Source organism: Ahaetulla prasina, chromosome 4, assembly GCF_028640845.1.
Source record: "Ahaetulla prasina isolate Xishuangbanna chromosome 4, ASM2864084v1, whole genome shotgun sequence".
Classification (NCBI taxonomy): domain Eukaryota; kingdom Metazoa; phylum Chordata; class Lepidosauria; order Squamata; family Colubridae; genus Ahaetulla; species Ahaetulla prasina.
In genome coordinates, this window is record NC_080542.1 from 108,650,215 (window position 1) to 108,794,393 (window position 144,179).

At 37.9% G+C, this 144,179-nt stretch overlaps 4 protein-coding genes across 8 annotated transcripts; 1 reads left to right on the forward strand and 3 right to left on the reverse strand.

Annotated features, from left to right (window-relative positions):
• Positions 1 to 18,226: 18,226 nt before the first annotated feature.
• Positions 18,227 to 68,607, reverse strand: BZW2 (basic leucine zipper and W2 domains 2). Of its 4 annotated transcripts, none has more exons than XM_058181830.1 (12): positions 68,540 to 68,607; positions 41,840 to 41,904; positions 40,758 to 40,934; positions 39,792 to 39,895; positions 38,176 to 38,241; positions 34,799 to 34,934; positions 32,463 to 32,572; positions 30,905 to 31,075; positions 29,795 to 29,941; positions 28,327 to 28,465; positions 22,890 to 23,012; positions 18,227 to 19,122 (listed from the first exon to the last, which is right to left on the reverse strand). In XM_058181830.1, the coding sequence occupies exons 2-12, from the start codon at positions 41,895 to 41,897 to the stop codon at positions 19,085 to 19,087; spliced, it is 1,269 nt and encodes a 422-aa protein (XP_058037813.1). In that variant the 5' UTR covers positions 41,898 to 41,904; positions 68,540 to 68,607; the 3' UTR covers positions 18,227 to 19,084. The 4 variants fall into 4 exon arrangements, with proteins under 4 accessions (XP_058037813.1, XP_058037812.1, XP_058037815.1 ...); XM_058181829.1 differs by having other exon boundaries at positions 68,491 to 68,565; XM_058181832.1 differs by lacking the exon at positions 68,540 to 68,607 and adding an exon at positions 68,304 to 68,408.
• Positions 59,190 to 61,293, reverse strand: LOC131197588 (uncharacterized). Its single transcript, XM_058181833.1, has 2 exons — positions 61,163 to 61,293; positions 59,190 to 60,145 (listed from the first exon to the last, which is right to left on the reverse strand). The coding sequence occupies exon 2, from the start codon at positions 59,932 to 59,934 to the stop codon at positions 59,197 to 59,199; it is 738 nt and encodes a 245-aa protein (XP_058037816.1). The 5' UTR covers positions 59,935 to 60,145; positions 61,163 to 61,293; the 3' UTR covers positions 59,190 to 59,196.
• Positions 68,608 to 68,854: 247 nt separating the features above from the next.
• On the forward strand, positions 68,855 to 96,089 carry ANKMY2 (ankyrin repeat and MYND domain containing 2). Of its 2 annotated transcripts, none has more exons than XM_058180506.1 (10): positions 68,855 to 69,067; positions 75,794 to 75,858; positions 77,489 to 77,627; positions 78,408 to 78,506; positions 79,074 to 79,234; positions 81,700 to 81,911; positions 82,335 to 82,470; positions 91,249 to 91,377; positions 92,239 to 92,359; positions 93,845 to 94,367. In XM_058180506.1, exons 1-10 carry the CDS (start codon positions 69,001 to 69,003, stop codon positions 94,156 to 94,158), a joined length of 1,443 nt encoding a protein of 480 aa, XP_058036489.1. In that variant the 5' UTR covers positions 68,855 to 69,000; the 3' UTR covers positions 94,159 to 94,367. The 2 variants fall into 2 exon arrangements, with proteins under 2 accessions (XP_058036489.1, XP_058036490.1); XM_058180507.1 differs by lacking the exon at positions 93,845 to 94,367 and adding an exon at positions 94,388 to 96,089 and having other exon boundaries at positions 68,857 to 69,067.
• An 833-nt stretch (positions 96,090 to 96,922) lies between these two features.
• Positions 96,923 to 120,795, reverse strand: LRRC72 (leucine rich repeat containing 72). The gene is made up of 9 exons (XM_058180514.1): positions 120,682 to 120,795; positions 119,021 to 119,094; positions 116,707 to 116,776; positions 115,988 to 116,069; positions 114,276 to 114,389; positions 111,895 to 111,984; positions 104,928 to 105,086; positions 103,935 to 103,962; positions 96,923 to 103,113 (listed from the first exon to the last, which is right to left on the reverse strand). The coding sequence occupies exons 1-9, from the start codon at positions 120,793 to 120,795 to the stop codon at positions 102,948 to 102,950; spliced, it is 897 nt and encodes a 298-aa protein (XP_058036497.1). The 3' UTR covers positions 96,923 to 102,947.
• Positions 120,796 to 144,179: the final 23,384 nt, after the last annotated feature.

The following is a 144,179-nucleotide window of genomic DNA, read 5'->3' on the forward strand; positions in this document are numbered from 1 at the left end:
CAAACTTTGTGAATCCTGCTTCTAATTACAATGACAGCAACTACGGGACCGCATGCTGCAACCGACTGCCTCCCACCGACCCGTACACTCCCACAGAGAGGGACTCCTTAGGGTGCCGTCTGCCAGGCAGTGCCAACTGGCGACACCCAGGGGAAGGGCTTTCTCTGTGAGGGCTCCCACCCTCTGGAACGAGCTCCCCCCAGGACTGTGCCAACTTCCTGACCTTCGAGCCTTCTGCCGCGAGCTTAAGACACATCTATTTATTTGTGCGGGGCTGGCCTAGGGTTTAGTTTTTAAAAATTAGTTTTAAATGGGGTTTTGTACTATTTTAATCGATATTTTTAAATTTGGCCTAATGTAATTAGTTTTTTTAAATGTTGTTTTAACTTGTATTTATTCTAATGTTTTTTATGTTTTTATATGGCTGTAAACCGCCCTGAGTCCTTTGGGAGATAGGGCGGTATAAAAATTTGAATAATAATAATAAAAATAAAAATAAAAATAATAATAATAATAATAATAATAATAATAACAACAACAACAACAACAACAACAACTGTACAAAATTCATTGTTTGTTGTTTCATTAAGTTGCAGCTACAAAAATAACAGAATGGCTCTGATGACTCTGAATCATTCCAAGTCATTTTGCAGTTATATACAGAATTTTAGAGATGGAGACTGCAATAGTTTCAACACTTTTTTGACAAAAGTACTGTTTTCAATCAGAGGATGTTGTGCACGAGAGGCTGTCCATTGCTTACCATCTGCTATCTGAGGTTAACAGTGTTAAAACTGACGAACATCTATTATATCAGTGTAATATTGTTGTTACAACTAGGCCCTTGCAGCGTCTGTGGTGTTTCTGCTGCTTGTTTTGTTAGAGGCTTCACTCCCTCCTCTGTGTATCCATTGTTTCTTTCAGACTATTTTATTCTGTTTCAATAGCATTGCTAGTAAGTGGCTAGTGTCTAAAGACCATGGGTTGTTTCTTCCATGGGAAAGGGCAAGAACTTTTCTTTTTCCACTCTGGGGTTTCTCTACATATCATTGAATAAATTGCATAATAAATGAAATGGTGAAAAGGGATTTGTCCATTCTGTAACTACTCCAGGCTTTGCCATTTCAATAGGCATCATTTGTGCACAGCATAGTCCCAATTAAATGGACAGCATCTTAAACTAGCCTATTTCAGGGTGGTTTTTTTTTTGATAATTTTGATTAGCAAAATACAAAATCAATTGGGGGAACCTTGCAAGGGAGTCAGCTGGTTTCTGGAAAATGCTACTGCTGGTGCTCTTAAGATACGTTTGATCTGCAGTGCTTAGAATTTTCTTTGGTCATGCCCATATGCAGGATACTTGGCTAGGAAGGGTGACCTAGTGATTACTGAAGAGAAAATGCTGAATTACATCTATATTCTACATCCTTTTTTTCAGATTTAAACATTGCAAGCTTTTTACTAGCTTTCCTGGCCCACTTCTTATTACATTAAACCAGTGGTGGGATTCAAGTAATTTAACAACCGGTTCTCTGCCCTAATGATTTCTTTCAATAACCAGTTTGTCAAACTGTTCAGAAAGTTAACAACCGGTTCTCCCGAAGTGGTGCGAACCAGCTGAATCCCACCACTGCATTAAACCAAACTGGACTACAAAACAGTTTGGGAAGACATAAAATTAGAATATCAAATCAAAATGGCAACATACTGTATTACTAAGTGACAAGAAATACAACAGCATACGTTAAATTAAAAGACGAAGGGTTTTATAGTAATGTCATTCCCCCCACCCATTTTTAACACAGAGCTTATTGATGCAGTGCTTTGAACATTGCTTTTCCTTTTCCTTTTCTTCATTATTTCTCTATTGTTATTTTGGCAGTCTTAAGTGGCCCGTTAAATTCATCATTACTATTATTTTGCAGGTACCAACTCTCACTCTCATAGCCAATTGCACTGACTAATTGATTAAGATAGCTGCAATCATAATTCACAAGCTGGGCCTCTTTGAGTGATACTTCTGCAGACCAGGATGAATTCACAGATACTGTAACATCATATGTCAGTTTCTGTGAAGACCTATGTGTACCGACAAGAACTTGCGAATATACAGCAACAACAAACCTTGGTTCACAGCTAAACTTAAACTGCTACGTCATTCCAAAGAGGAAGCCTACAGAAAAGGTGATAAAATGTTGTACAATCTGGCCAGAAATGTATTAGCAAGGGAGATCAGAGCAGCAAAAGAGGCTACTCTGAAAAGCTAAAGAATTGGTTCTCAACAAATGAACCAGCAAACATGTGGAAAATTCTTGTTACGTCAAACCTCCTTCCCAGGCTGAAGGAAATCAACAACTGGTAGATAACCTGAATGTGTTTTACTGCAGGTTTGAAAGGAAACAGCCACCTATCTCCACAACTCCCATCTCAGACACACCAACAACAGCTAAGCCTCCTATAACTTATCCCACCCCATTGGGCTCACATCCCCTAGTGATCACAGAAAAGGAAGTGCAAGACTTATTTCACAGACTAAAGCCAGGAAAAGCTCCAGGCCCAGACAAGATAACTTCTTCTTGCTTAAAAGTCTGTGCTGACCAATTGGCCCCCATCTTCGCCCATATCATCAATAAATCATTAGAGATATGCTATGTTCCTTCTTGCTTCAAACGCTCTACTATCATCCCAGTGCCGAAGAAGCCCACCATGAAGAAACTAAATGACTACAGACCAGTTGCTCTAACATCTGTAGTCATGAAAACCTTTGAAAGGCTAGTGCTGTCCCACTTGAAAACCATCATGGATCCACTGTTACACCCCTTGCAATTTGCATACCGAGCAAATAGATCAACAGATGATGCTGTTAATATGGCTCTGCACTACATCCTACAACATCTTGAATCTCCAGAGACCTATGCAAGGGTCCTTTTTGTAGATTTTAGTTCAGCATTTAATACCATCATTCTAGACACTCTTCTAACCAAGCTAAACCAGCTACAGGTACCTGAACAGATTTGTAAGTAGATCACAAGCTTCCTAACAGGAAGCAGCAGGTGAAACTAAGCAAAATCACATCAGATACCTGTATGATTAGCACAGGGCCCCCCCCAAGGCTGTGTGCTCTCCCCACTTCTCCTCTCTGTATACCAATGACTGCATCTCCAACAATCCATCTGTCAAACTACTGAAGTTTGCAGATGACACAGCAGTGATTGGTCTCACTGCTCGAGACAATGATGAATCTGCATACAGATGAGAGGTTGAATGACTAGCCTCGTGGTGCGACCAGAACAATCTGGAACTGAACACACTCAAAACCGTAGAAATGGTGGTAGACTTTAGGAGAAACCCCTCCATACTTCCACCTCTAACAATATTAGACAGCACAGTATCAACAATAGAAACATTCAAATTTCTAGATTCTACCATTTCGCAAGATCTAAAATGGACAGCTAATATCAAAAGTCATGAAAAAAGCACAACAAAGAATGTTCTTTCTGTGCCAACTCAGAAAGCTCAAACTTCCCAAGGAGCTGCTGATCCAGTTCTACAGAGGAATTATTGAGTCTGTCACCTGTACCTCTATAACTTTCTGGTTTGGTTCTGCAACCCAACAAGAAAGACACAGACTTCAGAGGATAATTAGAACTGCAGAAAAAATAATTGCTACCAACCTGCCTTCCATTGAGGACCTGTATACTGCATGAATCAAGAAGAGGGCCGTGAAAATCACATCCTGGACATAAACTGTTTCAACTCCTACCCTCAAAACGATGCTATAGAGCACTGTACACCAGAACTAGACACAAGAACAGTTTTTTCCTGAATGCCATCACTCTGCTAAACAAATAATTCCCTCAACACTGTCAAACTATTTACTAAATCTGCACTACTATTAATCTTCTCATCGCTCCCATCACCCATCTCCTTCCACTTATGACTGTAACTTTGTTGCTTATATCCTTACGATTTATATTGATATTGTTTCCTGATTGCTTATTTGTACCCTATGACTATCATTAAGTGTTGTAAGTGTTGTACCTTGATGAAGGTATATTTTCTTTTATGTATATTGAGAGTATATGCACCAAGAAAAATTCCTTGTGTGTCCAATCACACTTGGCCAATAAAAACAAATTCTATTCTATTCAACAGGATGACATCTATAAATATAGCAACAGATGAGAGAAAATGAAACACACCCAGTGTTAAATAAAACATCATAAATTGAAAACAAAGGTCTGTTAAATAAACTGACAAGCTGCTTAACAGCCCAACCAGCCACCTGCTCTGCTATCATGTTTTACAAAAACTCAGTGTCTGGGCCAACTCAAGGAAAAATGCTACTATACATAAGTGCTAGGAGAGTGTAGAATTATTGTTGTATGCAAAACTTTAGCAGCCCTGATCAAATTATGTATTTTCCTGAATTTCTAATTAAGGTAATCCTTGTTTATACAAAACAATTGGGCCTAGCAACATGGCCATTAAATGAAGAGATTGCTAAGTTAAATCATGATTGCGCTTATGATTTTACTTCAGCTTTCCTTTGCATTGTAAATCTGTGAAGGTTAAAAACACAAATTACTTTTTCATTGCTGGCAATGAAATGATGGCTAAAACTTACTGTTTTGCAAGGAACTCTGTGCATATTTGTGATTGTGAGCAGTAGTGCTGGCAAGGCAGTATTTCATTCTGTAAGTTTCATTGCATAGCTAAAGAAAGTTTCCTTCAAATCAAACTCAATTCATGCTGACTTTCTCGGAGATACCTTTATAGTTTTATAGTCAGCAATATGGAAATGGTTTTCCACCATTTTATGATTTCATTTTTTTAGTTCCTACTGTGGTCTATAAACTTGTAATCCTTGTAATCCCCTGGAGATCTCCTGAATACACCCTGGACCTAACTCTGATTATCTTCAGAGGTCAGAGAAAACCAGCCACATGATGCCTCCTCCAGGGAAGGTTTCTTAATGTAGTTCAACTGCTTACAGGATGAACTGAAAGCCATGTTTGGTGATGGGAAAGAAAGGTTGAGATGATCGAATGAACAGAAATTTTAAATGACTACATATAGTGCTGCTGAAAAGTATAGGCAGTGAGATAGTCCTTGCTTAACGACCATTTGCTCAGCCTCCATTTGAAATTAGAATGTTGCTGAACAAATGATACTTGCACCCAATCCTCAGTTACAGCCATTACAGCACCTCCGTGGTCACATGATCAAAATCTGGGAGCTCTGCAGCCTCCTATGTTTATGACTATCAGGTGAGTGTCAGGTCCTGTCCCCCCATTTCTACCCCCAATCTCTGCATTTTTTGCTCACCCTGCATTCTGGTTTGCACCCACCAACCTATCCTTCACATCCCTGCCTAACAATCTTCTCTGAAATTATAATGACGGTCTTCGCCAGTTATGGTGAAGAAGTTGGATTACATGGAAGGTGTTCCTTTGGGGAATCAAAAGCTGAATTCCATCTATGCTAGACTACTAGAATGACATCAAGTTTTGTGATGGTTTAGGGGGCATTGCTTTGCTACACTGAAATCTAGGGAATTCAAATGTGGGCACATAGACACATTCAGAGAGAGAGGCACTCATTTACTCACTCACACATAAACAACTTTTGTATTTCAGAAGAAACAAAAAGAACATTCTCGGAGATAGGAAGGAAAAGAAAAGGAAGGGGACATATTTCAGAGATAATGGAAATGGGATAGGGAAGTGGGCAGAATAAAAGCAAACAAGTTATATCTGGGAGACATCAGTATACATTTAGGGATTGTAAAGACAGTAAAGGACTTCATTTAAATGTAACAGCAAAAATACGACTTGCCTGATAATTTCTATTAAACCACACTAGAGGGCACTAAAACCAAAATTTAGATTAACTGCTTTCGTAAATTTTATTTGTTGAAAAATTTGGCAAACTGGAGTTTTCTTGACTACCAGATTTTCTTCATATAAAACAGTTTTGCAGGTTTGTAGATGTTAAAGTGCATAATTGGAAATAGAAATTAATTCAACCTAATATAGAAGTAATAGCAAAACTAACACTGCTTCTTTTGTTGATTGGTTCTAATTTGGATACAGAGATGACTGCATGTGATGGGTCCTAAAGGCCTCAGCTTGATGGAGATACTAGGGTAAGAGTTTAAGGAATGAAGAGGCAAAAGGGACACTAATGTGATAGCAAGAGATGTAAGACAAGGAGCATATTAGACATGGTACAAGCCAACATTAAGGCCTATCACTAAAGATGGCAAAGCATTCAAATTTATCCAGTAATACAGTTTAAGGCAAAACAAAACCTCTTGTGATGAGCAAGATGATTTTCCTATAGTTTGCTACTACTTTTTGCTAGGCATTTTGAAATTAACTCACTTATTCTCTCAGCATTAGAACTATATTGGTAGTCAATAGTCACTAGTGGACCAAGGAACTCATGACAAAATCATACAAACCAATCCTTTGATCTGATTTAGATCTATGCATTTAATGTATTAAATCTAGAAACTTCATTCAAGTTTCCTATCTTATTTAAACCTATTTATCTGGGTTAGTTCTTGTTGTTGTTAATTGCGAAGTCGTGTCCGACCCATCGCGACCACATGACAACGTTCCTCCAGGCCTTCCTATCCTCTTCCATCCTCTGAAGTCCATTTAAGCTCACACCTACTGCTTCAGTGACTCCATGCAGCCACCTCGTTCTCTGCCATCCCCTTCTTTTGCCCTCAATCTTTCCCAGCATTAGGCTCTTCTCCAGTGACTCCTTCCTTCTCATTAGATGGCCAAAGTATTTCAGTTTCACCTTCAGGATCTGGCCTTCTAAAGAGCAGTCAGGGTTGATCTCCTCTAGGACTGTCTAGATTAAGTTACTTCTGGATATGTCTAAATGCCTATTCTTTATCTTAGATAGCTACAGAAGCTCTACAACCTCTAATATAAATATGAAGGATAGATCTCCATTTACCTCACACCAATGGATTATTGATACATATTCATTGTGTCTAAGAATACATTTTTTCATCAGCAGGACTTTCAAGCAATTTTATCAATACTCTTGAGGTATTTATATATATATATATATATATATAAATATATATGTAGATCTTTGGTTATTCGGGTTTTCTCCCGCGTAAAATTGGAAGTGTCTTGGCGACGTTTCGACAAAGTCTCATTCGTCATCTTCAGGCTTCAACCGTGCTTCTGGGAGCAATGTGTGACTGCAGCTGTTTCTTCCTTTTAACTGCTAGTGGGGTTTGAACTGATTGGGTGGGAGCTTGGCTGTGCTCTGATTGGATGGGGTTTTTTGTGCTCTGATTGGCTGGGGTGTGTCCTGTTTGGGTGGGGGCTTGGTTGTGCCCAGATTAGTCTGAGCTGCAGGGGTATTTGAGCTGGTGAGCTGCATAGCTGTTGTTTGGCTTCATGTTCGTGGTCGTGCTACACCTGCTGCATGTATGGATTGGAGGGGTTTGAAATGGCTAATGTTGCAGCTGCGGTCTGGCTTCTGGTCCTTGGTCGTGCTTCATGATCAGTGTGGGTTTGGGTCTGCTTTCTGGGTGGATGTGTGGTGGTGACATCCTGTGTGAACCTCGTGAGTGTGGGTCTGGTGTCATTCCTCTTGCTCAAATCCCCCTGCAACTCAGACTAATCTGAGCACAACCAAGCCCCCACCCCAAAAGGACACACCCCGAGCCAATCAGAGCACCAAAAAAACCCCCAACCAAACCGCGCACAGCCACGCTCCCCCCCCATCAGTTCAAACCCCCACTAGCAGTTAAAAAGGAAGAAACAGCTGCAGTCACACATTGCTCCCAGAAGCACGAAGCTGAAGCCTGAAGATGACGAATGAGACTTCGTCAAAACGTCGCCAAGACACTTCCAATTTTACGCGGGAGAAAACCCGAATAACCAAAGATCTACATACAAACACCCGCGAAAACCTCAAAAAACAAATATATATATTTGTTTTCTGAGGTTTTGCAGGTAGAGGTCTTTGTTATTCTCAAATTGGAAGTGTCTTGCCAAGACACTTCCAATTTTACGCGGGAGAAAACCCGAATAACCAAAGACCTACACACACACACACACACACACACATATATCAAATGATTATTTTTGAAAAATCATTTATCATATCTTGCTAATTTAGACTTCATAATTCAGGAGCAAATATAAAACTGATCTTTATCCTTCTTCCTTTTGAGGTATAAAATTTAGTTCACTATTTAATTATAAATTTCAAAGGGTAAATGTCATATTTCTGACACAAATCTCCTTTTATGTGGCTCAATTTATATCAATCTAGGTAGCATGATTAACAAACAGGGATGGTAGGATTAGAATCCAATGATATCTGGAGCAATGGTAAAATCCTGCCAGTTCTGCCTGGCTCACGCAAACTGGTAGTGGCAGTGGCACATGGTTTGGCAAATTGGTAAAGGTGGCAGCACGAGAGTCCACCCATCAACCTGGATCATGTTCTTCCTGGTTTTAACTAGGAAGTAACCCATTTTTGACCCTCTGGTCAAACGATCTGATGATGGCGCGTGCACTCACTCCACTCCCACGCACAGTGCACACACTTCTGAACCAGTTGTTGTGCCTGCGAGCCCCGAGCCAGGCTTCTCTGATTATTCTGTTGTTAAAGTGTTCAGTTTTGGCGATAGTTCTGGTCTTTTTAAAGTCAATATCGTGTCCTGTGACTTTAAAGTTTTGGACCAGGGAAGAAGTTGGTTCCTCTTTTGAATGAGTTCTTGTGTTCTTCAATGCGCACTTATTCTTCTGTTGGTTTGTCCAATGTATGTGGTGGGGCAGGCGGTGCATGGGATTTCATATACTCCTTGATTTTCTAACTCAATTTTGTCTTTGGGGTTTCTTAGGATGGTGGATATTTTTGGTTTGTGCAGAATGCTGTCTTGATGTTATGTTTGTGGAGGATCTTGCTGATTCTGTCTGTGGTGCCTTTTATATATGGGAGGAGGGCTGTGCCATTTTCTTGCTCTCTGTCTTGGGTTTTAGTGGGGGTTCTTTTGGATTAGTTTGGTAATCTTATTTCTCTGGAATCCATTGGATGTTAGTACGTTGTGAGAGTGTGTAGTTCGGTTTTAGGTGTTGTTCGTCAGCTAAGCATTTTGTTCTAGAGATGAGTGTCTTGGCTACGGAGTTGATCTGTGCTGGGTGGTGGTGTGAGAGTGCATGCAGATAGCGGTTTGTGTGTGTTTTCTTCTGGTAGATGGTGTGTCCTAGGGAGCCATTGGGTTTCTTGTAGACTAAGACATCTAGGAAGGGAAGTTGGTTGTTAACTTCTGTTTCCATGGTGAACTGTATTTTGGGGTGTAGGCTATTGAGGTGTGTGAGGAAATTTTCAAGTTTTTCTTTTCCGTGTGGCCAGATTATGAAGGTGTCGTCTACGTATCTGAGCCAGAGTTTGGGTTTGTGATCAGATTTTTCTAGTGCTTGGGTTTCAAAGTGTTCCATGTAGAGGTTGGCAATGACAGGTGAGAGGGGTGATCCCATGGGTGCTCCTTCTATTTGTTTGTATTTTTGTCCGTTATAGATGAAGTATGTGTTGGATAGGCAGTGGTTGGTCAGATCTAGGATGTGCTTGGGGGGGTTATATTTGTTTTGGATAGCTGTCAAGGCTTCTTTGATTGGCACTTGGGTGAAGAGGGATATGACATCAAAGCTCACGAGTAGGTCGCTGGGCTGTAAGTTTTGTTTCTTTATGATCTCTATGAACTGGAATGAGTTTTTTACGTGTGAGGCGATGGATTCTGCATAGGGCTGTAGTTGTTTGGCGAGAAATTTGGCTAGGTTTTGTAGAGGTGAGCCTATGGAGCTGACTATGGGTCTGAGTGGGGGTTCCTTCTTTGTGTATCTTGGGAGGCCGAGAGCTTAGGGCATCTGGATGATTTCTCTGGGAATGATTCTTTGTTGGATTTCTTCGCTGATGGGGAGGCTTTTATTTTGGATCTAGTGGTTTTTCTAGGTAGGTGGTGGGGTCTGTTTTAGGGCTTGTATGCAGGGTCTTGGAGTAGGTTGGTTAATTTGGTTTGGTAGTCAGATGTGTTCATAACCACCGTGGCGTTGCCCTTGTCTGCTGGTAGGATTATTATGCTGGTATCTTTTTCAGGTTAAGTAGTGCTGTCTGTTCCTCTTGGGTAAGTTGCTTTTGGGTGGCTTGCTGCTGCAGAGGATGTTGGTGATTTCGAGTCTGATTTTGTTAGCGCCATCGGGTTGATTTTGGTCAGGCTGGTTTCAACTCCGCATATAATGTTTTCAGTGGGGATGTATTTGGGAGTGACTGCAAAGTTGAATCCTTTGGAAAGGACATCGGTTTCAGCTTTGGTGAGGATCCTATCTGAGATGTTATGCACTGTTTGTTTCATGTGTTGCTGTGAGGGTGGAGGGGTTTGTTTCTGGCGTTCTCGTAGTCTTCGGAGTTTGTTGGTGTGTGTGTCTGTCTTGAGGGTGGTCTGTGTTTTGGCTCTCCAGACGGTGAGTTGTTTGGATTTGTCCCAAAGTGCAGGGTGGATCTTGTTGCTGAGTTTGAGGTGAAGTGTGAGGAGATCTTTGTTGATTTGATCTAGGAGGAATCTTTTTGTGTGAAGTTCATTTCTGATTAGGCCAATTCTGTTCTTTTTAGGATGCGTTTGGTGGCTGCAGAGTTGGAGTGGAATTTCAATTGGAAGCATTTGGGGATTAAATTTTGATCTCGGCAGTTTCAGAGGAATGCAAGGTCACATAAAATGGAAGCTCTTGGACTTCTAGTTTTCATAGGTCCTGGTCAGATGGTGGATTTCCTCCCCGTAGAGGTGCAATATTTGTTTTCTGAGGTTTTCACGGGTGTTTGTATGTAGGTCTTTGGTTATTCGGGTTTTCTCCCGCGTAAAATTGGAAGTGTCTTGGCGACGTTTCGACAAAGTCTCATTCGTCATCTTCAGGCTTCAGCTTCGTGCTTCTGGGAGCAATGTGTGATTGCAGCTGTTTCTTCCTTTTTAATTGCTAGTGGGGGTTTGAACTGATTGGGTGGGAGCTTGGCTGTGCTCTGATTGGATGGGTTTTTTTTGTTTTTTTGTGTGCTCTGATTGGCTGGGGGTGTGTCCTGTTTGGGTGGGGGCTTGGTTGTGCTCAAATTAGACTGAGTTGCAGCGGGATTTGAGCTGGTGAGCTGCACTGCTGCTGTTCGGCTTCGTGGTCGTGGTCGTGCTACATCTTTATAGTGGGTGTCAGTCTGCTGCATGTATGGATTGGAGGGGTTTGAAATGGCTAATGTTGCAGCTGCGGTCTGGCTTCTGGTCCTTGGTCGTGCTTCCTGATCAGTGTGGGTTTGGGTGTGCTTTCTGGGTGGATGTGGTGGTGACATCCTGTGTGGACCTCGTGAGTGTGGGTCTGGTGTCATTCCTCGTGTTAGGGACACGTTTGTCAATAAGGGCAGGTTTCAAATGGCTGGTAGGCGGGAGGTATCATCTCGCTTGTTCATGCTGTGTGGGCGTTTTCTATCTCGATGGCTTCTCTGATTATTCTGTTGTTAAAGTGTTCAGTTTTGGCGATAGTTCTGGTCTTTTAAAGTCAATATCGTGTCCTGTGACTTTAAAGTGTTGGACCAGGAAGAAGTTGGTTCCTCTTTTGAATGAGTTCTTGTGTTCTTCAATCGTGCACTTATTCTTCTGTTGGTTTGTCCAATGTATGTGGTGGGGCAGGCGGTGCATGGGATTTCATATACTCCTTGATTTTCTAACTCAATTTTGTCTTTGGGGTTTCTTAGGATGGTGGATATTTTTTGGTTTGTGCAGAATGTTGTCTTGATGTTATGTTTGTGGAGGATCTTGCTGATTCTGTCTGTGGTGCCTTTTATATATGGGAGGAGGGCTGTGCCATTTTCTTGCTCTCTGTCTTGGGTTTTAGTGGGGGGTTCTTTTTGGATTAGTTTGGTAATCTTATTTCTCTGGAATCCATTGGATGTTAGTACACTTGTGAGAGTGTGTAGTTCGGTTTTTAGGTGTTGTTCGTCAGCTAAGCATTTTGTTCTAGAGATGAGTGTCTTGGCTACGGAGTTTATCTGTGCTGGGTGGTGGTGTGAGAGTGCATGCAGATAGCGGTTTGTGTGTGTTTTCTTCTGGTAGATGGTGTGTCCTAGGGAGCCATTGGGTTTCTTGTAGACTAAGACATCTAGGAAGGGAAGTTGGTTGTTAACTTCTGTTTCCATGGTGAACTGTATTTTGGGGTGTAGGCTATTGAGGTGTGTGAGGAAGTTTTCAAGTTTTTCTTTCCCCTGTGGCCAGATTATGAAGGTGTCGTCTACGTATCTGAGCCAGAGTTTGGGTTTGTGATCAGATTTTTCTAGTGCTTGGGTTTCAAAGTGTTCCATGTAGAGGTTGGCAATGACAGGTGAGAGGGGTGATCCCATGGGTGCTCCTTCTATTTGTTTGTATTTTTGTCCGTTATAGATGAAGTATGTGTTGGATAGGCAGTGGTTGGTCAGATCTAGGATGTGCTTGGGCTGCCTATGATGTGCTGCCTAGGATGTGCTGCCTAGGATGTGCTGCCTATCCAACACATACTTCATCTATAACGGACAAAAATACAAACAAATAGAAGGAGCACCCATGGGATCACCCCTCTCACCTGTCATTGCCAACCTCTACATGGAACACTTTGAAACCCAAGCTCTAGAAAAATCTGATCACAAACCCAAACTCTGGCTCAGATAATAGACACACCTTCATAATCTGGCCACATGGGAAAGAAAAACTTGACAACTTCCTCACACACCTCAATAGCCTACACCCCAAAATACAGTTCACCATGGAAACAGAAGTTAACAACCAATTTCCCTTCCTAGATGTCCTAGTCTACAGGAAACCCAATGGCTAGGACACACCATCTACCAGAAGAAAACACACACAAACCGCTATCTGCATGCACTCTCACACCACCACCCAGCACAGATCAGCTCCGTAGCCAAGACACTTATCTCCAGAACAAAACGCTTACTTGACGAACAACACCTAAAAACCGAACTACACACTCTCACTAACGTACTAACATCCAATGGATTCCAGAGAAATAAAATTACCAAACTAATCCAAAAAGAGCCTCCCACTAAAATCCAAGACAGAGAACAAGAAAACGGCACAGCCCTCCTCCCATATATAAAAGGCACCACAGACAGAATTAGCAAGATCCTCCACAAACACAACATCAAGACAGCATTCTGCACAAATCGAAAAATATCCACCATCCTAAGAAACCCCAAAGACAAAATTGAGTTAGAAAATCAAGGAGTATATGAAATCCCATGCACCGCCTGCCCCACCACATACATTGACAAACCAACAGAAGAATAAGTGCACGATTGAAGAACACAAGAACTCATTCAAAAAGAGGAACCAACTTCTTCCCTGGTCCAACACTTTAAAGTCACAGGACACGATATTGACTTTAAAAGACCAGAACCATCGCCAAAACTGAACACTTTAACAACAGAATAATCAGAGAAGCCATCGAGATAGAAAACGCCCACACAGCATGAACAAACGAGATGATACCTCCGCCTACCAGCCATTTGAAACCTGCCTTATTGACAAACGTGTCCCTAACACGAGGAATGACACCAGACCCACACTCACGAGGTCCACACAGGATGTCACCACCACACATCCACCCAGAAAGCACACCCAAACCCACACTGATCAGAAGCACCAGGACCAGAAGCCAGACCGCAGCTGCAACATTAGCCATTTCAAACCCCTCCAATTCATGCAGCAGACTGACACTGAAGATGTAGCACACCACGAACACGAAGCCAAACAGCAGCAGTGCAGCTCACCAGCTCAGATCCCCTGCAACTCAGACTAATCTGAGCACAACCAAGCCCCCACCCAAACAGGACACACCCCAGCCAATCAGAGCACCAAAAACCCCATCCAATCAGAGCACAGCCAAGCTCCCACCCAATCAGTTCAAACCCCACTAGCAGTTAAAAAGGAAGAAACAGCTGCAATCACACATTGCTCCCAGAAGCGAAGCTGAAGCCTGAAGATGACGAATGAGACTTTCGTGACGCCAAGACACTTCCAATTTTACGCGGAGAAAACCCGAATAACCAAAGACCCATATACAAACACCCGAAAACCTCAGAAAACAAATATATATATATATATATATATATATATATATATATATATATATATATATATATATATATATATATATGTAGATCTTTGGTTATTCGGGTTTTCTCCAGAAATTGGAAGTGTCTTGGCGACGTTCGACAAAGTCTCATTCGTCATCTTCAGGCTTCAGCTTCGTGCTTCTGGGAGCAATGTGTGACTGCAGCTGTTTCTTCCTTTTTAACTGCTAGTGGGGGTTTGAACTGATTGGGTGGGAGCTTGGCTGTGCTCTGATTGGATGGGGGTTTTTTTGGTGCTCTGATTGGCTTGGGGTGTGTCCTTTTTGGGTGGGGGCTTGGTTGTGCTCAGATTAGTCTGAGCTGCAGGGGGATTTGAGCTGGTGAGCTGCATAGCTGTTGTTTGGCTTCATGTTTGTGGTCGTGCTACATCTTCATAGTCGGTGTCAGTCTGCTGCATGTATGGATTGGAGGGGTTTGAAATGGTTAAAGTTGCAGCTGCGGTCTGGCTTCTGGTCCTTGGTCGTGCTTCATGATCAGTGTGGGTTTGGGTCTGCTTTCTGGGTGGATGTGTGGTGGTGACATCCTGTGTGAACCTCGTGAGTGTGGGTCTGGTGTCATTCCTCTTGCTCAAATCCCCCTGCAACTCAGACTAATCTGAGCACAACCAAGCCCCCACCCAAAAAGGACACACCCCGAGCCAATCAGAGCACCAAAAAAAACCCCATCCAATCAGAGCACAGCCAAGCTCCCACCCAATCAGTTCAAACCCCCACTAGCAGTTAAAAAGGAAGAAACAGCTGCAGTCACACATTGCTCCCAGAAGCACGAAGCTGAAGCCTGAAGATGACGAATGAGACTTCACAAACGCCGCCAAGACACTTCCAATTTTACGGAGAAAACCCGAATAACCAAAGATCTACATACAAACACCATGAAAACCTCAGAAAACAAATATATATATATATATATATATATATATAAATATATATGTAGATCTTTGGTTATTTGGGTTTTCTCCCGCATAAAATTGGAAGTGTCTTGCCAAGACACTTCCAATTTTACGCGGGAGAAAACCCGAATAACCAAAGACCTACACACACACACACACACACACGCACATATATTAAATGATTATTTTTGAAAAATCATTTATCATATCTTGCTAATTTAGACTTCATAATTCAGGAGCAAATATAAAACTGATCTTTATCCTTCTTCCTTTTGAGGTATAAAATTTAGTTCACTATTTAATTATAAATTTCAAAGGGTAAATGTCATATTTCTGACACAAATCTCCTTTTATGTGGCTCAATTTATATCGATCTAGGTAGCATGATTAACAAACAGGGATGGTAGGATTAGAATCCAATGATATCTGGAGCAATGGTAAAATCCTGCCAGTTCTGCCTGGCTCACGCAAAGTGGTAGTGGCAGTGGCACATGGTTTGGCGAATTGGTAAAGGTGGCAGCACGAGAGTCCACCCATCAACCTGGATCATGTTCTTCCTGGTTTTAACTAGGAAGTAACCCATTTTTGACCCTCTGGTCAAACGATCTGATGATGGCGCGTGCACTCACTCCACTCCCACGCACAGTGCACACACTTCTGAACCAGTTGTTGTGCCTGCGAGCCCCGAGCCAGGCTTCCTGGCAGAGAGTGACTTGGAGAGTGAGGGGGAAGAGCCGACAGGGCTTCCCTCTGCGGAATCTTCCTCTCTGGCTCCAGTCCAGATTCCAGAAGCAGGCCAGGTAGAGGACCTGACATGGCCTATTTCCCCTTCCCCCTCCTTCCCCCTGGCAATGCCCCAAGAGCCAGCTAAGGAGGATCGATCGTGGCTAGATGCAAGGCAGCGATGCTGACTGAAGCGTGCGCAGCAAAAGAAAGGAAGGGGCTGGCCCAGGGAGTACTGAATCATGGGCCAGCCCCTTCCTTTCTTTTGCTGCGCACGCTTCAGTCAGCATCGCTGCCTTGCATCATGGAGCCACACCCCACAGGGTATAAAAGTGGGTGGAACTGCCTTTGGGCTCCGTGATGGACAAAAACTGACTTTTGAAAACTTTGGCTGCTTTATTGTGAGAGTCAGGAATTGGCTTTTGGGGCTTCTGTTTACTTCTGAACTCTGGGTTGCTCCAGCAATAGACCGCAGTAGCACTGAAGAGATGAGGAGGACTTGGCAGGCAATCACAGGTTCGTTGCCAGAGCTGATATCTGTAGCAAGAATAAATTGCTGGCAAATACAGTCAGCTTGTGTGTCTTCTGGGGGGTGGGGCAGAACACCAGTAGGGAAGTTAAGTAGATTTGACTCCTGATCTGGAGAATCAAGTTTTCCATTTCTATTTTAGAAAGAAATAATTCTTTGTACAAAAAAGAAAAAAGGAATAACTTTTTTTAAAAAAGTGCATTCAAATACAGATGATTTCCTCTACTTGAGTGCAAAATGTCCATTGCTAACCAAGACAGTTATGTAAATTTTGCCCCATTTTACAAACTTTCTTGCCACAGCTATCAAACGAATCACTGCAGTTGTCAAACTGCTGATACAGTTGAGTGAATCTGGTTTCCCCATTGACTTTGCTTGCAGGTCACAAAAGATGGTCACGTAACCCCAGGATACTGCAATTGTCATAAATACATGCCAGTTTCCCAGTGCCCGAATTTTGATCACGTGATCATGAGGATGCTGTAACGGTTATGTGAAAAATGGTCATAAGCAGGGGTGAAATGCTACCGGATCGGACCGGATCGGGCGAGTAGGTAACGGAGATTGGTTCTGGTTCACTGATCCAGTAGCAATCACTGGCTGTCCACGCTCCCGAACCACTCCATGGCCCGCAGTCCAGCCTTCGCAAGCTGGACACCGGAACACTGGGAAGGCAGCTCGCCACCTGCTCGCCCTTCGGTCAGGGGTCGGGACCCATGCCCTGGGGCCGCCGCCTGCCCCAACCGGGTCAGGGAATGCACCATTCCCCAATTCTGGCCTTTCCCCAGAGCCGCCGCCCGCTCTTCCTTTGCCCACTTTCTGCCGGCTTGCCACCTGTTCCCCCTTCGCCTTTGGTCAGGGCCCAGGGATAGCTCATTCCCCTGAGACCCCAGAGCCACCCCCTGCTCACTGCCTGCCTCAACCGGGATGGGGAATGCACCATTCCCTGACACCAGCCTTGTCCCAGAGCCGCCGCCCACCCTTCCTTCGCCACGCAGCATATACTTACTTTCTTTCAGCGGCTGGCTGCCAGGAAAGGCAAGCATCGAAAAGTTACTGGAGTTCCTCCCCTTGAATATGCCACCACCATTGCTGCTTGTTCCATGCACCGGCTGCGCAAGCGCACACCGTTTATTTCATTTATCAGTGGCAGGTTGGGTGTGCGCTTGCACAGCTGGTGCATAGAACAAGGCGGCATATTCAAGGAGAGGAACTCTGGTAACTTTTGGACGCTTGCCTTTCCTGGCAGCCAGCTGCTGGAAGAAAGTAAGTATACGCCACGTGATGAAGGAAGAGTGGGCGGCAGCTCCAGGACAAGGCTGGTGTTGGAGAATGGTGCATTCCCTGACCCCGTTGAGGAGGCGGCAAGCAGGGGCGACTCCGGGGCCTCAGGGAATGGGGTGTCCCTGGGGCCCCGGACCAAAGGCGAAGGGCGAGCAGGCAGCGAGCGGGCGGTGAGTGGGCAGCAGCTCCGGAGAAAGGCTTGAGTTGGGGAATGCACCATTGAGGCAGGTGGCGGCTCTGAGGCCTAGGTGAAGGGAGAACAGGTGGCGAGGAAAAGGGAAAAGGCAGAATAGAAATTAATTTTTTTCCCTACTGGGTTCTGTGGGTGTGGCTTGGTGTGGGGGTTGTGACTGAGTAGACATGGCTGTGAGTGACATTGAGTTGGCCACGTCCACTCAGTCACAGGACACACCCACCCACCAAGCCACACCCACAGAACAGGTAGCAAATTTTTTTTAGATATCACTCTTGGTCATAAGTAACTTTTTTCACTACCACTGTAACTTCGAACAGTCACTAAACAAATGTTTATAAGTTGATAATTTGCATTCAAGATATTTTTAAAATCTACCCAGTTATTAAACACAGGACCTCTTTAATTTATTGAAAATTATTTTAATTGGTTAATATAACCGAGTCATTAAACAGGTTTTAAACCTTTTTTTGTAATTTATCACTGTTTCTCTTATGTAAGAACAGTCACATTACTGTTTAAAAAAAAAAAGAAAACAGAATCCAGTTTAATGTAGATACCTTAGGGCTAGATAGGTGTTACCTATACACACGGCAGGCTGGCTCTCTTTTGGTTTATTGCAGTTTTTTATGTGGAATATCTCATTAGCCCAGGAGATTTCTGCCTCAGTATCAAATGTTCCTGCAGACTTAACCTCAAATTTGGAAACATTCCACATTGGTAGTGTACAGTGTGAGTTATAGTAAGAAAGAAGCTTGCCATATGGATAAGGTAATGTTCTTTGAATAATTCTGCCGTAAAACTTAGCAGTGGTTTATTTCCATACTAACCACTTCTAAAAAAAAAGTCTGGAAAAATGAATATATAAAATCCATTCAATTAAAAAAAAAACATCTTAGTGATGTCGACTCACATACACACAAAAAAAACTGACCTAAGTATAGAGATTTTAAAAAATGGGCAGAAAATGGGCAGAAAATGAAATACCTGAAAATATAATAAAAACTTTTAATCCCAATTTCCCTAATTGTCTCCTTGCTGAATGCCATTGTCTACATGGCACACAGCTTGCCAAAAGAGGCAACAACAATGCTTTTTATTTATTTTATTTTATTTTATTTTATTTTATTTTTCTAAACAAACTAACAAAGGAAAAAAATCTAGCTTAAAGTTTCAGTATGACACTAAAGGAACAGTCTTGCTTGGATAGTACAAAATTATGAAAGAGCAGGCATCTTGTAATCTTGTCTGGTTTGTGCTTTGTTTAGCCATCTTGATTGTCATCCCCTTCAGATTCAGATTCTAAAAAACAGAGAGAAAAATAATATTATTATTAATTCTTATAGCTTTAAAAATACTACATACGTACACATATATATACAATTCCATAAATTAAATTAGCCACAAGCCAAAAGGAGAAGGTTGAAAGTGAAAAGCATTTATTTTAATCGGTGGTGTAAATGCCCTCTACTGTCAAGAATAAGCTTCTCCGCCCTGAATATTTCCTATGTTCCTGATTTAAGTTGTGCTAATGAGCATGTTAAATTTAACATCCAATATATGTGGTGGGCATCTGGCAGGGCAAAATAGACCTACAAATACATTAGTGAAGTCTGGACTATAAATTAATCATTCACAAAGATTAAAAATAAATCTCATGATAGGGACCTTCTTAAAATGGGAACCTTCAATTTATAATAGGAAAAACTGGGAAGGAGAGACTACAACTGCTACATATCATGATACACAAAGTGTAGCAGTTGTACTCTCTCCTTCCCAATTTTTCCTATTAAAATGTTTTATAATTGCATCATGAGATGTAACAGTTACAATTGTCAGTGCTGGCAATAATCTCCCAAAATAAAAACAGTAATAAACCTGGACATGACATTACTTCACCACTATTCCCACTAAATATCTTTCAGATTCTGAAAGCCACAAAAATCTCCCTGGTCCCTGAAAAAAAAAATATGACAAGACAATATCTCCCACCATCAACCATATAGTGCCAATGTCTGGCTGCTTTACCAACTTTCTTGAAGGAAAGGACTGTGAGCCCTATTTATCTTTCCAGAATACTGCAGACTAAGGCAAGGTTTCCCTGATGTGAATAACATGGACAGGTTCCAACTACCTTTAAGACTCAGTATTAAAACCTATTCCCCCATCACTAAGCCAATCCTATCGCCTTGCCTGCTGCTGTTTTTTCCTTGGGAGAAGGAAGGATAAAGGCTGCTGTTTCTTCCATGAGACAAGTTCCCTGTTTTGTTGTAAAGAAACAAGACTGTCATGAAACCTAGCTATGCCTTTCCTCTTTTATTTATTCTTACTTTTAAAGATAATTTTCCTTGATTTTCAATTAAAATACTACCTAAAATGGTGCAATTAAAGACATACCAAAAAAGGCAACAGCAAAAAACAGGAATGCTGCTGTTCATTTATTTGTGAAAAGCCCAACATGTTAAGTTTAGACAGTTTTATTTAAATAAATCTTCCCATGGCTCTCTTACTGCTTATCAGATTATTATATTATGTGTAAGTATATCTGTTTTTAAAAAATTACACAACTCAGTCTCTTTTTGGAGATATTACTTCAGTCAACCATTTTTAAAAAAACGATGGAAAAATTATTAAACTGAAGAATTTTTAGGAACTGAATAAAGCAAATAAAAATAAAAATAAAGCAAATAAAATAAAATAAAGCAAATAAAATAAAACAAAGCTTAAAACACACCTATTTATTCAAGCGGGACTGGCATAATAATGTAGAATTTTAAAGTTGGGGTTTATTAATATTTAAAAATTTTAAAATCTAAATTTTAATTTATCGGCCTTTATAATTTGCTTTGTTTTAAATGTTGTTTTAATTGTATATATTTTGTTTTATCGCTGGCTGTACACCGCCCTGAGTCCTTCGGGAGAAGGGCGGTATAAAAATTTAATAAATAAATAAATAAATAAATAAATAAATAAATAAATAAATAAATAAATAAATTTTAACTCTGAGGGCAAAATACAAATTCATGATTACAACCTGCCACCCATATGTACATTACATTGAATTAGACTTCAAGGAGATTTGTTTTATGACTTTTCAACAGGATACAAAAAAACCCTTTCCATGACAAGCCAATATATGGAGTTGGAGAATGAAATCAACCAAAATTAAAAAAAATCTTATTAACTATTGATAGAATATATATGACAGCTGAGGCGATGAAACATCTGCTCTTTCATTTTATGGCTGTATGCACTATGGAACTAGCTGTACTTTCGATTTAAAAACAGAACTAGGCAATCTTGCAATTTTTACTACAAAATATTCAGCATTTCAGCTCAAATAATATCCAGTAAATAAGGTGATAAACTCAGTTTCAGGGAAGTAATAGTGAAATAAAGAAGGATGATGCCGAATTTAAGCTGTCACTTTCTCAAAAGAATAAAGCATCTAAACACAGATAAAATGCTATATTATGCTTGTCCACCTTGTCAATTTGATGTGCCATCCTCCAGTGTATGTATGTGGTTGTGTGTGTATACTGTATGTGTTTAAGTGGATATGCATATACAAAACACCTTTTTAAAAAAGTGTTAAGCAGCCAAATTTTTTTTTTCAGATTATAGTACTGTTTCGGAAACTAATCCAAGCTGTTTCCATATGGATATATTTTGCCCAGTAAAATGACATGGCTGTGCATGGCTATACATTATATGAAGATAGACAGGAACACCTTTGGAAAAGAAAGTATGAACCTATAAAATGAAATTGATGTGTGGTATGCAATTCAAAGCACTTTTTGTGAAAAATTTGCAGAACTCTAATATATATTCCAATAAAGAGCACGGACAGTGTGTATTTATGTGTGAGTATAAGAGAAAGAACGAGACAGTGAGAGATAAAAAAAGATAAATAATATAAAACATCTATAAAATAAGATAGACATTGGTTCCCTGAACCAATGACCTGCAGAGAGCAGCTGTCATTTTCACATTCACAATTGTCATATACAGGTTCACACCTTCTCCTCTCCCTGCCTCCAGAAACCAGAAAAGGAAAAATAAAATATGGAAATGAGGAATGTGGAAAGCAACTATTCAGGCAAGGCAAGGCAATATAAGAATGGGAAGAAAGAAAAGAGAGTAAAAAGTTCCTTTAGAATTCATAGAAAGAACTAAATTCACCAACAGAAGAGATAAGTAATCTATTTGTTGATCATTTGAAGGAAGAACAACAGCATGCAGCTCATCTGTAACAACGTCAAACACCTCACCTAAATTGAAAACCAACTAAATCTTTGCAAATGTATTATATGAAGCCACATCAGTTATTTAAACATGATGGGAATGAGACTAGACCAAAAATATCAACAGAAGCTCAACTCTTATGAATTAAATTATTAATCTGACTTGCTGCTATTACTAGACAAAACTTTCTAACCCTACCCAGCAATGATAGAGACTGAACACAAAATTTCCTATGTGCTTGTCAATCCACAAAAGACCAGCAGCAAAAAGATGGAAGCAGATTTCTTTAATGTGTAGCCAGAATGCAGAACAAGTCAAGTTACAGGGTCAAAGTTAGCGCTGAGAGCAGCTGCCTCTCAGCGCTATTTATACATGCTGTTCATCTTAAGCCACCATCCGGTGGCTACGACAAACCCCCTTCAACTATTCATCAGTTTTAAGATTCCTGCCTCCATGGGGCGTCTCTGTCTTCCCCAGCACGCGATGTGTGACATCATCAGAGTTCCCGTCCATCACAGATGCTGCCCTCCGCCATCAGAGGTCACTACAGATAGTTTTGGTGGCTTCATCTCCCCCTCGCCCCCTCCACTGAATGTTGAGTCCCAGCTGGGGCTTGACAGCAAGATTCTCCCCTTGATTCAAATCTCATCCAGGGACTAGCCATTGCATAACCTGACTAGCCAATGCATGCATGGCCTATTTTAAGCATATTTAATTTAGGCAATGGATAATCCAAAAGACTTTGATCTGTGGATCAAAGAATCTCAGAGCTCCAGATAAACAAAAAACAGCTCATGTAATTAAAAATTTAATTAGAAAATTACCTTCTTCAGCATTTTGCAGCCATTCCACAAACTTCTTCATTTGATCAAGAAATATACTTTTGCCTTTAGAAAGATGTGCCTCTTTGAACCATTTCAAAATAGCTTCTTCACTTAGGACATCAGCTGAAATTCAAATTCAGAAAAATAACCATTAGTAAATATTTCTGTGAACTATAATATATAACATAATATAACAACCGATTTGGAAGGGACCTTGGAGGCCTTCTAGTCCAACCCCTTGTCCAGGCAGGAAACCCTACACCATCTCAGTCAGATGGTTATACAACATTTTCTTAAAAATTTCCAGTGTTGGAGCATTCACAACTTCTGCAGGCAAGTCGCTCCACTTATTAATTGTTCTAACTGTCAGGAAATTTCTCCTTAGTTCTAAGTTGCTTCTTTCTTTGATCAGTTTCCACCCTCTGCTTCTTGTTCTACCCTCAGGTGCTTTGGAGAACAGCCCGACTCCCTCTTCTTTGTGGCAACCCCTGAGATATTGGAACACTGCTATCATGTCTCCCCTAGTCCTTCTTTTTATTAAACTAGACATAGTTCCTGCAACCATTCTTCATATGTTTTAGCCTCCAGTCCCCTAATCATCTTTGTTGCTCTTCTCTGCACTCTTTCTAGAGTCTCAACATCTTTTTTACATCATGGCGACCAAAACTGGATGCAATATTCCAAGTGTGGCCTTATATACTATACTATACAAGTAATCCTCCACTAACTATGAAAATAAAAATTTCTGTTGCTAGACAAGGCAGTTGTTAAGTGAATTGCACCCCATTTTATAACCTTTTGTGCCACAGTTCTTAAAACAAACACTGCGGTTAAATGAATTATGCATTTGTTAAGTGAATCTGGCTGGAAAAGTTACTCTGATGGTGACATGACTCTGGGACACTGCAATTGTCATAAATATGCACCCAAATTTTGATCATGTGATCATGGAGATGATGCAACCATCATAATGTGAAAAACAGTTGTAAGTTACTTTTTTTTGTGCCATTGTAGCATCAAATGTTCACTAAAAAAATTGTTGTAAGTCATGGACCACCTGTAAATATTATTGCTGCTTTAAAAAAAATGCATCCTGAAATAATTTTATTACTGTGGACAGAGACAAATAAGGCTTCAGTTGGATATTAAGATTTGAACGAAACAAAGATTCAGATGTACAGTACTCCAGAGGAGAAAAATGAACTAGAGGGAAACAAGTCTAATTAAAAGAGCAGTATATTGTGTATTATTTGCTTAGAAATGAAGAGAATGAAGAGATCTTAATAGACCACAAAGGAGCACAAAAGTGAAACATGCCACCTAGAGGAATTCAAAGGCCAATTGATTTCTCTTTTTATTTGAAAAAAGTCTGATTGTAACTTTTATATGCTTTCCACATATACCTTTTTCCAAGATAGGTTTTGTCTCAATTAAGCAATCATCTTTGAACATCTCCCAAACTTGCATTTTGGAATAGAAATTTAAAGAGGATTACATAGATATTTTAAATGCTACAATTTTTCATGAACTTTTACAGATGCTTTCCCAGTAACTCTACAGAGTTATCACTTGGAACAAAGCACACAAACTGATGCATTGAGAGAATAAAATTTTAGATATTGTCATCTACTACATTTCCAAGGAAGAGCAATTGACATGTAAGAAAAGACATATTAGCAAAATAAGCTGTGAAAAATTGCATGCTTTCTGATTTGCAAAACTAAAGTGCAAGTCAGCATAAATTATGTTTGTTTCCATATGGCTGGAAGACAAGAGCCAAGAATACCAAATTAGTTGGCAGGATTTATCCTTTAAAACTGAATATACAACAGTTGTGAATGAAGGGCAGTACAGAATATATTCTGGCCAAACTATAATTTACAGAAATTAAGAGATTTGATGAAATTATTGAAGTCAGACTTTCAGTTAACAAATGAGCAAGGATTTGATTTATGAAGAATGGGAATCAATAAAAATGTTTAATTTAATAGTTTAAAAAGTAATATATTCCACAAATAAATGTTCCCAATTAAGCTAATTGGAAAGAGATTTAGAAATCACAACTTCACATAGCACCATAATTTATCTGTAGAATTTATTAGAGATATTAACTTAATGGGTTTGAAAGAAAATTGAATCTATTATATGAAGGTCTGTGAAAGCCCATCAGTTTTTCAATTAGCACATTTCAAATATGAATTATAAAGGAAAATGGGGAAAGAAATAAATTTCTTCATTTCCTGCCAATAAGCACCTCAGAGGTATCCAGTTGGCCACTATGAACACAAAATGGCAGAATAAGATGGGTCTTGACCTGGCCCATAAGAGCTATAGTTATATTCTGAACTTCTTTCATTCTTGGTGAAAATGTGGGAAGGAATATATATTAAAAGAAATGGCTTTCACATTGCATTAAATAAAATAGTGGCTTAATAAAATATATTTTTCCAGTAAAGGAAGAATAGGCTTATTGACAACAACAACAACAAATTCTTCCATTTAAGTGGTCATTATTCAAAACAATACAAACAAAACTATTATAAAATTGTTCTACTGAAACTGTTTTTCCCCTTCCAAGTATTTATAGCAACAATCCCAATAAGATCCAACCAAAAAATGTTGGTTTCCATGACAACTAATTTAAGATCAATGTGAACACAATCCTTAAATAAAACTGAAAATGGGGAAAGGAAGAAACCCAATAATTTAGCCAAAGAATTGAGTGCTTTCATGTAAGCCTTTTGAACAAAAGATACACAGCTTGTTCCATTTGGAAACCTTTTCCCCTGGATTATAGGTTGTTTAATATTTCTAACACTCATATTCACCTTTCAAATCTTTGTAGCTGTGCCTGAATGCAAGTTCAGATCAGCCAGCAGAGAAGTAACCAAAAAAACCTGTCTTGATTTAAGTTCTCTACCTTTTGCTGCCAGAAATAAGTGGTAGAAAGCATGCATACAGCTACTTTTAATCAAATTAGAAGGGAGACCATCTCTGACTGTAAATAAGGTGTAAATAAGAAGATGTAGTAATATTTAAAAAGTGAATATATATATTCCAACCTACTTTTAAAAAATATCAAAATGCAATGGAAATCATAACTGGAACTCTTCTTGTGGTATCACCGCATCTCATATATATATCACACATTGCTCCCAGAAGCACGAAGCTGAAGCCTGAAGATGACGAATGAGACTTCGTCGAAATGTCGCCAAGACACTTCCAATTTTACGTGGGAGAAAACCCGAATAACCAAAGACCTACATACAAACACCCGTGAAAACCTCAGAAAATATATATATATTTTGCACCGCATCTCATATATATATCACACATTGCTCCCAGAAGCACGATGCTGAAGCCTGAAGATGACGAATGAGACTTCGTCGAAACGTCGCCAAGACACTTCTAATTTTACACGGGAGAAAACCTGAACAACCAAAGACCTACATACAAACACCCGTGAAAACCTCAGAAAATATATATATATTTTGCACCGCATCTCATATATATCACACATTGCTCCCAGAAGCACGATGCTGAAGCCTGAAGATGACGAATGAGACTTCGTCGAAACGTCGCCAAGACACTTCTAATTTTACACGGGAGAAAACCTGAACAACCAAAGACCTACATACAAACACCCGTGAAAACCTCAGAAAATAAATATATATATATATAGAATTCCAGTTATGATTTCCGTTGCATTCTGATATTTTTTAAAAGTAGGTTGGAACTGAAAAGTTTATTTGATGTCATCTTCCCCACTCTCAAATTACCCAAAATTGCACTATGCCTTTGTGCTGCCAAAATTCAGCAGTGCAATCTTGAAGTATTGATGGTTTGTGCAGAGCCCAAAGGACTTCATTCCTTGTGTATCAGATTAGTGTATGCTACATGAATTTCCAGATAAAATTTGTTTACAGCTATATGGCAAATAAAATAGAAACTCTCTGACATCCTCTCATGATGAATGTATTTGCTCACCTGTGCAAAAAATTTTAATAAACAAGCTAGAAACAAAGAATTGGTCAACTTCTAGCAGATTCTTTGGCATAATAACCCAGACAATTAAATCTTTTCAAATTGATCTTTTCATTCTCCTTACTTTATCACTCTTTTTGTCATCCAGTTTTATGTTACTTGAATTAGCTGACACGTAATTCAGTTGATTACCCTAATCAAATCCATTGTAATTAAATCAAAACAGAAACATCAAAGTTTTGACTTTTAATCTGAAACCTAATTTTTCTGTAATGCATTTAGAGCCAGAGGGATAGTAATAGCCATACAAGTGATTACAGGAAGCGCAAGAACTTTAGTCTCTTGGGTGTTATTATATGATGCATATGTACCAACAAGTAGAATTGCTAGGGAATTCAGACATCTTTTGCCAAACATAGTCTGCAGCTGAAAGTACAGTTTCATTCCAGCCTAGAAAAAAGCCTTTCCATATTGATATTCTGGAAAGACATGTCCTGAGCAACATGCTGGACTTTTGGAAGCTGCTCTGATAAACGCTTAAAGCTTGTACTCTTTTGTTAACACTGGTAAAACTGTAAATGTTGTATAATATCAAAATCCATAGAAATAGACACCAAGGATAATGAATATGAATTTGCTATGTAAAATATTAATACTCCTCCCCTCCAGGTGTGGCAGGCTTTTCTGAAAAGAAATTAAAACATAGCCTTCTACCTTCATATGGGAGCCCAGAGGGTTGGGGACCAAAGAGCCCTCCCTTTACCTTTTAAACTAAGTTTTAACTGGGATCATCCTTCCTCGTCTCCTTTTAAATTCATTTTTTTAAATTTTTAATTCTTAAATGATGTTTTTATATTTTTACACTTTATTGTACATTGCCTTGCTGAGGGAGATATTTTTCAAAAATGTGCAAAATAAATAAATATGATTGGAATGTAAAAATATACAAGCAGCTGTCACATTTTTATTATTTTTTGTATACTGAAATAAAGAGAGATTGTATTGAGACCTACTCATCCACAGTTGATCATACAAGAAAGAAACCCAATTTTATCAAATCTGATTGCATTTTATGATTTACTTTAATAGCAATGGATCATAATTTGATATATTCCTTATATGATAAGTTTTCATGATAACTAATTTTTTATTTACATGCTAGTAGATTTCTTTTTAAAAATCTAAAAAATGTTTAAGGCACCAGACTAGAAACCAGAAGAATGGAAGTTCTAATTCCACTTTAGGCATGAAAACCGATTAGGTGACTTTGGGCCAGTCACTCTCTCTCAGTCCAGTCCACCTCACAGGTTTGTTGTTATGGGGAAAATAGGAGATGAAATGAGTATTAGATAGGTTGGTTGCTTTGAGTTATTTATAAAAATAATGAAGATGGGATAAAAAAAGTCTAAGCAATAAAAATAACTCTGAAATAAAAAAATATAAAAGAAAGTACCTTTATAAAAGAGCACCACAATCTTCTGAAAAGCTTTCATAAAGTGGATGTTATCATAACAATATTCCTGAACTTTCTGAAGAAGGATTAACTCTGACTGGCCTTGGGTGCTGAACACAGCCAGTAAAGGTGCATATTGCTAAAACAATCAAAGGAGAAATTGGATTAGTTATTTATAGATAAATATCAAGGAGAGTATTATCCAAATGTTTCAAAGGCTACAGAAGTTGATTTTGCAATATTTTCAATATAGGTAGTCCTCGACTTGCAACTCAATTGTTCAAAGTTACAATGGCACTGAAAAAAAGTGACTCTTGACAATTTTTCACATTTATGACCTTTTTAGCAGCCCCATGATCACATGATCAAAATTCAGATGCATGGCAACTGGCTCATACTTATAATCATTGCTTTGTCTCAAGCTCATGTGATCACATTTTATGACTTTCTGACAAGCAAAATCAATAGGGAAGCTAGATTCACTTAACCACAATGTTATTAACTTGTCAACTGAAGCAATTCACTTAACAATTATGACAACAGAGTTCCTAAAATGGGAAAAAACTAATTTAATGCATATCTCATTTCACAACAGAAATATTGAATTCAATTGTGGTCGTAAGTTAAGGAATACCTATATTGCAGGGTTTTTAAATTTTTTTAGTGCATTTTATGTTGGTTTAGATACTCTGACAAAATATAAACCCAGAAAGCGGGTGATAAGTGGCTGTATGGACACATATGTATGGACATATATGTATGGACACATACATATAAAACACTTATTTTGTTTATTATCAGTCACTTGTACAGTGTAAGAATTCCACTGGAATTGAAATAGTATAGTATAGTAAAATTAAGCTTCTATCAACTATTTAGCTTGAATAGTGTACAAATCATCCCCAAAGTCTCCAGGCAATAGAATTGCAAAATTATGTTGTAAATTTGAAGAGCCAGATGAATTTTGAAAGAGGCACGTGCAATTTATCATCACAGACACATAATGCTGGCCTTTGAAGAAGGTATTTTGTCAATCTCAAAATTAGCAATAATAAATAAAAAGGTAAAAGTTTCCCTTGTCCAGGCATGCCTGACTCTAGGAGCAGTGGGATCGTTGTTTCCCAGCTGAAGGAGCCCATGTTGTCCGATGACACTTCCGTGGTCATGTGATTTGTATATAGCAAAGGCACACAGAATACTGTTACCTTCCCACAGAAGTAGTATCTATTTATCTGCTTGCATCTGCATGCTTTCAAACTGCTAGGTGGGCAGGAGATGGGCAAGTACAGGAGCTCACCTCTTTGATCTCAAACTGCCAATCTTCTGGTTGACAAGCCCAAAATCTTAATTGTCAGGCCAATGTACCTCTTTATCAGCAGTCATACTTCTATTCAAACAGCTGTTTACGCAGCTAGCTTTAGGATTCAAACATTTGTTCTCAATGTACTAACATTTCCCACATGCACACCTTCAGATGCTTAAGTGCTTGTTCTGCAACCAGTTCTTCTTTCTTGTTCCATTCAACAGCATTCATTATACAAGTCCACAGGAGTCCAATCACTGCTGGTTCTGGCAGATCATTTCTTTTCATTTCTTCTTTTACATAAAGCATCATCTGGAATGGGAAGTTTAAAATCAAAAAAAGCATCATTTTTCAAGCCATTGCCTTAAATAACACTGCCTTTCAATAAAGATATTTTCACATTTTTCTTTTGATTCAATTCTCAGTAGTATATGGAGAAAATAGAGAAACCAAGAAATATATATATATAAAAAAGAAGGAAGCATATTATATTCCTGTATGCCTTTGATTTGGTTTTGTAAAATTGTGTTCATACACCAGACTCACTCCACAGGAAATGTTCAACTGCATAAATTAAAAGAAAATTCACTGCATAGTGAGTGAGAATTCCTACAGCTATAAAACCCCATATGGGAGGCAGCTTTGTTTCCTTGATAATCACTAAAGAGATTTTCTTCACATGATACGCTAAGCTATTCCATCTCTTTGATAAAGATTATGCAGTCCGTCCAAGTGCAGAAACGTCACTTTTTCACCCATTCTCACCCAGCAACTATTACGACTGCTGTCTTGCACTGTAAACAGTGACTCAGTTTTGTTAATGTCACAAGTCAACAATTGCAGCAATAGATAGTATTGGCAATATCTTACAAGAGATACAAGAATCTAGGTCCAAAACTGGGAGGTAAGGCTAAGTACGGAGCAACATAGACTATTCTGAGGTATGCTCAGTTGCCTTTCCACAGAGATGCACTTAAGGATTTTTTTTCCTGGAGTTTTCTTCACTTAAGACTATGTCTTGGTTTTTTTTTATTGGCTATAGCAAAAATGTGTTAAAATTTAACTAAAATTTAACTAAAACTACAATTACTTATGCCTAGGTTTATATGATTAACTTTTATGCATGCAAACCCTTATGAAAATCAGAGCAGTAGCATCAACTGTCCATGGAACAAGCATTACATGAAGCTATTCTGTTCTTAAGAGCTACATTTTATTTTTCTCTGTGGCATACTTTTTATGTAGCTTAAATAAGAGAAAAACTATTTTTTCCACCTCTTTAATTGGACATTCTTGAGAAAGACGTTCCTGGAGTTCTCTTTGTAGTTCTTTTCGGGTCCCCAATGACTGCTGGACTCTAAGGAAGTCTGAAAGCTCTTTTAGGCCAGCATCTGTGAAATATTTGGCAAAATGGTCCACATTCTGCCGGTTGGCTGGAAATAGTTCCTAGTAATAAAAAGAATATTATTTATTTTTGTAAAGCCATTTTAAATCCTGTTCAGTTTCATAAATAATCTGAGAGATGGTATGACTGTATGACGAATATATCCTTACACACTTGCATATAAAATCCTTCATTAAGTTGCAGAAAGAGGCAAGAGAGTATACAAATTGCCACAGTTCAAAAACAGCACATGGAGAATCACTGAATCTAGAGAGTTAAATGGCTGAGCATATCTGCTAGCTATTTGGATAACTCTCAATAGTTTATCTGGAGGATTAAAGCACTTTAAACAGCAGAAGGAATTAAAGAAAGGAAACTGACATATGGGCCAACACCCAGTTCTGGCCAGAAACCATTTGAATAATCCAAACTGTTTTCCAGATTATTACGATGGAATGTAGGGTGGACTCTCATGAGGGCGGGAGTGTATTCCAGTAACAGCTCAGTCCAGAGTGAAAGAAAGAAGTGAAGATAGTCTTCCTTAATGATTCTCAAAGTATATGCTTATTAATTTGTCATATAAGCAAATGGCACAGTTGTAAATCAACCACCATGGCCATTAAGCAAATGCCTCAGTCATAACCAACGGTTCGCTATGGGCTGATTTTGCCAAAAATTGGAACTAACAATTTCTGCAAAAAACAAAACATGGTCATATGACCGTGGAATGCTGCAAATGGCCATAAATATAGCCCTATTCGCCATGGTCACATGACTGTGATGTGAGTATGACGACATCATAACCAGGCTGTAAGTACACCTGGGAGGTCCATTATAACTTTGAATGGTCACTAATGGTCACTAAGTACGTGGTCATAAATCGAGGACTACCTGCATGCTTATTTTAGAATAAATCCAAGAATCTATTTATTTTGAAGTAAGTATTAATCAGATCAGTTTGTATTACTATCTATATGAATCTTTTCTTATATTTCAGATTTTGAACAACTGGAACGATCTATTTGAATATTTAACTTGTAATTCTTCTCCTGAAAGCTGAAAATTCCCTGACCAGAACCCAATTCAGATTTTTTTCATAAATAAATTCTTGTATTTCTTTGTATGATTAATTTAAGTGGCAATTAATTAATTAAGTCCTTAAATAGGAAATATAGTGAATGATTAACAGAAGAAAGAACCTTTTCTTACTAGTCATGGGATTTTATTTATTTGAGGATTTAAATATTTTCTATTCTATTTTCTATTCTTCCCTTCTGGTACTTTAAATTTTTTTTTATAGTATTGATGTTAGTTCCTCATTGATGATTTTCTTCAGATTTTATGCTTTTGCCATTTTAAAATTCATATTTATATTTTATTTATCTACAGTTTTAAGTTTTTACTTCAGGATTCCTAGAGAAACTTGATTATAAGAATAGGAATACTTACAAGCAATCTCTTGTCTAAGTTAGCCTTTCTTAAAGAAGAGGTAACAGAGTTGGCATCTTTCTCTAACATCCATGCTTTAAAAAGCTTGACGGCAAAAGAGGCTGCTATACCTACAGAAAATAAAAACAATCATAAGCAAAGAAGTTGTGGTGTTTATTTAATTCAGTGTTTTATCTCATCTAATACCCCTTGAGATGTTTGAAAACCTCTAAATTAAACTACTATTCTCATTAGATTTTGCTGCAAAACTATCTCTGGCTCTGAGGGAAACTGCATTCCAAAATCTTGGTAACAAATTGGTGAGGTCTGATTTGATCTCTAGGATTCAACATTTGTCAGTCAGAAAAGAATGTATGGCTGGCAGTTTCTCATGTACTATATAATATAATGGCTTTCATTGAAAGCCCATTCTGTGGTCTTTCTAAAATTGTAATGCTTCAACTATCTGCAGTAATACAAAATATAGTTATAAATTTATACATATTCAGATTATACATATGCAAAACAATTTAGTAAGCCAGAAAAGGATAATTTTTCAGAAGGGACTAAATATTTGGATGTCTAAAACTCCTTATTTTACAAGAAAGTAAAAGAAAAAGAGAATGGAAGGAAACAAAAATGAACAGCATGTATTATCTGGGCAAACACAGAATCTAAACAGCTGAGTTATCATAGTTATCATCTGTTGAAAACAACTAGAAATATGTCTAGCCATACCATGTTTCTAACATTTTTTGAACAGAAGTAAAACTCATTTGAATTCAAAATATGTTATTCAACTGTGTCTGTCCATGAAGCAGCGTTTCTGACATTTAGCAGCTTTAAGATACGTGGACTTCAACTTCCAATATTCCCCCAGCCAGCATGACGGCTGAGAGAATTCTGGGAGTTGAATTCCATACATCCTGAAGTTGCTGAGATTGTGAAACACCGCCATAGGTAATTTCATCAATGGACATGCATAGTAGGGCCTCTATGGCTCAGACTGGTAAGATAGTCTGTTATTAACAGGAGCTGCTTGCAATTACTGCAGGTTCAAATCCCACCAGGCCCAAGGTTGACTCAGCCTTCCATCCTTTATAAGGTAGGTAAAATGAGGACCCAGATTGTTGGGGGCAATAAGTTGACTTTGTATATAATATACAATTGGATGAAGACTATTGCTTGACATAGTGTAAGCCGCCCTGAGTCTTCGGAGAAGGGCGGGATATAAATGCAAATAAAAAATAATAATAATAGAATCCTCTTTTTTGTCCCTGATACAAGTTGTTGCATCTTGAAACACTTAGATGATAGTATTGCAAGCATTCCAAAAATGTAACCAAGTGGAAGAGAACAGTAATGGCCTTGTTATCATCTCTCCCTCAATCCGGGCTTTCACTTGTGTTATTAAAAAAAATAATTTTTCAGAGATTTATTGAGGAATCATTTAGCTTTTCTTAATCCCACAATGAAGTCTTTAGGGAGCAAACGTACTGTTAAAACCTGTACTTAGTGTTCTCTCAAAGATAAATTATACTTGAAAGTTGGAGAATATATAAATAACATCCAGTTAACAAAAAGAAGCCTCAAAATCTTTAATCAATACAGAAAATAGTGAATTTTAATATCACAATTTTATTGTTTAAAATATTATCCCTACCCTAAACGATTTCGAAAAAGAGCAATCCTTAAAGGAAGACAGCAGGAGAGAACATGATTATCTCTTTTCTTTCTAATAAGTTCCAGCTGCTGGTTTGTTTGTTTTTGATAAGAAAGAAGTACCAGTGGCTCTTAAGCACACTCAGTTTTATAAATACAATTGCTAACATGTTACTTGGCCATTAGATTCAAGGTCACTTCTTGGAAATACTGATTTCCTGATTTCCTCTAACCTCCTCAGCCTTTTTCTAGGAAGGTAATTATTTCCTTTTAATGTACTAACCCCGGCAAAGATATTGCCTATTAAACAAAACCAAACCCATTAAGTGCTCAAGATGGCATTCAGGATTCTCAAATTAAATTCTAGTCATATTAACATGAAATTACAAAATTATCAATAAATAATTTATACATGCGCAGCATGTATATAACACACACACACACACACATACACACATATATATAAAATATATATAATATAACATATATATATATATGTATGTATGTATATGTATATAAACCTTACAGTTTACAATTCTAAGAGGAGGGGATGGAAAATACATAAGAACTCAAGAGAGTGATCCCTAATTCTAAAGCCATAAAATCAAAGATCCTGCCTTTTCAAAATAAAGATAAAGCTGTCCTGTGGGAGAAGCTAATGTACAATCTTTGGAGAAGGGAGAATCTCTAATTACCTTCTTTGACAATGCTGTCAGTGAAAAGGTTTGTTAAAATGGTAGCTGGTAGTGTTCCGTTAGCTAGTAAGATTCCAGTGAGGATTGCCAATTTTGCTTGCTCGGTTTCAGAAAAGGCTTTAAGAAATAACAGAAGCTGTGAGGCAAAAAAAAAAAAATAGGCACATGTTTTTGGAAACATATAAACACAGAAAACAACCTGAAGTGTCCTGGGCTGCCCAAAATAGTAATAGTAATGCAATAAATCTAACTTTGGAATTACCAAAAATTCACCTTAAAAGTTATTGTGTTTATCAGTTGATGAGAAAGAACAGCATTTTCATTAAATCAACTGAATATAATTTAAAATTAATCCAATTAATCTCTGTTGTGAAAGTAAGTCAGCATATAGGAATGAAGAATAAGCAGGGTACTTATATTTATTTTGTTTCAGAACAGGGAGAACACAGGGTACAAAATAGAGTATTAGTTACATTTTCATCCATAGCTTTGAAAGTTCAAAACTGCATAATCATACATTGCTGACAACAAAATGCAATACATGGACATAATGAGAATAGAGAAAATGAATAATTTGTCTTAATTCCTGAAAAACCTATTTAACTGCCCTCTAATTTCAACATGCAATCCTGACCTTCTGACAAATCAATATGTAGACTCAATGAGTCAAAATATTTGTTTTTTATCACAGAGCCATGGTACACATAATTTTCAATAATCATTGGCTGTGCTTGTAAAATAGAAAAGGTAAAGTTGTACAAGCTTTTTGCATGTATCTAAAAAGACCCTGATGTTTTCCTCTAAAGCTTATATTCAGATTTTTTTAAAAAAAAACAACACTTTTTTATCTAGTCTGTGACTTTGTTAAAAATAAATTTAAAATGTATCTATATTCTTTTTATCCTTCACTGTATTTTATAAATATACACGTTTTATTATCCAAATTTATTGTATTTATTACCTATTATTTACCTATTTTCATTGAGCTGAAACCAATTAACCTATTTTCCATAGCAACATCACTTCAAATAGTGCAAACGAGAACTAATTTGTTCTACAGCTCATCTGTCTGGAATCCGCACTGCATATCAGACATAAATACAATCGAGAGTCCAAAGATATTTTATGAGAAGAGTCTTCCACTCCTCTACCCGCAATAAAATACTTTTATGCCGCCAGACTCCAAATTTTGGGCTTAGACAATTTAGAACTATGCAGACTTCTATCTGACCTAAGCATAGTAGATAAAATTATCTACCACAATGTCCTACCTGTCAATAACTACTTCAGCTTCAACAACAACAATACAAGAGCAAATAATAGATACAAATTCAAGGTAAACTGCTCCAAATTCGATTGCAGAAAATACGACTTCAGTATCAGAGGGGCCAATGCCTAGAATGCACTACCTGACTCTGTAGTTTCTTCCCCAAACCCCCAAAACTTTAAGCTTAAACTGTCTACTGTTGACCTCACCCCATTCCTAAGAGGTCTGTAAGGGGCCTCTTACAGTACACTTGTGTGCCTACTGTCCCTGTCCTAATATTCCTTTTTACTTACTCTTTTCATTTATCCAAATTATGTTTATACTTTTACCTGTTATCTTATATATCATTGACAAAATAAAAAAATAATAATAAATAAAAATAAATAAAATCTAGGAGACTGTGAATCTAGTCCTGCCTTAGGCATGAAAGATATCTGGGTGACTTTGGGATAATCACACTCTCTCAGCTCAGGGTTATTGTTGTGGGGAAAATAGGAAGAGGAAAAAGTATTAAGTACATTTTCCACCTTGAGTTATTTATAAAAATAATAAACGTGATTATAAATAAATTTGAATAATGAGACTATTTTGTGGGATTTATTAACCGCACTAGTCAAGATCTATCTGTTTTATTGCTAACGTAAGCTAAAATGCACTCAAATCCTAGTGCCTGCTGTAATAGTGCTTCGTATAATCTCTGAACAGAACTTATTGGACTTGATGCCCAACTCACTAAGAGGAAATAAATTTAGGGAAGTTCAGTTTATTGATGTAAGCAAAAGATCTTTTAGTTATCTTTACTACGAAACCCTGAAAAATCTATGCAAATAAGAAGCTATTGTAATAAATGATATTTCAGCAGCCAAAATAGTTTCTTATTATATTTGAAGCACATTAAAAGTTTCTACAAGTTAATGTTCCAGTTTGGATATCAATGATAGAGGCCATAATCTATCCCAATGTATTGGACTTTAATAAAATAGTAAGATATTCGGATCTATTAGATGAAAGTGGAAATTTAAAGCCAGAACAAGATTTAAGAAAACAAAGAATAAAAATAGATTGGTAGCCATACCTACAGATCAGAACAAAATACAAAAAAGATAAGGAACAATTTGGCATATACAGAGAACAACTGGAACTTGATAAGATATTATTGGGATCTGGGGGGGGGGAAATGATTACCAAAATGTATAATTTTTTGTTAAAATTCAAACTGGAAGAAGAAACCATTAAAGAAACAATGATTAGTTGGGCAAGAAATTTTGGACATAATATTTATCTGGATCAATGGGATAGATTGTGTCAGCTGCTTATAAAGAAAATTTGTACAAAATGTTCTATAGATGGCATTTGCCACCAACGAGATTGGCCATGATGTTTCCAAATAGGTCCCCGAATTGTTGGAGATGTAGTCACAAACAAAGGATGTTCTACCATATGTGGTAGACGTGCCCTAAGATTAAGAAAATTTGGGGGAAGATAAAAAACTGGCTGGATGAAATAACAGGGCAGAAAATAGAAAAAAAACAACCGGATCTATTCCTACTGGGCATTCTGGAAGGGAAAATGGAAAAAAATATACAATATATCATATTACACATATTGATGGCATGTAGAATTGTGATAGCACAGAATTGGAAACATCCGGATATCCCACTAGATCAAATTATAATAAAAAATATATGAATGTGCAGAAATGGATAGATTATCGATGGAAATGAAGGAGAGGGAACATACTGAGGACTATCGAATATGGAATAGATGGTATTCCTGGCTGGAGAGTAAGCATAAAACTTAAGGGAGACTTTTGCCATGAGACTGAATTCTGAATAGAGGTTAAGATAATGTAAATAAGAATGTTGGTTTATAGCAATACTTAGAAGTAGAATCTGTATATAGAGGTTAAATAGGATAAGAGATATTGATGTAGGAAAAGCTGCTATGAGTAATGTAATTTTGATGCGTTTGTCTTTGTGTGTTTTATTTTTATTTTTATTTTTTGTTTTAGTGTATTGTGGGTTTTTTTGTATTGTGTATTTTAACTTTTGGAAATTCAATAAATATTATTTTTTTTAAAAAAAGTTCCTACATGTTAGAGTAAAACTACCTTTTTTATTTCATCTTCAAATGCTTTTTCCAAATATTTATATCTTCTGATCAGCTTATTGAAGACCTATACATGAAAAAATAAGCATTTAACACAAATACAAACCAATTATATAACTCTCATCTGTAAAACTGCTTACAAATAATAAATGACAAAATGAAAATGTAGATTAAATATAATTCATTAATTTACTTATTTAATAACTCATCTAAACATATAGACATACAATGCTATCAATACTGTTCTCCAGTTCATCACTAACATGATGATGGGTATACTTAATATAGTGGTTAAAGCAGAAACAGGAACATAAAGCAATATTTTCCATTGTTAAATATTAAGCAATTTATTAAGCAATAATCTCACTGCTTATGATTTATCCTAATAATATTTATTTATTTATTTATTATACTCTATCAGATATTATCAAAAATAAACCAATGAAGTAGTTAAATTCATTTATTAATTCAAACTGAATCTTGAGGGAGGATTCAAATAGAATCCTGTCGGTCAATTTACTGTTAAAACAAGGTTGGAGTTTCAAAGGAAGGGATAACTCAGATTACCACAATTAGCTGCCTCATCAAATAAGATAATCTAGCCATACAGACTGAGCCATATAGTCTTAGCATCTTGAATTAAATAATTTCACATAGAATGTAGGACTACTTTTGAAAATGATCCAACTGTTTTAATAAAAAATATAACATTTAGAGATGGGATTACAGGATATCCTAATTGTTCACTTAGACACCATTCAAAGTTATAAATCCCCCCCAATCTAATCTAATCTAATCTAATCTAATCTAATCTAATCTAATCTAGCAGTCCACTTGATTTCAGGCTTTTGCAGAATTATATCTGATTTACCAGTTAGGACCTTTTCTGGACTAGGATACCCTGCTTACAGTTGTTGTAAGCTGCCTAGAGTTGCTTAAGATGGGCAGCCATATAAATCTTTTAATTAATAATATCTTAGTCACCTCTTGTTTGATTAAAACCCTTTCTATTTGTATATTTCTCTGAATACCATCCAAAAACTTCAATTACATTGCCACCTTGCTTTTGGATTCAATTCAAGGTACTTTGCCATTATTATATCCTTTGGTAACTTAGGACACTGGTATCTATGGAACCCTCTACTCCCAATGGCTTCTATTTAATCAGCAAGATTGGGAAGGATAGATCCAACTCAAGCTTGACTTTGTGGTCTCTTCTCTTAGGAATTTTCATTTATAGGGATCACAGACTCCAGGCTTCTTGCAAGCTGCATAATCAGACTAGCTTCCACCTTAATCAGATTCATGAAAGCTAATAAAAATGGATTAGAAGTGGAATTAATATAGGCAGCAAACTCTCATATCTGAGTGCTTCACAGATGCACTCTTCTTTAATTTCAGTTGTAATACGAATAGACTTTTAGCTGTGGTGATGGTGATGACATTTGGACTGGAATGCACATTATTTAAATAATTAAATAAATAGTTCGATCGCATCAATGGCATTTTTGCTGAGTATGTATGTATGCATTTATTAAAACATAAAGCTTCAGAATAATACTTCAAAATAAAAACAACTATGATATATTTGTCATCTATTTCAATGTTTGACTGAACCTGAGCATAGTGTCGGAGAGCATCATGATCTTCAACTGCAGAAAATACACACTGGTTTGTCATCTTGGTCTTATCATTATCATCTATTCTCGTGCCACCTGGAGCTGAAAAGGCACATTCAAAATAATAACATAACTAAATCTTATATTATCCACATGAGAAAAAGAGTGTGTTAATTTTATATACTGTATGTATGTATATGTATATGTATATGTATAAAAAGGTAAAGGTTTCCCTTGCACATATGAGCTAGTCGTTCCCGACTCTAGGGGCAGTGATCATTTCCGTTTCAAAACCAAAGAGCCAGCGCTGTCCAAAGACGTCTCTATGGTCATTTGGCTGGCATGACTCAACATCAAAGGCGCACGGAATGCTGTTACCTTCCCACCAAAGGTGGTCCCTACTTTTCTACTTGCATTTTTGACATGCTTTCAAACTGCTAGGTTGGCAGAAGCTGGGACAAGTAACGGGAGCTCACCCCATTATGCGGCACTAGGGATTTGAACCGCTGAATTGCCAACCTTTCAATCGACAAGCTTAGTGTCTTAGCCACTAAGCCACCATGTCTCTATGTATTTGTGTGTGTGTGTTTGTGTGTGTGTGTATACACACACAACTTATTTATCTAGTACATGTGTTCAGAAGATACCTGCCACATGAAATAAGGCTTATTACAAAACATTTTCAACCATGGAACTACAACATGATTTGAGTATCAAAGCTTATAATAATGCTGCTTGTAATGCAGTCTCTAGTTTTAGCTTTCACACTCCATACTATTTCATATATTTACAGAAATCATAGATATCTAAAGTTTCTAAAATAATCATAAGATATACATCACATACAAAAAGAAGAATCCAGATAGGAATAGTTCTTTAACCCTATGGCTAACAGAATCAAGGAGATATGATGCTAGAGCTAGTTTTGATGGAAGTGTTAAAGTTTTCTATGTAACATACATACCTAGCATGCTGCCAGCTATCAAAATATCAAACAGAGTGTCAGCATAGCGCCGGTAATCTAGTCTTGAGCCCGCAGCATCCAGAAATTTGGCTACCGCTTCCAGGTCATCACCAGCTTCATTAAGACCTTGGACAATTGCATCCCGGAAGACAGTAGGTTCAAATTTCTCCTTTTCATCTGTAATAGAAAACTAGTACTAATAAGTTTACACAATTTATTACTTACCTATATTTTTCTGCTATTTACCATTTTAAACATATGCTTATTAATGCACTAGTCCCTATAGTACCGAGAATGATGCATACATTGTGTTTCATTTTCCTGCTATTTGTCAGTTTTAATTCGAATGATTTTAAATTAATCTTGTTATAGAATTCCTAAACAGTATTTTTAATACAGATTGTCCATACTTTCAAATTAAAAACACAAAGAGGAACTGTGTGATTTTGTTTTAATTGAATCAATTTCCTAAGATTGATTGAAAGGGCAATTAACATTTCAGATGACAGAATAATTCTTTCTGTGCAAGTGTACTTTATATGTTAATAATAGCAATAAATAAACTCAGCAATTGTTATAAAACCTCTCAGATGGTCAGGTCATGCCAATTTTATATCTGCACTTTTCTTTCTTCATGTCAAGTACATAACAGATTAGGAACATACCCTTCTGTTTCTATATAAGAGATACATAGTCTTTTCTGTTTCAAAGGAATTATATTTAACATTAACAATTTATTGAAACAGGACAATATTACTAAAATTTGAAATTAGCTTAATGTGTGATAATTGATATAGTCTGGCATAGGATGGGCAGCTACATGTTTTAAATAAATCAATAAATGTGCTACAGTAAATAATAATACACTTTGTTTTAATCACATATGATACATAAGCAAACTTCTATGGTTTACAATTCATTCAGTGCTGTGTGATCCCAGCAGTAGTTTCCAATATATACCATTAAAGCAAATCATTATTCATTATTTTGTGTTTTGTTTAAGAGAAGAAATAAAACATACAATACTGTATAAAGTATAAAAATACTATTTCAGTACTACTACAACAAATTGTTAAGCCTACCCCTCTTCCTTGTTTTGAACCGCTGGCCTGTTAGAACTGGCTTCTGGTGCTTATTCATAAAATTTCTGGAATACAAATTTTAAATATTATTTTAAAAGAAATATTTTAAATCAAAAGACTATTAAATAATACTAAACTGCAAGTATAAAAGATTACATCACTGCATCTCTCAGCTCAATCCACTTCACAGGATTGAAAATAAGAGGAAGATGATATATTGGATATGTTCCTGCTTTGGGTTGTTTGTAAAAATAATAAAAGTGGGATACAAACAAACAACTAAAATAAATAAACCTTGATTTAGAAAAATGACCCACAAAAGGCCACAACTGTTGCAGTAGAGAGGTTAAATTACTTCCATGTAATGCTTTCACATTGTTTGTGGATAGCCACATTGATTCTGCATGCAGTTTAATGGGGGTCATTCTAAGTCCAGTTTAGGTTTGACATTCCATAAACATATACCGTATATACTCGAGTATAAGCCGAGTTTTTCAGCACATTTTTTGTGCTGAAAAACGTCCCCTCGGCTTATACTCGGGTCTATACGGCTTATACTCGAGTTTTTTTTTTAAGCCCTCGGCTTATACTCGAGTATATCTGACTTATACTCGAGTTTTGTTTTTCTTTTTCACATTTTACGGACTGAAGCCCTGCGGTGCAGTGAGAGGCGGGCGGAGCCGCCAGCCTTCTCAGCTGAGGGAGGAGGTTTCAACCGGTAGGTGCCTCATTTCCCACCCTCGGCTTATACTCGAGTCCCCAGTTTACCCCAGTTTTTGGGGTAAAATTGGGGACCTCGGCTTATACTCGGATCGGCTTATATTCGAGTATATACGGTACTTTCTTCTTCATTATGTCCATCATTCTCGTGTCTTAATAAATGTCACTCTTCCTGAGTAACCAGAGTCAAGGTAAAAGAAAGCACTAAAAATAATCTATAGAAATAAATTTTAAAAGTTAAATGGAAACGAAAACCTTAAAAAAGAACAAAGAGAGGAAGCCAAATTTATCACCTGTACTGTTTCACTGCATAGCATAAGTGTAATTCCAGAGATTATTTTTATTTAACATCTACATTTAGCTGTAAAATGCATCACATTATAATCTGCTTTAAACCAGGCTTTATAAGGTAGTCACTAAAACGCTAGTCACCAATCCCATTGAGAGAGAAGCCAGAACAGCCAAATGCATTTGATTATAGCTAAAGATCAAAGGAATTGTACAACACTAGTGGGGAAGGCATTGCTGGACTGACAGAGCCTCACTTAGCTGTGAAGATCTCATTATGAAAAAAGACACATTCAGTTCATTGCAGGAATAGAATGAAGAGTATTAGTAAATCAGATTCGTCAATCTGAAAGATTTGGAAAGTCAAGATATGCTGAAGGCAAGTGCATTTTGTAATCACTATTGTGTACTAAAGCAGTTCCGAGACAAATAGGAACAGGAAAAGGGACTCAAAACTGAACTTGAATACTTTATTTGGCCAAGTGTGAAAGGGAAATTGTCTCTGATGCGGAAGCTCTCAGTGTATATGTAAAGCAGCAGAATAATGATAATCATAATCATAATGAAACCAGGAAGAGCAGGGGAATAAGAAATATAATACATAATAATACTATAGCCATACTATACATAAAAATACAAATTAGACAAGATGAAAATTAGGTCTTCAATTGTCGTGTCCCACTCCTCCGCTGACGGACAGGTCAGGGAAATCCGAATCAGGCGTGCCTCTGCAGCTCTGCCAAAGTCCTAGCAAAGTTCTCAAGGCAGGCAGGAGACCAGGAAGTGACTTCAGCAATATAAGGTAGACTTTGCCTGACTCAGAGAATGCCAGAAAGCAGATCCTTTATATAGGCCATGGGGTGTGGCTCCATGACTCAGCACTTATCCAGGCCTGCCCCTCTCTTCCTTCTGTTGACGCCGCCTATCAATTCTCCTGAAGCGAGGGTCGCTCCAGGCTCCAGCTGTTGGTAATTGACCTTCCTCAGGCTCACATGCTGTGGGGGAGGGGGAGGGGTCTAGTTGCTCCGTTTGCCTGGGCATGGAGCCAGGGCTGGGGGCTGGAAGCACTTCTTCTTCCTCGGCCTGTCTGGGCATGGTGCCAGGGCTGGGGCCTGGAGGCATGCCAGGACATTCCTCAGCATCCGGAAGGAGATAAGAGGGGCCCGGCTGCGGGGAAAGCGAACGAGACACAACATCAATGGAGCGATGACCCAGGCAAAAAAACTGTTTCTGTATCTAGTTGATTTGGCCTACATGGCCTACAGCACTGTCCCAGGGCAAAGAATTGAAGCAGTTTATGTCCAGGATGTACGTGGTCTGCAGATATCTTCTCAACCCTCCTTCTGTCACACACAATGTTTCTGTCTTCTATGGAAGGCAGAATTGCTCTTAGATTTTAGGAAATTTAGCATGATTTTCTTGTTTTCTGAGATTACTGTCTACAATTAACTGATTTGTCAGAACATTTTAAATATCTGCTGAGAGTTGTCAACACATTGCAAAGAATCTCACTCGTACAATAGTACTTCAAGTAAGGAACTAAGTTTCTGGTTCTTGCTTCAGGTGAATGGATGGTGTCCTTAATTTACACAAATGAAGTACATTTTTCAAAAAAGGTTATCTTTATTTGCTAATCTTTTAATTGGTGAAATATACTAAATCTTCTGGAACTCGCATTTAAAAGCCACTGATATAAAATAAAACTTGGAAAAAAATAAAGTATGGAATTATACACTTTGTTATCCTAAATACAGAGCCTCAGAGACTGGATTTATACGTTGCCTAAGATACGATTTAACCATAAGATAAAGGTTCCCCTCGTACCTATGTGCTAGTCATTCCCAACTCTAGGGGGCAGTGCTCATTTCTGTTTCAAAGCTGAAGAGCCAGTGTTGTCCGAAGACGTCTCCTTGGTCATGTGGCTGGCATGACTAAACACCAAAGGTGCAGGGAATGCTGTTACCTTCCCACCAAAGGTGGTCCCTATTTTTCTACTTCCATTTTTTACATGCTTTCAAACTGCTAGGTTGGCAGAAGCTGAGACAAGTAACGGGAGCTCATCCTGTTACGCACCACTAGGGATTCGAACAGCTGAACTGCCAACCTTTCGATTGACAAGCTCAGTGTCTTAGCCACTGAGCCATCGTGTCCCCTATATGATTTAACCATACAGTAGTTTATTGAATAAAACACAACTGTCTGGCTTCATATAATATACTAAGCCAAACCAAATCAAACAAAAGCACATTAAGGCTGAAATTTTTAGTAAACATATTTAAGATTGCCCTGTAAATTCAGAATTAACTGACACTGGCATTTAATAGTTTAATTTTTATTGCAATGCATAATACAAACTTCCTCAGCATACTTCTCAAAATGTGAAATAACAACAAAACAGCAGTCCAGTTGATATGAAAAATTGTAAAAAGTTCAAAGTAAAGCACCCAATATATTGCACAAACAGCAATAAATGTTCAAAGTCAAACAGAAATACTCAGAAGCAGAGCACAAAACAGCACGTGGAAGAAAAGAAACAGAAAAATGTTTCTATTCATATGTTGGAATATGATTTAATCAGAGACATCTGATGAGATAAGTGGTTAAAGCAAAGACAATCGGAAGAATGATTCTGAATTGTATTTGTAAACATCTCAAAATGATATACAATGTCATGAACAGTTATGGGAGCAGGATTTTAATACAAGTATCTCCAATACAATATGATCATATAAATGTTTTTCTGGTGAGGCTGGTCTATTAGGGCAACCTGGTCTACCTAAATATGGAATGGAGCATACAGCTTCCGCTTTGTCGGTAAATTTAAATTTAACACAATATGATCCCTTATATCATAATCAAAAGTTTGTTCTTATGGTAAATAAATGAAATGTCATATTTTGGCAACATTCTCTGTCTAATCAGACTTTCAAAGCCTTCTTGCATTCTGTCTGGCTCTGCCAATTGGCTTGGGTCCCTGATAGAGGTGCAATACATTGTGAGTAGCTGATGGGGTAGAGAACTTGGTTTTTAGCTATTTAATTCTCCTATTTAAATCATTTTGTAGTACCTTTTTTACAACCCACCCAGGGTTGCTGTTATCAGTGAGATGGGTAGCAAACCAAACAAACAACTATAGGTCAGCATGTAAGAATTAAAGGGAGAATCACTGGTGAAGGGATTAAATGTATTTACATTTAGAGTAGCAGTCACCAGCCATTGGTCCGCGGACCACTAGTGGAGAAAATTTTGGTGGTCCGTGGAGAAATCTTCGTATTTTTGCCGATGCACCCTGGTGGAGGAGCTGCTGCACAAGCAGATCGAAGCAGCAATTGCGATGGCTGGAAGCTGTGGGAGTGAAGCACTACTTGCACTTGCACAGCATCAGCATTCTGCCTCAGTATATTTGCCCAGCAGGTGGTGCAAAGCAGCCCTCATCTCCTGCCGCTTGGAGCTGTAAATGGCGATTGGTCTGGGGAACAGCCGGATTTTGCTCTCTATTGCGGATGCCAAATCGGTCCCCTGCAAGCTCTTGTCTCTCAAGGAGCGCTTGCTGAAGTGGCGTGGGAAACTTTGGCCTGGATCCTCAAGAGATGAGAGCTTGCAGGGGGCCGATCTGACTTCCGCAATGGAGAGCAAAATCCGGCTGCTCCTCTGACCAGATGCTGTTTACCGCTCCAAGTCCCAAGTGGCAGGAGACAAGGGCTGCTTTGCTGTACTGGTTGGCACTGAGGCAGAATACTGATGCCACGCAAAATGAAATAGAGAAAAAGAGATAGAATGAAAAAGAATGAGAAAGAGAATGAGAGAGAGAGAGAATCAGAATGAGAGACAGAGAAAGAGACAGAAAATCAGAGAGAATCAGAGAGAGAGAGAATGAAAGAGAATCAGAGAGAGAGAGAGAGAGAGAATCAGAATGAGAGAGCGTGGGGGAGAGAGGGGAGAGAGAGGGGGGAGAAATAGAGAGAGAAGTGAGAGTGCGTGAAAGAGCCTATCCCATCACTGGGAGTCCAGGCGCTTCAGCAAGCAGTGCGCTGGATTCGTATTAGTGGTCCACGGGATTTAAAATTATGAACTTGGTGGTCCCTGAGGTCCAAAAGGTTGGGGACTCCTGATTTAGAGTACCTTCATTTTTCAAAATGATAAGGCCTAATTTATTTTCTTCATTTTATAGAATGGAGTAAAGGCTCCCTTGCACCTTCATGCTCATTTTCAAAATAATTTGATCTACCTATAGTGATATTCCAGGAATGGGTAACCTGAGTTTTAGTCTTGATAATCCTCAATTTATGATAGTTGAGCCCAAAATTGATGTTGCTAAGTGAGAAATTTGTTAAGTGACTTTTGCCCATTTTACAACTTTTCTTGTCACATTTGTTAAGTAAATCACTTCAGCTGTTAAGTTAATAACACAGTTTGTCAGGAAATTGTTTTTTGCCTAACTAGTTGGCCAGGCAATATATAAACTATGTATGTTTATAGAAAGGCATGATATTGCTTTAAGGCTGTGCTGCATTATGCAAGCATCCTGATTGGTTGAGCTCTGTAGCCGATGTATAAAAGGTCTACTAAATTATGGCTTGTTGAGAATCTACAGGGACCTACAGCATTGTAATCTGATGACATGCTGCAACTGTATATTTGAGCTTGATGATCGTTGCTTGATCATGGCTAGTTACTGATTCCTCAAGATACTGACTGTTGTGTATTGAACTGAACCAAACTGAAAGAAGACCTTGTTTGTTGTTGCAAGTCTACATTTGGTAAGAAGACTGACTTTATATGTGTATGACCTGGAATTGTTTTTGGACTATGACTTTGCCTTTTCCCTAAAAGTAAAGGAATATCAAACCCCAGTTTGTCTGTAAGTGACTGTTATTGTATACAACCAGTCTCAGTCGTTTTCATGCATAGGATACTCTGCTCAACAGTCCCCAAACTTGGTTGTGAACCCAGATTACCCTTAACATTGGTTATGGGCCCAGAACACTGAGAGTGGCTGTAACTATACAGTAATATAATTCAGACGGCTGTGTTTGATACAAATAGTCCAGGTGAAGATGCACAAGAACAGTTGTCCAGCATATCCATGAAAACCCGGTTGGATGGATCAAATTATGCATCCTGGTCTGTGAAGTGTACCCTACTTCTACGCAAGGAAGGACTATGGGGCGTGGTTACTAATCCACCGGATGTAAATGGCTGGGATCCAAACGATGAGGAAGATGAAAAGAAAATAGCCAAATTCAACAGGAATAACGAACGGGCTCTTTACATAATTGGGCTGACACTGAATGACCAGCAGTTTGTCCATATTCGTGGTGAAGAGTCTGCTGCTAGGTGTTGGAACAATTTGAAGACGATTTATGTTCAAGATAGTGTGGGTGCACACATACATCTTACACGTAAACTGTTTCAAACTCACTTCTGAAAGGTGGAGATATGTTGGCCCATTTGGAGTTTATGACAAAAACTTTCCAAGAGCTACATGAGAAGGAACTCATTTTTTCTGAATTACAACAGGTGTACATTATTCTTTCCTCTTTGGACGACAGTTATGACAACTATGTTTCTTCACTGGAGGTTTTGACCAGAGATGAACTAACATTGTCTGGCATAACTGGAAGATTGCTGGAAGAGTCCAGAAGAAGGCAGGAAAGAGAACAATTAAGAGAGAAACAACCACAGGAAGAAAAACTGTCTTCATCTGTTTATATTGTTAGAAAATGTTTTTCTTGTGGGCCTAAGGGTCATATAGCCAAATACTGCAATAAGGGTAAGAAAATGCCTACTCATACCCAAAGAAGGTCTAAAAATGACGTTACTCTAGCTATATCAGGGTCTGCTCCTGTAAACAATGATTTATGGATAGTTTATAGTGGAACATTTCAATCAATTACTAGGAGAAAAGAAAAGTTTGTGAAACTGAATAATAGCAAACAATATGTAACATTAGCGAATGGGTGGAAAATGAAAGTGGCTGATGAAGGTATTGCACATTCTCCATTTATCAATGAGCAGTTGCCAATGTTATATATACCGAAACTAAAATATAACCTATTATCTGTTAAAGTCTTAGCACAAGCTGGATTTGTAATAACCTTTAGGGGAGATAAATGCCTAATAGAAAAGGAAGGTAAATGTGTTACCGCAAAATTAGAAAAGGATTTATTCATACTGAAGGAGAATCCAGCTGTAGTGACTAATGCTAACTCAGTTTATGATAATAAGAAGCCACATGATGAATGTATTCATCTACTTCATCAACACTTAGGCCATACAAATTTCAAAGCACTGAAAAAAACAGTAACATTATCTGAGGGAATAAGGTTGAACCATGTAATAAGTATTTCAGTTGTAATGCTTGCAATAAAAAAAAAAAGCAAAGTAACCCCAGCAAACCGAATGAACGGATTCAAAACTAAATGACCACTAGAGGTAGTATTTGCAGACCTAATTGGACCTAAAAAAACCAGTTTAGGGGGAGCCTGCTATATACTCAGCTTAGTTGATCATTTCTCTAGATATGGTTTCTGTTACTTAATGAAAACAAAGTCTGAAACATTTCAGCGTATGGCAAACTGGCTGAAATTTGTCAAGAGGAAACAGAAACCTAAGGTAGTTTGCTTAGTAACAGACAATGGTATTGAGTTTACTAATCTTAGATTAGAGAACATGTTGCAGGAAGCAGGTATTGAACATAAATGTTCTGCCCTTTATCGACCACAACATAACTCTTACATAGAGCACAGAGGTCAAACACTTCAAGCCATGGCTAGATCTATGTTAGCAGATTCTAGTCTACCAGAATCACTTTGGGGTGAAGCCATAATGTGTGCTAACCATGTGTTAAAGAATGTAGTGAATTCATCTACTGGTGAATTACCGTTTACACTTTGGCATGGTAGAAAACCAAATCTAAGCTACCTACATACATTTGGTGCTCCTGCTTGGATTCATATACCATCGCAATTAAGGTGAAAGGGACAACCAAGAGCTAAGAAAATATTTTTTGTTGGGTATGAATCTAATCACAGATCATTTAGATTTTGGGCGCCAGGTACCACTAGTATTTATCGTAGTGCTAGTGCAAAATTCCTGGAGCATGAAGGTTGGGATAAGCATGAGCAAGCTAATTACAGAAAGGAGGATAATGTTATTATTGATAACCAAATATTCAATAATACCCTGATAATGAAATAGATGATGTAGAATCTATTATAAAAGAAGAAGAAAGTTTAGGGGAGGAATTAGATGAAAGACCAGTTATGAGTCCTGTATTACCTAGAAGATCTACAAGAGTAAGATGTCCACCTGATAGGTATCAAGCAAATGTTGCTTGTCAAATAAACATAGAACCTTCTAGCTATAATGAAATTAGGATGTATCCTGAAAAGGACCAATTAGCTTGGAAGGAAGCTATGGATAAAGAACTGAATTCATTAACAGAGTTAGGGGTGTATGAAAATGTTAAGTTACCACCAGGAGAATGGTTAATTGGTTGTAGTTGGATTTATAAATTGAAGACCGGTGCTGATGGAACTGTAACCCATAAAGCACGATTAGTTGTTCAGGGTTTTGCTCAGTCTGATAAAGATTATGACGAAGTTTTTGCTCCCAGTTTGAGAGCAACCACATTGAGAACAATGTTCGTGTGGGCAGCGAAAAATGAATATCAGATTACTCATATAGATGTGGAGACAGCATATATACATGCACCTTTGCATCATGATATCTATATGAAAAAACCATTAGGTATTAGAACGGATGGGTGAACTGATTGCTGGAAATTAAAAAAGAGTCTTTATGGTCTAAAGCAATCAGGGTTTGAATGGAATAAATGTATAGTGAAAGAATTAAATGCTATAGGTTTTAGAGCAAGTATAGCGGACAAATGTCTCTTTAAACGAGAAAAAGATGGTTTGGTTTCATTTTTACTCTTGTTTACAGACGATATTGCCATTATAACTAAAACCGAAAAGGAAGCAAGAGCAGGAGTCACTCCCAATCTGATTGCTGTCTCAGCAATCAAAGAGAACTTGTTGTTTTGTTGCAGAAGAAATTCAAAATATGAAATATTGGCAATATTAAACACTATTTAGGCCTCGATATTGAGAAACAACTAGAGGATACAAACTGTCCCAATCTAGTAAAATTAGCCAATTACTAAAACATTACAATATGGAACTGTGTAAACCAGCAAAAACACCTATGAGTCAGGATTTTAAATACGGTGATATACAAAGTCCTGTATTCAGCAGGGAGATTTATCAATCCTTGATAGGTAGTTTATCTTACATTAGTAATTAGTCTAGACCTGATATTTCCTATTGTGTTAACAGCTAGATATAATGCAGAACCAATTGAGAGGCCTTGGCAAGCTGCAAAACGGATACTGAGATATCTGAAGCTAACAATGCATTACTCATTATATCTAGAACCTAACTGTGATCTTATACTGACTGCATATGCTGATGCTAGTTTTGCTACTGATTTAGCTACAAGAAAATCTACATCAGGTATCACAATAATGTTAAGAAATACATTAATTGGGTGGAAATCTATCAGGCAAAAGCACATAAGTTTGCTAATAATAGAAGCTGAATTTTCCTGTTTGTTTTTATTGTGCACAGAATTAATCTACTATAGACAATTGCTGTCAGATATTGGTTTAAGTGTACATAATCCAATTGTTGTTTTTGAAGATAATCATAATCTGTGAACCCAGATTACCCTTAACACAGTTGTTAAGTGAATCTGGCTTCCCCATTGTCACAAGGTTGCAAAAGGAAATGATATGATCACGGGACATTGCAACCATCATATATATGAACCAGTTGTCAAGCATTCCAATGTAAATCACATGACCAAGAGGATGCTGCAACAGTCATGTTTGAAAAATGGTCATAAATCACTTTTTTCAGTGCCTTTGTAACTTCAAACGGTCACTAAATAAACTGCTGTAAGTCGAGGACTACCTATATTTATTACATTTATATATTTATTAAATTTATTCATCGACCATCTTGTTGTCCTGTGACTTATTTTTAAAACTTTTAAAAATATAAAAATATAAAACTTTGTTTTTATTTTGTACATGAGAGGATGCAGTACCCGGCTAGAGAAAGTAGTTGGTTTCATATCAAGGTCATTTTTTATTTTAGGGGAAGGCAAAGATACATGTCTTGGATGTAGGATATATAAAAAGAGAAATGAAAAACAGAAGAGGGAGTGTATATTTCAGATGCAGGATATGCTGCTGGACAGATGTCACCAGGTTAACATGGAATGGAATAGAAAAACGAGCCAGATTGCCTAGTCCAGAGTTTCCAGCATTAGCACAAAAAACCTGAATTGGCTTGTCAGAGAGTTGAAAGACCAGGAAATAAACTGCACTATGGGTATGGAGATTCAGATGCTGAACAGTGGAATATCATGAATTAAAGGTTGTATTTAGCAGCTGACAGATAACTCATAGGCATTCCAGTGTAAGGAATTATAAAATGAGGACAAAAAGACTCTTTGATAAATTGTAATCAGAAAGTAAGGAGAAGAGAGGTAAGAAAATTAAACATGTTCAAGTATGGCATTATACTTATCCTATTCTGTATATTCATAAAAAAACACTGGTTTTGTAAATATTTTCACTTATTAGATAGAGCACAGGATTTCATTAGTCTGTAGTTCATTGTATCTAGAATACAACATCCCTCATTTGTTTGTTTGTTTGGATATTGGTTTATATCATCCGTGTTCTATTATTGTATAATCAAAATATTGTACATAATGATCTTGTCTTTTAGTTTCCCCATAATAACCGGTGGGTTGTGCTGAGAAAAAATGATTAGTCCAGAGCAGTGGTGGGTTGCTACCAGTTCGTATCGGTTCAGGAGAACCGGTAGTGGTAATTTGGGCTTTATTGCCAAACTGCTAGTGATCGCTGGCTGGCCACGCCCCTGAACTGGTCCCCTCTCGCTGGCCCTGGCCTCCCAATACTCGCTTACCCTGCCCCCCCCAGTCACTCCTCACTTTTACTGCGTGGGTCCTCGCTTGTAGCTTGCCTGCCTGAAGCACTGCTCCCCAACTGAGTGGCCCTGATCTGCCTGGCAGGTAAGCTTGCAAGTCACGGTAGCTGTCCCTGCCCCCCCACCATCCCAGCCTGCCTCCCTATTCCCTTACCCACTGCCTGTAGGCTTGCCTGCCTTCACTGCCTTCCCGGCATCCCTGTGGCCAGCTTGCGGAGGCAAGCAAGTGGAAGACCACGTGGAAGGCGGGCAAGCATGGCAGGGCTGTAGTGAAGGGAGCTAGCAGCCTTCTCCCTTCCCTTCCCTGCCATGCTTGCTTGCCTGCCTTCCACACTGCCTTCCCGGTGCCCCCATGGCCAGCTTGCCACCCACCTCCACCCCGCTTCCCTTTTATCTTTCTTTAACACGCCCCACTTCCCTCCCCAAACCTCGGGAGGCGGCCGCTCCCATTGTCCTGGCCTGTGGCAGAAGCATCCTCCATGCTGCAAAGCCCTCAAGGCAGCTGCAGGAGGGGTAAAGAAAAAAAAGGCTCAGCCTCCAAAGCCTCTCCAAGGAGACCTCCTTGTTTGTGTGTTTGGTGGGTTATGAACCGTGCTAGCTGTGATTGGACCCTTTCTTTCTGCTGCTGCTGCCACTGCTGCTTCTTCCTTTTCTCTGCTAACAGAAGTCGGAGAGGAAAAGGCAGTTGCTTCGCCACACATTTCTCTGCATTTCCATCCCAAGTCAGCCGCAGCCACCCTCCCATCTGCTTTTGGGAAGGTGATGCTTGTGGCAGATGGGAAGGCGGCTGCGACTGACTTGGGATGGAAAGACAGAGAAACGTGCAGCGAAGCAGCTGCCTTTTCCTCTCTGACTTCTGTTAGCAGAGAAAAGGAAGAAGCAGCAGTGGCAGAAGCAGTAGAAGAAAAGGGGCCGATCACAGCCAGTGGGGTTCACAGCCCACCAAAAACACACACAAGGAGGTCTCCTTTGAGAGGCTTCAGAGGCTGAGCCTTTTTTTTCTTTTCCCCCACCTGCAGCTGCCTCGAGGGCTTTGCAGTGTGGACTGCAGTGGCCGCCTCCTGAGATTTGGGGAGGGAAGCTGAGCGTGTTAAAGAAAAGTAAAAGGGAAGTAAAAGGGTGTGGGTTGGGTTGGGTGGGAGAGAGAGAGCCGGGCTGCCATTAATTTGCTTCGCATGACACTTTGCCAGCTGAGGAACTCTGGGAGTTGAAGTCTAAAGGTTGGAGACCCTGCCCTAGACCACTTTAGGAGCAAAGTGATGGGTTTTGCTGCCATTTCGAGAGGAGGGGAAGGGAGGAGGGAGAAAGAAAGAAAGAAAGAAAGAAAGAGAAAGAAAGAAAGAAAGAAAGAAAGAAAGAAGGAAGGAAGGAAGGAAGGAAGGAAGGAAGGAAGGAAAGAAAGAAAGAAAGAAAGAAAGAGGAAGGAAGGGGGAGAGAGAGAAAGAAGAGGAAGGAAGAACCACAAATCCTGGCATTAGATGCGGCTTCAGAAGACGCTTTAAAACAGGACAGCAATCTAGGGCTGGAAAGGACTTTGGAGGCCATCTAGTCCAACCCCCTGCTCCAGCAGGAAACCTTATATCATCTGGATTATTTTTGAGCCTCTGACAGAGAGGAAAATTGCCAGAAAGGAGAATAGAATAGAATAGAATAGAATTTTTATTGGCCAAGTGTGATTGGACACACAAGGAATTTGTCTTGGTGCATATGCTCTCAGTGTACATAAAAGAAAAATGAGTTTACTAAGACAAGGTTGCATGCAGAGGAAGGCAGATATAGTCCTTGACTTTTGGACTTTTAAGCCCAAAATTTTGGTTGCTAAGCAAGAGCGTTGTTAAGTGAGTTTCACCACATTTTACTCAATCCATGACCTCTCCTGGCTCTAACAGTCATGTGCAAGCTAGGGAAGAACATCGGAAGGTGTGTGTAATGTTCTAAATGTACAGAAGTTATAATTAAATGTGTGGCAGAAAGTGGACACTGGGTGTGTTTTTCCAAATGTAGTAAGTGAGATTGAATGTGTATAGTTTTAGAAGAGCGCTGTGTGTGTGTGTGTACATACGCATACAGATAATGTATCTTTTTGTGTGCCTATACACACTTCATACTATGTAATATGTATGTACAAATATGGCATATTTACAAAGGATTAAATAGCATATTTTGCATGTTAAGTAGTAACATCCAAATAGGCAGGGAAATTGTATCTCGTTGAAGCGAGGAGAGGCCAGGCACCCTAACCCTAAACCTTGACCTGAGTGACATTAAGTTGGCCTCGCCCACTTAGTCACATGAACACCAAGCCATGCCCACCCAGTCATGTGACCACCCAGTCACATAAACCCAGTCACATGACCATCAAGCCATACTCAGTCACATGATTGAGCCACACCCACCATCACATGACCATCAAGCCATACCCACAAAATAAGCCATGCCCACAGAACCAGTAGTAAAAAATTTTGGAATTCACCACTGGCCCAGAGTCACCAAGCTACCTGCTATGCCTAAGAAAGGATTAGAACTCATGAGCTACCGATTTGTAGTCTAGCATCTGAACTATTACACAAAACCAGCTCTCTGGGTACAGGTAGTCCTTAACTTACAAAAGTTCATTTATTAACTATTTGAAGTTAGAATGGCACTGAAAAAAGTGACTTATGATTGTTTTTCACACCCATGACCAGTGCAGGATTCCCACTGTTATGTGATCAAAATCTGAATGCTTGGTAACAGATTCATATTTATGATGGTTGCAGTTTCCTGGAGTCATGGGAACATATTTTGAAACCTTTTGACAAGCAATGTCAATAGGAAAGCCAGATTCAGTTAACATTATTTAATGTTACTAACTTAACAACTGCAATGATTCATTTAACAACTGTGGCAAGAAAGCTCGTAAAATGGGGCAAAACTCACTTAGCAACAGAAATTTTGGGTTCAATTGTAATCCTAAGTCGAGGCCTACTTGCAGTCTTGCTCTAGGCATGAAAGCCAGCTAGGTAACTTTGGCCATCACTTTCTGTCAGCCCTAGAAAGAAGGCAATGGCAAATCACTTCTGAAATTCTTGCCAAGAAAACTTCAGGGACTCATTCGGGCAGTTGTCAGAAGTTAAGACTAACTTGAAGAGAATAGAAAGAAAAAAATAGAACAGAACAGAAAATATATGTCAATGCATTCAGATAAAATATTGCACCTAGCCTACAACTAATATTGGGCACAACTGCAATTTAAAAAGACAAAGAAATTAGCTAGTCCCTAGTTGTGCTATTCTTTGCTTCTAAACATGCTAATCATCTGGTCTTTTTATAGAAGCTTTAAGATCAGCAGTATTTGTAATTCTTAAAGGGCCAATTTAAGATTCTCAGGACAAAGGAAGCTGTTAATACACTGCACTAAAGACCAGTTACAATCGCACAATAGAGTTGAATAGAAATCATGAAAGAATAGGATATTTGATTGTGCCAAAATAGCAAAGCTCACACATGCTATCCCATAAGGACAGCCAGACTGTAGAAAAAGCAGTAAGATATTGGAATGTTGACAAACATGATAAAAATTACAAATGAATGAGAGATGACTAAGTCTGAACGACAAATGACAGAAAAGCTGACTTCTGCTTTGCAACCCAAGAGGCTGAGGAGACGACCCCAAAGCAACAATGCTTACAAGCTTAGATCTCAAATTAATGTTAACAGCCATCAAATGTGGTAATAGCTGACCTGGTAAATCAGACACTTGGCAAAGATATAGTATACTCAATCATTGCTAGCCACAGTGAATATATCGGTACATACTGAAACATAAACTAATATTCAAATATGTATTTTCAATTAAGACATATAATATATTGTTTTATTCATGTATAAGCCTTGCATATGAGTTAAAATACAGCTACAACTGGATTGCAATTCAAACCCTAAATATAATGATGAGGAAGAATATTTTTATTTAAATAGGAGGAGGAGTTTTGTTACTTCCATGACACAGGGCTGAAAATATATGTGTTTATCACTCTGAATTTCCTTAGCCTTTTGAAGTTGAATGCTTTTTACCACTCCAATCTGAAAGTCATAATAATTGTACAAATTGTAATAGTAAATGCATTTGCCTGAACAGGCAAGGTTCGGTCACTGGTAGAGGGAATGCACCATTTACTATTAAAAAACTATTTCCAAAGATAAATCTTGTTTCAACATTTTAAATGCTATATATAAAAAAGATTATGCCCTACACTAAGTAGTTTGTTTGAGCACCAATTTGTTTGGTTGAGCACCAATACACAAATTTCACCTCACGTCTAGGAATTCTATGGCATCAAGATATATGTTCTCATATAGAATAGAATAGAATAGATTAGAATAGAATAGAATAGAATAGAATTTTTTATTGGCCAAGTGTGATTGGACACACAAGGAATTTGTCTTGGTGCATATGCTCTCAGTGTACATATGTTGGATTTCTATGTTCTATGTTGATCAGAAATCAACAAAATGCGTAGAAATATACATAGATAGATAGATAGATAGATAGATAGATAGATAGATAGATGATAGATAGATAGATAGATAGATAGATAGATAGATAGATAGATAGATAGAAATAAATATAATATAATATAATATATGTACATATGTTGGATTTCTATGTTCTATGTTGATCAGAAATCAACATAGAATGCGTAGAGATCAGAAATCCAACATATTCTATGTTGGATTTCTGATCTCTACGCATTCTGCAAACTTCATATACATATAATTTTTTATGTCCACCTTCAGCTTTAGCTAAAATCCACTCTCCAAATTACAGTAGTAAATTAGGTTAGAAGATGTTGAATCCTCTGTCTTCTTTATTTGGAAAAAGAGATCTTCAGTCTGAAAAAACTTTTTCTTTGAGCAATATTTTTGGGAGAATGGACGTTGGTCTTACCTGAGACGTCCTTTCTCAGCAAGGAGGAAAACGGCAGTCAGGCATGGGTTAACTCTTGTGTCAAGCTTGTAGGACCGAGTCTTTAATTTGTTTCAAGCCCCGCCTTATCCTGTTGTCTCTCCAGTTTTTGGCGAGGAAGCTGCTCAGACTCTACGTGTCTTCCTGAAATGACAAACAATTAATGTACGCCCCCCCCCCATGGATAAACATCGGCCCCAGAAGGGTGGGGCTGACTGCCGTTTTCCTCCTTGCTGAGAAAGGACGTCTCAGGTAAGACCAACGTCCATTCTCCAGACAGGTGGGAAAACGGCAGTCAGGCATGGGACATACCAAAGCTAGGTGATTGTCCGGGAGGGTGAAGATAGGCCGATGAGTCATGGGTTGTCGTGTACACTTTGCAAAACTCGTCTACCGAAGGAGGCTTCTGCCGATGCATAGGTATCGAGTTTATAGTGTCTGATGAAAGGCGACGGTGAAGACCAAGTTGCCGCCCTGCATACTTCCTCTAAGGGCGCCTGGGTCGCCCAAGCTGCCGAAGTGGAGGCACTCCTCGTGGAGTGTGCTGTGATGTTCTTTGGCCGAGGAAGAGATTGCAAATCGTATGTCATGGCTATGGTGGCCCGTATCCATCTGCCAATGGTAGGTCCTGAAACTTTGGAGCCTAACGAAGAAGGTTGGAAGGAAACAAGGAGAGCTTCCGTTTTACGAAATGGAGAAGTACGATGTAAGTATATCTTTAAGGCTCTTCGGACATCCAACGTATGCCATTCATGTTCCTTTTGATGTCTGGGTTCGGGACAGAAATTTGGGAGAATCAGTTCCTGAGAACGATGAAATAGTGAATTAACTTTTGGAACAAAGGTTGGGTCGAGACGCAGAACTACCCTATCGAGGTGAAAATGCAAAGGTCTTTGCGTGTTGAGAGCGCTGCCAATTCTGAAATGCGGCGAGCTGAAGTTATGGCAATAAGGAAAGCCACCTTGAAAGTCAAGAGTCGTAAAGAAGCCTCTCGGAGTGGTTCAAATGGCGCTCTCATTAATGTATTAAGAACTTTATTAAGGTTCCAGGATGGGTACCTGTGAATAGTAGGAGGATGCAGGTTAGAGGCTCCCTCAAAACAATCTGATGACTGCAACCTTTGCCAGGGCCCCTGATGAGCGGAAGGTAACCACCGAGGAAAGAGCTGCGACTTGGCGTCGGAGGGTGTTAGGAGAGAGACCTGACGTCAGGCCCTCTTGTAGGAAACCAATGATGTGAGATAGGTCAGGATTCCTAGGTGAAATGGACCTCTTTGAGCACCACATCGAAAGCTTTCCAAGTGAATTGGTATATGCGCCGTGGATGGTCGTCGTGCCGCCTGAATTGTCGGTACTGCGTCTGGGGAATGTTGAGACCTGCTAAGATGTCCCGCTCAATCGCCAGACGGTGAGTTGTAACCACTGAGGTTCTGGATGGGTGAGAGCGCCCTGACTGAGAGCAATCTGGTTGTCTGGTATGCGCCAAGGTGTTGTTACTGAAAGAGCTTTGAGGTCCGCAAACCAAGGTCTCCGAGGCCAATGAGGAGCCACTAGGATTAGTTCGGCCTTCTCTTCCAGGAGTTTTCTGATTACTTTGGGAATTAATGGAAGCGGAGGGAACGCATAAAGCAGTTCCAGTGGCCATGGTGATCTTAGCGCATCGACCGCTTCCGCTCCTGGGGACGGGAACCTGGCGAAGAATCTGGGTAGTTGATGATTTGAGGGAGTTGCAAATAGATCCACCTTGGGAAGACCAAATCGAAGGGAAATCTTTTGAAAGAGAGCTGGATCTAGTTTCCACTCCGCTTGATCTATTTGCTGGCGACTGAGGGCATCCGCCCGAACATTTGCTGTGCCTGAAATATGGGAAGCTCGAAGCGAGAGAAGGTTGAATTCGGCCCAGTGGCCGAGGGTCAGTGTCTCTGTCATGAGGGTTCTTGAATGTGTGCCTCCCCATCTGTTTATATGGGCTTTTGCTGTTGTGTTGTCTGTGAGCACAAGAATGTCCTGACCCTTCACTAAGTCGTGGAAGTGGAGAAGGGCCTTGTGGATTGCTCTTAGTTCTAGAAGGTTTATATTGAGTTTGCGTTCCTGTGCTGACCATAAGCCTTGAGCCATATTTGGACCCAGGTGGGCTCCCCATCCTGTGAGACTGGCATCTGTCGTAAGGACAATTCTGTTGGGTTCTCTGAATCGACTGCCCTTGGACAGAGCGTCTGATAGCCACCACTGGAGTGATGTCAGTGTCTTTGGTAGAAGACGAATTCTTGTTAGTGATGTGGACTGGCCTCTTCGTTGATACGGGAGCAAGGTCCATTGTAGTTCCCTGCTGTGTAAGCGAGACCAGGGTACAATTCCAAAAGTGGAAACCATCTTCCCCAATAGTTGGGAAAGAGATTTCAAGGAACTGGATCGGGAATAAATGATCTGTCTGACCAGATCCTTGAGACTATTCTGGCGATCCTGGGAGAGGAATACTAATGACTGTTTGGAATCTATGATAGCTCCCAGGTGTAAGATAATGTTGGAAGGTGAGAGGTGGCTTTTGGCCCAATTTATGGAAAAGCCATGTTCCTGTAGTATATGAATAGTGGTATTTAGGTCCCGATGAGCCAAGGGCTCAGATCGGGACATGATGATAATATCATCCAGGTAGAATTGGATACGGATGGGATGAGTGCGAATGTGACCAATTAAGGCTCCCATGACTTTGGAGAACACTCTAGGGGCTGAAGATAAACCAAACGGAAGGGCCCTATATTGAAAATGTTGGCCATTGTAACAGAAACGGAGGTATTTTCTATGTCCCGGGGCAATAAGAACATGAAGATAAGCTTCTGTTAGGTCTATTGAAGCCATGAAATCCTCTGGGTGAATGGCTTCTAAAATAGAATGTAAGGACTGCATCTTAAATTTTCGATAAGCAATGAATTTATTTAAGGATTTAAGGTCCAGAATTGCCCTCCATCCCCCCGAGGGTTTAGCTACTACAAAAAGTCTAGAGTAAAACCCCTTGCCCTGATGAGACTGTGGAACCTGTTGAATAGCTTTGATATTGGAGAGATGAGTAATGGCCTCTTCCATGATAGCACGGTTATGACTGTCGTGTGAAATGGGACAAGGAATAAAAAACCTAGGGGGAATAGAGGTGAATTCTAAAAAGAGACCTTCCCTAATAGTATGTAGAACCCAAGCATCCGAAATAGTGGATTCCCAGTGGGCGGAGAAAAGGGACAGGCGTCCGCCAATGGGAGGGGAAGAGAGTGAATTACTTAGATCTACGGGAGCCCCTTCCCCTACCCCCACGGAAGGGCTTTCGGGAAGAAATCTTGTAAGGTGTTCTGACCTGATTGTCCTGCTGAAAGGAGCCTCTGGGTTGAAACGGTCTGTGTTGACGTGGCTGGTAGAAGCTGGAATCGGAACCCCGAAAGGACTGATGACGAGAATAAGGAGTTGAGCGAACCTCAGAGCGCCTGGACAATGATGGAAGAATCTTCCGCTTATCTTTTGTTTCAATCAAGAGGGGTTCAAGTGACTCCCCAAACAATTTTTCTCCTGAAAAGGGTGATGAGGCTAGTCTCCATTTGGTTTGACATCTGCCTGCCAATTCTGAAGCCAAAGGAGCCTGCGTGAAGTGATAGAAGACCCTATGGCCTTGGATGCGAAACGAGCGGCATTGAGTGTGGCATCTGCCGAGTATTCCAGAGCTGCAATGATCTTGTTAAGGTCCTGGTGGGATCTTGTATCTGCTGGGTTTGTCCTTGCTTGTAACTGCTTCAACCAAATGATGGTTGCTCTGTTGAAAAAGGATGCTGAAGCAGCCGCCTTCACTGACCAAGCTGCCGCCTGATGCCCTTTTATTAGAACCTTTTCAGCCCTTTTATCTTCAGGACGAAGATATTCCTCTGGGGGCCCCGTTATGTGGGAGGTGGCAGAAGAGAGACTATAGGATTGTCTACTGCGGTACCTGTAGGAGGTTGGACATTTCAGAAGTCATATTATATAAGCGTTTGTCTAGGCTGTTTGGAAAGGTCCAGAACCTGGGACTCCCATTGTCGTTGAACCACATCTGTAAATAGTTTGGGGGACGGTACAGCGTCTGCTGTTATTGCTGGTTCAGAAAATAAAGTAGTAGAGGGATCATCCCCTTTCTCCCTACTAATTCTAGTTGTGGCCACTTCTCCCAATCGGGTGGTCATTTGGGCCTTATGTAATAGTGATTTAAAGACTTGAGGATTAAATAATCCAATGAAGGCTGGTTGTTCAAGATCTAAGCCTTCATCTTCTGAAAGGGCCTCATCCCTAGGGATCTCTCCCTCTGACAAATATTCTTGATCTGAATGGTCAGGAGATACCGTCTGACCGTGTTCTGACATGATGTCTTCAGAACCTAGATGTTCCTGATGAGATCTGGCTGGAGGAGCTTGAGGCCTAGACTCCTGCTGATAACATTGCCTGAAGCTGGATCGAATTGCATCAGCAATGAGAATCCCAAACTCCGGAGGAAGCTGTAAGCCCCCCTGGCCCTGGATAGGATTGGAATGGGGCGCTGTTTGAATGGGCTCCCTGGTATTAGAATGTTGGCTTGGTCTTATATCAGTTTCTGGCATAGTCTGAAACAATGGGGCCCCATCTATATGGACTGGAGTAGATCCTGTAGTTGGTTGATCTGGTGACCAATTAGGAGGTAAAGAGGTAACAGATGCTGCCCTGTGGGGGGACTGTTCCTCCTCCCGTGAAGGAGTAGTACTCACAGTGGACTGAGGTCTGGAAGTGAGAGAGGCCTGGTGCTGGGCCTTGGAGACTGCCTTTTCTAATGCCTTATGTCTCCTCCTTTCCTCCACCGTGGGTTTGGATATGAGTTCAGATCCCTTACTTTTGGAAGATCTGCCTGTAGGGGCTGATGTTCCCTCCCCTGGGACATCCTCAGGAACCCGGGAGGTGAAATTTCTTTCTTTATTGGTCTTTTTGCTCATTTTTTAATAATCCTCAGGAATAAGCAGGCAAAAGCTTAGTAAGAATCGCTTCCCAATATGGCGACCGGCTAAAGACTTTAATTGCCTCCAAAATGGCGCCCGGAGTCTTTTCGCGCCAAAATTAGCCGTTCCGAGAGATCGCACCAATAAAAACCGCCCCTTGTGGCCTCAGAGGCAAAGCTCAAGTAAGAGGCCCCACTCTACTTCCCCCACGATTTCACCAGCCGGTGGTATACTTGCGTGAGGAGAATTCTGTAGCGTCAGCCAAACTGTTCTCCGCAGCTGCAGCTGAGATCGGAAAGATAAGGGCTGTAATAGATCTCTCGGTGCGCCGTTTTAGCTGCTCAGCAAAGGCTGTGAAACGCAGCTTGCAGAAAAACTCCGCCCCCTTTGCAGAGTTGGGAAGCTAAGCAAACCTCTCTGAGCCCCGGGAGGTTGCTGAGGAATGAATCTGCCAGCCGGCAAGATAATAGCTTCTGCTGCTCTCCTTTTGCCGCTTGAAGATTGAAATCTGAATCCTTTGTAAATATTGTAATAACGCTGAAAACTTGATTAAATAAAAGCACAAAATAAAACTAAAGCTAGAGCTAACTTAGGAGCTCAGGAAGACACGTTGGTCCAGCTTGGGACCGAGTAAAAAAACTGGAGAGACAACAGGATAAGGCGGGGCTTGAAACAAATTAAAGACTCGGTCCTACAAGCTTGACACAAGAGTTAACCCATGCCTGACTGCCGTTTTCCCACCTGTCTGGAGAATAAGCTCTGGATAGAGAATATCTAAATATTCTCAAAAAATACTTTTGATATCAAAGTTCTCTTGATATAACCCATTTCACTACTGGAATCTCTCAGAAGATACTTGGCTTCCTTGTTGGATCTGCATGCTTAGCGTAAACATCTGAAGGATGAAAGTCTATGAAAAACCTAGAGGCAACCTGGATTCTTTCCTACACATTCATGATGAATTTGAGGAAGCCTGCTACAAGGATAATTTGTTATTAAACTGAACTGGATTATCACCTAGTAACAGATTTGGATCCATAATAATTACAATGCATATATATTTTATTGTATTTTTATTAAGAGAATTATATGTGGATCTATAAGAGAACCACGACTATATGTATAGAGCTATGAAACTTTCTAGGGAACAGCATTTAAGTGGCCTGGATTTTTAGATATTCAAAATCGTCTGGATTCTATTCAAAGGCAAATTAACATAACAATAGTCATGAAATTTATATCTTTTTCTTTGTCCAGTTTCCCCATGGCTCATAAAGTTTCCAATAATCCTGGGAGGTCCTGAAGAAGACAAAGTGTGACTGGAAACTTTTCATCCATGTAAATAATTGGAGTTATTTCAACTCATAAAATTTGATGGCATAATAGACATTCAACATTCTAAACGTAGTTGCATGTTTGCATTTTATTTTTCTTTATACAATTTTAATAATCCTCAGGTGCTACAGAATTACTATTAAATATATTTAAGTATAAAGCCATCATTTATTTCAACATGGGCAGGTTTGAGTTAAATTTTAGATTTTAAGCTGGATTTCTTGTGTTCTGAAAAAAATTACAGTAATAAAATAATTATGCTTAAAATTCTTAAATTAATAAAATTGCATAATGAAAATAACTGCTTCGTCTTCATGAATATTGTTTTTTGCCTTTCTGAAATGTTTAAAGTAGTGTCTCTTACAACAATTTCCCTAGTATAAATAATATACCGTAAATCCAAAATCCAAGGCTCCTGATAATTATGGAGGGGGCCAGTCCCTGCAATTTATTTTTTATAAGCATTACACAAGTTTTAATTTTGCTCTGTCTAATTCAGCTCTAAACATAAGCCTAAACCTAAATTTTAAGCAAAGGAAAGAAGTTTATAGGGATGTTTCATTTTATAATGTAACATGCCAGAACTGAGAACCTTGCTTGGAAGTATATTCCAAAGAAAGGAAGAATCATTGTCTAAAACTAATTGCCTATTTCTTCACCCAGGATATTGCTCTTTAGAATAACGATAACCTCATTCTACATGAATTTGATCTTCCTGCTCTAAACAATGCCAATTCAAAGTTATCAAAAAAAGTCTGTGGAAGTATATTCCACAGCCTCATTAGGCATGGCATGACTCATTATTTCAAAACATTTTGATCTGTGCTGAACTCATAATTAAGTTTCACTGATTATTCAGGATGTAAGAAAAAGACTATCTTTTCCTTTCTTCAATTCAGAAACAAAACAAAACAAAACACAAAAGTCTACATTTTATTAGAATAGTAGTAAATTGTTTTCTGTACTTGTTTCATTTCTTCAACATACATATATTATTATATATGGATATATGTAATATACATGATACAATAACTGGAGCTGAACACAAAGCATCTTATACAGAAGGGTAAAAAGCCATTATTGTACAAAATACAGCTTCTGATTAGTTTTATACACACACACACACAGCAGGGCTGACATTTTTATCCAGTATTTATCTTATTTCATGTATCATTTAAGTGACATGCTATCGCCACTCACATGAAACATCTTTTTACCAATAAAGCTAATCAATAAATTAAATACATTTTATTGTAAATTAACTTAAAATACACTTTTTTGGTGAAGAAGGCTATTTTTTGGGGGGGGGGGAGAGAATTAACTGATTTCTTCATTTACCAGTTATCTTTCTATGGCATTATTTTGAACAGGAATAGCTATTTTAATGTGTCTTCAAGTCCACTAATTTTATGTTTTTTAATGTAAACTCTTTATAAAGGAAAAAAGTAGCATTAAATCTGTACTTTTGACTTAAGAAGCAAACGCACAAATGTATGTACATTTAATATACTTTAAATAGAACATGGGAAGTCCTGAGTAGCTTAAATCCTATTTATTGCAGTAGGCCTATTCCAAATGTGATTTAATTTGAATCTAGACATATATTTATAGTTGAATCAATATTTGGCATAATTACTGTATTTACTAAATAATATAGCACTTGCCCAAAATAGATACAAATGTTTTGTACAATTTTATCCCTTAATCTTCAGTGGCATAATATTTTATACCTTTTGAAAAGAAAGCACAATGAAAAGGAAGCAATACTGAAAAGACAATCTTATGTTTGTCCAATGTTACACAATGGAAAAAGATTAAAACAATAGCAGAAGTTGCATTTATCTGCAGGCACTACATTGTGTAGTTTAATATAGAACTTAACGGCAGGATGATGAATTGCCTTTTTGTAATATTATTAGAAAGAAAACAATAGTTTACAATTTTAATCTATTTGTTCCAATTCAAACATGTCTATCAATTGATCTATGAATAATATTAACCTCACTGCACACCTAGTTTATAATCATGCAACTATGATGTATTTTTCTTAAATAATACTGTACAAAATGTAGTAAATTATCACCTGATAAATTCATTTGTAATAATATAAATCTTAGTTGTGGTGGATTACAGATCTTAAATTATAGTTTCCAGATAAACATAGCCACAAAGTGGAAAAGATTATAATCCCTTATTAAAGGTGATTGGTAACTTTCAGCTGAAAAAAGCAAGATGCTCTCTTTCCCTTTGGATCTGATAATCACCTTTGATAATAATTGCTAAAAACTGGTTGGTAGTATTAACAGAGAATAAAAAACAAAGAGCAGACTAGAAGATCCTTTCATGTATGTGTGTGCCCATTTAAATTAGTGTTGACTTCTGAAAGTAGAATTGAATTTCCTGGTCTCTAGTCTGGTGACTAAATCATTATACAAACTGGATCCTACTTGATCCAGAAAGCTTTACACAGGTTTTCTTGGAGAGAATTACATCCAAACACACTTATTTACAAGGATGGTGGTTCTTTTCCTCATCTCTGCCCACTTTGCAACTCTCCATGAGAATGCTTGACACATGATATTGGATGCAAGTTGGATGCAGAAGTGCATCTACTTGAAAATACTACTAACCTTGTGTAATTAGTCTAACACAATCAATAGTATAAAATGCTGCTCAGAATTATTTGCAAACCATAGAAAAATCTCTAATAGCCAAACAAGAATATTACAACTGAAAGATAAAATATATTAAAAAGTTTTACTATATTGTTTAATAAAACCAAAAGTTAAATTATATAATTTTAATCCTGTATTTGTGACATTTTAAATTTTAAAAAGGAGTTCAAAGTCATATTCAGAAGGTATTCCACTAAAATAAATCACAATTGCAGTATGAAATTTCTACTAACCCTTAGGAAAAATAAAAGCAAGAAACTCTAATTTTATAAATCAATCTTAATTTATCTGGACCTCATCCTAGATCTGTTCAATCTCCTCAAATCTGAAATCCCTGACTTTACACTACTGGTTGATTGCTACAGTATCTTTCAATGGAATAGTAAACCCTGTGAATGATTTTAATGTTACTTTTAAGCCAATTGTCTTCTTCTATTCAGTTAAGATACAAGATATCTTGAGTACTGTATCTCAGTTAAGATACAAGATAAACTTGAATGCTCTCAAACAAACCCATAGAAATCTAAATAGAGGATGCAACTTTTTTTTAAAAAAAAAGCATTCAGAGTGAAAGAGATAAAAAGTTTGGTAGAAGGAATTTTAAAGACTGTTATCTCCCCCCATTTACCTTTTACCACAAATCTCAAATTACTTTGAATTATATATTTAAAAACACCTGTACATTAATGAATCACATTCAAAATTTCATACATGAGCTCCTTCTGACAGATGTATGTAACCTAGGAAAACTTAGAATTGAGCCCAAACGGAATTTACTGTCAGATAAATAATCTAATATTTGAGGTTATCATAAAATGCCACAGAAATGGAATTTATACTTCTCTGGTTGCGATTTCTTGGATGCCAACGGTGCTTCTATAATAAAACAGCATGACCCGCTGCCACGCAGAGAAAGAGACAGATTGGTTTTAAATACTCCCAACGATCGGATCCGTAGCATTGCAGATCAGCACACTTTCAGTTTCTCAAGCAACCCATACCTGCTTTTGGGATATTACAAAATATCAAAACTCCTCCTTCCTTTACAACCGCTTCGCCAAGTGCAGGGTCTCCCCAAAGAGATAATGAAAAGATGGTACGTCTTTGATTTCCCTCCGGTGCTACTTCGGTGCCAACACGTTTCTTCCTATTGTATTTTAGCAAGCAGCTGGAAGTAGTCTTGGGACCGCGAATTTGCTCCCATCACTTCCAAATCCCTATTACGAGGCCTTTAAATCCCCACGCAAAGACAGTTTCTGGCCCGCCTTCCCGCAAAAAGCAGCTGCACAAATGAACGCTTTAAAAACTGCCACTACTGCTTCTAACCCAGCGTGTTGTACTTGTTCCATGTCACCTTGCTAAAGTCACGCACGTACAGCTCTTCCAACACAAAGTTGTTCTCGCCTCCAAAGATTTCCCACCCCCCGGGGCCGCTGCTGCTGTCGCTCGAAAGCCTTTACCCTAAAGCCTGGCTAAGAGATTAGCCAAGGAGTCGTACCTGTCGGAAAAGGCAAAAATCTTTCTATTTTTATGCCCTTTAAAGCCAAAGTAATTATGCCTCCTGCCCTTCTCTCTTTGTGCCTTGCAGCAGCCACAAACTCTTTTCGTTCAGCTTTTCCTCCTCTTCGCCTTCTGCCCTTTTCTTGCTCAAGGCGTCGGTTCCTCACAACCCAACATTCGCTTACCTCTGCCTGGGAAGAGGCACTGGTCTAACGAGAAAGCAGCAATACACACCTGCGTCCGGACACAATGGAGTAGTGAAGGGCGAGCACGTTGACACCTCAAACCAGTCTGAGCTCCGCCTACTTCACGGCTAGGCCGCACCATTTTAAACCAAAGAGGGGGTGATTGATCACAGTCAGGACGGGTTAGCCAGTTTAGTATGTTCTAAATCGCTTTTACTATGTTCTTTGCATTTCTATGTGTGGTTGAGCAAGCCTCTCAGGTACCATAAAGAGATGCATTATTACCCTCTACATGTCAGCCTGCCTTCAAATCTCCCCTCTCCCCGGTGAAAAAGTGGTACGGGCCATGAGGCTGGAGCGCGCGCCGAAAGGCTCTAGTAAAGCGCGCAGAGGAAGCATCGGAATTACCCCAGCTGATCGGCCGCGGTTTCCAGTGTCGATACACTCCATTTTATGACTGTTGGCAGGGTGGATAAAGAAAAAAAAGAAAGAATACACATAAAATAGGCGATGGCGCTTCCAAAGAGAGGTGACTTGAACGAGGAGGAGACAGCATTGCTTGAAGTCATCAGCAGCGGTGAGTGGTTTACAATGCTGTGCTATCTCAGTTTGCATTTGCTGGGTTGCTTCCTTGTTCAGGCCCAGACGGCAAAGGTTTTTGTTTCTTGCAATTGGAATAGCTGGAGGCAGCTATTTTTGGTGGCTGCGGAAAATCGATATGTAAACCTCACGGTTAGACCGGGTGGCTCTTAAAGGTGGTTGCTTTCCGATCGTGAGCGTAGGATTTCGCAAGGTGCAGTTTGTTCAAATACGAGATAAGGAGAATAATATAGCAGATCAATGGAGAGGTTCTAGTTCAGATCTGCCTGTGTACTGTGCATTGTGCAGTGCTTGGTCGCTACTCAGGTGCCATTAAATCTAGGCCTGGCCATGTATGACCTTTAGTGATCTTCCTTGTGTTATAGGACATTTACTTATAACAGGAGAGTCCATTCTTATTTTAATTTTCTTAAACTTTACGGATTAGGCTAGCCAGTGCTTGCTTTCAGGGAATATTTTGCTGTAATTTATGGAAAGAAAGCTAAACTTCTGCTGTGGTCAAAGGAAAGAAACAGCAGTCTGATTAATCCAGAGATCTAAATGAAAGTGTAACATATACTTTAAATTATTAATTTGAGTTAGTATTGGGCTAAGAACAAAAAATAAAAAACAAAATGTTCAAAGCCAGTTCCTCTTAACCATTACAGAACTGCCCAATATTAAAGGGAAAAAAATCTAAGATTTTTCATCCTACAAAGTGCCATCAGAGCCACCTAAATTTGAGGGTAATAAGGCAGGAGTTGTAAAAAAGAAGGTACACCTTCTGGATCCCCTTTGATATCATAGTTTCATAAAAGGGATCTGGAACATGTCTGCTTTGTCACACATTGTGGGATGGGCAGAAATAATTGGTGATAGGCCATCCTATAAGTAACCCAAATCCAGGTGATAATTAGCCATTGGAATTAACACTCAAAATCCTCTAAAGAGCCAGCTCAGTTCCCAAAGGAATGATGTTACATGAGCATACCATGGTGCACCATAACTATATATTATGGCGCAGTTGTATATTCATCATCAAAGAATCATCATCAAAGAGAGTCCATGTGCAGTGCAGTGCAATAGTTCAAACAGAAAGTGAACCAGGAATGAATGACTGTGAGCAAAGTTTCCCAATCCAGGTATAAACATGGTGAGCACACAAGATAGATTTATGCAAAGATACTCCTAGCCACAGCTGGCACATGCAAGAGAGTCCAGGAGAACTTCCAAGATGCAAGCAAGATCTATGTCAGGAAGTGCCAATTCATCATGAACTATTGATGGAAATTCCTTGACATGGAGGGTTGTCCTAAAACTAAAGCCATTCAGTCATTCTAGGATTAAGTCAAAACCTATTCTTCTCCATCCAGCTTCAGAAACTGAGAAAGAAACTTAACAGTATAGAAAACAGTTTAGTTTATCAAGGTTAGAATTGTATGTTGTATATCTGAGTAACAGGAATGCATAGATAAGTAAGACAGATAAGCCGCATACTGACAAATGACCTTTATTTTTTTATTTTATTTGTCAACAAATACAAGAAAACAAGTAATAGACACAGACATGGACACGTGAAAAAATTTTTGCACAAAAAAAGATATAAATTGGCAAAACATAGCCATAAACACATAGAATGATTACATATAATTGGGAACAGTAGGACATGGATAAGCACGCTGGTGCGCTTATGCACGCCCCCTTAGGGACCTCTTAAGAAACATGAGAGGTCCACAGTAAACAGTTTGTGGTAAAAGGTATGGGGATTAGAGAGACTAACAACAGCATCAGGTAAATTGTTCCAGACATTTACTACTCTATTGCAAAAGTCATATTTCCTACAATTAAAATTAGAACAAATTATATTAAGTTTAAATCTATTGATGGCCCTTGTATTATTATGGTTGAAATTAAAGTATTCATTTACAGGTAGAACATTTTGGTAAATAAACTTATGAACTAAGCATAGATTGAAACATAGACGATGTAGTTCGAGGCTTTCTAGATCTAAGATTTCAAGCCTGGGGTTATACGGAATTTTGAACTCTCCTAGTAAAATATCTCTGGACCTTCTCTCATGTAATGATGTCTGAAATACAGTGAAGGTTCCAGGCAGGTGAACAGTAATAAAGTATAGGTCTGGCAAAGGTTTTATATGCCCTAGTTTGGAGTACAGTGTTACCAGTGAGAAAACTTTGTAAAGTAAGATTTACAACTTTTAAAGCCTTTTTTGCAATGATGTTACAGTGAGCTCTGAGACTTAGATCTTTAGAAATGAATACTCCTAGGTCCTTGACAGAGTGTGGGTCAACTTTTAGATCATTACCTTGCCTAACAGATGCATGTAGATATTATATATAAGCAGGGGGAAAGTTGAGACATGAAGAATTCTGGGAACTACGGCTAGATGTAAATTTCTCTGCCATGCCAACTGCAAGCAGCCTCTCAGGAAGAGAAGTATGTTGTTAGTTTCATCTGCTAAAGAGTTTCATCTGATGGGTCACAGGAGTTGGACCTTTTCTTTCATGGCACCCACCCTTTGGAACATTATTCCCCCTGAGATGAGTTTCGTCCTGACTCTACTGACAGTTTGGAAATTTCTGGGAACACTCAGGACAATTACATGTCCTGTGCAGGATGTTAGTGTGTTCTCCCATAGTTTTTATTTTGTATTTATTTATAACAATATTTATTTGTATGTTTTTAACTGTTTAATTTGTTTATTTATTTTACCTTAAGGTTAATATTAAGGGACAGTTTATTGAACATTGAACACTGCCCAGGCATCTTTCTGAGATGGGCAAATATATTAATCTGATAAATAAAGAGAACTACAAGAAGATCACATTCTGAAGTCTCAATCCTCTATGTTGGTTGAAAAAAATATTATGATTGATTTCATTGAATGCCATTGATAGAACTCTATTCCAGTTTTGCCAAAAATGATCAAGTAAGATCAGTTGGTATTATATGCTTGTCTGAAACCCAAATGAAAAAGTTCCAGGTAGTCTGTTTCTTCCAGAGCCCTCTGAGTCTACCATTTGATCACCTTCTCAACAGACTTCCCTAAAAAAAGAAAAATTTAGAAATAGAACAAAAATTGTAACACACCATCCGATCCAACATATTTCTTAAGATGAGGATGAACCAATTCCTCTTTTAAAGACAGTGGGATTATCATTGCCCAGCCCCAATCATGTTGGTCTCTCAGAAAGCTTTGATCTACTAGGACAAATATAGGTATAATATACAAAAAGCCACATTCACAGCTTCCAGGACTCTCCAATGCTTGAAGACCAAAAGATTCAAACAATTTTCCAAAAAATTAAACCAGATATGCCTCAGTTAACTCCATAGATTTTCGAGGGGATCCAAGCACTTGTATCCAGAAGATACCTTAAATAATCCTTACATATATTCCACTGGCCATTTTTATCTAGGAGAGAGTCGGATACCTTGAATAGGGCTGCTGGCTTCCTATTTACAGGTATAATAAGAACAGAAAAATAGTTACGTTTTGCCACTCCTTTGAGCAAAACTAAATTGCCTTTAACCATGCTTAGTTGAATTAGTTCCTTTTGGCTTCCAAGTATTTCTTCTGCTATTCCAAGTATCTCTTCTGCTATTCTGGCATTCCTCTATTCCAAGTATGGGTAAAACCTTAGTCAAACCAGATAATAGATTTCAGGAACATCCCAAATTCCCTCTGAAATTCATCAAAATCCATCATGTGCCTAGAACAGACCAGTTAAATTGATCACTCCTTTCTGTAATGGGAATAATTGCAAATAACTCTAAGGTTGTTAAAAAGTGATCTGACCATGATAAATGATTGCTAATATCTCCTACTTCCAGATGTTGCTGCCACTATCCTGAGACAAAAATCCAGATATGTTGTAACACAGACTTCTGCAGTAGCTTGGCCTTTAGTATTTTGATCAGGGCCATGAATTATTGAACTGTCTGCAACTCTTCACCCAGGGAAAGCAGATTCAAGCCCCCCAGTAGCATAAATCTGAGAAGTCCATTAGCAGTTTGGCCAAAACATCAAGCAGTTCAAATGGTGAAACTACTATGCAACGGAGTCAGGCTGATACAAAAGTAGCAATCCCATTTTAAACCTAAAGGCCACTTTTACTACCCAGCTCCCAACACCTATCCAGGTTTCAGTGATACATGCCAAGCTATCATTCTTACTTCTTATTCAGTTCTTGATGAAACAAGCTTTATCCCAAGCTGATCTACAATATGTCACAGAAGTGAGTACACCCCGTCACATTTTGTAAATATTTAAGCATATCTGTTCAACACTGAATAAATGTAAAGTAGTGGCTACAATGTAAAGTAGTGAGTATACAGCTTGTATAAGTGTAAATGTGCTGTCCCCTCAAAATAACACAACACATTGCCATTACTGTCTAAACTGCTGGCAACAAAGTGAGTACACTCCTATGTGATAATGTCCATATGTGGCTCTTTCATCGTTCTCACTTGTAATTAACAGAGGGAATGGTGGTGACTGATTGTGTTCCTTATATAAATTTTATATTCTAATATATTCTATTTTTATAATTACTATATGACAGCCAGTTCATGCTACCTTCAGTTCATTCACATGATGAGATTCAGACAAAGTGCTTGCTAACTGCATGCTCAAAATTACATTAAGCTGAACAAATGGCTGCTGTGTAGAACATGGTATATCTACTTCAGTCTTTCTAATCAGGGTTCCTCCAAATACGTTGGGCTGTATTTTTCTTAATGCTGCTAAGGTTTAGATTCATATTTTGAGTTTTCTAAATTCATTGTTAATCTTCAAGATTAAAAAGATTAAAAGGTTAGATTAATGCTTCAAGAATGACTGTACTGGGGCAATAGTCTTATGATAATTTTGCTCTCAAATGGAAACATCCCATTTGAAATATTGAAATCTGCAGGGGCCTGCCTTCCAAAATGGTTCAGAAACTTCAGCTATAACATACCCTGACATTAGGAAGCATGATTATATTGTGCCATCTTCACACTGAAAAATACAAACTGAGGCTCTTCTTTTAATGGTCTTTCCAGATATGGCAATAGAGTTGCTATAATAGAGGGTATTTTTAAGTGATGATGAAAAATAGAATATCTTTCCAGAAAAAGAAAATGCTTCCTGCCAAAATTATGGTATTTTTAGCTCCAAATGTGGACCTAATTTTGGGAACTCATGTTAAATGTTTGACTTCATGTCTTTGCTTTCAACGATTTCAGTTATCAACTACAGGAAGTCCTTGACTTACAAACCACAATTGAGCCCAAAATTTCTGTTGCTAGGTGAGACAGTTGTTAAGTGAATTTTGCCGCATTTTACAAACTTTCTTGCTACATTTGTTAAGTGATTCACTACAATTGTTAAGTGAGTAACATGGTTGTGAAGTGAACCTGGCTTACCCATTGCCTTTGCTTGTCAGAAAGTCACAAAAGGTGATCACATAACCCTGGGACACTGCAACTGTCATAAATACGAGTCAGTTGCCAAGCATCTGAATTTTGATCACATGACCATGGGTATGCTGCAAAGTTGTAAGTGAGCATCAAAAATACTCATAAATCATTTTTTTCAGTGCCATTGTAACTTCAGACAATCACTAAATGAACTATTGTAAGTTGAGGTCTACCTGTATTCAACTATTCTGTTTTTCTTGGTATATCTCCGCTAATAACAGTAATACATAAAAATGAGGTGGCATTAATTCGACTATTATTTTTATTTGTATAATATATAGCATTAAGAAATATTAGTGAAATAAAAAAATATCTTTCGTCCCTCAAAATCAATGTTATTATCTTGATTTTTTTTCATTGGACTGTGAAATGGCTTGATATACATTTTTAAATACTATGATTTTTTAGATTATATGCTTATATTTTTCTGTCTATAGGAACAGAATGGGAAATTAAAATTCTTATTTAGAATTAAGATCCCCTTCACTAGGAGATTCTTCTTAGTAAACATTGTTAGATTCTTTTGCATCAATTATTTTCAGACAAACTGGTTCTTATAATCAAATGCCACTTTATACCTTTGTGCACAGAGAAACCTAACACTTAATAAGTTGTTTGCATACCAAATGGTCAAATAATTATGTATAGATTGGCAGACTGACCAAAAATAGTCAGCTTGCTTTATTTTTCAGGGGCATCAGCACCTGCCATATCTCTAATTGAATACTGAAATTAAACAATCTGAAACACAACAAACCAGTTCTCACTAATAAGAACTAAAGTTAGGCAAAGGCCAAATTCCCCAAAAGTTGGTCCTTGGCATAATTCTTCCAACAGTAAGATGATGCAAGTGGTGGCCAATTGAGTTTTATCATTGTGGTCTCAGTCTATGTTAAAAATTGGATGAAAGATCTAAGACCAAAAATCTTGAAAAAAATTTGTAGCCAAAATAATTTTGTACTTTATTATGTCTTAATAATGTATTTGGATAATAACATACAGTAACTTTAATTTATAGTCTTGAAGATTTTTATTAAACTGTAAAAGTGTAATGATTAGAATATTGAAATAGAACTGGAAAAGATTTAAGGCTCAGTCATGAATTGTGAATGTAAATACTTCATAACATTTATGAGGACTTGGAAAAATACATATATTAAATTATTTGGAAGAGAATGCAGGATGCAGATATATTACACATTTTTTTATAATTCCTGTTCATACATTTTTTTCCCATTAGGAAACACCGAAGAAGCGTCAAGACTCCTTGGCAGCAAGACCGTCCGTGTGAATTGTTTAGATGAGGTAACATTTGGCAGAATTACATTTTTGATCTGAAACTGATAGGTTTCCTTAAGCCAAATAAAACCTAACAAGAATTTTTGCTACAAATCTAAGATCCGGGAAATAGCAATATCTGAATTGCAGTTAATCTTGAGTAAGAATGAATATTTTAAGATGAGTAGTAGCATTAAGCAGTTCAAATAATAATAAAGTAGTTAAGTGAGGTGGAAATGTGTAAAGTGATACAGATATTTTGTGGGAAATAAATCATATTATCTTTCAAATGTAATTCTCTACATGTTTATTAAAAGCATCTGTATTTGTAGCCATAAAAAGATTACAACATAATTTCCAAATGCATTCATTCTTTTAAAGATATTCTTTCTTTTGTTAATGTTAATCATCTTCTGAAATCATTTTTAAAGCTTCTACCTTTCCAAGCTATAAAGTCCAAATGCCTCTTCAACCTGGCTGTAACTCCAAATATGTATACTCAAATAAAGCTAAATATAGTTAAATATATTTATTTTCAATTCATATTTTCAGATTACTTGAAAATGAAATTATCATGTTCTTCCATATTTAATGTTTCTGTGCTCATTGGGGCCCATAGAATTTGATTTAATTCATCCAAAGGCTATGTTCTATTAAAGGCAAGTCATTCTAGTAGACCACACCTGCCTTCTGATTCAAATTTGGATCTGATTTTAGGTACACATTTTCTTATCACTATTTACTGAAGTTTGAGGAAAGTATTACCATCCCATAGTTAAACAGTCTTTCCTGGGATGATCGGTTGACTTTGTCAGAACTCTTAAGCCTATGTTTTATTTATTTATTTGTACTAGTGCTTCCAATTAAAAATCTCAGAGATTTGCAATAAAATTCAAAATAATGAGATAATATGCTAAATCAAGTGGACATAAAACAGACACTAAGTGTTACATAAAATATCCACAACATAATGAACAGAAAATTTCTAAAAGGGAATAAAAATAGCAGTCATGAATTTACAAATAGAAGAAAAAATCTTTTCTTTAACAACTTGGTTCTATTAAGGCAATGGAGTTAAAATATTTTTGCTACGCTATATAACAAGATAAATATTATATTGTTATACCACTCACCTGCATTTTTACTGGGTCTTAGGCAGTGGTGAAATCTGAACCAGTTTACTACCTGTTTGCTCGCTGCACATGAAGCCTAAGAGGTTGTAGAAAAAGTGCTTTTAAAAGTTAAAAAAAAGCCTCTGATGATCAGGCAACTCAGCTGTGATCGTCAGAGCCTTTTTTTGCCTTTTAAAAGCATTTTTACAACCTATTCAGCCAAGTAAGTAGTAAAAGAAAAAAAAATGCTTTTAAAACTAAAAAAAGAGGCTCTGATGATCATGTGGTTCAGCTAGGCATAGGCGAGGGTGGGGGATTTTTGCTACCAGTTCTTCGAACGACCTGCCACCATCGCTACCAGATTAGCCGATCCGGTCCGAATCGGGAGCATTTCACTCCTGGTCTTACGGCTTTGCCACATTTTTAGCTTTAGGATTCTAACAATTAATACTTTTTTGCTAGTCCACCTAACACAAGTCGTGCTATGGTACTATCGTATTAACTAGAAAACAAATGGAACTTGCATTTATACCTTTTCTCATTAGCATGGAATGACCCCTCTAATGCATGCAGCATATAAAGGTAAAACTGATATATGCAGACTACTGATGCAACATGGAGCTGATGTAAACTGCAACAATCATGAATATGGGTATACTGCCTTAATGTTTGCTGGACTGTCAGGTAAATAGCGTTTTCCTTTTTTTATTAAATATACCTTCTTATTTATGTAAAGAAAAAAAAACTTGTTGCTTTCTGAGGGACTACAGAGGAGTCCTCAGAAAAGATTTTGTTAAGAAGATTTTGTTCTCTACAAATGTATAAAAATGGTTGTCTTCAATTCGATCTGATAACAAAAGAATCTCTTAATGAGGCATATATTTTAAAAGTTATATTTTCTTTTTATTTAAGTTGTACTGATAGAAAAGACTAGATGGTAACAGAATTTGAGGAAATCAACGGGATGGGGCAATTTAATTAGGTATAATATTTTGTAGCTTGATTTAATATAAATAATTGAATGATGGATCTTAATCATGTCCACAGAACTGACTGCTTTATCACCCATATATTAGGATGCTATTTGGTGCCGTGTTTTTTTTTTTTTCCTAACTGGAAAACATGCAGAATCAAGTCTTTGGCATCAGTTGATCAGAATAATGGTGGATGGGAGGGTGAATAGCAGCCAATTAAAGTTCTAGAAAGCAACAGTTGAAGATAATTTGTTGATACTTGTTTCACCTTTGAAAAGAAAAATGTTCTATGCCTACAGATGCTTCCAACTGAAAGTACAGTAAGGAAAAGAATTTGAACCTGTGTAATTGATTCTATTAGAAAACCAAGTGTTTGATTTCTTCCTTGTTAGTAGAAGGGTTAGTTTTAATATCTATCAGAGGGAAACCTATTTTATCTATAGTTTGTGAAAACATCTTTAAAAAGTCTAAATAAAGTTTCTTCATTTAGGCAATAAAGAAATAACCCGGATGGTGTTAGAGGCTGGAGCAGAGATTGATGTTGTCAATTCTGTGGGGAGAACTGCAGCTCAGATGGCTGCTTTTGTGGGTAAAGACAAAGGATGTCCTATCTATTTTTCATTTATTTATTAGATTTATAATCTACTTTTCTGCTTGTCCAAATATTTAAGGTATCTTCTGCATTTTCTGTTAAAGAATGAAGCTTGATTTGCATATCTTAAACTAAATTGTGAAAAAGTGTAAAATATTTTGGTAGGAAAAGCATTCTTCATTTTAGCTAACATGCCCATATATCATTTTGTTTCTGAATATGTGGTACTTTGATATAAAATTGTGAGATATTTCTAGAAGTATTAAATCTTTGTATGATTATACTTTTTAGATTGGATTGATACAGCACAATGCTAAAGAAACACTGTCCTGAAAAATGGGAAGGAGTTTAAAATTATATGTCAAAAATGAATCTATTTTAGATTCTGAATTTTCTGTACAGAAGGCTTGATTTGAATATATCAATTATTAGTTACATTATTTTCAATGTCTTCCTCAGTATTTTTTAGCAAACTATGCTTTATCACCAAATCATCAGTTTTAATTGTAAATTAATATCATATAGTCTTTCACTTCATAAAGGGAAATCATTTTCTCTCTTTAGGTCAGCATGATTGTGTAACAGTTATCAACAACTTCTTTCCACGTGAAAAGCTAAACTACTACACAAAACCACAAGGACTGGATAAAGAACCCAAGCTTCCAATTAAGCTAGCTGGACCTCTACATAAGATCATTACAACTACTAATTTGCATCCTGTTAAGGTACAATATGCTCTTATTTGGATGTGTTTTTTTAACATGTTGCCAGCTAATTGAACCTGCAAAAATGAAATAAATCCTATGACTTACCTAATTGGTATCTTAAGGTTGATTTCATAATAAGCATTTTTATTACTGTATAGTCCAGTCCTTTTTACAGTGCCTTTCGTGTCTAATTTTCACATGATACTATACTTGAAACTCACGTTTTCTCTGCTATAGTGTCCCAGATTTTTGTATAGACCAGCATTTCTCAATTTGACAACTTTATGATGTATGGAGTTTTGTGTTGGAGTTTTCAGTGTTACAATTTAGTGGTACAATTCTCAAACTTATCTAATAGCCATACTGGGTTAGAATTTTTACAGTTATAGTCAAACACATATGGAAGTTACTAGATTAGGTAGATTAATGTTCTTCTACTAAACAAAATCACATTAAAAGAAAGTAAATGTCAGTGTAAAGTTTATTTTAATCATGAAACTGTTCTTTTGAAATTCTTTATTTTCATCAAGAGATGTCTATTTATCTTTTTTAGAACATTGCTTTCAGGTACCAGATGAAAGATTCTTTTAATATGATTGTTTATTATATTTCTACTTTGTTTCAATCAGGATGAATTACATGATATACTTTAAATTAAGATCCAGCATAAGTTTTCAACCAGTTACAACAATGATTAGGACATCAGCCCTAACATGCAACACTAAGGATATAGTGTTTCTATAAAGAGTAAATAACAAGAAATGTGTAAACAGAAAATAACAAGAAATGGAAAGCAGTTTGTCTATTGACACAGTGACAGGCCCACAGAAGCAACAGAGTTTTTAAAAGATTCCAGAAAATCAACATGGACAAGGCCAGTGTGATCTCCAAAATACAAAGGAGCCCTGGTGGCACAGTGGCTAAACTGCAGTATTCCCAGAGCCTGGAATTTGATCTTGACAGGACTCAAGGTTGACTCAGTTCTCCACCCTTCCGAGGTCGGTAAAATGAGGACCCAGATTGTTGGGGGAAATATGCTGACATTATAAACTGCTCAGAGAGTGCTATAAAGCACTATGAAACAGTATATAAGTGCTATTGTTACTGGAATTGCCAGAGAAACAATGCCATCTAGCCTTAGATCTCAAATTTTTGAGAAGTGTAAAATTGCATAAAGCTTCTCTCTAACAATTTTAACTGATCAGATTGATACTTGTTAGAAAAGACAATCTGAAAGGTGTCCAACCCTAAAGGCTTTATAGGTCAACACTAGCATCTTAAATTCTACTTGGAAACTTACTAGTAACCATTGCAGCCTGCAAAGTTGATGTTGTATTTTCCAGAATAAGTGCCAGTAAGCACCTGGGATGTAGTTTTCAAGTAAACTGGAAACTAGCATGTATAGTCCGAAAGAGTAGTTTTTGGTAATTCAGGTTTTATGTACATATCAATACATATACACAGAGAGAGAATATACATGCAGTTCTGTTAAACTGCACTTGTGAATGCTTGCTATAACACTTTATGATAACCCTATACTTATCATTAAGTGTTGTATCATTAAGTGTTAAATTGTACCCTATGATTATCATTTGTGTTGTAAATGTTGTACCTTGATGAAGGTATTTTTTCTTTTATGTACACTGGGAGCATATGCACCAAGACAAATTCCTTGTTTGTCCAATCACACTTGGCCAGTAAAATTCTATTCTATTCTATTCTATTCTATTCTATTCTATTCTATTCTATTCTATTCTATTCTATTCTATTCTATGAACCCTTAATTCAGAAAAGAATTAATTTTATTTCCTTTTTTTAGTCAATATATTCAGCAGCCTATCTTACATTCATGAATGTAAGATAAAACAATATCACACGCAAATAAAAACAATTAAAAAATGGTAGATAACAGTCACTTGGAAAATACAGTAATTTCTGAACAGCACAGCCATTTTATGGGGTCCACATCACCCTGATCCCCAGGCCATCAAGATTGGTATCAGCCTGACATTGGAGGAATGCTCTTTCACAAACATCAGCAAAAAAAGCTCTCCTACAGGGTATTATCAGGTGGCACTTTGTAATGGACAGATTGCAACAAATCTCTTCTGCCAGATCTGATGATGTGGATACATGGCACTAGGGGGAAGGGAGGAGGGTGTTATTCAAATAAGCTAACCCCATGCCAAATAGAACTTTAAAGGGTATCGCCAGTAATTTCAATTGGGCCTAGAAGCAAATTGGTAACCAGTGCAACTCACAGAGCAAAAAGATAACATACATGTGTAAATTCACACACAATTGTATCATGCTATTGCATTTTACACCAACATTAGTTCCAAATAATCTTCAAGGGTAGCCCCATATCAAATGCATTGTCCCAAGAACGGCATGCAAAGCTTGAACAAGAGCCATGACTGCTCTTGTGCACTGGCTCTGTCTCAGGAAGTAGAACTTACTGGATATATAAATATTTTCTATAGGTTGTGTTGCTGGTGAAAGAAAATCCTCTTTTGGCAGAAGTTGAAGCAATGCAGAAATGTTACAAAATATTGGATCTGATCTGTGAGAAGTGCATGAAGCAGAGAGAAATGAATGAAGTCCTTGCAATTAAAATGCACTACATTAGCTGCATTTTCAAAAAATGTATCATTTTCCTTGAACGAGAAGACAAATTGGATGGATTAATCAAAAGGTATGTCATTTTTTTCAGTAAATGGTTCTTTTCAATACAATATATTATCTATCGACAAGTACAGATTCTTGTACTTTTAATATTAAACTCTAGAAACTGGAGCTTCTCATTAAGTCATTGGTATAGATGCATGATTTGAGACATAAGGTAACCATGTCTTATGTTTCAGTTTTGTATGTTAGCTACAGCTGAAGGAAAAGTTACATGGTTAAACATAGTATATTCTTTAGAAATTAAAATCCAATGCTATCATCTTTGAAGTAAAAGAATATACTGCCCTCACAAAATTCCTACATTAAATATTTTCATTGCAGCTTTTCTTTTATGTTGTGATTTATGCTACACATGTAATATTTGCATGAGTAGGAAGGAAAAAACATGGACAAAGTATGTAACTTCAACTGTATTCACTTTTAATTGCAGCCTGTTAAAAGGCAGAGAGAGAGATGGATTTCCAGTTTATCAAGAGAAGATCATCAGGGAATCTATTCGAAAATTTCCTTACTGTGAAACTACCTTGCTGCAGCAGCTTGTGAGAAACATTTCTCCTGTTGAAATTGTGAGTGTATCATGATGAACAGTATGTCTGTTCTGTACAGACCGAACATTTAGAATCTATAAGAACTTTTTTTAGTGTGCATTATTTACATATGTTCACTGTAACCAAATTCTAATTAATGTGAGGAAGTGGGGGGATAGCTTTCTGCAAGTTTGGTTCTTTGGGTGGTTATCTCAAAGTGTTATGTACATGCTTCCTCATATTTTTTAGCTCTTGCTAATCTTTTAAGTTTCTAAGACTTGCATAGCAGTCATGAAAACTTAAGGTACCAGGTATTATGGATTCTTCTAGTGCCACCTATCTAAGCATTTAGAAGCAAAACAACTAGCACTTAGCACAAGCATGAATCAATCTGGCACTGGCTGCAGGGGGATAAAAGCCATCTAAGCAGATGCTTCAGTGCATCTGTTAAAAGTTATCTAACCTAGCTGGATAACTGACCTGAACACAATCAGGCAACAAAGATACAGAAGCAGCAACAAACTTGGAAGCACAAGCTTATTCTGCTTTGTCCTTGTCTTCTCTTTCCAATTAACCCAGGGAGAAAATATAGACTCATGCTTTACGAATTCTTACAGATCTGATAGAAAGCAGTGACAAGCAGCAGTCTACAAAAGAATGGCAGCGGCATCCTACAGAAAGAACAACAGGCTTAGCACAATATTGTTCTGTTTCCCTTCCCCCAATACTCCCAGCAAAGAGTCCGTCAGAGGCCTTCCTTTTTTTTCCCCTTTTATTTACATAGATACATGTCCTGGCCACGTCTACCCACGGGCCTGCCAAGTTTCTGGAGATAACGAGGAAATTATAGATAAGGCCAGAATTACTCACGAATATATTCTTTCCTCCATTGAAATAGTTAGCTCGCGCCAATTCATTGCTTTGTCCAAGACAAAAACCAGGAAGTCCGCCTCCTATTTATAGTCTCTGCAGATGTCACTGCATGACAATTATGACTTGGCTTTGTCCCAACTCTTCCGCTGCTGCGCACGCGATCAAATATTGGAAACGACCCTTCAGCCAGCGGGAGTCTCGTGACCTTGCATCGCTCCAAAACTGTTCTTGGGCGTTGCCAAATCAGAAGAAGGCTCCATGGAATCAGGCTGTGCCGGCCTCCCCATCCCTTTGAGTGGGTGCCAGGGAGGGAAAGGGCTCAAGAGAAGCAGGGCTGGCCAGGTCTTCTCCCTCACCTTCTGAATCATCCGAGCCCAGGAGTCCGGGTCCAGGAACCTGGGTCACAACACTATCCTCACCGCAGGGCCCTTCCCCCGGGGCTGACGATCGGGATGCGGTCAGGCTGGGTTCTGCTCATGGAAGGCCTGCACCAGGTCAGGGGCATGAACGTCGGAGGCATCTACCCAGGAGAAATCAGTCCCGTATCCCTTCCACACGATCAAATATTGGAAACGACCCTTCAGCCAGCGGGAGTCTCGTACGCTGTGGACTTCATATTCCTCCGATCCGTCCTCGGCGACAGTGACGGGTGCTGTTGGGCACCGAAGGGGACTCGGTGTGGCCTCAGGAACCAGAAGGGACCGGTGAAAAACGGGGTGGATCCGCATGGATCGTGGCAGGGTCAGTCGGTAGGCTACCGGGTTGATGACTGCCTCGACAGGGAACGGGCCGATGAATCGGTGGTCCAACTTCTTTACCGGGCGGTCGGACGGGAGGTGTTTGGTGGAGAGCCACACCCGGTCTCCAACTGCCAGCGGGGGCGTTGCCCGTCGGGAGCGGTCGGCGGACCGTTTGTAATCCTCCTTTGCCCGATTCAGCTGCTGGCGTACCAACTGTTGGACCGCATGCAATTCCGTCAGGAAGGGCTGCGGTTCGGGAACAGGAGAGTCCGGTGGTGCCAGAGGAAGAGCGCGGATGGTACCCACATTGGCAAAGAACGGGTCATCTGAGTAGAGGTGTGCTGAGAGTTGTTAAAAGCAAACTCCGCCAGGGACAGGTAGTCGGCCCAGTTGTCCTGTTGCTGGTTGATGAAGCAACGGAGATACTGTTCCAGTATACCGATGACCTTCTCTGTACCCCCGTCGGTCTCCGGATGGTGCGATGACGACAGACACACCTGCACCTCCAACGCGCCATCAGGCTCTTCCAGAAGCGGGCTGTGAACTGAACTCCAGCGGTCCGAAACCACCCTGTCCGGTAGACCATGGAGGCGGAAGATGTGCTGCAGAAAGAGGCGGGCGTTTTGGCGGCTGTGGGCAGTCCGCGGCATGGGATGAAGTGTGCCATCTTGGTGAGCATGTCCACCCCCACCAGCACCGTGGTGAACCCAGAGGACGGCGGCAGGTCTGTCAGGAAATCCATAGAGATCGCCCCCCAGGGTCTGTCGGGTGTCGGCAAGGGCTGGAGGAGCCGGGAGGGGCCCCGTGGCGGTCTTGGCTTGCCGGCACGGTACGCAGGATGTCACGTAGGCATGTATATCATGCCGCACTGGGCCACCAAAAGGTCCGTGTCACCAGGTGGAGGTCTTGAAGAACCCAAAATGTCCTGCTGCAGGGTTGTCGTGGCACTGGGTCATGACGAGGGCTCGGAGTGGTCCTGTGGGCACATATAATCGCCCCGAAACTTGAGTAAGTCCTCCTCCAAGGTCCAAGGAGGCGTGGGGCCCACCTCCGCTCTCCTTTGCTGCGACCAGGCGTCCTGGCGCTGCGCCTCGCACCTGGGCCCGCAAGTCCACTGGCTCCCGTGCTGCGGCCAAGGCTTCTGCCGGCAGCACTGTCCGTGGAGGAAGGGGTCCTTGGCGCAGAGGTACTCTGGCTTGCGGGACAGGGCATCCGCCCTCGGTTGTGACCGCTGGGAATGTAGGTCACGCGGAAGTTGAACCGGGCAAAAACAACGACCACGGATCTGCCGCTGGTTCAACTTCCGAGCTGTGGTGAGGTGCTCGAGATTCCGATGGTCCGTTCGGACCTCCACCTGATGTCGGGCCCTCCAGATGGTGTCGCCAAGCCTCGAATGCAGCCTTGATAGCCAGCAACTCTTTTCCCAGATAGTGTAGTTGCGCTCGGAAGGTTGAGTTTCCGGGAGTAGTAAGCGCAGGGAAAAGTGTGCCACCATTCGCCGGAGCCTGTAGCAGCACCGCTCCCAGAGCCACATTGGACGCGTCCGTTTCCACCACAAAAGGCCGGAGCGGGTCGGGATGCCTCAGGACGGGTTCCGTGACGAAGGCTTTCTTGAGGGCTGTGAATGCTTCTTGCTGCGGGGACCCCACCGAATGCAACCTTCTTCCTGAGGAGCTGGGTAAGTGGAGCTGTCAGTGTGGCGAAGCCGGGATGAAGGTCCGGTAGTAGTTGGCGAAGCCCAGTAGGCGCTGAACATCCTTCACCCGACGAGGGCTTCCCAGCTACACAAAGCTTCTACTTTACATGGGTCCATGGCTATGCCCTCGGGCGAGATGATATGCCGAGGAATTCTATGGAAGTCCGGAAGAAGACGCATTTCTCCAGCCGCATTGAGTTGTTGCTCCATAGCGTTGCAGAACCAGACTGGCGTGTCGAAGGTGGCTTTCCTGGACCGAGTAAATCAGGATGTCGTCAGGTAGATAACCACGAACCGATCCAACATGTCTCGGAACACGTCGTTCATGAAGTGCTGAAAACGGCGGGAGCATTGGTCAACCCAAATGGCATGACAGTGTATTCGTAGTGTCCGTATCGGGTGCGAATGCCGTCTTCCATTCGTCTCCTTCTCGTATCCGCACCAGGTTGTAGGCCCCGGAGATCGAGCTTGGTGAAGATCGTGGCCTCCGCAACCTTTCCAGTAGCTCCGGGATGGCGGCGGGGGTAGCGATTCCGCACCGTAATGGCGTTTAGCCGGCGGTAATCACAGCATAGGCGCAAGTCCCTGTCTTCTTCTTCACAAAGAGGACCGGGGCCGAGAGAGGGACTTTGAAGGCGGATGAACCCTCGGGCCAGGTTTTTGTCCAGGAAGTCCCTGAGGCGGCCAACTCGGGCTCCGACATGGAATACAGGCGTCCCACAGGCAGTGGTGCGTTGGGCAGAAGGTCCACGGGGCAATCGTAGGGCCGATGCGGGGGTAGTCGGTCCGCCTCCTTCTCGCTGAAATCGTCGGCGAAGTCCGTCAGCTCAGGAGGCAAGGTGATGGCAGCGGTGGGGACGTTCCGGCCGGCACAGGTGTGGCGGATGTGATCGACGCACTGCAGACTCGAGAAAGAGATGGCGTTCCGCGACCAGGCCACCTGAGGATCGTGGGTCCGCCAGGCCATCCCAAGGACCAAGGAAAATGAAGGTCCGCCGTGACATAAAACTGGATCGCCTCCTCATGGTCCCCAATAGCCAGGCGCAAAGGCTGGGTGGCAAATTTAATGGGGCGGACACCAGTTCTCGCCCATCAATTGTCTCTACCGCATCGGAGGGTCCACGGAACCACGGGACCGCAAACTGGGTCACAAAGGCCTGGTCCATAAAGTTTGTTGTGGCCCTGAGTCCACCAGCGCATGCGCCTGGAGCCCGTCCGACTGGTTCCCCAACCATATCCGTGTGTCCAGAATCAGATGCCGAGGGGCCCAGAGTCTACTTCCATAGCGTCCAGTGGGGGCTTATGCGTGCCCGACCTAGGGTTTCCCGAGGTCGGGCCTGCTCCGCTTCCGATTGGTCACGCTGTGATTCGGGGACGGCGTCGTGCCCCACTTCGCTTTCTGGGGCAAGAAGCGGCGAAGTGGCGGGCTCCCACAGTACAGGCACAATCCCCTTGGCGCCCGGTTCCGCCTCCTGGGCTGTCAGGCGAGGTCTGCCCACCCCCAACTCCATGGGCTCTTCCGCAGCGGTTACAAAACGTGGGGCGACCCTGGGTGCTGGTGGTGCAGGAAGTGGGGGTGCAGATGTCGACGGAGGGTCCCGGGGGGTGCGACGGGACGGTCGCCGTTGCAGACGGGCATCGAGGCGGAGACAAAGGGGCACCAAGTTGTCGAGGTCGTGGCGCCTCCACGCGGGCCAGCTCGTCTTGCAATTCCTCTGAGAGTCCCTCCTGGAACGCGTCCACCAGCGCTGCATCATTCCAGTCAGAGTCCTGGCACAAAAGACGAAATTCGGCGATGTACTCCTGCAGGGGGCGTTTCCCTTGACGGAGTTCCTTAAGGCGCCTGGTTGCCGTCAGCATTCGAACGGGGTCCTCATACATGGTGCGAGGTGCTGCCAAAACGCGGTTGGCCCGCCAGCGGGGGGCGGTCCTGGAGCAAGAGGGGCGTGGCCCATCGAGCAGCCGAGCCGGAAAGAAGGTTAATCACGAAGGCCACCTTAGCCCGGTCGTCTGGGAAATCCTCTGGCCTCATAGCCATGTAGAGCTGGCACTGTCCCAAGAAGGTCGGGAACATCTCAGGCTGCCCAGAAAACTTATCCGCACGGTTATCGGGCACTTGCGGCGAGGAGGAGGAGGTGGGAGGATGGGGGGCTGCAGGCACATTCCTGGCAGCAAGTTGGCCTGCCAAGTGAGCCACTTGCTGCTGGAGCTGTTGATTAGCCGCGTGTAGCTGCTCTAACTGCTGCTGTACCTGCTGCTGATCCATCTTTGGTGGAAGATGTTTTAGTCAGGTCTTGGACAAAATGTTCTGTTTCCTTCCCCAATACTCCCAGCAAAGAGTCCGTCAGAGGCCTTCCTTTTTTCCTTTTATTTACATAGATACATGTCCTGGCCACGTCTACCCACGGGCCTGCCAAGTTTCTGGAGATAACGAGGAAATTATAGATAAGGCCAGAATTACTCACGAATATATTCTTTCCTCCATTGAAATAGTTAGCTCGCGCCAATTCATTAGCTCGCGCCAACTCATTACTTTGTCCAAGACAAAAAACCAGGAAGTCCCGCCTCCTATTTATAGTCTCTGCAGATGTCACTGCATGACAATTATGACTTGGCTTTGTCCCAACTCTTCCGCTGCTGTGCACGGCGATTACGCTCACGTGACCTTGCATCGCTCCAAAACTGTTCTTGGGGCGTTGCCAAATCAGAAGGAGGCTCCATGGAATCAGGCTGTGCCGGCCCCTCCCCATCCCTTTGAGTGGGTGCCAGGGAGGGAAAGGGCTCAAGAGAAGCAGGGCTGGCCAGGTCTTCTCCCTCACTTTCTGAATCATCCGAGTCCAGGAGTCCGGGTCCAGGAACCTGGGTCACAACAAATATATTTTCTTTTATTTTCTTAATAACACCTAATAGAAAACAAGATATGCAGTGACTTGCCTGTTGGCAGCCCAATTGAGGAAGAAGCCAATTTCAAGTAATTAATCAAAGATATAGTTGCTCTAAAATGTTTACAAGGCAAACGCCTTTTGGAATTTTCTGATTGGTTCAGCAGTGATATAATCAAGGAATTAGCATGGGTACCAAACGCTCAATCATTCCAACATATTGTTTCCTGATTTAGACATCTGCAGGATAACACATAATGTTCCAAATCATGTCAATATGCACTGCCAGAAACATATAGCTGGATGCCTTTAGAACTGACTGCCTGATGAGTCTTCTGTGTACCTTTTCCTTAAGATAATTTCCAAATAACTTAGACGTTCTGACTAGCAGAGTTCATAGTTATTTTGGTGATACCTGATTGCCCTTGGTTTCCAGTTTGTCTAGATTAAGCAGTTTGGAATTGGCAAACACTGCACAGGAAAGAGTGTTAATTCATAGACAATTTATATGGTCTCAGCCAAACCTACTCTGACAGTAAAATGCAGGTTATTCATCAGTGGGTCTGCTTTCTTGAACAACCTTTTCTTAGAAAGCTTCCGTTAATAGATTTACGTATAACGGTAGTTGAAAGGGGTTTTGGCTTGATGTGCCAACAAGAATCAAAATTCATCAGACAAATTCTTCATCTTCCTGCCTTTTGTTTTGGCAAGGTAAAGGCCTGAGAATTAGTGCTGTAAAGCATTTGATTCAGTGGTACATGACAAGCTACTTCTAAAACTAAAACTAAAACTAAAATCTTATGGCATTTCCCGATTCCTGCATAAGTGGATAGCTGCGTTCCTATGAAACAGGCAGCAAGAAGTCAAAATAGGGAATACCTTATCTAATCCTGCATCTGTTAATAGCGGTGTTCCCCAAGGCAGCATTTTAGGACTCACGCTCTTTATACTTTACATAAATGACCTTTGCGATCATATTATAAGCAACTGCATTCTCTTTATGAATGATGTAAAACTATTCAACACCACTGACTATGCTGTTACTCTACAAAAAGATTTGACTATGTGTCACAATGGTCAAACAATTGACAACTCCAAATCTCAATCAACAAATGCTCTGTTTTACACATTAGCAAAAAAAATCAGTACACAAAATACAAGCTGGATGAATACGACTTAACAGATGACCCTCACTCTTTCAAAGACCTTGGAGTACTCATCTCAAATGATCTAAGTACCAAGCTCACTGTAACAGCATTGCTAAAAAAGCATTAAGAGTTTTTAACCTAATCTTGCGTAGCTTCTTCTCCGGTAATATTGAACTGCAAACTAGGCATACAAAACTTTTGCCAGACCAATTTTTGAATACAGCTCATCTGTATGGAACCCGCACTGCATATCAGACATTAATACAATCGAATGAATCCAGAGATATTTCGCAAGAAGAGTCGTCCACTCCTCTGCTCACAACAAAATACCTTATGCCACCAGACTCAAAATTTTGGGCTTAAACAACTTAGAACTTTGCCATCTTTGGCCTGACATAAGCATAGTACATAAAATTTGACCTAAGCATAGTACATAAAACATAAAACATAGTACATAGGACATACAATGTCCTACCAGCCAATGAATACTTCAGCTTCTACCAAAACAATACAAGAGCACACAACAGATACAAACTCATGGTAAATCGATTCAAACTAGACTGAAGAAAATATGACTTCAGTAACAAGAGTTGTCAATGCCTGGAATGTACTACCTGACTCTGTGGTTTCTTCCCAAAATCCCCAAAACTTTAATCTTAGATTGTCTACTGTAGACCTCACCTCATTCTTAATAGGTCTGTAAGAGGCATGCATAAGCGCACCAGCATGCCTACAGTCCCTGTCCTAATGTTTTCCTTTATTCGTATCCTTTTCATGTATTTATAATTATTTTTACACTAGTATCTATCATAAAATACATGCTTGACGAAAATAAAAATAAAATAAATAAATAAATTCTCTTCAGGATACCTAGTATTAAAGTAGATGCATGTCAGGTACTTTTAAAAAAAACAATTAGAGCATAGAGCAGTGGTTCTCAACCTTTATAGTGCTGCGACCCCTTTAATACAATTCCCCACGATGTGGCGACCCCAACCGTAAAATTATTTTCATTTTGAATTTATCGCGCCTGAAGCCGTATTGGCTAGCGATCTGAACTGCTTGCGATTGCCTTGAGGACGGAGGCATTAAAGTGGAGACTCCTCCCCTATTAACTTTATCGCGCCTGAAGCCAGATTAGGCTAGCGATTGGGAGTGATTGCAGCTGGCTTGAGAGGGAGACATCAGAGCAAAGATTTCTCTCTTTTTTAATTCATCGCGCCTGAAGCCGAATTCGGCTAATGATTTGAAGAGCCTGAAGCTGACTTGTGGAGTCAACCATTGGAGTGTGATTCTTCGACTCGCAAGTATACTTCCCATATTTCAGATGGTCTTGGGCGACCCCTGGCAAATCGTCATTCGACCCCCAATGGGGTCGCGACCCACAGGTTGAGAACCGCTGGCAAAGAGCCTTTTGGGCTTGGATTTAGAATTGTTGTTAAGAAAAACTGCTATTTCATCTCTCTTTGCCTTTTCAGGGTTCTGATCCCACAGCATTTTCTGTACTTACACAAGCTATTACTGGCCAAATAGGCTTTATAGATGCTGAATTTTGTACAACATGTGGGGAAAAAGGAGCAGACAAAAGATGTTCCACATGCAAAATGGTAAGAGTATGCAGATAAATTAATAAACAAATCTACCCTCCATCACTTATGGTATATAAATGACAACATTCCATTCCCCCTTAGGTTAAGCATCATGCATATCACAAATGCACAACAGGCATCACATGATAAAAAGAAATCACTCTGTATTTTGTGATCCTTAGAAACAATTCATGTTTATGCCATATCTATACAGTAATTCATATTGCTTTTCCTTCACACTTTCTACTTTTTTTCAATATTTTCACAACTGTATTACTTAGTCTTCTTCTTGACCCGTTCACTTCTCCTTCATGTTTATTTTCTAATTCAGTCATCATTCAATCTGTCTGCAATTTTAACACATTTCATAATGGTCACTCATCAATCAGGTCATTCTTGCCCTCTTTCATTTATCACACACATTTTATAATCTTCCCCATTGCATTCAACTTTTGTTTTTCTTGACATACCCAATTCCCACTTCCATGTATCAATGGGCAGAAGTCTATTCTCACAAACTATCATTTTTGCTTCTTTCAGATAAGGTTTTTTTTCTACATTATTTTCCTACCATCACTTGTATGTTCTTTCTTTTTATTTTCCAATTCTTTGTAATTATTTACCAAATAAAATTACTTAAAACTGAATGACAACCCATTTGTATACATTTATGGTACTGTATCTCAATCTTCAAAACTAATTTTAACTTTTTAAATGAAAACAAGAAAACAACTCAATATTAGAATTCCAAGTGTGTGAGCAAACAAATGGCAGATCTCAATCCTATTTTTGTGTTATTGCAAAGGCATGCTTCTGGTACTTAGGTAATTCAAACAATTTTAAAAATTAAAATGGTAATATACTTTTATTGATTTTCAGGTTATTTACTGTGATCAGACTTGCCAGAAAATGCACTGGTTTACACACAAGAAATCATGCAGCATGCTAAAGAAGATTTATGAGAAGCAGATGGTAGAAGCAGCCAAAGAAAAAAATAAAGGTTGAGATGCCTTGTTATTTCAAGAGGATTTAAGAATTTGTTCTTTATGGTGGGAAATATCTTCAAAACAAACTAATAACTAAAACAGATGATGATTGTGTTCCAAAATAACAGGACATGACAATCTTTGCACTACTATTATATTTTTATCTTTGTCAAAAATCATCCCTTTCCCCACCATATTCAAACAGATTATCCTGAGACAGCATTTTATATTGTGGTTATGTGATGACAGTTTTTTAATGTTTTTTTTTCCAGATAGACCTTTTGCAACCTTGAGCTAATAATCTTTCTCAATCTTCCAATCTTTTCTTGGCATTTAATTTTCACATGAAAATTTGATTTTTGGCAAGTGTAAATATTTGTTGGTACAAATAGCCAACAGTTTACAACCAATTTGTTTAGTGACCATGCAGTTTCAACAGCACTGGAAAAATAAACTTATAACCAAGATACAATCATTTATGATCTTCACAGTGTCCCTTGGTCAGATGATCACTGTTAGTATGGTTCAAAGCAGTTATAGCAGACCAAAAGATTCTTACAACCTGATTTTCCCCCCCATCCCATCTCCCCCATGTTCACATGATTACATTTTGGGTGTTTGGCAACCAACCTGCATTTTTGGCGATTTGCTGCATCCCTCGATCATATGACTGGGATTCATGTTTTTGCTAAAGGATTTACAAGAAGACAGTAAGCAGGCAAACAGTAGAGAATACACATCGGAAGCAATGCCCTAGCATTGCCATTTCAAAAGTGCAAGGCAAAGAGACTTGTGCCTCTTTACTCCCTTGTAATCAAGTTCTCTCCAATTTCTCCTCTCTTGTGGTGTGGGATACATCAGGCACAAGAAACATTACCAATAGAAATCTGTTGTCTTCTTTTCTCTCCCTCTCACAGAGCAGAAAACTCTCTAGGGAGATGATACAAAAGTAAGGCAATGCCTTCCAGCCAGGGATCTATCTCCTGGGCTGGCCGTCCAGGCTTCCTTGCAACTCAGTGCTCTGTTGGGGGATTGATGGCCATCTGACAGTATTCCCGTGCTCTGCCAAATCAGGCAGAGAGGCAGCTCCATGGCTGCTCACCAAGTCCTGACCTCTTCGCAGTCCCTTTCTTTTGATCAAACTTTTCTTCACAACAAAGCAGCAGCCATCACAAGACACCATCTTTTTGCAAAGGCCAGTTAATTTCCTCTCACAGATCCTGCCCCAATAAAACAGAAAAAGCAGGCAGGAGTCCCAGGTTGATGTGATCTAAGCCAGCAAATCAAGCTGCCCATGGACACCTTTTCTTTGCAAGCACTCCAGGGCAGAGACTCCAGCAGTGCACAACTCAGAATGTCAAATGGAGCCAAGAAGGCTCTCCTTTGAGTTGCTTCAGATTAAAGAATAGTTGGGAGTAGATATACAAGAGATGTCATGGATCTTTCCATGGCAGACACCCAATCAGACATGTGATAAAACAAACATCTTTGTTTTACAGAAACAGAGAACAAGGGAACTGTCTCAGCTCTCCACGTAGGCAACTCAAGCAGGAGGGACCTTGTTAACACCCTATCCTTTACCCCTTCTGGTACCCATATTGGATTAGTGATGCCCATCCCCATAGCAGGAAGACCTTCTTTTCCTCTTGTGGATCCTCTTCCCTCAAAATGCCTGGAAGTTGAGTCATGGCAACTGGACTTTTTTGTTTGTTTGAAATGTTTTGCTGCTAATCCAAGTAGCTTCTTTAGTCTGACCAAGTTAGTTAGCCTATTCATATTATGTAAAAATGAAACCACCCTGGGGTTCCCTTAATCAACTTGCTTAGACTGAACGAGCTAGATATGTTTTTGTGCAGACATGATACTTTTACTGTTAAAAATATTAACACATACGACATCACATTTATCCTTTTATTTTCAAATTAACAGAAATATTACAAGTAGCTTTCTGTATAGTTGAAATTCAGGCAGGAGGGTATCAGTTTTCTGTATTACTTACCAAAATGTACATGATTCTTGACACCTGGTTGTTTTCACTTTAGAAGCAGCACAAACTGCAGAATCTATTTTAACAAGTGAAGAACAGTCTCCTGAACCTGAAACTCATAAAGAAATGGAAATAAAAAGTACTGGAGACCAAAGTGAAGTGATCCCCAGCATAAAAATGACGGTGTCATCTCCAGCAGTTTGTAACTTTCTTGAAGAGGAAACTACTTCAGAAAACATTGTTAGTGAAAAGGTTCAAGAATCTGAAGAATAAACAGTACTTTTTAAAGAGTGTCATCTGGATCCCAGTCTATAGACTGGATTTTACAATATGCTAAGTGCTCAATGACATACTGTATTACAATTTTTATATCAAGTATAACTCACAGAATTGTAGATTGTAATAAAGAGCTTAAATAGCTGGTTAAAATCAAAATAATATAAACCCATCTGTTTTTGTTCCTGTGTACCTTAGATATGTTTTTTTAAAAAACAGTTTAAATAGATTCTTGTTGCAGTGCAAAAAAGCTTTATATTTAATTCAAGCCAGTTTAATCAAGTTACTACCATAATATCTGAAATATAAACACAGGCAGTCCTCGACTTATGACTGGTTGCTTAGTGACTATTTGAAGTTATGGTGGACCTTCTGCCAAAGTTATTTAAACTCCTGTTTCAAAATTACACCTTCTGCAGGACCTCCAAGGCCATTTGTTCTTATGACCAACCACAGGGATACTACAGCAACACCTCTGCCTATCTCCCCCACATCTGGGTTCCACATGCCTTGGGCCCCCTTCCCACCCACAAGGCTCCACAACCTCCTCCTCACCTTTAAAAGGTATCTGATTAGGAAAGGAGGATAGGTAACGCTGTTCCTGGACCTCATGGCCAGTTATGGGTATAATCCCATAACTGGCAACAATTTGGGAGAAGTAATCTATTGACTTGGGGCCATTCAGAAAATGGCACCCACTTTCAGGATTGTACCACACAGCTCAGAAATGAGGACCCCTGTCATTTCCTAATCCTAGCTCCAGAGTTTGAAAAGTAAATGAGGAGACTGTAGGTTCTGTTGCGGTGGAAACAAATCCAAGGCCTTCAAGGATTTTGTCTTTCTTGGATTCCACCCCCCCCCCTATTTTAACTGTTTCTAGATCTCTACCAATAATGGACAGTCTCTATTATGGTTATCAGTCGAGGATTACCTGTACATTAAAATTCCTAGTTTTCATTTAGTATGCTACTTGCCAGTTTCTGTTAAACAGTATTGCTAATCTATATTGATTTAATTAATTTTCATTATAAATGTTCAGTTATAGAGCTTTTTTCAAAACAAATTAAGCATAGTGTTTGCTGAAAAATTGACAAATAACATCTTGACTATATTTTAAGTATTAGTGATGCTTTAATAATATAATCAAATTAATCTTTGAACAATATGTTATCATGCGTAATCTGGAATAGATAGGCATGTAACTCCTTGAAGCTAGATTTTCTGAGGGGAGAGTGGGAGGACAGATAAGAGTAAAAGAGCTGAATTCCACAAATTTTCTTGAATTATACCTGACTTTCATTATATCCCAAATTGTATTTTTAGGAAAAGTAGAAGTACAGACAGTAGTGTTAAAAGTATTCAGAAATGTCAATGTATTGTCAATTTCTCTCTTTGCAAGTGGAATGGAAGTACAAATTATGCAAGACAGCTTTTTATTTAGAAAGGAACAAATTTAAATATACTTCTAGCTATCCAAAGTTTATCTGTTCGCTGTAGTGCTTATGCTTTCAATGAGATACAGGCTTTATGGTGGGTGAAGAATTATTCATTTATTACAACTGTAATAAATTAAATTCATATATAAGGGTTTTTTTTAACCTGTGCAATAAACTACAGGTAATCCTCACTTAATGACCACTCATTCAGTGACCGCTCAAAGTTTTAATGGTGCTGAACAAATTATATTTGCAGGCATTGCAATAACCTCATAGACACTTGACCAAAATTCGGGTAATTGGCAACCTATTCATTTAGGATTACTTTACCTCCACCTGCCTATCTCCTACCATCTTTGTCCTTTTAGTCATCCTGCATCCTCATGGCCCCTGCCACCTGCATTCCGCTGTCCTCAGCTGACCTTCACTGGCTTTTTCCTCTTGATGCTGTTGGCAAGGCATGCCCACTCCAACCTTTCATAAGATGGCTGCAGCCCAGTGAAGTCTTCTTCCCAAAGCCTTGGGAAGGCTTTCTGAGGCTTCAGAAAGACTGCAGGCAATTTCAGGAAGAAGGTGTCAGGAAGGGCCAGGCCAGGCAGACTTGTCAGCAGTGGGACAAAGACAGTAAAAGTCAGCAGGGGCATTGGAATGCAAGGCAGTGGACGTCAAGGCAAAGTGCACAGAAATCAAAGGGCATAAATGGGAATAGATAGATGGATGTGGAGAGTTGAAGAAGAGGCAAGCATAGCAGGATAAGAGAAACATGAATCTTTGCTAGCCACCACTGGGACTACTGAAGCTTCTTTTGATAAACAGTACAGTCGTGAAATTTTACCTAATGACTGCATTGCTTAGCAATAGAAATTCCACTCCAAATTAAGTGGATTAAACAAGGACTACCTGTATACAGTTTCTAAAAATCCATATCTGCTTATTAATCATATTAGTTGAACTAATATATAGCAGGAAATATAGCTGCACTCCCTTGGGGAAAATAGTTTGAAAAATACTACAGGAATATTCTACTGTGATTTCTTTTCCTTTGATAAACTCTTTTATTTAAATATTTATTTTTCTCCATTTGAACAAAAAGCTTGTGCTAGGCTAACTGCACTATTCTTTTTTTGAAAAAGCAACACAGATTATAAAAATTAAAACTAATTTTTTTTAAATTCACATATTATTTTAATAATAAGGTGAGATTGGTTTAATCTATGAATTTATCACTAAATCTAGGCAAACAGAAACATTGTTCCAGCTTTTCATTTTTGGAACATAAAAGCATATCTAAATAACAAACATATCTTTAATCCAACCCTTATTATTTTTTACACATTTTTATATTTCTGTAATTTTATTCTTTAATAAAACCAAAGCTTTTTATAAAATGACAATGTCCTTACATTAGGAATATAATATTTATGTACACATCTTTCAGCTTGTATTTCCTTCCAAAGTTATTAATGTACGTCAAAACCAAAGAAGAGCTGTGGTAGGACATGGACAAACCATAGCGACAATACACACAAAAAATAATTTGATACCTAGTCTTTTAAAAACATTCTATGAGGGTTCCATAAACATAAAACATACATTCTGATGTTATTAGCTTTTTTCTTAAATCAATATCTGTGTTTACATTTGTTGGACCTGACTCTAATGATTTTCAAGATTGCATATTTAAATTCTGTATTCCACATTTCAAGTATATAATACTTATTTTCATTTAATTTTTACTTTTATTTTTGAAAATGTTGTGTAAAATTGTTAATTTCACTTTAAGCAGTTTCTTTTAAAAATGATATCTGAAGCTACTAAGGCATCTGGTCCATATAGAGGTATTGCCTATTGTCTTCAAATTTGGATTGTTCAAGTTAGTTTCTTTATAGTTCTGGGTCAAATTTTCATCCTTTACCTATTAGTAACAAAATATGTCTAACAATCTTTAAGGCTAAAAATGAAAATCCTTGTTATTATACCTTCATTCTAAAATTTGCTGAGATTTCAAAGGGGTAAACAATGTAATTGAGTCAAAAGAGGGCAATATCAGAAAAAAATATCATTTCACAAGAATATATGTTGAAATGAAAACCAGATGATAAAGCTGAAAATCTGATAGATTAAATCTCAGTTTTGCTAAAACATATTTTAGAGGGTTTTGGCTAATATAAATTTGTCAGTAATTTATCTGTATAAAATAATTATCTGAACTGATATTGTAATTTCTTTTAAAATATCAATATTTAAATATATATATAATACTTTAATAACATTCAGTTCCAAAGTAAATGTATTAATTAAGAATCTAGCATCCTGACCTGGCTGAATCACAATTTTTGTATAATACTGCAAAGGACCAGAAACAGGTTGGTTTTTTTATTATTTACATTTATATCCCGCCCTTCTCCGAAGACTCAGGGCGGCTTACATTGTGTAAGGCAATAGTCTCATCCTATTTGTATATTTATATACAGAGTCAACTTATTGCCCCCCCCAACAATCTGGGTCCTCATTTTACCTACCTTATAAAGGATGGAAGGCTGAGTCAACCTTGGGCCTGGTGGGACTCGAGCCTGCAGTAATTGCAAGCAGCTGTGTTTAATAACAGGCTGTCTTACAGCCTGAGCCATACCGCGGTTTTAAAATATTTTTCATAAAACAGAGTTGGAAGGAACTTGGAGGTCTTCTAGTCCAACCCCCTGCCCAGGCGGAAACCCTACACCATTTCAGACAAATGGCCATCCAACATTTTCTTTAAAAATTCCATTGTTGGAGCATTCACAACTTCTGCAGGCAAGTCGTTCCACTTATTAATTGTTCTGTCAGGAAATTTCTTCTTAGTTCTAAGTTGCTTCTTTCCTTGATCAGTTTCCACCCATTGCTTCTTGTTCTACCCTCAGGTGCTTTGGAAAATAGTTTGACCCCCTCTTCTTTGTGGCAACCCCTGAGATATTGGAACATTGCTATCATGTCTCCCTAGTCCTTCTTTTCATTAAACTAGACATACCAAGTTCCTGCAACCGTTCTTCATATGTTTTAGCCTCCAGTCTCCTAATCATTTTTGTTGCTCTTCTCTGCACTCTTTCTAGAGTCCATCAACATCTTTTTTACATCTTGGCAACCAAAACAATGCAGTATTCCAAGTATGGCCTTACCAAGGCATTATAAAGTGGTATTAACACTTCACATGATTTTGATTCTATCCCTCTGTTTATGAAGCCCAGAACTGTGTTAGCTTTTTTGGCAGCTGCTGCACACTGCTGGCTCATATCTAAATGGTTGTCCACTAGGACTCCAAGATCCCTCTCACAGTTACTACTATTGAGCAAGGTACCACATATATGTTACCTGTGCATTTATTTATTTTTGCCTAAATGTAGAACTTTACTTTTTTCACTGTTGAATTTCATTTTGTTAGATAGCGCTCAATGTTCAAGTCTGTCAAGAACCTTCTGTAACTTGAGCCTATCTTCTGGAGTATTGGCTATTCCTGCCAGCTTGGTGTCGTCTGCAAATTTGAGTTCTCCATTTATCCCCTCATCCAAATCATTGATGAAGATGTTGAAGAGTACTGGGCCTAAAAGAGAGCCTTGGGGTACTCCACTGCATACTTCCCTCCATGTGGATGTAGTTCCATTGAGGACTACGTGCTGACTGCGGTTGGTCAGCCAGTTACAAATCCATCTGGTGGTGATGCTGTCTAACCCACATTTTTCTACTTTATTTAGCAGTAGGTTATGGTCTACTTTATCAAATGCTTTACTGAAGTCCAAGGAAACTATCGACAGCATTCCTCTGGTCCACTAATTTTGTCATTTTGTTAAAGAATGCAATAAGATTAGTCTGGCATGATCTGTTTTTGACAAACCCATATTGGCTTTTGGTTATTACTTTGTTTGCTTCTAGGTGTTTGGTAATTCGTTGCTTATCTTTTCCAGAATCTTCCCTGGTATTAAGGTCAGGCTGATAGATCTGTAGTTTCCTGGATCTGTTTTTTTTTCCCTTTTTTGAAGATGGGAACTACATCAGCTCTTTTCCAGTCGTCTGGCAGTTCCTCTGTGCTCCAGGATCTTTGAAAGATATAGTTCAGTGGTTCTGAGATCTCATCTGCCATTTCCTTCAGAACCTTGGGATGTAATCCATCCGGTCCTGGTGATTTGAACTCATCTATTTGTGTTGGATGCTGTTGTCCACAGCAAATAATGCTGCTAATTTCCTTTAAAATCTAACAAATTAGCAATGTTACTTACATACTCTCCATACATTGATTGATAACATATACATATAGTCTTCAAGATACAATTGTAATGGAGCCTGCCTATAATGGTTGCATGTTGCAATGGCATCTCATGTAATGACGCCCCATACCTATTCCCCAATACAGCCAAGTTAAATGGGACATGGGGTGCCTGGGATGCAGGGAATTGGCCCTGGTCTGCCCATCCTGGCCTTCCCAAGGCCTCCCTATATTTAACAGATTACTTCATCATGGCACAATTCTGTAAGTGGCAGAGATATTTACAGCCATCAGAATGCAGTTAAGCTGTTGTGTACATAGCAGCCACCTCTGGAATCGTGCCATGCAGCCAAGGGACAAAGCATTATATTTCACTGATGTGGCTTGCACCACCATTCAGAAACTTATGGGCAGAATTAGCTACTGCTTCCAGAAATGCGCCATGTAGCCATAGGATAAACCATTCTGCTTTGCTACCTTAATGAGGTCTGCACAGCGATGCAGAAAGCTTCTTTTAAGTTGCAGTGATATGTTTGATAAGCTTCTGCAGTGATATGTAGTTTTTAAGGCAACAGAAACCAATTTGTCTCTTGGCTGCTAATTTGCTCTGCCCTGGAATGAAATGGCTGCATTTGGATCGCCACTGCCTGGCCCAGGGACATATAGTGTGTTCTGCAATGTGAGGTCCAGGGGTGAAATGCTCCCGGTTCGGACTGGATCAGAGAACCAGTAGCAAAAATCCCTGCCCCCCCCCCCATGCCGCGTGATCATCAGAGAATTTTTTTTTACTTTTAAAAATATTTTTTCTTCGGCTGAAAAAAATGCCTTTAAAAGTAAAAAAAAAACCTCTGATGATCGCACAGCTCAGCTGAGATCATCAGAGGCTTTTAAAAGCATTTTTTACAACGTCTTTGGCTGAAGAGGTTGTAGAAAAATGCTTTTAAAAGTAAAAAAAAAGTTGGCCACGCCCACCCAGTCACATTACCCCCACCACCAAGCCATGCCCACAGAACCGGTAGTAACAAATTTTACATTTCACCCCTGGTGAGGTCCAAAGATCTTCAAAAGATAAATGTGGGGTGGGTGATAGGCATGTAGGAGCAGGCCCAAGTGGTGCAGTGACAGTGGGGGGGGAAGGGGGGATGGGGCACTGCAGCAGTTGTAACTTTGAAGCAGGGTCATATGTAGGATAGGTTTGGGAGATTGTAACATCCAACAGCTGTTAAGTAACTTTTGTAGCTTGAGGAACTACCTCTACAAACCATAAGAAAATATCGTTAACAATACTTCCTCCCCACCTCCTATACATTTTTAAGAATAAATCAGTAAGACAACTTAAAAATTTCTTATTGGAAAAAAAAAAGAAAAAAGAAAACTCAGAACATTGTTGCATCTACTTTTATTATCTATATTAATTTGCAGCTAATTTCCACACTAGCAAATAATATTTTTTCTCTCATTTCTTATATGAAATGCAAAATATTGAACTTGACAAGTCTGTACTAGGAATGTACACAAAATGAATATAACAAATCCAAAATCAAGACAAGCTGAATTGTTCTGGACTAGCTATTTTTACAGAATAAGGGCAATCCCTTAAACAGTTCAGTATTCTAACTGGTTTCCATATTTTTTTTAATCCATGCAAAACATTGTCAGATTGAATATTTGCCTCCAAAAATTAATATCATAACAGGAGAATTTTTTTATCTTAAGATATCCCAGTGGGTTAGAATTTGTCAGACTGCTTACTTGCTATTCAGTTAGAATGCCTAAGAGATGTCATTTTAAATTGGCACATTAAAAGTATCTATGGTAAAGACTACATCTAACTCTTTGCAACAGTTACAAAGAAAATCATAGTTCAGCCTTCAACTAATATGTAAAATAAAATGTACTTAGTGTTACAAAGAAAACAATATGATATAGGTTAGGCTGGCTGTCTGTGACTAATTTATGGCAGATATTTAGGGCCATCCAGAAGTTGCTAAATTGTCTCACTGGTGGATATATTAGCTGGAACAGCTGGCCCTGGAGTTCAGTAATGATCAGAGAACCATACATACCAGACTTTTCAAAAATTAATGCCAGATAATTTTTTCACTTACTGCATTATTTACAACTTGTGAACGCAAATGAAATTTGAATACTGTATTTAGATTCACTTCAATGGTCCTATAAATAAAGATGTTAACACTTATTTTAGATACTATGATGAAGCCTAATGGGATGAAATAACTAATCTCATACCTCCCATTTCTCCTACCAGTTCACAGTATTTCTTAACATAGAAGGCAATTAAGGACTGAGACTTTCCAATACTGATCTCATATCTTTGAAGATATTTCAAGTAATATAATTGTAATATAGTCCTATTGTTGAGTAGCAAAAATTTGTATTTAAACCTCTGTTACTTCAAAATCTAATTCTTTTCAAACATACTTTGAAACTCCAAGACCGATCTATGTCATGAATGTAACATTATTGCCCTGGCCACTGAATTCTTGAATCACTGTTATTTTAAAAAGTGTTCTACATTCAGTGTTAAAACAACTAAATAATATTTCCCCCCTTAAAATATCTTCAATTGACACTTGGAACATTTAATAGGAATGCAATGCAAAAAAAGTTCTTAAAAGAGAGAGTTTTCTCTAAGAAACAGGCTCTTATCTGAATCTAATGGTCAGTTTTTCTGGCCTTTTCTCTGGACTGCTGCCAAGGCGTTTTTCTTCACAGGTAGGCATTTTCCCCCAATCCACAGTTGAAAACTCCACCATGCCACGCTTCATTGCCCGCACAAAGACAGCATCTTCTGGATTTGCAAATGGGATTCTTTAAGAGTAACCCCCACCCCAAAAAAGTTACTAAATGACAATATTCTTATACAACCAATGGTTAAATAGGTATTTGCACCATAATTTAAGCATATTCTTAAAATAATCACAAAAATATACTATCATTTCTAAAATAAGGCTCCCTTTAAGTTTTTCCTCTGCTATCTCAAAAACTGCTCTAAACTCACAACCAAATTCTCAAATCTCAAGAACTCCAAAACAAAAACTGAATTCTGCTCTGCCCAAAATTATTTTTTCCATCAGTGTATTTTGTTTCTTTTTGACTTTTAGCCAACCCTGACTCCTGTTGATTGACAAGTCCAGTAAGTTTTCTTGGCAACATTTTTAGAAATGGTTTTCCATTGCTTTTGTCCTTAATCTAGGGAGAGTGAGAACTCCGGTTTCTGCATTTGTAGTTACTGCTTTAACCACTAGACCAAACTGATTCTCAGTATATTTTGTACCAAGTAACTGTGCAAATGGTATGTAAATTAAAGAGGAAAATATCAGTGATATACAAGTCAAATAGTATAGTCAATATATTCATACCAATTTTATCTTCCATTGAAATGTTCTTTTGCAAATCATTTAAAATTCAATCTAGTGATATGTCATATTTATATCTAGTAATATTGATATTTAAACCTCTAATGCAGCATAACTCTTCATGAAGTTTATAAAATGCATATTGATATTTATACAAGCAAAATTATCTGTTCAATTTAAGGAGCTACGGCTTGACTTGTCCTTTTATTTGTGTAGAACTTTTTAATTTAAAATATAATCTTAAAATATGGAGAAACTGTTTGAGCTACTTACTTAACTAAGTGATTTCCAAACTCGCAACCTAGAATAATTGTTAAAAACATTGAGTATTGTATATTTCTTTTGTCAATTAATATATATTACTAAACAACTAATCAATTTGAATTACATTCATTTTAAAAAGTAAATGCATAAAATTATCAATTGGTTCTAAAATATTCAATAAAATGTATTGAATTTTAATTTTGAATGATTAAGGATAATTTATAATTCTAAATATTTATAATTTATAAATCTTTAGAAATTTACAATGTGTACATTTTGAATAAGAAAGATTGTTTTTTTCCTCTTCAGATTAACTTCTATATGCCATACCTTTTAAAATATATTAAACATATTTTAAGGTCTAGTTTTTATATTATTTGGAGAACTACTTATATAGTCCAAAGTCTTCATTACTCAATCATTATTCTACTCAAAAACCCATTTTCCTTAACTTCTAGAAGCAAAACAATTAATTTTAATGATTGCTTCATATTTATGCAATAAATTTATTTTTTAATTTATCAAAGTTCAAAACTTCCAACAATTGAACCAGAAAAGCTAAAAATAGATCAAATGATTCAATGCAACTATGTTTTTACAAAGATTTTTTATTGATATGTACAATATGTACAATATGTACAATATAATTTGCAAATAAAGATATTTTGAGGTTGACAGGTAATTATAATAGTTTAGATAATGCTGAAAATTATTAAGCATATCAGGGAAAGAATGTTGATTGGTAATCTATGTTATTAAGAAGCATGGTGGCTCATGTGATTAAGATACTGGCTTGACAAGCAGGAAGCTCATGTTCGAGGCACGAGTGCTGCCATTGGGCAGGGTGAGCTCCTTTTCTTTGCTCCTGCTCCTGTCGGAGATATTAAAGGACCCCCAACTGGATGTACAACAGTGATGTCACCAGCTAATCCTTTCAACCTATAATCACCTCGTGCATCCAACAAGAGTATATGTTACTTTAGTAAATTATTATTGAAATACCTGGAGGCAAGTGCAACGCTTTTGTGGATGTCAGCCTGAATGCTGCCTTTGGCAGCAAAGGTATATCTACCCTTTTCCCAAATCCTATGGACTGAAGGACAAGGGTCTTCTCATGATTGTAGATATGCAACGCTGATTCTCTTTCTTTTCTAGTTATTTCTGGGAAATATAAATTAAAGTTTTGTTAGAGCATTACAATATCTTAGTACATTAAAGTTTCTTTGGTTTTTATTTATTTTTAAGAGACTTATCACATTCCATAAAATGTTCCAGAGATTCCTTTATGTTTTTCTATTCTTCCTTTAGAATATTCCCTGAAAATTTCAGTGCCTATTGCCCTTTCAGAGGCATTTTGAAACTTGAAATAAACCTCCACAATGTATTTTTGTTAAATGGGGCAGTTGATCCACAACATCCTTGGAGTGATGGCCATCATAGCACCCTCTTGACATTTGTTTGCAATCTGGATGCTTGGCAATTGATTTGCAATTATGACCAGTTGCAGCATCCTGCAATAATGTGATTGCCATTTGCAATCTTCTCTACTGCCTTCCTCAGAAATTAAAATAGGAAGCCATCAGGGATGGTCACTAGTTGCCCTAGTGCATTCTCTCTGACACTCATGTGATCCTTAAACAGTCCTAAAACCTCCATGATCCATGTTTCTTGAGCACCTCTGTTATAATTCTCATGCACCTCCTAGCACCTTCAATGAACCGAACAGTATACCCAATCCACAACTTTATGCACCTTCACATCCCTCTTCCACAGCACCTTCAACTCTTCTCTTGCATGCCATACCTCTCATGCACACCCTTGCACCTTTCCAGACTTGCTCCTTTCATGAACCTCCTCACTCCTGCTCCTTGACCTGCAGTGTATCTCTAGCACAGCCCTCATACCCTTACACATCCTACCTCAACCTCCCCAAGCTTTCCTAGGCACCTTTGCTATCTCCTCCACTAGCAGCAGCCACTTACCTGCCTGACAGTTTGTGATTTTGGGTTCTGGAAACCTGGCAAGAATACACTTCACATCACTTAGCAATGAAAATTCTGATCTCAAATCCTACTGTAAATCAAAGACTACATGTAATCTGAAGGCCATCTGCTGGGAGATTAGTGGATGTCCTGCTGTATGCAGTTGGCTGGGCACTGTGAGAAAAGACTACTAAACTAGACCGCTGAAAAGGGTACTGATTATATTCTTATTTATTTATCAAATCTATATAAACAAGTCTCTGTTAGAAAGCACTGCAGGAGGTGGTAACACGACAATTCTTTAATAGCACTCTATGGAAGTTCATCAAATATCTCTTGCCAGAGGTTTCCAATGGACCTAAGCCACTTTGGAGGTGTGGTATAGAAGAGAAGAGACGCCCACAAATCACAAGGAGATTGCTAACTCCTTGTTTGATCCAGGGGAAGCTCTCAATTTGGTAGAAAGGGAGTGACGACCATTGCATGCTGTCTAAAGCTGTGACAGCCTGAACAGAGAAGAATTAGGGAGACTGAAGAACAGTATGGTAGCTGGGTAAGAACTTTCTAACTTCTGTCAAATTTTCCCCTTTTAAAATTGGCTGAGCAACAGTGGGGCATAAAAAGAAGGGGGTGGAATTGTTCATCTCCCACTCCCTGAGAATAGTGGTGAACAAGCACAAAACTGAAATAGATCCAAACAGGAAATTTGAACTATTTGAATAATTTGAAGATATAAATGCTAAAAAAGGAAAAATGGATTGGTTAACCTAAGGATTATATTAATTGGATATTATTGATCTAAAAATTTACTTGGGATTATAAAACTTGGGCTCTGGAACCCTTAAAGGGGAAAAAATGGCATACTAAAGGAAGTTAAAGAAGAGTAGAAGAGAAATAGAGCAACAGTGATACCTACTGGCCAGAAAAAACCCATAGAGAAAGTGGAGAAAGCGAAGAAAAGAAAATGTGAATAATAATTGATCATGGGTAACTTATTGGAAAAACATTGTTGCAAGATTTAGATAAACTGCATCTGGGAACTATTTACAGAAAGAATTACAGAGGAAGAGAGTGGAAACAGTGTAAGTTTTAAACACTGTATCTCCCTGATTGGATATAGATCTTAACAATTGAGCAACTGAGCAACTGAAACTGGGAAATAACAGATTGCTTATAAAATAAATGAAGAATTTTATACTTTAGCTTTCAGCCTTACTCCTTGGGGATTTATAATCTATTGGAGATAATTCTGGGATTTTGGTGGGCCTTTATGGATTACAACTTTATGGATTATAAAGTACAAGTCATTAAAAGAAAACAACCTTTGTTGAAGAGGACGATGGATATTTTGGTTTTGTGAAATATAACACCCAAAAAAGGGAAGTGATTTGAGGCTTGAAAATAAGAACTGAGAACAAGGAAGGAAATTGTTTCAGCCTTACTCCTTGGGGATTTATAATCTATTGGAGATAATTCTGGGATTTTGGTGGGCCTTTATGGATTACAACTTTATGGATTATAAAGTACAAGTCATTAAAAGAAAACAACCTTTGTTGAAGAGGACGATGGATATTTTGGTTTTGTGAAATATAACACCCAAAAAAGGGAAGTGATTTGAGGCTTGAAAATAAGAACTGAGAACAAGGAAGGAAATTGTTGGACTATATCAGGTATACTTTATAAGATGGGTATTGTGGAGTTCTGTTGTGTTTGATCGGTTACTGATTGTTGGGTTACTGATTGGCTGTTTTTGTTAAATAATTATTATTTAAAATATTTGACTATTTTAAATAATAATTATTATTTAAAATATTTGACTATTTTAAACTATCAAAATGACAAGTAACACAAATTTAAGTAAAACAGGGAGGAAAACTGTATTCTACACCATCACCATAAACAATTAGCCAAGGTGATAGTAAATGGAGACATGACAGAGAACTTTAATATCAAGAAAGGTACTAGACAGGGATGCCCACTGTCCCCAGTGCTATTTATATTGACTTTGGAAGTGTTAACCAGGAGCATTTGGTAAGCTAAAGAAATAAAAGGAATAGAAATAAAAGAAGAGAAATATAAGCTACAAGCATTTGCAGATCACTTGGTTTTTATACTAGAAGACCCTTAGAAACTGGACTGAAGCTAATTAGAAAAATAGAAGAATATGGGGAAGTAGCAAAACTGAAAATAAACAAGAATAAGACAAAGATTTTAGTTAAGAATCTTACAGATACACACAAAAAAGTGTTGATAGAAATAATTAATATACAGATAGTTAAAAAGTGAAGTATTTAGGAATACAACTAACTGCAAAATGTGCAACAATTAAAGAGGATAATTATAAGGAATTGATGAGGCAAATTAAACTAGCCCTGGAGAAATGGAAAGATCTGCAACTGTCATTAACAGGAATAGCTACTATAAAAATGAATATCTTACCAAGATTATTATATCTATTCCAAACAATATAAATAAAATTGGAGAAAAAAATATTTTGAAGAATTAAATAAAATAATATCAAGATACATTTCGTTAGGGTGTAAAAGCAAGAATAGGTTTCAAAATGTTGCAGGAAGCCAAAAAAAGAGGGGGCTTTGGGCTACCAGACTGGGAATTGTACTATCAGGCCTTGGTACTCATATGAGTGAAAGAACGGATCAGCCTGAGACATATAAGATTATTAACCTTAGAAGGTCATGACCTATAATTAGGTTGGCACGTTTTTTTAAGATATGGGAAGAATATGATACATAGATATTTTCAAAGACACTACGTTAGGAATGCATTGTTATTAGTTTGGTTTAAAATACTGTGTTTCTCTGAAAATAAGACCCTGTCTTATATTTTTTTGAACCCTGAAATAAGCGCTTGGCCTTATTGCTATCCCCAATTGGGCTTATTATCGGGGGGAAACAGGGTAAAAGAACAACTCTATTTGAAAATACCAGTATTTCCACTATGAAAGCATTTGTATATCTTAATGCTTTCAACATGAAAAAATGTAAGATACAAAGATATTTTGAATGAAAAAAGGGAATTAAAAACCAAGCAGGAACTTAGTAGTCAAGGGATGGACATTGCATGGTGGCCACACATGCAGATACAATCTCACTACAAGAAAGATGCTAAAATGTTTGGTTTTAACAAAGAGTTAACAGAACTAGACCAGATATTAACTGGAACAGATGAAAAACTGCTAAAGAAATTATATTGGTATTTATTAAGTATTAAACTTGAAAGTGAGCAGGTAAAGGAGACAATGATTGCTTGGGCTAAAAACTTTGGACATGCAATAGAATTAGATAAATAGCAGAAACTATGGGATAGAAATATTAAATTGACTATACCAACTACATATAAAAAAATTGTATATAATGTTTTATAGATGGCATTTCGCAGCAGCAAGACTGGCAAACTGTATAAGGATAGATCTGCTAAATGCTGGAAGTGTAATCAATCATTCTATTACCATATGTTGTGAACATGCCCAAAAGCTAAAAAATAATGGACGAAAATACATAGTTGGTTGGAAAAAATGATAAAGCAGCATCTAGCCTTGAAACCAGAGACATTTTTGTTTGGCATCCTACTGGAAAAATATGATAAAAGGATTATATATCTGGCTTTACATATACTAACCGCAGCCAGAATTGTGGAAAAAGGATGAGATTCCATCAGATGACAATGTAATTAAAATAATACTAGAATGTGCAGAAATGGATAAATTAACGCTTACTATTAAGAATAAAGAAGAAATATAAGCTACAAGCATTTGCAGATCACTTGGTTTTTATACTAGAAGACCCTTAGAAACTGGACTGAAGCTAATTAGAAAAATAGAAGAATATGGGGAAGTAGCAAAACTGAAAATAAACAAGAATAAGACAAAGATTTTAGTTAAGAATCTTACAGATACACACAAAAAAGTGTTGATAGAAATAATTAATATACAGATAGTTAAAAAGTGAAGTATTTAGGAATACAACTAACTGCAAAATGTGCAACAATTAAAGAGGATAATTATAAGGAATTGATGAGGCAAATTAAACTAGCCCTGGAGAAATGGAAAGATCTGCAACTGTCATTAACAGGAATAGCTACTATAAAAATGAATATCTTACCAAGATTATTATATCTATTCCAAACAATATAAATAAAATTGGAGAAAAAAATATTTTGAAGAATTAAATAAAATAATATCAAGATACATTTCGTTAGGGTGTAAAAGCAAGAATAGGTTTCAAAATGTTGCAGGAAGCCAAAAAAAGAGGGGGCTTTGGGCTACCAGACTGGGAATTGTACTATCAGGCCTTGGTACTCATATGAGTGAAAGAACGGATCAGCCTGAGACATATAAGATTATTAACCTTAGAAGGTCATGACCTATAATTAGGTTGGCACGTTTTTTTAAGATATGAGAAGAATATGATACATAGATATTTTCAAAGACACTACATTAGGAATGCATTGTTATTAGTTTGGTTTAAAATACTGTGTTTCCCTGAAAATAAGACCCTGTCTTATATTTTTTTGAACCCTGAAATAAGCGCTTGGCCTTATTGCTATCCCCAATTGGGCTTATTATCGGGGAATGTCTTATTTGGGGGGAAACAGGGTAAAAGAACAACTCTATTTGAAAATACCAGTATTTCCACTATGAAAGCATTTGTACATCTTAATGCTTTCAACATGAAAAAATGTAAGATACAAAGATATTTTGAATGAAAAAAGGGAATTAAAAACCAAGCAGGAACTTAGTAGTCAAGGGATGGACATTGCATGGTGGCCACACATGCAGATACAATCTCACTACAAGAAAGATGCTAAAATGTTTGGTTTTAACAAAGAGTTAACAGAACTAGACCAGATATTAACTGGAACAGATGAAAAACTGCTAAAGAAATTATATTGGTATTTATTAAGTATTAAACTTGAAAGTGAGCAGGTAAAGGAGACAATGATTGCTTGGGCTAAAAACTTTGGACATGCAATAGAATTAGATAAATAGCAGAAACTATGGGATAGAAATATTAAATTGACTATACCAACTACATATAAAAAAATTGTATATAATGTTTTATAGATGGCATTTCGCAGCAGCAAGACTGGCAAACTGTATAAGGATAGATCTGCTAAATGCTGGAAGTGTAATCAATCATTCTATTACCATATGTTGTGAACATGCCCAAAAGCTAAAAAATAATGGACGAAAATACATAGTTGGTTGGAAAAAATGATAAAGCAGCATCTAGCCTTGAAACCAGAGACATTTTTGTTTGGCATCCTACTGGAAAAATATGATAAAAGGATTATATATCTGGCTTTACATATACTAACCGCAGCCAGAATTGTGGAAAAAGGATGAGATTCCATCAGATGACAATGTAATTAAAATAATACTAGAATGTGCAGAAATGGATAAATTAACGCTTACTATTAAGAATAAAGAAGAAACTGAATATTTTTTGATTTGGGACATATTTTATCAATGGCTAGACAATAGAAACAGAAGTTAGAAAAGAGGAGACATAAAAGAGGAAATGTTAAAGTTGAGAGTTGTTAAAGGAGATAATGTTAAGTATTACTGCTATTATATTATCAATATTATTGTGAAGAATACTATAACAAATATGTGGATTATGACTGTTTAAAACAACTGTACCAAGATCACACACTGTTTGATGGAAATTGAAATTTTATACGTTATATAAATAAAATAAATAAAAATGAAAAAAAGAAAGAACTGCTGGAAACAAAAGATTAAAAACACCAAAAGATTAAAATACACCAAAAAGATTATATTAATAAACAATGCTGAGGCCCCAATAAAACTCATATTAATCTATCAACCATCCAATACTAGATCCATCAACAAAACATCCACCAAAAAGATCATCACATATTGAACCTTATACAATTACTTAAACCATAAAAAATAATAATTTTGATCTTTGCAAAACATTTCTTTTAAAAAAAGATAGTTCTACCTTTTCTGTCGAGCAAAGTTACTGAGGGAATGTGATATATTACATATAGGCGGTATCTGCACTCTCGTGACAGAGGATTATTAAACAGGTCTGCAGAAGTTGAAACAAAGAAGAAAATTTTTGAGCCCAAATGTGACAATCTAATGCTAATTTCCACTGTGCAAACATAATATGCCATTTTCAATTCAGAAAGTGTATCCTTCCTGAACCTTCTGACCCATTGTGAAATGCATTGTGAAAAAATGACCACCCTTGCATTTTGGCATATTTGGTGTCATTATCTTTTAAATGCTTATGTACTTTACGATTAACTAGGAAAACTTACTACTTTAAGCAAGGAAGTAATCCACAAGTTGCACATAATGTGTCATTCCTTTTTTTTTGACCCTTGCAGATTTGCTAATGCATTTCAAGCAGAGAAAAACTGCAACTGCAATAGAACCGACTCTTTCCTATGTGACTTACTAAGATCATTGTTAGATTTCAGTAAAATAATATTTATTCGATATTACATTCAGGCTTGAAAGGTTGATGAAATACACAAGCTCAAGAAACTGATGTGCTGCATATTGAAATAGGCTACAGTCAATTCTATAGTAACAGAATTTTGATATCCTGATTATGTATTGGCACCTTCCCTTTTATATTGTAGTGTATCGGGCAGGAGCTAAACTTGTGTTTTCTAAATACAATCTTGTTTCCCAAGAATTAAGTCATGGTTCAGAACTCTTTGTTTATATACAAGTTTTTGCCTATTTCCATCAGGTTGATCTAACGTTCTACAATAAGCTACAAGTTACATTACAATTTTAAGATTCATTACTTTGGAAAAGCATTTTAGTTTAGTACATCTGAATAATATGAACATCTGTAGAATGGATAATGAGGCTTTTTTCAGGGAATTCTAAAAAGCCTGTTTTAGAAATGTTCTTCTCTTTCATAAAAAGAAAATCTAATTAAGTGCACTTAAAGAACCACTAGATGGCAGCAGTGGAAAGAACACCTACTTACACTATTTTTGTAATTTACTTAAAAATGATGTCAATATTAACCAAAATATTTTGCTATCATAGTATGGATTTTCATTTCAATTATTTGCACAATATGCTACTGTTGTATGTAATCTTTTGTGCCTTTCAACAGGAAGAAAATTTAAAAATAATATTATACAAAAATAAATCAAGATTTGATGTAATGAATCAGTAGTTTTGCTGAACTAATTAACACCTTTTTGCAAAATAAAAATAGTTCTTTGTCTATAATCATTGGAGAAATTACAGTGATTTACTGGACTGTCAATTTGGAAGAATTATAAATAATGTCTTTAATATTGTGTAGTATTGTGGATTGTTTTTTATTTTTTTTAGAAAATAGATGGCATAATGACTTTTTATGTATAGTTTCTTCAAGTCAGTCTCGACTCCTGGAAATTGCCTGAATTTATACAGCTTTCTCAGTATGATTTTCAGAAGCAAGTTACCATTGCCACCTTTTTTATGGCTAGGAGAGCAACTGGTCCAAAGTCATTCAGTTGGTGTCCTGCAGCACTAGAAATCTTCAGTTCTCTGGTTTCTAGCCTGATGCCTTTTACCACTATAATGAATTGGCTCTTACTGATCAACTTAAATACATATTCTTCTCTAAGAAAAGTGTTTGTTCTTCTAAACCAATCTCAACAGAATTATTTTGGAAATGTCCATACTCATCATAAACTTTTCTCCTTTTCAATAGCTGTTTTCAAAATATGCTGGATATATCTTCCATAGTAGCTGGGATAATCTGACAATCATTAATCATCTTCTTTTCAACTTTAGAATGATTCAGATTTGTTTGTATGAAATGTTCAATATGCTAGTAATGATTTGGATGTTATTAAACACCTCCAATAATTACTTTAGCAAGGAATAAGTTCTTTCTTCTTAGAATTCTGAAAGCCTAGCATGAGTGCATTCCTTGGGGTGGGGGGGGGGGCGGAGAGAAAGATTGCCTACACATTCACTTTCAAGGTTAACAGTTTATAATCCTACTTCCCTGCAGGCAATTTCACACAGCAGAATTTAGTGGCGCCAGTACTGTCTTGTTTATCTTAATATGAAGTTTCAGACTCAGGCATTTTCATATGTCCCTTGTTCTGCCCAATATAGTAAAAGAACACACACACACACACACACACACACACACACACACACACCAATTAAAAAATACACAGGTGTGCTGAATTGCAAAAAAAAATTCTCAACAAAAGAACCTATTTTAAAAAATTGAAGTATAGTATTCCATTCCTTCCCCAAAGCTGCTTCTATGAAACAAATGTATTTATGCTGGTACTGTTATTCTATGGGGGGGAAAACACACACACACACACACACACACATTATTACTTAAGGTATGTAAGGTTCGCAATCCTTGTAGTTCTTTCACAGTCAAATTCAAATTTTTTAGCTGGTTGTTGTGAAGCAGCAAGATCTGCAGTGAGTGTAAATTCTTCAGAGCACCTAAAAACGATAATCAAAATATAAGGCACTATAGAAACAACTTGTACTTTAATACCTTTTTTATTACAAGAAAGGCAATAAAACAGTTAAAACATTCATGCTTTCTTTATAAGATTCTTGAAAGCATTTGGCTGAATGGTAAAAGCTTGATAAACCCATGTAGGTAAGGGATAGCCAAACTCTTCAATTTATCACCTTTTTTAATGAAGTTTCAGATTTCTCATCCACTTTCAAACATTTATTACATGAAAATAGTGTAATCATCTGGGACTGACTATCAGATTCTGGTACATTCTCGCTGCTAGCCACCTCATCTTCAGGATGAAGAACTACACTCTACAAAGACCTGAAAAAATTAATTGATCCAATTGTCCATTTGTCAACCACCTACTGATTCCTAACCATTTACTGATCCAGTTTTTATTCCCAGTCGTTTATCTACCCCTGGGATAATCACATAAACCCTTGGGGGTCATTATTAACCACCTGGAGAACTCTGGCCTAGACCATGTTCTCACTGACCATTAAATGAAATTAGGAAAACAGCTGGCCTATTATTATTACAAACATTTATTTTCAGAGCCATGCTGGCACAGTGGTTAGAGAACAATATTGCAGGCTGACTGTCCATTGCCAGGAGTTTGATCCTGACAGACTGAAGGTTGACTCAGCCTTCCATTCTTCTGAGTTCAGTAAAATGAGGACCCAGATTATTTGTGGGCTGTATGCTGACTCTGTAAAACATTTAGAGAGGGTTGTAAAGCACTACAGTTATATTTACTTCATAGTTATAAGTATAATGCTAGTGTTATTGCTATTTAAGAGAAATTATAATGTAATTACAATGGACCAACCAGGGGAAGGACATGTCTATTATTAGCAACTATCAATTAAATCAGAGACTATGTGTTTGTGTTCATTTACATGATTATGTCAATATGTAAGTGACATAGTTGATACAATTACATCATTCACACAAGTGATACAAATCACTTGAAATCTAGTCTATTGTTTGTAAAACCCCTTTTATAAATATCCACAGAGATTTCACTACATTAGGACATTACTTAAATTCAGAAAGTACAAATATCATGTGACCAAGTCAATATAAGGCTTAAATTAAACATATGAATACATTAATCTTGGTCATATAAAAGTAACAATTGGGATTTAAGATTTATTGTTGAATTAAACTAATATTCCATCTATCTCTGGTGAACTTACTGAGAGGATACTATGAAAATATTTTCTTTGTTTTAAATGTATATATTCCACTTCTAAAAGAAACTTTGGAATTACAGTACTTTAAAATTACAATTAATATTTTTAAAGTAAAAACAACAGTTAAATTCATATTGCATTTCAAACTACAGGTAAGAAAAATTAGATAAAAAGGACCATTTCCACATAAAAATCAATACAATAATTTATTTTCAAAAGAAAATAAATAGAAGAGCAAAAGTCCTTATCTAGTGCAATAATGGTAACTCAGAGCCATTACATATTTAAGAGAACATTCTTACTTACGTTTTTTCCATATATATTAAACTTATTTCTTACTCAGAAAAATCAAATTAAATGAAATGTTTAGACAGTACCTGTTATACTTCTGATATCATTATTATGAAGATATAATTCTGTCAAGCAACAGTTATATTTCACGGAAGTTATATACTGAATCTAACAATAAAAATTAGAATAGCACTGTTATTTTATTGGTACATACACATACATATAGAAATTTAATCTAGGAATATATATATGAATTATTATTCTATTACATATGGTTACAACATTAGCTATTATATGATATTATGGAAAATTTATTCTAATCAATGTGCTGAATTAAAAGAGATTAGAAATGTGCAAAATTATATTTCTGGAACTGGACCCTTTTGGAGAAATCTAGAACATTCCATTGTGTTTTCTGTTGCTGCTCTGGCAGAGTTTGGACATTTTCCAAAAGGTAATCTGCAAACTGGAAATATTTTGAGATAGCCCAGAAAGAAAATCATTGTGATATCCCAGAAAATAGCCCATGAAATTTATACACAGCTAGATTCTATGGAACATTATAGTTTTATGAAGACGCTTAAATATGCATATTTATTTAGCTTAATATGTTAAATTAATAGTCCACTATGCATAAAATTATGTTTCAGGGAGGTCACTATAGCGTTTACAATTTTCATTATAATTCTGAAATTTTGGCTTATTTTTAAATACAGTTAATGGTGCTTCCCTTGAAAGACTAATCTGAAAAGGTTTTTCAAATATAAGTAATAATTGCGGTTATGAAATTTCCCGTATTTGATACCTTATTGTGGTTTAGCCACAAATTTCTTAATTTCCGGAACCGTGATAAATGAGGAACATCTTTTAATCCACTGAAAGAGAAATTCATAACTTTAGTATGAAATAATAAGTTAAATATTATTCTACAGTTACACAATACTCATGATTGAATATTATTAAACATATAGAAATATGCTTATTCTTTCATATTACAGCTTAATTACAGTATTTGGGACTAGAATTTCCACTGCTTAGTGATGAGGTCATAAAGCACAAAGCCTTCTGATTGTGCCATTTAACCACAGCATTTCCAACAGTCCTAAATTACTGTCATTGCACACATAACTACAACTTCCTGCTGGCATCCCTCTTAACTTTGCTTGTGGGAAGTCAACAGGGTAGATCACAAACCATGACCATGTGATTGCAGGAGTGCTGCCACAGCCAAAACTTCAAGGACTGTTTGTACCCTGTTTCCCGAAAATAAGACATCCCCTGATAATACTCCCAATCGGACTTTGAGTGCATGTGCTGAAATAAGCCCCCTCCAATAAGACTTCCCTGAAAATAAGCCCTCCCCAAAAATGTTTAATTGCATGCGCAGGGTTAGGGACACAGAGCTGGAAATCAGGAGAAGGCCAGAGGAGCCCCTTCTTGCTCCAAATGGCCCAAAATAATAAGATCTCCCTAAAAATAAGGCCAAACATTTATTTCAGGGTTCAAAAAAGTATAAGACAGGGTCTTATTTTCAGGAAAACATGGTAAATACTGGTCATCAGACATTTGAATGGTTGCTTATTGAATGGTTGTGAACCACCTGTATTAACAACTACAGATAGTAGATATGATGCAAAGGATACGGAGAAGACGCTAAAAAATTCATAACTAGCGTGATTTGGATTTGTATCAGCTTTTCCATATCCATCCTTGATTCCCTTTAATTTATTTTAAAGGAGACAAAAATATGACTTTGGATTTATTTATTTTTAATGAAACCAGTTGAAATCGAAACCAAAAACTGCAATTTCAAATATTACTACTGTTTTGTCATAATCTAAAACAACTCTGTGCTAGAAAAGAAAATAACTTTGTCAAATTTCATACAGATTGATATCACAATGCCCCTAATTTTATTTTATTTTTGGCTTTCATGAATCCAGCTATAGGTTGGAGCACTGTAAGATTAGCCAATTATGATTTAGCTTACAGGTTATGATTTTGCAAGGTATATAAGCTTAAAGTTTAAGATTACTATGAGACTTTGTCCATAAAAATGACAAATAATAGCAGTAACATTTAGATTTATATACAGCTTCACAGTGCTCTATAGCCCTCTCTAAGCGGTTTACATAGTCATCATACTGCCCCCAACAATCCGGGTCCTCATTTTACCGACCTCGGAAGGATCAACCTTGAGCCAGTGAGAACTGAATTACTGAACTGCAATCAGCCAGCAGAAGCAGCCTGCAATACTGCATTTTAACCACTGTGTCACCATGGCTCATAAACTTAATGGGCTTGATTTAATTCTGGACAAACCAATCTAAAAGAGATATAATGTTTATACGGCATTTTGGTTCTAATGTATCTAATTTTATATTGATAATACCGCTTTCTTTTAAATGTCTCATGCTGTCATTTTATTTACAGAATACAAAGTATACAATGAAGCATACAAATATTTCTTCTTTTTATTTTTCTCTAAAACCATGAATTTACTTCTAAATGTTTCCATTTATTTAATCTTCTAGCCTGTTCTTATTCCTAAAGTAATCAGGTTGTAAATCTCAAACGACTTATTTTTGAGACAATGTTTCGCTGAAATCAGTGGCAAAAATCTGAAGAAATACCTCTGAAGACTTGAACCCAAAGGGATCTATTTTTTTCCCAGTAGAATTTTATTTCAATTTTTTTAAATGCTCATTTTCAAAAATGTTCAAATCTATTCTTTGCTTTAGTTTTTTGGGCCTTGAGCATCCAGATGTAGAGATAACGTTATCAATTTCCTTGTGGTTAAATTTTATAGTACTTTACTATAAAAATAAGAATCTTATAAAATCTTTAAAACAATTGATCATCTCATAAGGAGAAGTGGGAGGTAGGTGAGGAAGCAGAATGATTTCTTATTTATGATTTATTATATATCACATCAACTTTGAACATTTTCTAAATTCTGATATTAGACAATGCTAAAATAAATACTAGTCCAATAAAATAAAGACTAAACAGTCCATCTGATACCATACTTTGATTTCAACAAATTCTGTTTGCTACTGAAATAGTCATTGGTCTTACATGGTACAGCTTAATTATAGTAATAGCTGCAAACAACTTACTTTTCTCCAAGGTACAGATCTATGACTTCTTTATCATTCCTGTAGCCACAAATTTTTAGTTGCTTTTCTAAAATCTGAAAATAGATTGTGTCAGAAAAATTTATTGTACTTGAGTTCCTTCTCAAGGAACACTAGTGATTCAAAAATGGGAAAAATAATAAATAGAATAAATATAAGTATCTAATTATACAAGAGGTAGTCACATGGCCATGATGTTCAGAACAATCATTTTTTGAGAATCTTTTGTCCCAAGCTTGAGAGTTAAAGCATGCAGGTACCGTAACAGAGCTAAAATAGCTTGAGTGAATAGGACTTTATTAGTTTTTCCTTGAAGATGTTTCACTTCTCTATCCAAAAACCTGCTTCTTCAGAGCTGAAGAAGCTTCTTGGATGAGGGGTGAAACATCTTCAAGGAAAACCAAAGAAAGTCCAGTTGCCTCTTGCAAAAAGTACCTTTCAGACAATCATGATCTGGATGACTGAGAATATCCATAGACATCTTGAGGGGGAAAAATCTGCTTTTCCCCAGGACAAATTTAAGCTCTGCAGCTGCTTTTTTAAAAAACATATACTCCTCTGATTACAACAAAATACCTTATGCCACCAGACTTGAAATCCTGGGTTTAGAAAATTTAGAACTACGCTGCCTTCGACATGACCTGGGTTTAACTCATAGAATCATCTGTTACAATGTCTTTCCTGTTGAAGACCACTTCAGCTTCAATCAAAACATTACACGAGCACACAATAGATTTAAGCTTAATGTGAACCGCTCCAATCTTGATTGCAGAAAATATGACTTCAGTAACAGAATTGTTAACGCCTGGAATGCACTATCAGACTCTGTGGTCTCTTCCCAAAATCCCCAAAAAACTATCTACTATTGACCTCACTCCATTCCTAAGAGGTCTGTAAGGGGCGTGCATAAGAGCACCAACGTGCCTACCGGTCCTTCCTAATGTTCCCTTTGATTATATCCAATTTCGTATAGTTATTACATACTTATGCTTATATATATGCTTATATATCATATAGTTATTTTATGCTTATGCTTATATAGACAAATAAATAAATAAATAAATAAGAATGGAAAGAGTACACCCTTTCCCCAAATTAAGGTTCTGCTTTAAGAAGCAAAGCCCCTCAGCAAACACATTTTTCATATGGCTTCCTACATTGGCCCCTTGATAAAGAAATAGAACCTCTTGGCGTTTATGCATCATCTTAATTCTACTTTACCTGATTTGCTGCCTACATCACAGTTGGCTGAATATGGATTGCATACTTTCACAAAAGAGTTTGAATAAACTCAAAGGCATCTTTTGTAATCATAACCATTGAATAAACTGCAACTGCATGGGTATACACCTTGCAGGAAGTCATCGTCCTTGATTTACAAACCATAATTCCTATAATAATCTAAACACATTATGTGCCAATCACCAATACAGGAATAGGAATGGACACAGGCTAAAAGGGAGGCACACCCCTTTCTTCAAAGCTTCTAGGGCATGTATATGAATTGAGAAGGCTGTCTCCAACTCGAAGGCAGTTTTTTAAAATTATTATTATTTTTTAGGAAAGGGCGGGGGAGTATTTCCTAGGAGAAATGGCCCCTTGCCAAACTGCCCAAGAAGGAGCAGGATGGTGAAGAGACTCACCTCATTAACAATTTGGTGCTCATCCAAACTGATACTTGTACTTTCTTTGCCTCCTCCTGGACCACACTGAAAAGCTTTCGAAGTCTGTCGGGCATCAACGGACCTTTTCGGCATTTTTATTTGGGAAAGGGGGCGCGTCGCTCCCCAGCCCGCTGAAGGAGGGCTAGGCCAGACGTGGCGGGGCAGCGCTGGGTTCTCGCCCCGCTGCTCCGGTTCTCTACCGTCGCTCCTGTCCTCAGCTGGCAGGTCCTACAAGAGCCAAGTGGACAACGCGCCGCGTGCCTGGAACGGTCGCTATGGCGACGGACAAGCGGGCCGCGACGAAAACGGTCACTCTGAAGCGCGCTGAACTCAGCGCTTAGATCAGACGGTTCAGCCGCGGAGGGAAAACTCCCAATAACCCAGACGTCGCCGCCTCTAATCTTAATAACAGTAACAGAGTTGGAAGGGATCTTGGAGGTCATCTAGTCCAACCCCTCCCCCCCCCCCGCGATGGGTCTAATCAAAAATCAGGGAGAGGTAGGCGGCTCCTCCTACTGAGCAGCAGACGCAGGAATGTCTTTTGAGCATCTTTCTTCCCAGACAGAACTTAAGTCTGGCTTATCAAACCACTGACTTTAGCAAAGTCAGTTCATGTAGAACAAAAAAAACAAACCCAACAAGCAAGAACTGGAATGGGTTCACCTTACATATTCTCTGGTGTTTTACCAGGTATTCAGAATTGTCATATTGCACCAGATTTCCTAATAGTGTAAGTAGTTTAATAATTACTCAAAAGGCCACTGATCTTCTTTGGGCCCTGTATCTGGAAGCTTTAATATGAATTTTTGCACTGACCAGAGGATTGAATTGAATGCTTGCAAGGCCCCTTCTCATGCTATGATTTCATAAATGTATTATTGGCGTTGAATCTACCTTTCCCAGTAGGATAACATTATTTTGCTAATTTATGGTTCTATATACTATGCAAACAAAGTTATGTTCTATGTATAAAGTAGGATATTAATGAAGTAAAGGTCCCAGTTGCCATCTTTTGGGAACATTTCTTTATACTCTTATTCTGGGAGAAAAGAATCCCTTTTGGATCGTGGGTTAGTAAAGGTCTGTCTGTAAACTACCAAATAATTTTGTGATTTGAAGGTGAAAATTGTACTATTCATTATTAATACATTCCTGGTAAAAAAATGATGCTGCTATGAGTATGACTGAGATTCTTGTAATATATGCATAAAGTTATTGCAGACCTATGGCATACAATTTATACATGTTCAAATGAACATTCACTGTTAATCTTATGAAGTGTTGTACATAAAAGCATATCCTTTTAATAACATTTATTACTAGGAATATCAGGATACTGACTTTTGTTATTTTCTGTAGGGAGATTTAATTTCTCATAAGCATGCCTATGACTGCAGCAGTTCCAAAGAGCTATTACAGGGTAGCCCCACTGAACACAAATGGATGTACATCTTGGGCTCATTCTCATATCCAGCTTGCCATGGCAAAAGACAATTCACTATTCTTGACATACATGTCCTCCATGCCATACCCAATCTAGTTGTTCCAGTTTGAAAATGGTGCTTTGCTTCTACTGGAACAAAATACCATGTACGTAATTTAGGACATTGTAGGGACAGTCTTGAGGATAATCTGAGTGCGGACAGCAGTTTGTTTAGCTCCAAATGGCATGGCAAATTTGCTTTTGAAATACTGCTCCCACATTAAATTACTGAACTTAGTGTTTCCATAATCCTTGTGTCATTAGCTGAGAGGCCAGATATGTGCTTTTTTTTCTCTCTTTACACTGCAAAAAATGTCATGAATATATAATTCATGCATAATGGCAAATAATTTATGATCTTAAAGAGGGAGTTGGAAAGTAGTGCCATTTATATTATTTTATTGCTTTTGCTATCATTACTTAATTTTAATATATTATTATTATTATTGTTGTTGTTTTTGTTGTTATTATCAACTTGTTTATTTACCTTTAGGCTGTCTGGCTATTTATAGTAAAAAACAAATACTGATTCAGTAATATGAGCATTACCTTTGATATGTTAAAGGATATAGTTTGCTTAAAGCTGTGGAAATACAACTCTAGAGGAAATATATTTTACATTTTGACATTTCCCTATGTCATTAATAATGTTTGCAACTGCAGTACTAATTATTAAACTGGTTTTAATGTAGATCTGATTTTCCTTCATGATTAAGGATGAAAAAGCCTAATATCTTGTACAGCTTTTAAAGTTCATCTTACCTGGAAGTTAGAATAAGGGGGAAATGCTGCAATACTGGAATAGTTAAGGAACTCATTTCTTGGAGACAAAATGAAATCTATACCATGGAAATAAAATGTTGCCAGGAAATGTTTTTTTTGAAGACTGAGTGTGAGTGAGGAAAGCTCTATTAAGATGCGAAGAAAATACAGCAATAAGTCCTGCATACATGAGAGTATGAGAGATAACCATAGAAATTGTAGAGAATACATAGGATGTCCTTGGTAGACACAGGAAAGTTTGATTTATAAAGCAAGCAAAAGAGAAATTGCTAAAATCCAGACACTGATATCTTAAATAGACAGTCCCCTAATTCACATTAATATTAAAAAGGAAAGAGGGGTTTATTAATCAGATTTTTAAGATTATGTTACTTAGTCAATCTAAAGAAATGGATATAAGGATTCCATGGAGTTTCTTCTGATCTATAAGACTGACAGAGAGGGTAGGAATTTCTACCAAAAGGGAAATTACTTGCTTTATCACCATTGGACTCAAACATCTCAAATTATTAATCAAAACTTTTACTACCTGGATTTGGCTGATTGTTGTCAATGCATTCATGTATCTCCAAGTTGATGGGATATTGGCTAAAGCTTTATAGTTAGATAATGTTTAGGTTACAGATTCTAGCTTGCGTAGAATATGGTAAGCAACTTAGTTTCTCTTGTGAGATACTGGCCAAAAACTGACTCCACTGTCATTATTATTAAGGAAGGACTGCTAATTCTACACTACATTATTATTAAGAGGAACAGCATTCTGCACTGCCTGCATTTGTCCTTTTTTTATTACTACAAGTTTTATTACTTTTTTTCTTTCATCATACATATTTTATGAACAACGTGTTGACCAGGTCACATCTTATACCTAATCATAATCATGTTATAATATATTTTAATCTTCCCATTTTTTTCAATATTCATCTCTTTTGTATAATCCTTTATCACAAAATAGTCATTTTTCACCATATCTTCTTATTTCAACTTTTGCCATATTGTTCTCTTTCCATAATTCTTTATCATTTTCAGTTTTACTTACAGATAAGGTCATTTTACTCCTTATATTTCTCCTCAGTTTCAATTTTTCCAATTATTTACCATCTTTCTTCCTTTCCAGTAGTATGTCTCTAATTCCTTTTTCCCAATCATTAATATTTGAGCATTCATCTTAATTTACATTGTTATCAAACTTAATAATGTTGTTAATAATGTTAATAATGTTGTTAAAGTACTTCTTTCCACATTTCCATCTGCTGAAATTTATACAAACAAGTTCTACTCATTTTTCTTTACAATAATAATCACTTACGTGATTTCAACATTGTTATTTTCTTTACAATTGACATTTTAAATATTCATCTTAATTTACATTGTTATCCAAATTACCGTATATACTCGAGTATAAGCCGATCCGAATATAAGCCGAGGCACCTAATTTTACCACAAAAAACTGGGAAAAACTATTGACTCGAGTATAAGCCGAGGGTGGGAAATGAGGCAGCTACTGGTCAATGTAAAAAATAAAGATAGAGCCAAGTAAAATAACATGAATATTTATTTGAACGAAAAACAATAAAAGTGCAAAAGGGGGAAGGAGGATTCCCAGCTTTAGAAAATTTAGAACTCATACCTTTGTTATGACCTGAGCATAGCTCATAAAATTATCTGCTACAATGTACTTCCTATCAATGACTACTTCAGCTTCAACCACAACAATACACGAGAACACAATAGATTCAAACTTAAAAGTGAACCTCTCCAATCTAGATTGCAGAAAATGTGACTTCAGTAACAGAGTTGTTAATGCCTGGAATGTGCTACCTGACTCTGGTCTCTTCCCAAAATCCCCAAAGCCTTAACCAAAGACTATCTAGTATTGACCTCACCCCATTCCTAAGAGGTCTGTAAGGCGTGCATAAGAGCACCAGCGTGCCTACCGTCCCTGTCCTAATGTTCCCTTTAGTTGTATTCCTTTTATGTATTCAATTCATGCTTATATTTATATAATTATTTAATATGTATTTGACAAAATAAAATGAATGAATGAATGAATAGAATAGAATAGAATAGAATTTTTATTGGCTAAGTGTGATTGGACACACAAGGAATGAATGAATGAATGAATGAGTGAGTGAGTTACTTCAACAACATTGTCTCACAGAAATTGACAATACAACTGCAAGCATGAAAATGAGTCCTCCTTTAGCTTCCAAGGGACCAGGGTGCCTCTGAAGGTCAGTGCTCTAAGCACTAAGAACCCAGCACAAATCTAAGCCTGTATGCACACCAATAGTGAAAATACCCTGCACAGTGTCTCTTGGCAGAGAAGGTTAATTTTCATAGACGTTGGGGTGGCTCTTTTTTTTTTTGGCAGGGCAATAAGGATCTCTAATATCATTAAACCCAAGTGTGAGGAAAAGACAGCAGCTAAAATGTTAAGGCCAGTTGTGTGACCTTCTCCAATACAGTTGGCCTGGCTGTTTGCCAAAACTTAAAACACCCTCCATCCCCCTCCTGCTAAAGCTTCTTTCTTAAAACAATTGTGGTCTTTGCCTTTCATGTCGCTCAACCTTTCACCTGCCAGGTTCCTAGCCCTTCACCCTTGACCCACTGCTGTGTTTGCTTAGCATTGTGCCAATCGACTTTAGAAGTCTGTGTGTGTGTGTGTGTGTGTGTGAGAGAGAGAGAGAGAGAGAGGGAGGGAGGGAGGGAGTGCAAAAGGGGGAAGGAGGATTCCCAGCTCTAAACAAAGGGAATCCCGGAATGCCAGCGCGAAGGCGGTGCTCGTTCCTCCTCCCTTGCCCAAAAGCCCCAATAACCTTCACCAGCAAGGCAGACCCCCACGGGAAGGAAGGGGACGGGCTGACTCACCGAGCATCTGGCTGAAGAGCAGCTGCTCCAGGTCGCCCAGCACGGTGACTACTAGCTCGGGATCGACCTTCAGGAAAGCCTTCTCCTCCGTCGGGGCCCCCTTCCCGGCCGGGTGGGGGGCCGTTTGGGGCGGCCGTTTGGGGCGGCGCCGCCGAAGAGAAGGAAGGGACTAGGCACACAGGCGCACACACACGCCCAGCTTCTGAAGCACGGAGGGAAAGAAAGAATGAAAGAAGGGGAGGAACGGCCCCTCCTTTCTCTCTCTCTCTCTTCCAGCGCCGCCGAAGAGAAGGGGACTAGGGCACACAGGCGCGCACACACACGCCCAGCTTCTGAAGCACGGAGGGAGAAGAAAGAATGAAAGAAGGGGAGGAACGGCCCCTCCTTTCTCTCTCTCTCTCTTCCAGCGCCGCCAAAGAGAAGGGGACTAGGGCACACAGGCGCGCACACACACGCCCAGCTTCTGAAGCACGGAGGGAGAAGAAAGAATGAAAGAAGGGGAGGAACGGCCCCTCCTTTCTCTCTCTCTCTTCCAGCGCCGCCAAAGAGAAGGGGACTAGGGCACACAGGCGCGCACACACACGCCCAGCTTCTGAAGCACGGAGGGAGAAGAAAGAATGAAAGAAGGGGAGGAACGGCCCCTCCTTTCTCTCTCTCTCTCTCTTCCAACGCGAAAACTCTTTCGCTTGCGGGGGAAAGGAGGGAGGGAGGGAGGGAGGTTGGCTTATTCAACCCTTCCCGGCTAGCCATCTAGCCCTTCCCAGGAGAAGGCGAGGAGTTTTGGGCGAGCGACCTTTTTGCTAGAAAGCGGCAGCGGCTGCTCTGACACCACCAGTTGGGGCGGGAGCCGGGTGAGCCGCAGTAACTCCCGCCAGGCTATGCATTGGCGCGGGGAAGCCCTGGCGGTGCAGTCCTTCTCGGCTGAGGAGGAGGTTTCCCGACCGCCGCCGCGAGAGCCACCCAAAGCCCAGAAGAAAGGTCATTCCATCGAGTAATGGGCGAAGGCTCCTTCCTCTCCGCCTTACCCATGCTGTGCGAGCCGGCTGGGCTGCAACCCCGCCGCGGCTCCTTCCTCTCGCCTTACCCATGCTATGCGAGCCGGCTGGGCTGCAACCCCCCCGCCGCGGCTCCTTCCCCAGCCTCCCGGGGCTCGCGCCCTAGCAGCCGCCAAGCCCAGGCCAGACTTGGCAGCTCCCCATCAGCACTCGCATGGCGCGATTCGGGCAGGAGGAGTCGGGCTCGCTCCGTGGCGGTGGCGGCGGCGGAGGCGGCGGAGGCTTCACCGCCACGGGCGAGCCCGACTCCTCCTGCCCGAATCGCGCGTGCAGTGCTGATGGGAGCTGCCGAGTCCGGCCTGAGCTTGGCGGCTGCTAGAGCGCGAGGCCCGGGAGGCTGAGGAAGGAGCGGCGGCGGGGTTGCAGCCCAGCCGGGCTCGCACAGCATGGGTAAGCGGAGAGGAAGGAGCCGCTCCATTACTCGATGGAATGACCTTTCTTCTGGCCTTTAGGTGGCTCTCGCGGCAGCGAGCTCAGCGTCGGGAAACCTCCTCCTCAGCCGAGAAGGCTGGCGGCTCCCCTGCCCAGCCCTCTCACTGCACCACCAGGGCTTCCCCGCGCCAATGCACAGCCCGCCAAGTTTGCGCCGTCCGCCCACCAGACATGGGAATGGGGGCCGGCCTGGGGGCGACAAATCCCGCGAGACCTCGGCGGGCCCGCTCCCCGTCCCTCCCATGGGAGTCCGTTCGGTACCCCCTCCTGTGCGGGGTTCCCGAAGACGTAGACTCGAGTATAAGCCGAGGGGGCGCTTTTCAGCACAAAAAACGTGCTGAAAAACTCAGCTTATACTCGAGTATATACGGTAATAATGTTTTCAAATTACAAATTTTCACATTTATATATATATATATTTTAGTCGCTATTTCAAAATTCTTTCTTAAATGCTTGTTGCCAATATTTCCCAAAGTGCCTCTTCATGAGCTGTTAACTCACCCGGCTTCCTTATCTTGTTCAATGTTTCTGTTTTATCCTCCTCACTGGCCTCTACTCACCCCTCCCCTCCTACCCACTCCTCCCCTTCCTGCCCAGGCTTCTTAGCGCCCCAACAGAAACAGTTGTTGGAGCTAAACAGCCACCATGAGAAAGAGTTGGCAAAACAGCTGTCTCAATTCAAATTGGATCTGACTGAGAAGGAGGCTCAGCAGAAGCACCTCATTGAGGACTAGGAGCATAAGCTTTCCAAGCAGAGGGAAGGAGTGTAAGGCCAGGTACTGGCACTGGACGCTCACCAGGCTTAAATGGTCAGCCAGTTCCAGGCCATGATGAAGTTCCATTAGAACAACGCCCTCCAGCCTTTGTCCAAACTCCTCACTAGGAGGCTGAAGCAGACCCCAACCTACACAAAAAGATCCTGAAGGGGGAGACAGTCTGCAGCAACACAAGTGGTCATTGCATGTATCCAGTCCAGAGATCATAGTTTGAGGACCCCTGATTTAGTGCAATATAAAAAATAATTTTTCCTGGGAACCACCAAAATTTTCTCATTGACCACTAGTGGTTCATGGACCACCAGTTGGTGACCGCTGTTCTATTCCATTACAAAATAGTCTGTTAAATCTGATTAATCATCAAAATATTCAGAATGTATTTTAAAATCCTCATCTAAGTTGTTGTTTTCTTCTGAAAATCACCTTTTCCCCCCTTTTGAAATATTTTGCTTTTCCCAATTTTCCAGATCTAAAACTTCTTCTTAGGCTTTTTGTATTACAATCCCCTGCTTTTTCTTTTGCGTGTGTTTCCCCCCCCCCCCAAATGCCAGATAGCCACCAGTCGAATTTCAATTTTTTCTTAGTATAAATTGGCAATTATCTCATTCAGTTCTAGCACTCCATCCAAATGCTGTTCCAGTTCAGTTATTAGGTCTGGTTATCCCAGTTTCAAGGTGGCCACCATAAGATGACCACCGCCCCCCCTGCCACCTCGGGAGAGCTATTTCTGTTCCAGCGAGGAAATTGCCAATTCCTTGTGGTCCACAAAATGTCTCTCCTTTCTTTACCATCCCCGCAAGACAGCTACAGCTTGAAAGCCTCCCGGCAGTGGTTCGTCTGGTTGGATTTTGCATGGCCCATCAGAGCCTGCTATTTTCCCGTCTGTTCCTGCTGCAACATCAACCAGAACTTCCCGACTGCATTTGTCATTATTAGGAGGGAATGCTGCATGCAAAACAGATGTGTCTAAAACTGGTAAAGCGTTCTATCCCTTCTTTATTTTATGAAAAAGTATATCATCCCATAATTGGTGATGTAGGTCAATATCCATGTGATTATCTAGTGATGAACATGGCCTAAGGAAGACTGTGACTGAGATTTTAAATGAAGTAAATAGTAAAGAGCAACAAATTAAAGAAATGCATTTTCATTGCCTTTTTTCATCAGGTGATATTTGTTTGTAGGCCCCATATAAAAGTTTGAAATATCATTAATATTAAATACGATGTCTAGTAGAATAATAGTGAAAAAGTCTGTGGGGATGAGAAAAGTCTGCGGGGATGAGACAATGATTTCAACATAAAACAACAATGACAGTATGTTATACTGTTTATAAAGAGAAAGAGATAGTTGGAAAAAAAAAGAACAAGCAACGATTCAGTTTAAAAGATAGAGAAAAAATGCAAAGCAGTATTGATTGAAATTTTTTTTGGAAAAAGATTTTTTATTTTTTATAAACATAATAATTTAAAAAAATCATTGTGAACAGATTATCAGTCAGGTACATCCTTAAACATATTTCAAATTTCACCCCCCATTATGGTCTAATACAATGTATTTTCTTCTCCTTTTTAAAATTAATTGTTATTTGCACATATCTAATAAAAAAATTCTATTCCATCTCATTCTGAAAAATATTAAATGAAGTCTAGTCCCTGTATTTAATTCCCCAAAACATCATTAATAAATTGTCTGTTAACTTCTTGAATTTCACAAATCTGAACATATTTCTGTATTACTTAATCAGAGGTCAGACTCATAGACAATTTCCATCTTACTTAGGAATAGTCTTGAACTCACAAAGACTCATCTTCCTCTGCCTCTAAATAACATATATTTAATTTTTTCCCCCATCTAATCAATTCTCAACTTAAAATTAAAAAGGGTAATTGCTGCTTATTTCCCCCAATAATTCCTTCATTGTATTCAACTATTCCCTTGGAAGTTTTTATCACTAATCATTTTTGTTATCTTACATATTCTTAAAAGCAAAAGAAATAACCTTTTTCCTCTACATAATAACACTCATTTCCCTCTCACCCCAATTTATTCTGCAATCTTTCCTTCCATTCCCCAAAACATCATTAATGATTATTCTATAATTGTCACTTGTATTCTTACATAAATGTTAAAATTCTCTACTTAATTCCTTAATATAAATCTGAAAACAGCCATTTAAGATCCTTTCTTAAAAGTGATGTGCGATCACACCAACATAACCAATTTTTTTTATTTCATTTTGTCACAACAGTATACACAAACATCAGTATAAGAAAATCAACACATTATAAAAGAAATATATATATATAAGCAAAAGTATGCAACAACCTTGTTAATTTGTTATAACGAAAGGGAACAATAGGACAGGAACGGTAGGCACATTTGTGCTCTTATGCACATATATTGTCCTCTTAGGAATGGGGTGAGGTCAATAGTAGACAGTTTTTGGTTGAAGATTTTGGGATTTTGAGTAGAGACTATAGAGTCTGGTAATGAGTTCCAAGCGTTCACAACTCTGTTACAGAAGTCATATTTTCTGCAATCAAGTTTGAAGCGGTTGACATTTAGTTTGAATCTATTGTTTGCTGTTGTATTATTGCGATTGAAGCTGAAGTAGTCTTTTACAGGAAGGATATTGCAATAGATGATTTTGTGTGTTAAACACAGCTCAGGTCGAAGTCGGCGGAGTTCTAAGTTTTCTAATCCCAGGATTTCAACTCTGGTGGCATAAGGTATTTTGTTGTTTTCGGAGGAGCGAAGAACTTTTCTAGTAAAATATTTCTGGACGCGTTCGATTGTATTAATGTCAGAGATGTGGTATGGGTTCCAGATAGATGAGCTGTATTCAAGAATAGGTCTGGCAAATGTTTTGATGCTCTGGTTAGTAGTGTAGAGTTTTTGGAAAAGAAGCTGCGTAAGATTAGGTTTACAACTCTTAGAGCCTTTATTGCTATGTAGTTGCAGTGGGCTTTGGCATTTAGGTCATTTGATATGAAAACTCCAAGACCTTTGACAGGGTGGGGATCGTCACTAAAGTAACATCCATCAAGCTTCTACTTGTTGTTAGGGTTCTTTTTTCCAATATGTAAGACTGAGCATTTGCTGGTTGAGATTTGGAGTTGCCAAGTTTTAGACCAATGGATACAAAGTCAAGGTCTTCTTGGAGGGTAGAAGTATTGTTAGTGGTATTAAATAGTTTGACATCATCAGCAAAGAGAACACAATAACTTGAGATGAGGTCACAGAGATCATTTATGTATAGTATGAAGAGTGTTGGTCCAAGAACACTACCTTGGGGAATGCCACTTTTGACAGGAACAGGATTTGATAAAGTGTTCCCAATTTTGACCACTTGTTGTCTGTTTGACAGGAAGGCATTTATCCAATTGTGAAGAGGTCCTGAAATGCCGTAGGATTTTAGTTTGAGGAGAAGTTTATCGTGTCAAAAGCTTTGCAGAAATCTATGTAAATTGCATCTATTGCTTTTCCTTGATCAAGGTTAGTAGTCCATATGTTTTTGCAGTGGAAAAGTTGTAAGTTACATGATAATTTTCTTCTAAAACCAAATTTGTTATTAGACAGTAGGTTGTTTGTTTCAAGGTGGAGTGTAATGGATTGGTTTATGATAGATTCCATTACTTTGCATGAGACACAACATAGAGAGATAGGTCTATAATTTTCAACTAGGCTGGGATTTCCTTTTTTGAAGATAGGGATGACTGGGGCTAGAGACCAGAGTTTGGGAAGGGAACTAGTTGTGAAAGCTTTATTAAAGATTATGCTTAGGGGTTCTACTATATTAATTGAAAGTTTTTTAAAAAAGTATACACATAGTCCATCAGGTCCAATAGATAATGATGGTTTCAGGTTGCGAAGAGCTTTTTCAACATTATCTTCTGTGAAGTCTATATGTGTTAAGTCATTGTTAACATTTTTTGTATGAATGATGGATGTCGGATATGAGCCATCGCTGTTTACAAAGACTGAGCCGAAGAATGTGTTAAAGAGGTTTGCTTTAACTATTTCATCAGTACATTGTTTGCCGTTTGATTCTTTTAGTGGAGGAATGGATCTTGTTTCTTTAAGTTTGTTGTTTACAAAATTATAAAAAGCACGATTGGAATTAGTGCGTAGAAGGTCTTCTTCTTGCTTGGTGTGGTAAATGTTACATTCAGTTTTTATTTGGTTGCAAATATTTCTGTAGCGGTTTTTGAAGTTTGCTACTTAGCCCTTTTTGTTTCTTCTCCAGAGGGATATTTTTTTTTTTTGGATTGAAGCTTTTTCATTGATATGGGTAATTTGTTTTTTTTTAATTTATTTTGGTGGTGATTTGTGGTACGTATAGTTTGATGATTTTATTGATTACAAGTAGGAATACTTTATAGTGGTCTTCTGCAGTGATACAGGTTGAAAATAAATTTTGCCAGTTAAGAAATGAGAGATCATTTCTTATTTCGTGGGAATAGTCCACTATTCCATTCTTACATTCTTCCTCTGCCTCTAGAAATCATTCTTTAATACAATTACAAATCACGAATAACAGTTTAGACATTTTAAATCACAATTAAATTTCTTCTTGTTTTAAATGTTTTCTTTTGTTCCATATTTGTCACTTGTATTCTTGCTTAGATAACAGAATTGCTTAGGTAAAAATTGCTTAGATAACAGAATTTTCTCTTTAATTCTATAATCCAAAGGCAGCCGTCCAAAATCCTTTCTTAAAGCTGTTGTGTAATCACACCAACATACATCTTCGTGGGAATAGTCATAAAACGAAAGCTATTCGACTCTTACATTCTTCCTCTGCCTCTAGATGTCACTCTTCGATACAATTGCAAACCACAAGTAACAAGTAGCCATTTTAGGTGGCAATTAGATTTCTTCTTATTCTTAGATGTTTTAGATCGTGAAGCTCAATTTTCCAACATTTTTTCTTGAATGCATCATAAAATCACATTATAGGTATCTTAAACTTGTAAATTTCTTTCTTTCACTTTTCCTCTGTCTTTAAGTATCTTCTTTTAAATTATAATCTCAGTTGACAGAGTGTCCATTTTATTTCTATAATGGTAAACCACGCCTTCCCTTTGTCTCAGCTTGTTTGTCTTTATTCAAAATTTTATCCTCTTTTAATAATTTCTTTAAATTTCTTCTAGTCCCAAATTAGAGGATAGAGAGATTTGAGATATTCCATTAAAGTCAGTACAGTATTTCCTTTAACTCTTTTTTCTTGTTTCTTTTATATCCTAAATAGTCCATCGAAACTTCCAGGGATCTCAAAACAATTGCTTAATTAAAAAGTATTTATTTTATTTTCTTATTTAATTAGGGCTCTTAACTTCCATTCCAAGCCCTCACTTTCCAGGATTTGTGTATTCTTTAAATTGATTCCTTCCACTTTCACTTTCCAGTATGTTTAGCTGCTAGTTTAAAGTTGTTTTTTTCAAAGCTTGTGCCAATTTTAAAATAAGGTTTCTTCATGAGTTGATGATAACTCACCCGATTTCAATAATCTGTTTCTTTTGTGCTTTGTCCTCCTGCCCAATCTTGTGGCCACCGCAGCTTTGTTGCAGCTGATGGCGGTTGCATTCCTCCCTGCTGGGTCGGGGGAAAGGAAACCGGAGCAGGGAGTTTGTGGTCTCCCCGTTCACTCCGGCGGCTCCCCCATTCTTCACTGCCCCCTATGGTCTGAACAAAAAGATGGACGGACCCCCATAGCGGGGGGGATTTTGGTGCATACCCCAGAGATATCGGGGTGCGTGACCATCTCGCCCGTGACATTGGCCATGCCCCCAGTATTGACTAAAATTTTAAGGAAGTGAAGAGAAAATTGGGCCTCCAGTAGTATAAATAGTTTTCAAAATGAAAGTAAAGAGATGACTGTGGTGAAACAGAAGTGAGACAATGTTGGATAGACCATTCTGGAAAGTGTGCTTGGGAATGGTAGATATATAACAAAGAGCAGAATTGAAACTATAAATTCAGTGTCCCAGAAGGAAAAACCTGAAAAAAGTAATGAATTCTGTGAGAATATTGAAAAATAGTAAGACTAAAGTAAGATAAGTGAATATAAAAATATATGTGCAGTTTCCTTATGGAAAAGTTTTGCACTTGTTTAATGTGTGTATGCATTTGTAAATTGTATCCCAGTTTAACAATTGGAAGAATATCATTATTGTTCCTTGATTTTTTTTCCTTAAAGTGAATAGTGCAGGTGATTTGGGTATCAGGTGTGCCTGAGAATGTATTTGGCAAACTTCTGATTGGAAAATTCAAGAGGTGACATGAACAGAATTTGGAAAGTAGTCAGGTTTATTCTAGTCCAGGTGTGCAGATGAGATTTTGTTCTTAGGAGATCATTGAGAAATGAATGGCTATAAAAATTGGGAAGCTGTAAAACATGGTGGATAAATGAATTTCTATATCAAAACAATAAGAAATGAAACTAAATAAAAATGAATAAAATGAATGGGTCACAATTGTTGAAATTGTTTCATTTCCATTGAAAGTCCTTAAATTGGTTAGTTTAGTTTTTAAAAAAGTCTGTAGGCTCTGTCTTGGAAAAACATGGAAGAGCCAGGGTGGGAACAGATTGTTCTGGAGAAAATTTATTTATGAGGTAGTAATCAGCACCAATTTTATGATAGATAATAAATCAAAGCATTTGAGAAAGTTTAATTTTCATCAGGTTTATATGAGTGGAAGGAATTAAATATTCTTTTTAGTATACTCCAATCTGAAAGAAAATTAGCTTCCTGTCTTTTTATTAAATAATATTCAAACATGATTTAGATTCTGTTATATACATGAGGATTTGTATAATTTAATTTGAATATATATGGTCACCATATGGTTTTTTTATTCTGCCTTAGCATGTGTGAATTTAGACACAATGAGATTTGGCCTCTAATAAATGTAGGTTTAGAAAGAGAGATATTTTCCATTTTCACATTATTTACATGAATCTCAGTACCCCAAGGCTAAGTAGTAATCTTGCTTCCTCCACCCAAAATAATAATAATAATGGCACCCAGTTTCTTAAAGATTGCAAAATGGCATGAAGCATTGGTTCTCTGTCAGCAGCTCAGTTTAAAGAGTTATTACACATTCCATTCATTTAAACTGAATAGAATACTTATTTTCTCTGAATAACTTTCTGGTAAAGACAAAAGGTTTGGTTAAACACTTCCACCTTTACTATTTTGTTCTTAGCCTGTGTGACATTCTGATGAAATATTGTTGGGAACAAAAATTCTACAGAAAAGATAATAAAATATACTGAATTTTCAGAAAAATGAGAGCATCATTATTAAACAGTCAAATCAATTATAATCACCGGAATTAATAATTTTTGATGAACTAAAGTTAGGCTGAATATATTTAGCAAGGCTATCCAGAAAAAATCTGTATAAAATATTTTTGTCTCCAGTCTTAACCATTAGATGGCAGTCTTCAAACAATTCTAGGAAGATAATGCTTGAGATGAAACTGCTTCATCATATTCTGAGATACTATTAGCTGTTTTCAAAAGAAATGATACCAACATTTTTGCTTTATTTAAGGGAGAAAGTAGTACTTTATATTTAATAGTAATAAATTTAAGGAAAGTAGTATATTTAAGGAAAGTTGTACAGTTAAGGATAAATAATGTAGACCAAAATGTGTATATATGTATAGGACCATGTTCAATACTGATGGATAATATCTATCATCTTTGTTCCCTTCATTTGTGCATAATTGTAAAAACTGGTATTTCAAATCTGCTTGTTCCAGGATATATTCTTTAAATTGCCTCCTAGAAATTATTGGAATGGGTAGCATATGCATTTAAAAACAAATTAATAAACCAATGTCCCTTAGAAAATATATACAAATGCAAAGGCCAGCCTCAATGCAAAGGCCAGCCAGATGATAGCTGTCAATATGCAATAAGTTTGTGAGTGTGTATGTAGACACATAGAAATATAAAGATAGATACAGATGTATAGATTCAAGATTTCCTGTGTGAATTAATACTGTGAAAATTAGGAAAGATTAATGTGGCAGCAGTTGAATTAATAAATTTATAAAAGCAAAGAACTAAATCCAGTATCCATCTAGAAGACTATGGGTAACATTCACTTGTCCTTGCCATTCAGATACGAACATTTGAAAAGTGAGTAATACTACTTAACATGACTGGATAAGTAAGGTTGCTAGGATCTGTTCATAATATATGAATAGCATCTCTCTTGGAATATAAAACAAATAATTTTAAAATCCTTATATCTAAGATAACATGCAAAAATAGGTAACTGTTTAACCTAGATATATTCAAAAATTCAATTTACTGCAATCCATTCAGTAGCCTAATCTGCAGCAAATTCAGCTACACCCTCAATTAAGCCAGGAACTGATTGCAACAGTCATAAAAATACAGGAATACTGAGTTTTATAGCAATTTTAAGATTTAGTGCAAAATTCTCCTATGAAAGCGCACCAAATCTCACAATGTGAGATTGTGGATAATGTTTAATTAAAGTAAGAGAAACTTCAAGGGAATATTACGGAAAACATCCTGATATGAATAGCAATTTTACAGTTATCAAGTAGATGGTGAGCTCCCATTTATGTTCAAGTGAAGAGGGGACAGCCATTTGGCAGCAGGTCTAACTATCTTGTTCCAATTCTGTGTTTTTTATTAAATAGCAAGAATCTTACATGAGAGTAGAAAATTACATACATACAATTTAGGTTCAAGCAAAATTAATAACTTTGTTAATTTAAATTAACAACTTGGCTGCAGCTTGGAAAATTCTAAGAGTTTCAGGTTCAAGAATAAGACAACGATTGGTGCCTCGGTTAAAAAATAGTAATAATCCCTGAGATTATTAAAATTAGTTGAAGCTTATTGTTTTATCCTAAATAAAATTGAATGTTAATGGATGGCAAAAAAGAATTCTGAAATAACGTGTTTTGTTATGAGTTAGTTCTTCCTATAGTTAATGGGATAAACATAAGCTACTCTTTATGTGGCTCAAAAATAGGATTCAAGTTTGAGAGGTAGATCCGGGTTTTGCTAAAAATTTAATATTGTCTTGTTTCAAAGAATAAAATATTGAGTTAAATGAAGCATATTTGAACACGTTTAAATGTAATGATCATTTTCCTTATAAAACAACACTGCTACAAAAGTCTCTGTTTTTGTCTCTTACTCAATCCAGAAGCATCAAACTATGTTGAAATATTGGTTTCCTTATTAACAAAATAAAGATGGATCCACTTGACTAATTGTTAGGATTTTCCTTTTACTATAAAATAATCCATTAATATTTGTATGAGTGACTTAGCCATTTCCACCATCTCACTCGCCGTCATTGTCCTCATATGTAACTTTTTACATTTTTCATAACTTGCCAAATTGTGATCATAATAATTTGATCACCCCATGCAATATTTTATAACAGTCAGAAATTCTAGTTTACGAAATATGATTCTTTCTCATTATTCAGCATGTGTGTGGCTTGTTTGTTAGCAGTCAGATGAAATATTGTCTAAAGGCAGTTATGTAGGACCAAACCAGACATCCTTTTGAAAAAAGACTCGGAGTTTAACTAAATAAGTAGTATTTTGATGGAAAGCATTGACTTATAAACAAGATTTCACAACTTTTTTCTTCAAGTTTTCCTAGGTGGTAGAAAGCAGCTGAATGGAACAACCATTTTAAACTTTTGGCAAAGGGGAGGATTCTAATTTTTCCCTTTATTTACATTGTTTATTTTTATTATTTTATTTATTATTCACATTTCTGTATGCCCTCTCCCTCAAAGAGGGACTTTGAAGATTGTACAGTTAAATACATTTAAAATAAAATTCATGGTTTAGAATCATTTTAGTAAAATAAAATTTTAGTAAAATATTTTAAAATAATATTTTCTATTAACTTAATTACATTCCTTAAATTTGAATTACAGAAAAAGTTTATATTTATAAAATTCAGAAAAAATGCTGAAAGTACTAACTTGAAATCACATTTTAGTAAATTTATAATGTACATGTTCACTTGGTGATTTGAATTACATCTAAAGAAAGGAGCAGAGGCATATGGTCTACAAGTCTACAAATTCTAGACTTTACAATGTATCTAATTTGCAGTATTTCTGCCACTTTCTTCATAATAGTTGTATCTGAGTTACTTAAGGCTTCTATTAATAGAACATGTTTAGAGAAAATCTAGGTAAATTTATTGAGTGTAACTTTAGTTCCAACTCATAATTGTGGGATTATGTGATTTATGTTATGCCAAATTAGATATTTGGAGAAAGGGATCAGGATTGTATTAAATTATATTTATATTGCTGCAAATCAACACCAAACATGAATGCGTGGAATAAACAAAATCCAGTCCCAGTCATTGGGAAGAATGACAAAGTACTAGAAAATACTGGAAAACAAACAATGAGGAGAGGAGAGAATTGGCAGTCAAAGAAATCAAAAGTAGAAAGCAGATGAGCTAGGTTTAGCTAGTTAATCTTCAAAACAATTCAAACAAACAAACTCTTTCTAGAACATTCAGTGAGATTACTTAAGTCTTTACCAAGTCTCAGAAAAAATAACCTCTGATCTAAATTTGACTAAATTTGACTTTCTGAAGCTATTCTAGCTAACTAGTGTCTATTAGTGTCTGCAAAGTATGATCAAATACTTTAAGATGATAGCGCTAAAAATAGGTTCAATCACCTGGTCACAGCCACTATCGTGACTTTTTGAGTGGCTCCATAATTAATCTTGCAAGCTATGGGCTTCCAGTTGATGTCGCAGCAAGATCGGACACAAGGTGCAGGTCTCCATGCTCCTGTGCCAAGTTCTCCCTGTTGGTGTACTCTGAAAAGAGCCAAAGCCACCTTGTAGGGGCAGTGAAGCAAAAAGTCGCAACTCTCCTGTCTGACCAGGGTTCTTTTTCCTATCTCAGCCACGGTGAGGAGAAGAGGCAGCCTAAAGATGGCTGCCATGAAGCTGGGACAACCGAGGAACAACTAAGACTGGTGCTGGAGCAAAGTAGGTGAACAGTGACTGGAACTGGGGGAAAGGATTTCTTTTCACATAAAACCTAACCCCAAAGGAATAATTTAGAACGACTTGTTCAGAATTATTTGTTAAAGCGGTGATTAAGCATTCTGAGAAAAATACCAGACTGGAAGGAAAAGATTTAAAAAGAAAAAAACAATACATCTCTAAAAATACAGAAAATTGGACTCAAACTGGGAAGGCGTGGTAATGGGAAGGCATTTTAAAATGCTGGAATTATTTACTTTAAAAACTTATCCTGCTTCTATAACTGAATTACAATTAAAATTAAAATCAAAATAATTAAAATTAGATTGATTAGTGGCAACACGGAAATTTAAGTTGAGAGTGCCATCTGCTAACCAAAGGAAAATAGACAAGTCTGGGAATACTTGTATGATGGATTGCAAAAATATTTACTGGGTTATATCTAACTACTCCACGACTACTGGAGACTCAAAAGGAGAACAAGGAAGTTATCTAATTAAATTGACCCCTAAATGTTATGCTAGAAGATTGAACCTGTAAAAGCAACATAAAGAGGCATTTGAAAACTTCTGGGACTATTTAAATGGAACGATTAATTAGGTATGGGATACAAAGAACTGTGATTAGTGTACTTCTTGAAGGGCAATTTTAGATCTGAATAAATGGTTCTTGGACTCCTGAACAAAAGTGGGATTTTTAAAAAACAAAATAAGATGCTTCATAAAGAAGAAATGAGTGAAACTTTGAAGGAGATGGCGTTGATTTCCCAAAGCACAAAGGACAGCATAGAGAAAAGATTTAAGGAGATTATGGAAAAAATGGAAAATACTATACGAGGAATGATGAGTAAAGATTTAGATGCTCAGAAAAGGGAGGAGCTAACAGAAGGAATGGAGGAAAAGATAGAACCAAAGAACCAGTGAACAAAAAAAGAAGACAAGGAGAGATGATAATAAAAACAACAGTGATTGATGAATTAAACCAGGGGGAAAATATCTTAAGAGAGTTGAAAATAGAATTGGAGATACAGGAATATACTTTTGAATGGGAAATAGGGGTTTGGGCAGATACTTTGGAAGCAAGGCAGTGGAAGAGGGTAGAGATGGGAGAAATGCTTAGATTGAATAGGCAAGAAGTAGATGCAAATAGAAATAAAGATCCAAGAGAGGAAATGGGAGGTAAGTCAAAAAAAGGTATAGCAACTAAAGTACTGAAGCGGGCAAGGGACGATGGATAGAAAGGACAGGATTTCTCTCTCTCCTTTTTTTGACATTTTGCTTTTCTTTTCTTTTTCTCCTTCCCTTCTTTTTTAGAATGGTGGCATAATTAGAAGTTAGGTAGAAATAAGAGTAGGGGGAAATATTTGCATATACATACTTTTATATAATGGAATAAAAGTAACAATAAAATGGAAAAACTAGAGATTGAATGATGGTATTATTAAGTACGTTTTAATAATATTGTGATTGGCATTGGAATAATATATTGAAACATTGAGCAATTAAAGAACATACTTTAATATAAACCTGTGCATTACTATTATAATTATATAGATTTGATTATTGTAAATAATATGATAATAAGTTTGTATGTCTAAATAATATTAGGATTGGTATTAGAATTGTGTATTGAAACATTGAATAATGAAATAATGAATGATTGTATCTTAATACAAATAGATGTAAAGAGTGAAATATGGGAGGTAAGCTAAAAATGAACAGGATTCAAACCACCAAAGTGGACAAGAGATATTGGATAGAAAGAAAACGTCTTTTAATAAAATGGTGACATGATTAAAATATAATAAAAGAATAGAGATAGAAATAAGAGAAAGGGGGAATATTTTATATAATAAAATAAAAGCAATAACAAGAGGGAAGCTTAGAAATTGAATGGCGGTATTATTATGTATGATCAAATAATATGGTGAGTATATTAGATCAATATATTAAAACTTGGGGACTTCCGGCTTGGCTCCGCTTCGTTGAAAAAGCAGTCTTGTTTAGACTGCTAACCTCGTAGTCTGTAGAGCTGTCAGGACATCGTAAATCACGTCCGACAGCTTGTAAAATCTCTTCCCTCGGGCAAAGAGGGAGAGATGAGCATTCAGGCTGAAGTTGAGACACCCAAAAAAGCCACAGGCTTGAGGGGAGAGCTCCTTCTATAGCCTGAAAAGCTCCGGACTGGGGGGGGGGCTGCCTTGGCAGGAAAGAAATGTCGCATCCAGTCTCCACGGCATAAATTGATTTATGATGGATTGTAACGTGGATGGAGCAGAAACTGGAGTTCTAGCATTTGTTTGTAAGAAGACTGCAAGCCCCTGAGGATATATTTGTTGCGAAGATAGGAGAGAAGAAAGCAAATGGCGTTTTGTGGAATGTGTATACTGGAAACGAAAGTTAAAGAAATGCTTACTAACAGCTAGTGTGGAACTAGAAGATATATAGGAAGATACTGACTAAATGGAAGAAATGAGAATTTTATGATTTATATTTTTTCTTCTTTGGGACTATAGTGATTTAGAATAAAAGTTTTTTGAATTTTTCTTTTTTAACTCTTTTTGGTCCGTTATTAGGTTATATTTTTAAAAAATGGCTTTTAAGCAAATAGTACCAAAAGTCACTAAAAATTTTGAAATTTCTTCAGTTCAGATTCAAAAATTAAAAGAAGAAATCAAAAAGGAATTAAGAAATTCTTTACAGGAGTTTTTGGAGAGTCGCTTTTTAGAAATAGATCAAAAATTTGATGAAATAGAGAAAGAGATGTTGGATTTTAAGGAAGTGGTGGAAGAGCAGAAGAGGGAAATGAATATGCAATTGCGCAAATATTAAGCTCTTGTATTCAGATGGAAGATAATCTTGAAAAAATTAATAAAGCTAATTTAGAGTTGCAAAGGAAAATAGAGGAAATTCAAAAAAATCAAAACAATTGGAACTTAGATAATAAGATGGAAGATATACAGGCAAAGGTAGATAGGGCAGATGAAGAAAGAGTAATATTACAATATAGATTAATGGAATATGCTATAAGGGTGAGGGGATTGAAGCAAATTAGGAAAGAAAATTTAAAGGAGATTTTTACGCAAGCCTTTGCTCAGATAAAGGGTGTGGAGCCAGAAGACTTTGAGATTAATATTGAAAGAATTTATCGTGTTAATTCTTGGTGGGCAAGACAAAATAGAGTACCGAGGGATGTGGTTATTTATTTTACAACTAAAAAGATTAGGTATGAAATTTTGCAAGCCTTTTATAAAAATAAATTTCAAATATTAGGACAAGATATAAAAATGATAAAGGAAATTCCTCCTAAAATGTTAAGAAAGAGAAGAGAATTTGCTTTTTTAGTGGATGAGTTTAAGAAACATCAGATATATTTTAGATGGGAAGTTCCAATGGGTTCGTCAGTGAATTTTAGAGGCAGGAAGTATTTTCTTAATTCAGTTATGAAAGCAAGACATTTTTATATTAATGTTTTAAAGAGTGGGAATCCTTTGTTGTTAGATGCTAAGTTAACTGGTTTGGAAATGATGGAAAATAGAATAGGAGAGGGGAGGAATGTTTAAGATTTGAATATGATGATTATGATTAATTTTTGGAATTGATTTGTTTAGGATATAAATTATAGGATTTTTGTTATTTGCTATTTGTATAGTATAAATCTATGGGATGATATTATTTAATTGTGAAGGATGGAAAGTAAAAGTTGTGAATTTAGATAATGTTGTGGATGTAATGATTTTAACTGTTTACTGTTATATTGTGTATGTAGTTTAAATGATTATTTGTTTTAATTGGAAATATTGTATTTGAGAGATCTTATTTGAACTGATATTTGATTGATGGAGTGGTATTGGAAGATTGGACATTAAATGTTATGACAATTGAAGAAATATATAAGTGATGAGAATTTGAATTTGAGAAGTTGGATTGTAATTTAAGAAATGGATTTATGAAATTTGAAGGAATATACAAGTGGGGGAAAAATTGAATTTTAGAAGATGGACTAATTTTTAAAATGGACTGTAAGAAGAACGGACATTAAATGTTATGGCAATTGAAGAAATATATAAGTGATGAAAATTTGAGTTCGAGAAGATGGACTGTAATTTAAGAAATGGACTTATGAAATTTGAAGGAATATACAAGTGGAAAAAACTTGAATTGGAGAAGATGGATTAATTTTAAAAATGGATTGTAAGAAGAAGTAATATGTGAAGTTGGTACTGCTTCTTTTCTTTTTTCCTTTTTATTATTCTTTCCTATCTCTTTATTTTTATTGTAAGGGGATTTAAAGTTTTAAATTTTTGAAGGAGGGAAGTTATATATATTTTGTATACTTTAGCTTGTGATTGTTGGTCATAATACCCGGTATTTGCTCTGGGAAGTCCTGGGGGGAGGCGGGGGAGGGGGGGAAAGGGGGGGGGAAATGATACATGGATTGATTATTAATTTACAGTAATGTTTGAAGATATGAAATTAAAATTTAAAATGATACTGGGGCTGCCCGACTGCCATTTCAGAAAGAAAAGGAGAGAGGAGTAGAAGGAGGGAAGAAAGTAGGTAGGAAAGACTTGAGAAGGAGGAGGGGAATAAAAAGGTTAGATAGGGTGGAAGAAGGGAGGAGTGGAGAAGGAGGAGAGGAAGTAGTAAAGTGAAGGAGATGAAGGATGTGAAAGTAGTAGAGGGTAGAGAGGGAGGTTGTGAAGAAAGGAAGTGGCAGTCGGGCAGGCCTGAATCAGTAATAAATAAAAATTAATGATTAACGATGGATAATAGTTTGTACATAAATATGATGTTGGAAAATGGGAATAAAAATTATTTTTTTTAAAAATTAAAATTTAAAATTAAATAATGATAGACTATAACTTAATATAAATGTGTATTATTTTTATTAGAAATATATAAGTTGGTTGAATGTAATAACTATTAAGTTTACTAGCTTTATTTGTTTTAGAATATACAACACTCAGGTGCCACACTGTTCATGCATTGATATGTATATGTAAAATAAAATAAAAAACTTGAAAGAAACAAACAATATCCT

Coding starts and splice junctions, on each gene's coding strand:
- BZW2 (XM_058181830.1), bottom strand. CDS start 41,897: ATGAATAAGCACCAGAAGCCAGTTCTAACAGGCCAGCGGTTCAAAACA. Junction 34,935..38,175: donor TTGAAGATGAAATAAAAAAG/GTAGTTTTACTC, acceptor TTTGCCTCACAG/CTTCTGTTATTTCTTAAAGC. Junction 29,942..30,904: donor AAGAATGTCCAATTAAAGAG/GTGGAAAAAATA, acceptor TTCCCATTCCAG/ATGATGCTTTATGTAAAAGA.
- LOC131197588 (XM_058181833.1), bottom strand. CDS start 59,934: ATGGCTCAAGGCTTATGGTCAGCACAGGAACGCAAACTCAATATAAAC.
- ANKMY2 (XM_058180506.1), top strand. CDS start 69,001: ATGGCGCTTCCAAAGAGAGGTGACTTGAACGAGGAGGAGACAGCATTG. Junction 69,068..75,793: donor GCTTGAAGTCATCAGCAGCG/GTGAGTGGTTTA, acceptor TTTTCCCATTAG/GAAACACCGAAGAAGCGTCA. Junction 78,507..79,073: donor TCAGATGGCTGCTTTTGTGG/GTAAAGACAAAG, acceptor TTCTCTCTTTAG/GTCAGCATGATTGTGTAACA.
- LRRC72 (XM_058180514.1), bottom strand. CDS start 120,795: ATGCCGAAAAGGTCCGTTGATGCCCGACAGACTTCGAAAGCTTTTCAG. Junction 105,087..111,894: donor AACTTTGCTCGACAGAAAAG/GTAGAACTATCT, acceptor TATATTTCCCAG/AAATAACTAGAAAAGAAAGA. Junction 103,114..103,934: donor TTTGGAAATCACTTAGTTAA/GTAAGTAGCTCA, acceptor TTACTCTTAAAG/AATCCCATTTGCAAATCCAG.